At 49.1% G+C, this 134,536-nt stretch overlaps 2 protein-coding genes across 6 annotated transcripts; both read right to left on the bottom strand.

Moving 5' to 3' along the window:
- Window positions 1-48,943: 48,943 nt before the first annotated feature.
- On the bottom strand, window positions 48,944-84,278 carry UBE2V1 (ubiquitin conjugating enzyme E2 V1). Of its 5 annotated transcripts, XM_066234159.1 has the most exons (6): window positions 84,202-84,234; window positions 81,068-81,171; window positions 62,475-62,623; window positions 54,994-55,064; window positions 51,647-51,772; window positions 48,944-50,401 (listed from the first exon to the last, which is right to left on the bottom strand). In XM_066234159.1, the coding sequence occupies exons 3-6, from the start codon at window positions 62,503-62,505 to the stop codon at window positions 50,255-50,257; spliced, it is 375 nt and encodes a 124-aa protein (XP_066090256.1). In that variant the 5' UTR covers window positions 62,506-62,623; window positions 81,068-81,171; window positions 84,202-84,234; the 3' UTR covers window positions 48,944-50,254. The 5 variants fall into 5 exon arrangements, with proteins under 5 accessions (XP_066090256.1, XP_066090254.1, XP_066090257.1 ...); XM_066234157.1 differs by lacking the exon at window positions 81,068-81,171 and having other exon boundaries at window positions 84,202-84,278; XM_066234160.1 differs by lacking the exon at window positions 54,994-55,064 and having other exon boundaries at window positions 84,202-84,216.
- Window positions 84,279-95,843: 11,565 nt separating this feature from the next.
- PEDS1 (plasmanylethanolamine desaturase 1) lies at window positions 95,844-121,051 on the bottom strand. The gene is made up of 6 exons (XM_066234155.1): window positions 120,818-121,051; window positions 113,432-113,551; window positions 102,651-102,742; window positions 100,869-101,013; window positions 98,892-99,104; window positions 95,844-96,893 (listed from the first exon to the last, which is right to left on the bottom strand). The coding sequence occupies exons 1-6, from the start codon at window positions 120,939-120,941 to the stop codon at window positions 96,772-96,774; spliced, it is 816 nt and encodes a 271-aa protein (XP_066090252.1). The 5' UTR covers window positions 120,942-121,051; the 3' UTR covers window positions 95,844-96,771.
- Window positions 121,052-134,536: the final 13,485 nt, after the last annotated feature.

Raw genomic sequence — 134,536 nt, 5'->3', positions numbered from 1 at the left:
CAAGAGCCTCCTCCCCTAGACTACGGTGAGCACCTAGGAAGAGCACCTGGTACAGTGCCTGGCACATAATAGGCACTCAATAAGTACTTGCGGAATGAAAGAAGGCTGTAGGTGACTATGTTTGTGGAGACTATGGTACTAGGGAATGATGGAGGAGCCTGGAGAAAGGGAAGGCTGAGTTCTCTCCCTCACTCTCCTCCTCTTCGCCTTGGCCTGTTGGAAGGGCAGAGGCTCTCCAGGATCTCAGCTGAGGTAGAACAACCAGTTCTAAAGCCCAGGAATGAAGGTTATCACAACAGCCCTCAGGAGATTCGTACACATGCCCATTGTACGGAGGAGGAGACTGGAGTCCTAGAAGGAGGAAGCATTTGCCCAAGGTCTCCCCCCACCCCCAGGCCTAGCGGGGTTTTGAACCTGGACCTGTCTGACTGCATAGTCCCTTATCTAACCTTTTGTCCTCAACAAGGCTTTTTAGACAAATAAAAATAAAAATGCAAGGACTCAAGGTGCAGGGAAGAATTTCTGTAGATAGCGGCCCATCCAGAACATTTCAAAATACAGACATGTGTTAGCATCTGTGTCTGGTGGCCTCTGCGGAGGAGACCTGGGGGCTGGGCTCAGGACAGGAGGAAGACTGATGTCACATTTTTCTTTCTGAACTCTGCTTTGTTTTTGTTTTTTGTTTTTTTTAACTTTTAACGAAAGTCTAATTGTCCAGAGATGAATGCATCAGAAGCATTCAGCTCAATGCCTTTTTTCAAAGGGAACCCACCAGTAGAACCCACCAGCAGCCAGACCCAGAAGCAAGAAACAGAACGTTCCAGTTTTCGAAGCTTCTTTGGCTCAGCACAGTAGCTGCGGGATTCATCCACGTTGCTGATTGTCTCATACCGTGTTCCTTTTCAGTGCTGATTACTATTCCGCTGTACGCATGCCCCACCGTGGCTTACTCACTCGGCTCCAGAGGGACACGGAGTCGTTTCCAGTTTGCGATCATGAATAAAACCACCACAAGCATTCACGTGGAGATTTTTGTGTGAACGTAAGTTTGATTTCTTTTGGGTTAATACATAAGATAGGATTGCTGGGTTGTATAGTAAGTATGTGTTTAACTTGATTAAAAAACAACAACAACCTGCCTAATTGTTTTCCAGAGCTCTGCGCCATTTTGCATCCCACCAGAAATGCCTGAGAGAGTTCTAGTCTAGTTGCTCTACATCTTTTTTTTTTTTTTAAAGAATGTATTTATTTATTTATTTATTTTTACAGGGACAGAGAGTGAGTCAGAGAGAGGGATAGATAGGGACAGACAGATAGGAACGAAGAGAGATGAGAAGCATCAATCATTAGTTTTTCATTGCGTGTTGCAACACCTTAGTTGTTCATTGATTGCTTTCTCATATGTGCCTTGACCGTGGGCCTCCAGCAGACCGAGCAACCCCTTGCTTGAGCCAGCGACCTTGGGTTCAAGTTGGTGGGTTTTTGCTCAAACCAGATGAGCCCGCGCTCAAGCTGGCGACCTCGGGGTCTTGAACCTGGGTCCTCTGCATCCCAGTTGGACGCTCTATCCACTGCGCCACCGCCTGGTCAGGCAGGTTGCTCTTGGCCAGCGCTTGGAAGCCTCAATTTTTTTGTTTTTAGATTTTATTTATTCATTTTAGAGAGAAGGGACACAGGGAGAGAGAGAGAGAGAGGCAGAGAGAGAGAAGGGGGGAGGAGCAGAAAGCATCAACTCCCACATGTGCCTTGACCAGGCAAGCCAGCGGTTTCGAACCAGCGACCTCAGCATTCCAGGTCGATGCTCTACCCACTGCGCCACCACAGGTCAGGCACGGAAGCCTCAGTTTTTACTTTTTATTTTAACCATCCTAAGAGGCAACTAGTGGTATCTCATTGTGTGTGTGCATACAAGCATGTGCATGTGTTTTTAACAGCTTTCTTAAGGTGCAATCGACATGCAATAAACTACCATATAGAAAGATCAAACTATGATATGTTTTGACATGTGTATATAATGGTGAAACTGGCACAATTATGACAGTGAAAATATCTACCTTCCCCCAGAGTTTCTCCCCGCCCAAAGTTTATTATGCTTTTTCTTTGTAATTCCCTCTCTCCCTCGCCACTCTCTCCCACCTCCATGGCAACCAACAATCTGCTTTCTGACACTACTGACCAATTTGCATTTTCTAGAAATTATATAAAAAGAGTCCTGGGCAGATAGCTCAGTTGGTTAGAGCGTTGTCGCACAGCGCAGAGGTGGCCAGTTCAATCCCCAGTCAGGACACATACAGGAATAGACGTTCCTGTCTCTCTCTTACTCTCTCCTTTTCTCTCTTTCAAATCAATAAAACGAACATTTAAAAAAAGAGAGCCTGACCAGGCGGTGGCGCAGTGGATAGAGCGTCGAACTGGGACGAGAAAGACCCAGGTTCGAGACCCCTGAGGTCGCCAGCTTGAGCGTGGGTTCATCCGGTTTGAGCAAAGGTCACCAGTTTGGGCCCAAGGTCGCTGGCTCGAGCAAGAGGTTACTCGATCTGCTGTAGCCCCACGGTCAAGGCACATATGAGAAAGCAATCAATGAACAACTAAAGTGCCACAATGAAAAACATTGATGCTTCTCATCTCTCTCCCTTCCTGTCTGTCTGTTCCCATCTATCCCTCTCTAACTTTGTAACTGTCAAAAAAAAATAAAAATAAAAATAAGTAAGTAAATAAATAAATAAATAAAAAGAAAGAAAGAAATTATATGAATGGAACCATACAGCCTGTTTTCTTTTTTGGTCTGGCTTCTTCCCCTCAGCATAATTATTTTGGAATTCATTTGTGTTGCAGCGTGTATCCACAGTTCGTTTCTTTTTACTGCTGAGTGGCATTCCATTGCATGGATGTACCTACCATGTGTGGGTCTACTGTTCACCTTTGATGGACATTTGGATTGTTTCCAGTTTTGGGCAATTACAAATAAAACTGCTATAAATATTCATGGGCATATGAATTTTTGTGTATGTGGGCATGTGTTTCATTTCTCTTGGGTAACTATCCATATATAGGAGTGCAGTTGCTGGATTGTAAGATAAGAAACTGTCAAACTCTTTTCCAAAGTGGCTGCAACATTTTGCCTTCTTACTAGCAGAGCAAAAGGGTTCCAGTTCCTCCACATTCTCGCCAACACTTGGTAAGGCCAGTCTCTTAGATTTTAACCATTCTATCGGGCACTTAGTGGTATCTCATTGTGGTTTTCATTTCATTTCCCTAACAATCACTGATGTTGAACTTCCTTTCATACACGTATTCACAATCCATATATCTTTATTTATTTATTTATTTTTTATTTTATTTTATTTATTTTTAGAGAGGAGAGAGAGAGAGACAGAGAGAGAGAAGGGGGGAGGAGCTGGAAGCATCAACTCCCATATGTGCCTTGACCAGGCAAGCCCAGGGTTTTGAACCGGCAACCTCAGCGTTTCCAGGTTGATACTTTATCCACTGCGCCACCATGGGTCAGGCCACAATCCATATATCTTAATTAGTGAGCATACACAATATAAAAATCTTTTGTCCATTTCTTAATTGGCTTATTTTGAGAGTTCTTCATATATTCTGCATACAAGTTCTTTACCAGTTATGTCTTTTTGCAGATAGTTTCTCCTAATCTGTGGGGATTTCTTTTCTGTTTATTTCCTTTACCCATTTTTCTGCTGGGCTAATCAGTGCTCCTATTGATGATGATTAAGAGGGCTTTGTGTTTCTTCGCATTTTCCGTTTCTGTCTCAGCTCAGGAGGTTGTAGCTGAGAGTGTGGAAGGAGAGAGATTGTCTAATCAGGAATTCTGCTTTTGCCTTTTGCTGCCTCTCCCACAGTTTCCGTTTTCTTATTCATCTATGGGGATAACGAAGTAGCCCTCCTAGGCTGAAAAGAGTTTTTACATGTACTATGCTGGAACCACTGGCCGGCAGTGTTACTATCGTCGTCATCACTATACTTGCCTAGATGTAGTTTAGAGTGTAAGTGGTAGGGCCCAAATTTCAGCTCTGCCACTTGGGCAAGGGTAGGTACTTCCATCTGTGACTCAGCTTCTCCATCCAGAAAGTGGTTAATATGAGGGTTGAAGACACGAATGCATGTAAAGTGCTCACTCAGCACAGAGTAAAGGCTGAAAAAAGTTAGACATTATTTTTATTGCATGAGACACCAGAAGGAATCCCAGCACTGATGGGTGCAGGCTGGGTACAGATCTGACATTCCTCCTCCTTTCTGTTTCTCCCTGCTGTCCTGGCCAGTCCCTGTGCTAAAAGATGGGGAATCAGACCTGGCCTTGTCCATGTCACATCAATGTATCATGTCATTATGAGTGCAAGAGACCCTGATTCAAAACCCAGTGTGGCTACAGACCAGCTGAGAGACCTTGGATAAGCCTCTTAACCTCTCCGATCCTCAATTTCTTCAACTGGAAAGGGAAGTTATACAGATTCCAGGACTGGCAGAATAATTGAAAGGAATGGAAAAAGTAATATACAAAAGATACCTATAATAAATGATTAAGAAATGCTAGGTAAGAATGCTCCTGCCACAGGGCCTTTGTATATGCTGTTTCTTCTGCCTAGAATTGCCTTCTTTTATTATTTATTTATTTACTATATCAGGGCTTATTTTTAAATTTTATTTATGGATTGATTTTTAGAGAGGCAGAGAGAGGAAGGGAGAGAGGGAAGAGGGCGAAGGGAAGCATTCATTTGCTGTTCCACTTAGTCATGCACTCATTGGTTGCTTCCCTTGTTAGCCCTGACCCCCTGTGGAACTTGCAGCCTTGTCATTTTGGGAGGACGTTCTTAGCCGGCTGAGCTAACCTGCCACAGCCCGGAACAGCCATCTTTTACCTGTCCACCGGACTCCAACCATCAGAGAGACCTTTCCTGACCGACTATGGACCATTTCATGCTCTCCTCACTGCCCCCCTGCTTTATTTCCCCTCACACTCTGTGTTTCTGACACTTTGTTTTAGGTGTTTATTTGCCCATGGCTGGCTCCCCCAGTGCACTGGCAGCCAAAGAAAGGTAGGACGTGTTGTGTTTTGTTCATTGTGTATCCCAATCTCTAGGACGGTACCTGGCACATAGTAGGTACTCCATAGAGAAGCCTGACCCCTGCTCAGACAGATTAGAATGAATCCACTCCCTCCAGTGTGACTGTGGACAATTTATTTCAAGTCCCTGAGCTTGGTTTTCTCTCCTGCAAAACGGGGCTCAGAGAAGCCTTTCCCACACTGAGTTTGCTAGGGGGGTCTCATGGGACTGGCCGTTCTGAAGCTCTCTTGGCACTTTTAGAAGGGCTCAATAAATGCCGGCTGGTGATTTTGTTTTGTTTTTTTTAAATGTATGTTTATGAATGTGGAATTCTCCAGGCTGCGTCCCGGGAAGGGGGCTCTGTCTGCAAGGAGCAGGCCAGGCCTCGGCGGGTGCAGCCCCCCCCCCCCCCGCAGGCCGGGCGCCCCTCCAGGCCGCCAGCCCCTCCCCCGCAGGCCCCCAGCGAGACGAATGCAGCACACGGCGGCCTTTATGGGGCCCGCAGACAGCGCGTCGCCAGGCTAACCCTGCGTGGAAAATTCGGAGGTGGAAGGCAAGGCGCCTTAATGAGGGGGCCGCCAGCAGCGGCGGCGGCCAGGGGCGGAGGGGGCTGTGGGCCGAGCGGAAACGTGAGCCGGGCTCCCGCCGCCACCCCCGCGCATTCCCTCGCCCCCAGCTCCCTTCACCACCCCCTCCCAGCCCGGCCGCCGGCAGGTGGAGAGCAGGAAACACCGTGCAGCCCGCCTGGGCCCCGCTCGTTACTGCCCTGGCTGTTACTCCCTTCCTGGAGCCTTGCTTCTCTGTGCCTCGACGTTTTCCTCCATAAAATGGGCTCAACCTTGCTCAGGTAGGCGAGAGGATTAAATGGCCAGCGTATGGGCAGCCCTGGACAAACCTAGGCGTTGATGGATACGACTCGTATACGATTTCATCAGCCACAAGTAGAGGCTGAGATATTCAGGAGGGGTGGCACATTCGGATTTCCGAGCTGTTGGACACCACCTGTGGTGAGACCTGGGCCAGGCTGGAAATCACGGGGTTCTGGAAGTGGAGGCCGTCAGGTCACCGTTTTAGGCCCAGGACCTGGAGTCCGACAGAGCTGAGAACCCAGCCCCAGGACTGCCGTGTGAGGCTGGAGTCTGCCTAGGTGGCTCTGAACCCCAGTTTTCTTATCTGTCAAGTGGGCATGGGCCAGACACTGTGCCAAGTGCCGGGGGAAGAGACTGTGGGCCCTGAGGCTTCCATTCCCGTGGGGAGGACAGAGGGATTCCCTTGAGAAAGGGAAACAAATAGTTTCACAGATGCTTCTATAATGAAGGCCGGCCCGTGGGCTGAAAAGAGTGAGAGGGAGGGAGGACTGAGAGGATGAGTGGAAGAAGGGAAGGCAAGTGACCCCAGAAGGGGGAGTTCACTTTCAGAGTTGGACTCTAGGAAGGCAGAAAGCAAAGGTCAAGGCAGTCAGGCCTCGGACTTGCTTTTCCTTCCATGTACAACACTGTTCCTTGCCCTGTGTGCCCAGAACACTTCCCTTCACTTCCTTCAGCCTCTCTTCTAGGTCTCCTCCAGAGAGAGGTCTTTCCAGACATCATCTAAACACCCCCCACCCCCACCCCGGGCTTTTCTCTCTGAAGCCCTGGCCATGATTAATTTATCTTTATTATACCTTTTTGTTCCATTGTTTCTCTTCTGGGCCCTCCACCTGCCTGTGAACTCAGTGAGGTTAGGGACTTGGTTCACACCAGTAGCCTCTGCTCCCTGCCTGGTACACAGTAGGCATTCAATCAACGACTGAGGAATGAATGAATGAATAAGTGAATGAACAAACAGAGCTAGCCAGACAGTAAAAGACAAAGAAAACATCCCCTTTCTTTCTGGTGACTCCATTTCTGGCTTGTAGGGGACAGGTTTCTTAAGCTAAAGACAGGCAGACAGGTGAATAGAGGGACAGAGGACTCCAAGGCCCTGCAAAGAGAAGCTCATGGATCATCTGGTTGCAGCAGCCCCAGCAGGGCAGGCGAGCCTGGGAGCTGGGAGCCTGCCCTACTTGTCAGTCACTGGCACACGTGAGAGAACTCGAAGGTAATCACCGCTCCGCCCTTCTGGCTGGGGCCACAGGCTGGATCCTCCCTGGGCTGGCCCAATGGTTTCTAGGTTTCCCAGGCTGGGCGGTGTATAAATGATATGATAGTGGAGCCTCGTAGACCCTGGGATCCTATTCCTGGAGGTGGGGCAGTAACCCTGGGCTTTCACAGACAGGATAGTATAAACCTCAAGGGTGAGCCAGCCTGCCTGATTTCAAATCCCAACTCAGCCGTTTAGACCTGAGTGATCCCTGGTCAAACTACCCGACCTCACTGTAGTCCTTACCATAAAAAGGTCTGAAAATAGTAAATGTGGGAAGTAACGTAGTACCTGGGCTAGTTCAGGGGCTCATCGACTTTTGTGCCAGGGACCCCTTTTGTGTTTATAAATTTAGATTTAACTTTATAAATTAAAGTGTGTAAGAAAACCAATTATATCGAACTAGATTTATTAAAAATATTTAATAGTCAGATGTTTGATATGGCAACAGCTGTACCTCTTCATTAACGCATTTAATGACAAGATGTGGCAGTGGGCCTAATAACCAGGGTAATTTTGAAGAAGAGAAGAGGACAAGCTCATTTCTGGACCTGTAGAGAAATGCCTGTGATTTCTGAGTGACAAAGCCACAGTCCAACTATGGCCGTTGTGGTTCATTTCCCACATCTGCCCGTAGGGAAGGAAACACCACATGGCAGCTGGGGTTAGCGAAATCAAGATGTACCTTTCTTTCCCAGTCCCAAGTTCACTGGGTCCCTGAATTTCACAGGGTTGGAGGAGTAGAGAAAGGGGACTGGAGGTGGTAGTGACAAGGTCTCTCTCTCCTTTTTGAATTTTTATTTATTGATTTAGGGAGAGAGAGAGAGACAGCAACATTGATCTGTTCCTGTATGTGCCCTGATCGGGGATCGAACTGGCAACCTCTGTGCTTTGGGGCAACACTTAACCAACTGAACTATCTTGCCAAGGCAATGACATGGTCTCTTTAGGTATGGTCAAGAAACCCAGGAGCCCAGGTGAGTCAGGTAAAGACATCTCAGGTGTTCTAGAGAGAACTCTGAATGCACAGTCCACTTGATCACGGTCTAAATTTGGCAGATCTGGCCTCGGGCAGTAGCGGCCTGTCTCCAGGCTTCCTGGGCCTCTTGCTCTTGGCCACTAGGAGGGATTGGGTATGGGGTGGAACAGCGATTGTCAGCCGCTGTACACAGGGGCGCGGGCCCTAGAAAGCAGCTCCCAGGTTTAGGGGATGTAGGAGATACGGGGCCAGAACAGGGCTCTGAGAAAGGGGAGTGACAATTCTGTGCCTGGTGGCCTGTCTGGGACCTGGGCTAGAGTGTAGTCCCTTATTTGTGTTTGTCTTCTGGATAAGCATTTGTGTATTTGGGTGTCAGGGCGGGCGTGTATGTGTATTTGTGGGGGCACATGTTGTTGGGAGGGTATGTATGTCGGTAGGTGAGCCAGTGAGCAGATATGTTGGGGGGGGTCGTCCATTCTGGGAGTGGATTTGTGTGTGTGTGTCCATGTTTAGTTGGGGGAGCTCTGATATATCTTTGTGTTGGAGCTAAAGGTTTCTGGGTGTGCCTGTGTTTGTTTGGGTTGGGGGGGTCTCTGGTTTGGGAATGTGGGTGATTTGAGGGGGATGAGAGGGTGGATAGTGTGCGTGTACATGAATGTGCACACACATCAGGGTTGGTGGGGGTGTCCGGTGTGTGCCTGTGTGAATGTGTGTGGCCCTGTCACCGCCAGCTCCAGGCCCAGCCACATAAACTTCACACCCCTGCGGGCGGGCTCAGGCGGCCCCGCATCAGGCAATGGGAAGCAGATGGGGCTGGGATGGAGGCCATATGGGGCTGGGGGCGGGGGTGCATTCCTCCCTCAGAGCCGCCAGGAAGCCCCCTGCCTGCTGGCCCCACATTGGGGTGGGAGCTGAAACTGACACAGTAACAAATGTCCCTCAGCCAGCGTGGAGCCAGGGGCGGTGGGGAGGCAGCCCCTGCCCCACGGGGAGTGTGTGAGTGTGTATGTGTGTATGTGTGTGTGTGTGTGTGTGTGTGTGTGTGTGTTGGTGGGGGCCGGAGGGGGGAGGTCCAGGAAATGCTGGCTGGGTGGTGATGCTGCCCTGAGAAGCCATAGTTGAGCCCAGGGCTGTGCAATCTTGGGTGCCACACACACCCGTTCTGTGTCTTAGTTTCCTCAGCAGGGTCACAACCCCTGGCTGTGTGGGATAGGATACTGAGAAGTTTGGGTCTACCCTATTTCTCAACTTAGGGGAGGACCCTAACTCCAGAAAGCTGGGGGCATCGATAGTAACAGCAATGGCAGCTAGCCTTGGTTGTGTGTGGGGTGCTGCTAGTGCTTGAGAGGGGGGTCAGAGCCAGACTGGACTGGATTCTACTCCTGGCTGCGTGACCCCGGAGCAAGTCACTTCTCTCTGTGCCTCAGTTTCTCTTCTGCAGAATGGAGGTAGAATAACAGCTCCTCCTTCCCTCCAGGCGGTCAGCAGATTGAGTTAACCTGGTGCAAGCCCTCACCACTCTGCCGGCCGGTCAGACTGCAGGCCAGCCTTGGGGCCCCAGAGCCATGCAGCACAGCTGTTCAGTGAGTCTTAGTTGCCCACATTAGCTCATGGGAACTTCTCAACAACCCCAGGGGGCAGCTCCTGGGCTTAGGGCCATTTTGCAAGTGAGACTCAGAGAACCAAGGCACTCAACCCCACCTAGGGCCAACAGGATTTCAGGGCTACAGCCGGTTTAAACCCAGGCCTTTTGTCCCTAGAGCCCACTCTCCAGACCAGCTTTAAGGGAGCCAGCTATTCCCACCTTTACTCTGGCCCCGCTGGTGAGAGCCATCCCTGCCTCCAGGACCCGAGTGGACTCAGGCAGGACCGACTTCCGGTCTCTTTGCTGTGTGACTCTGGGCAAGTGCCTGGACCTGAGGATGCCTCAGGAGGTGTGGGGAGGGCTAGTGGGAACAGGGTTTGAAATGAGGAAATGAAGCAACTATTATTCTCAGGGCACGTATCCTATAAATCATCCCTATTACTTTTCTTCTGCTGGAAGTTGAGATCAGAGAAGGGCAGGGGTAGAGGGGAAGGCTCAGGGGCTGAAGCCGGCTCTGGGGAGCCTTGGCAGGATGGGTTCACCCATTCCAAACTTCCCCAAAGGGGCATTTTCCAAAGGGAGTTGTCAGGAACTTTAATAGCATCATTGTCAATAAAGCAGCACATGCTAGGTGCCCAACATGTGTTCATTCCACCTTCTCTCAAAATTTTGTCCCTTGTGGACCTCTATAGAAGACATATGTTGGTCCTATCCAGCATCCACTCCCCTCCTCTGATCCTCAGGCCCCTGGGGCAGGGGTGGGTGTGTGAAAGGGGGCAGCGGGAGAAGGGGAGGGATTTGGATGGAGCCAAGTTCTTCCCTAGGGATGGTGCATGTGACCCAGGACTGCTCAGTCAGAGCACTGCATCCTCTCAGCCAATCACAGGCAGGCCTGGGATTTTGTATGGATCAGGGAGGAATGAGGTACTTTTCTGCTATTGGGGTCACTGTTTGGGTGGAAGCCTGGAGTGTGGGGTTCATCTTGCCTTAATGAAGAGGGAGAACTTGAATGAGAGTGGAGCCCGCAAAAACAGAGAACAAGCAAGTAGTGATGATGAACTTTGAATACCTACGTGCAGTCATGCCTTGTCCCATTATGGTTTTCTATTTTGTGAGTGAGAAACTGAGGCCAAATCCATGGTTACACAGCTAGGAAGGGGCAGAGTGGGGATTTGAACCTAGGCCAACTGGCGCCAGTGGCTGTGTGCTGAACCTCTAGACTTCCACAGAGCTCTTTGGTGTAAATCCCTCCCCCAGCCTGGAATCCTCTCACCCAGCCTGGTTTTTGAACTCAGCTATTTCTGAGCGTCCCAAGGGAGAATGTTTCCTGCCTCTGGCAGAAAAATCAGGGGAGAAATGAGAGCCCTGTGGTTTGGCCCCAAACGCAGTTTGGACAAGCTTGAGACAGATGAGATTTTTTCTTTCTTTCTTTCTTTCCCGTTCTCTTTCTTTCTTTCTTTCTTTCTTTCTTTCTTTCTTTCTTTCTTTCTTTTCTTTCTTCCTTCCCTCCTCTCTCTCTCTCTCTCTCTCTCTCTCTCTCCTCCTCTCCCTCCCTCTTCTCTCCCTCCCTTTTTTCTCCCTCCCTCTTCTCTCCCTTACTTACTTTGTCCTTCATTCCTTCCTCCTTCCCACCCCCTTCCTCCTGCCTGAAATAAAACATCACTCCCAGCTTGCCTCACAGCTGGGCTGTGCTCTCGCCTCTGCCTGATGATCTCCATCTCAGCTCTGCTCCAGGCCTAGTTGGCTGCATTAGGCTCCAGTGCAGCAACCATCAGGGACACTTATTAAAATGCAGACCCCCAGGGCCCTGCATGGACACAGGCAGGTGCACACATCTGGGGCGGGGCTGGTAGAGATGAGCACCCAGTAGATGTTTGTATACAGGTGGTCCGTGGGACACTGCAAGAAGGTGTCCTTGTAGGGCCTTGAAAACCAAGGTTAAAAGTTGTGCCTAGGAGGTAGGAGGGGGCTGGGAGCTGGACTCCTCTGAGCTGGGACGGACAGAGGATGGTGCCCTGAAAGAGGGGTCTGCCCACTCAGTCTTTTGAACTTTTAGATTCAAGTTCCAACTCAGCTAGCTTTCCATGCTGGATAGGTGCCATAACTTTTCTGAGACTCAGTTTACTCATTTGAGAAATGGAGATTAAAAAACAAACTCAATATATGTCAAGCTGTTAGTACAAACCAGGCTCTGTGCTTAGCACTTGACATGGAGAAATGTACTGAATCCTCACAACCCCATGAGGTGGGTACTATTATTATTAATTTTTCAGAAGACAAAACTAAGGTTTAGAGTGGTCAGGTCACTTGTCCAAGGTCACACAGCTGGTGGGTGGCAGAGCTGGGACTTGAACACAGGCACCTGGCCCCAGTCTCTGTGCTCTGATCCGTATAGATTTCTAGTGCTTTTCTGTTGTTAATTCACTGTGGTGCCCCCCATGCCTGGTTCATAGTAGGTCTCAATAAATATTTGTTGAATGAATAAATGAACTGATCACCCATTGAAGGAAGCTGACTCAATTAATAGGTGCTCTGTCGTTGCTCATTCTCTCTAAATGTGGGAGATAATAAAGCAAGTGCTACTCCTACAGTAGACAGAGTCTGGGTCCTCTCTCCCTGCTCTGTGTAGCAGGAATAGTAACAGACCTAGCAGGATAACACGGAACAGCACCTAGCACCATAGTACACACCCTGTGGGCATTAGCTGGTTTGATCAACTTCCTAGTCTCTTCCTCACTCTGTTTCCTGGTGTGATCCTGTCTCCCCGGCAGGCCAGACAGGGCTGTGCCTGGTGCTAAGCACACAATAGGTACTCAGAGAAGAAGGATAGCTCATGAACTCTTGCTGTGTGTTGGGCTTCCTTTTTTTTTTTTTTTTTTTTTTTTTTACAGAGACAGAGAGAGAGAGTCAGAGAGAGGGATAGATAGGGATAGACAGGAATGGAGAGAGATGAGAAGCATCAGTTTTTCGTTGCGACACCATAGTTGTTCATTGATTGCTTTCTCATATGTGCCTTGACCGCGGGCCTTTAGCAGACCGAGTAACCCCTTGCTCGAGCCAGTTACCTTAGGTTCAAGTTGGTGAGCTTTGCTCAAACTAGATAAGCCTGAGCTCAAGCTGGCCACCTTGGGGTCTCGAACCTGGGTCCTCCGCATCCCAGTCCAACGCTCTATCCACTGCACCACCGCCTGGTCAGGCGTGTGTTGGGCTTTTTAAACACATATTATCTGATCCATTTTTCCTTAAAGCCAACCCAAAGAAGGGGCCTAGTGATTGGCCCTGAACAGACACTCCATACATGTTTGTTGAGTGACTAAATGAAATGTAGAGTTGGCTGCAGTGGTAGGGTGTGTCTGGCACAAGTCCCACCCGCCACCTACTGTCTGCCAGCTCGGAGCCAAGCCTTGGTTTCCACATCTGCTGGCACTGCCAGGAGGTAAATGGGCCTACGGGGAGGCAGTTCCCGGCCACAAAGCTGGGGACTTGTGGGAAGGCTGCCAGAGGGAGGAATTTCCTTCATGAAGTTAAACCCCAGCTGAGTAATTCCTCGTCGGGTCCTTGTCCAGCCACAGCTGGCGGGGGCAAGCGTGGGGCCCTGGGACTCACCAGTTATAGCTGAGCCTGGAACTTTGCCAGGTGCAGTTTGTGGTCCCCGAGTTCTGCCCCAGGATGAGGGACAGAGTCCAGGAGGTGCCACTACCAACTTGGACAAGTCACATTGCCTCTCTGAGCCTCAGTTTCCTCATTGGCATCATGGGAGGGCAGCTGTCCCAACCTGGTAGGGCTGTTCTAAGATTCAGAAGTGTCATGCGTGCCAAGCTGAGACAGGTTTTATTATCATGTGGAGGACAGAGGCTGCCTGGGGGTGCAGTCGACCGGCCGCAGATGCAACAGGCCCAGAGGGCCTTGGGTGAGTCACTTCCTTCGGCAAGCCCCAGCTTTCCCCAATGGCCTGGGCCTGAGACAGGAGCAAGAATGTTCTTAGAGGCAGAAAATTTTGAACCATAAATGAAAAACGATAGCAATAATAATAATTCCTTTACAAAGGGGCTTTGAATCACTCCTTCGTTTGTTCCTTTAGCTGATATGTTTTAGCTCCATTCATTTATTCAGTGAACATTAAGGAACACTTATTTCACGCCAGGCTTAGGTTGTCGACTTAGCAACAACAAAAACAAGGTCAGCCCTGGCCGGTTGGCTCAGCGGTAGAGCGTCGGCCTGGCGTGCGGGGGACCCGGGTTCGATTCCCGGCCAGGGCACATAAGGAGAAGTGCCCATTTGCTTCTCCACCCCCACCCCCCACCTTCCTCTCTGTCTCTCTCTTCCCCTCCTGCAGCCAAGGCTCCATTGGAGCAAAGATGGCCCAGGCGCTGGGGATGGCTCCTTGGCCTCTGCCCCAGGCGCTAGAGTGGCTCTGGTCACGGTAGAGCGACCCCCCAGAGGGGCAAAGCACCACCCCCTGGTGGACAGAGCATCACCCCTGGTGGGCGTGCCGGGTGGATCCCGGTCGGGCGCATGCGGGAGTCTGTCTGACTGTCTCTCCCCGTTTCCAGCTTCAGAAAAATACAAAAAAAAAAACAACAAAAAAAAAACAAGGTCAACAACAACAAAATCCTAAGATACCCAGTTATGCTGATTTTCAGATAAACAACAAATAATTTTTTAGTGTACGTCCTGTGTAGTATCTGTTAGTGGCAGGCCTCTTTCGTCACACTTTCCCATTACTTTTTCACACAGCTCATGAGGTGAGAATTGTCACCCATGTTTACCCGGGAGGAAATGGAGACTCAGAGAAGTGTGTCCACCTGCCCGGGCCTCCAGTGCCAGGCAGGGCCGATAATGTGGGCACTCTCTCACCCACTGCTCACTTCCCGGATGGCAATTTCGGGAATGCAGGGCTAGCTTGGCAGTTGCCTACTTCTTTCCTCCTCATGCCAGCTCTCACCTGTTGGGGGAAGTCCGTTTGGGTCACCTAGGGCTGGAGGCTGGCACAGCCAGGATGTGGGATGGGGAGCTGGGTGGCACGAGGGGCAGTAATAGAGAGGGAGGCAGATGGGGCTGTGGTCACCAGAGCTCCTTTGGCCACATGGCTTCCCACCTACTCCACATTCCTTTGTCAACAAGCAGGGGCTCACTGATACCCTGGGTGAGGCCTGGGCTCAGAGGAGCCCCTGGAGTCACCTGTCCCCCACCTGTGTGGCCTTGGAGAGTCTTAGCCCTTCTCTGGGCTGAGACCCCTCCTCTCTACAAAGAGACCCTCATTCATTTATTTGTACTTTACTTACACAGATATTTCTTGAGCACCTACTATGTACTGGGCATAGAGTACCTACTGTGTGCTGGGCATGGAGCATAGGGGCATATACCAGAAAACAAGACAGACAAAAAATCTTGGAGCTGGTGGTCTAACGGGAGACAGATCGTGGACACACGAAGAAGGTAATTTCGAATAGAAAAAGTACTAGGATGGAAATAAAGCAGGGGAGGTGACAAAGAGTGACTGTGAGGGCCTTTGGAGACAGGGCAGTCCTGGAGGGCCTCCCCAAGGAGATGACATTTGAGAAGAGACCCAAATGGTGAGAAGCAGTTTGTCTGGGACAGATATGGGGAAAGTGTTCCTGGCAAAGTGAACAGCAAGTGCAAAGGCCCTGGGGACAGAGCAGCTGGGTGACTGTGAGAGAAGGTGTCGCTGGAACGCGGAGAAGGAGGGGACCCTGGTGGGGCTGAGTGGGAGAGGATGGATTATGCAAGGTTGTGCAGATCACAGTCAGAGATCCTCTTGGCTCCTCCCTCAATTTTCAGACTCTACTCTCTGACTCACCTCCTCTGAGGAGCCTTCCCTGATGACCCTGATTAAATGAGCCTGTTTTATTTTTCCTCATGACTCTCATCATTACACGGCATCATAATCTCTCTTTATGAGGCTGTATTATTTTTCTTTCCCCACTATTACAATGTCAGCCAGATCGGGTTACCCAAAGATACCTATTGGCTGCCAAGTTGTGTGGAAAATGGGGCCACAAGGACCCAAGCTTGGTGCTGTTGATGGATGGCAGGGAAAATAGGTCCTCTGTTTTGTGTATTGTAGTTTTGACTCCATTCAAGCCTCGCAAGCCAGCTCTGGAACCCAAGCCCTGATTACAATGAAATTCTCCTACAATAATGATAATGATCATGGCTAACTTTCGCTGGACCCTTACTGTACACCAGACACTATGCTAAGCACTTTTTTATTGTGGCATAATACACATAAAATTTACCACTGTAGCCATTATAAAGTGTGCACTTCAATGGTATTTAGTACATTCACAGTGTTATGCAATCATTACCACTATCTAGTTCCAGAACATTCCATCACTCCAAAAGGAAATTCTGTACTCATTAAACATCACTCCCCATCCCCCCTTCCCTCTAGCCTCTGGAAACCACTAACCTACTTTCTGCGTCTATGACTTTGCCTTCGCTGAGTATTTCATATTAATGGAATCATACAGTATGTGGCCTTTTCTGTCTGGTTCTTTTCACATGTTCCTCCGTGTCTTCACATGTGTCAGGACTTCGTTGCTTTTTATTGCCGCATAATAATCTATTGTGTGGATGTATCACATTTTGTTCATTTATTCATCAGCTGATGGACATTTGTTTCCACGTTTCATCTATTATGAATAGTGCTACTATGAACATTTGTGTACTAGTTTTTGTTTGAACATCTGTTTTTAATTCTTTGGCGTGTATACCTCGGAGTGAAGTTGCTGAGTTATATGGTAATTCTATGTTTCATTTATTGAGGAACTGCCAGCTAAGCACTTTTTAAAAGTATGTGTGATCTTGGGGAATTCTCACAACAAGCTAATGAGGGAGGCTCTGCATTGCACCCATTCTGCAGATGAGTAAACTGAGGCTCAGAAAGTAGAATTCAAGAGCCAGAGTCAAAAATTAAAAAAAAAAAAAAAAACAAGGCCTGACCTGTGGTGGCACAGTGGATAAAGCGTCGACCTGGAAATGCTGAGGTCGCCGGTTCAAAACCCTGGGCTTGCTTGGTCAAGGCACATATGGGAGTTGATGCTTCCAGCTCCTCCCCCCTTCTCTGTCTGTCTGTCTGTCTCTCTCTCTCTCCCCCCCCTCTCCTTTCTAAAATGAATTAAAAAAAAAAAATTAAAAAAAAAAGAGCCAGAGTCACACTGGTAAGAAGTAATGGAATTGTGTCCAGTGTATTTCAAACCACCTTGAATGCAAGCTGGAACCCGAGAAGGGGAGAGCGGGGGCTAGGCTGTCGTCAGTCCATCCTTAGCCTCTTGACTCGCCATCTATAGAGGAAACTGAGGAAAGAGGTAAAAGCTCTTGGAGTATTAGACTTGGGAGATTAGACTTGCTTGGATTCTAATCTCCCATGCTCCTTCCTGGCTGTGTGACTTTGGACAAACTGGTTCACCTCTCTGGGCCTTATTAAATGGTGCTAAGAGAATCCCATGAGACCCCGTGCTCTTAGTTTGGGTGGAGCTGGGGGCAGAAGGGAGTCAAGGACCCCCAGAATCTCTTCTTCAGAGGAGCCCGGGTGGGGCAGACAACAGGGCCCAGGGCTGGAAGGAGTAGACAGCCCGGGGGTAGAAGTGGTGTCTACTTTGAAATGCCATGTTTATGTGTCATGGAATGTCTTGGATAGGAAAACAGGACATCGTTTTCTAGAAATGCTTGAACACTACCTCATCAAAAGAGAAAGTAGCCTGGACCCTTTAATTCCCTAGAACCACACTGCTTGTTAAGTGGGGTCCAGAGAATAAAATCTAACCTGGACATGCAACTCTCACAGGAGGGACAGGGTCACTGGGGAGCTTCACAGGGGAGCTTTCCATGCTGGCAATGGGTTGGGGGTCCCCATGCTTCTTTGCTGGATTCAGGCTTGCACACTCAGAGAACCCCAGGAACATTTACTGATTGCTGGCTCTAGGCACTGACTCATTCAACATGCAAGACAACCTTGGAAGGTGGTACGGATGGGGCTACTGAGACCCAGAGAAGTGGAGACACTTGGCTCCTAAGGTCGAACAGTTAAGAAGTGGCTGAGCTGCGGTTTGAACCCAGACAGTCAGGATATGTACAAAGCCCACACACTCTGAACCACCATGAGCCTTTCTCAGGGAAGGGCGGGAAAAACGTCCTTTCGTGTTCTGCAAAATGAAGTGATGGTGTCCGGCTGGTGGGCGGAAGATTGCCGATGGAGGAAATGGGGAGGGGTAGAGGCACCCCAAGAAGCTCCGTGTGTCTCATTTGCTGTGTATTTTCCTTCCTGGACTTTGGTCAAGTTGTTTCTTAGAGAGTGTGTGTGGTTTAGGAGGCTAGTGAGAGAAGAGAGACCCCCCTCCCCCGCTTTGAAGCTGGGGGATGCTGGGATTGAAGGCCAGGTCAGCAGCCCAGGGTCCCTCCCACCTAAAAGATGCCTGGGGAAGCATGTGGTCTGTCTATACTGGCACGGGCCTGGCTCCACCCAGCCCGCTGTCCTGGACTTGCCAACTGAGCACCGCCACTGCCCACACTGAATTCCCAGGCTGCCAGTTCTGCTGTGTGACCTAGGCAAGTGTAACAGGCTCTCTGAACCTCGATTTTCTCCCATGGAAAGTGGAGATAACCACTGCACACAGTGGGGAAGGTTATGTGGTTGATGCTGTTGCTTAGTTCTGCTGCTGCTGCCAATAAGAATCCACGTGGAGTGTCTGCCCGGCTGAGGGGAGGACATCCCTGGCCTGAGCCCTTTATACGTCAGGTGGGCGGGCCCTTGGTGTCTGCCAAGGCTGGCTCCTGCCTGGCCGCCCGGACGGACGTGGGGGGGAGGAGGCCCCTAGCCAGCCAGACTCCTGAGTCACTGTTTCCCGTTGCTGCCAGCACCAGGCGGGAAAGGGGGATGTGGGTGGAGGTGGAGGAGGGAGAGAGTTCTGGGGGATAGATTGGGTGGAGAGCTGAGATCCCAGTGTGGCTGCTGTTGGGCGGGACGGACAGAAAACATCTGTCGGATAGAGGGGGGTCCAGAGGTATTAGAGCAGGATCCTTGTACCTCCTGGGTTATAGGCAGCAACCTCAATCCCACATTCCCTAATTCTGTCCCTTCCTCCTCCCACATTTTCAGGGACTACACTCAACTTCATGATCTTCTTTCTGTTTCTTGAGTTTGTGGATCAGGTTCCAGCCTCAGGGCCTTTGCACTTGCTATTTCTTCTGCCGCAAACATTTCAAGGGACTGGCTGTTTCTCAACCTCAGTCTTCAGTTAAATGTCACCTCCTCAGAGAGGCTCTCCTTGAGCACCTGAGCTTTAAATTGTGCTCTCCCTCCCAATTCCTCTAGCTCGTCCCTTCTTTCATTCATCTGCCCAAAATATACTAAGCACCTACTGTAGGCCAGGGCTTGCTCTTGGGCATATGGGATAAACAGAGAATAAAACAGGCAATCTCCCTGCCCTTGGAGCTGTCTGTCATTCTACCAAGGGAGACAGACGAGCACCAGTGAGTATGTAATACAGGTTCCTGAAATAAAGGTCCCAAGGGAAGAACCAAGCACAGCTGGTGGAGTCAGGATGTGAGAGGGCGTGGCCTCCATGTTGGGTGGCCACACCCTCATGGGGGCTGAGGGAAGGTATCTCTCAGGAAATAATGCCAGGCAAAGATTTGAAGGAAGTAAGAGAAGAGGTCATATAAGTATCTTGGAAGAATTTCAGGCAGAGGGAACAGAAAGTGCAAAGGCCCTGAGGCAGGAACATAGGTGGCCTAATCAAGGAGCCACAAGGAGGTCAGCATGGCTGCAACTGAGTAGGTGAGGTGGGAATAGGGTAGGCAGCTCAAGCAGGCCATGGTGAGGATTTAGCTTGTTTTTGTTTTTTTTTTCTTTTTATTAATTTGAGAGAGAGGTCAAAGAAAAAAAGAGATAAACATTGATTTTTTGTTTCACTTATTTATACATTTGTTGGTTGATTCTTATATATTCCTTGACCTGGGATCAAACCTGCAACCTTGGTGTATCAGGAGGATGCTCTAAGCAAGTGAGCTACCTGGCGAGGCCCAGGATTTAGCTTTGGCTCTGAGTGAGGTGCGAGCTCCTGTTGAGTCCTGAGTAGAGGGGTGACAAAGGTAGTGAAACGGTCAGATTCCAGGTAGATTTAGCGGGGGAGTTGACTTGTCTCAGGGCTGGATTGGGGTGAATGCTGGGGTGAGGGCTGGGGAGAGGGCGGCGTCAGGGTAGTGATCAGATCAGAGTCAGAACCTCCCAGCCCTCCAGGCAGATAGGCAGAGTCCCCCTCCCTCACCACCACCTTGACATGAGGCCCAGGCCTTCAGTCAGGACCCCAGTCTACAAATAAAAGGAAGCTTCCAAGGTTAGGCCTCAGTCTGTGTGGAGTAGGGCGCAGCTTTGCACTGGCCAGCCTTCCCTCATGGAGGGCTCTCTGGAGGAAGGTACCCTAAGCTTTCTCTCCTTCATAACTATCAGGCTAGCTAGGGCCTTGGTCAGGTCTGGGAGGTGGTTGGTAGAGAAGGGCTGGGCCTTTTTTGAGCCATGCTGGGGTTTGGGGTGTGGGGGTAAAGCAGAAACCACTAGTAACGGGGAGAAGCAGCCTGTGGCCAGTCCAACACACTACCTCCCACCATGTAGACTTAGTGTCTCATCCCTTTGGCCAAGGTCTACCCCCCACTCCCCAACCAATATGATCAGGCCCATGGGATTCTATCCAAGAGCCGTGGCCAGTGACTCAGCAGGAATCGCCACAGACAGGAGCCAGTACCCCGGTGCCCAGACCAGAAACCACCCCTGACCTGTCCAACTGGACAGGAACAGGGACTGAGTGGGAGGAAATGCTCTCAGACCAAGAGGCCTGGGCAGAGGAGGCATGGGATGACCCCAGTCCAAATACAGCTCTGGGCCACCTGCCCCAGTGGTGCCTGCTGGGTTCTTGATCATAGTTTCAGCAGGGGGTTCTTGGTTGTTCTGTCTTACTCTTTTGAGGCCTTGAGGGTCAGTCTGGCTTTGCTGGGTCATGTTGGTTGTCATGGTATATCACGTCCATTTCATGGCATTGTTTCAGCTCTGCTGTATGTTCTAGTCTGTTCTAGAGCCTTCCATTTCTTTCTATTCTATTGTGTTTATTTATTCATTCAATATATTTATTGAGCCAGGTAGTGTTCTAGGTAGGTGCTGAAGTTACAACTTTGAATAAAGCAAGATCCCAGGAGTTCGTCAGGAGAATAGCAACAAATGAAAACACATCATCAGGTAATGGTGAGAACTGTGAGAATAATCTCAGCAAAAAGGTAGATCACAGACTATAGCTGAAAAGGGAGGGGGTGGGCGCTTTCAGCAAGGGATGAACTGGGGTCAAGAATGGCCTCACTGGGAAGGTGACATTTCAGCTGAGACCTGAAGGAGGTAAAGGAAGGAGCCACGCAGCTATTTGGAAATCAGGAAGAGCATTCCAGACAGAGGGAACAGCAAGTGCAAAGGCCCTGAGGCTGGAATGGCCCTGAGGGAAGTTCTTCATAACTATCAGGCTAGCTAGGGCCTTGGTCAGGTCTGGGAGGTGGTTGGTAGAGAAGGGCTGGGCCCATTCTGGTGTGTTCAAGGAACAGGCAAAAGGCCAGTGTGGCTGACAACAGAAGAGATGGGATGGCAGACAAGTCCTCTGTCCTTTTTTTTTTTTTTTAATTTTTAAAAAGATTTTGTTTACTGATTTTAGAGGAAGGAGAGAGAGAAAGAGAAGGTGGGAGGAGTGGGAAGCATCAACATGTCGTAGTTGCTTCTTGTATGTGCCTTGACCAGGCAAGCCCAGGGTTTCAAACTGGTGACCTCAGCATTCCAGGTCAACACTTGATCCACTGTGCCACCACAAGTCAGGTGTCTTCTGATCATTTTGAACAAATTAAGGGTTTCTGGGAATAGTTTTGCCTTCTCTACCAGATTGAGCAGCAAACCCCAATCCCCTGAGATGTGTCTGTGGCATTCTGGTCCAAGCCTTTGCTCTTTGGGGCCTAATCTTGCTAAATAGTCTTCCCACTGCTGCTTTCCTGAGCTGGGCCAGTGGTACCTGGCCCTGGACTGGTTCGTTCGTTCCCTCATTCTTTCATTCGTGTATTCATTCATTCCACCAGCGTCTACTGAGTTGGAACAGTGAGGAGCAAGACAGACACGGTCCTTGTCCCTGCCTGCAGGGAGTGCAGAAGTCCAGCAGGGGAACCTGGATGGAGGTCCCAGAAGGCCTGGGGAAGGAGCTGGAAACACTAACACGGTAGGACAGACTGAGTGCCTTACCTTTTCCTGAGCCCTTCCAGGAATTAGTTCATTCATCCTCAAACAACTGTCATTGTCCCTGTTTCACAGATGGAGAAACCGAGGCACAAGGAAGTGAAAGGCAGGAGAGGCGGAGCCAGGCTTTGTTCCTGGGTGCTGGTTCTGGCCCTGCCCTCCCAACCTACCCCCCTGGGGCTGGTCACCGGGTGTGGAGAGAGGAGCTTATTGTCCAGTTCATCCTGTTGTTAGGTGTTAAATTCTTTTAATTGATCGACTGTTGCCTGGGGCCAAGTGTTTCACCTCTCTATGCCTTGGCCTCCTCATCCCTGCCTAAGAACTGAAAGTGTTAGCAGATCTCAAGCACTTGGCTTTTTATCAAATAGTACAAGTCACTCTTCTTCCTGTCTGGCACCAGCCCTAGGCTCATTTTACCAATGAGAAAACTGGGCCCCGAGAGGGCAAGGCCCTTGTCCAGGACTATATACAACCGGGAAATGACAGATCCAAGATTTGAGTCCCCACAAGTATTCTGTGCCCATGAACACAAACACATATGTCTGCGAAATGTGTGTGCCAATCCCAAAATCTGCCCGGAAGAAGCGCTGTGCACACACTTGTGGGCAGAGCCCTGTTTGGAGACCAGCCCCGGGGCCAGCAGAGCCTGGAAAGGTCAGCTCCCAGGCAGGGGCTGCAAGTTCCACTGCCTCCGGGGGCTGCTCTTGGGAGCCCAGGTTCTTCCTGCCCTTACTTCTACCTGAAAGTCCACCACTTGTTCTACTTTTCCTTGCTTTAAGCAAATGTCAGACAACTCAAGTTACTCCAGATGCTAGGCAGGTGCTTAAATGAGCAAAGTGTGAGGCAATAGGGCTTGGTGGGGACTGTGGTGGGCGGGATTCATTATTTTGCAGGAAAGTGGGCCCATTGCCATGAGAAAACTGAAAGTCTGGATTTTGTTGGAAATCTGTGGGAAGCTGTTTCAAACACTGTGGAGGCTAGAATGACTCCTCTGTCCCTCTGTGGATCTGGCTTGGTCTGACGGCCTCCAGTGTGTGGTCTGCCTGTCCACTGAGGCCAGAGGCTGGGACCTCACTGTGTGCCCCAGAGAAGTCCCAGGCCTCTCTGCGTTCAGTTTTTCCCATGGCCAGGCTTGGTAGAGGATACGTAGGGTAGAGAGCTGGGACAGTCCTGGGGACAGCCAGACCTGGACAGTAGGGGAGGCACTTTCTTGCCTGCAGAAGTCATTTCTCACTCCCACCTCCACCCCACCCATCTCCTGGCGTCTGCCAGGACCTTAATGGATAAAACATCCTGCCAGTGCCTAAGCCCTCCCCTTCATCTTGTGGCAGGAGCCAGCTCCAGAGGAGTGGCTTTGGGCACCTGTGGGTGGAGGGGCTGGTGTCAGAGTCGGCCTGTGGAGTCCCAGAGTGAGGCAGGTCTTAGCAGGCCAGGGTCATTATGGAAGTCTTCCTGGAGGAGGGGTGGGGCTGGAAGCCGCTCTGTGGCTGCTGGCCTGGGAGTTAGGACAATTGGGCTCAAACTACACTCCCACAAAGGGCAGTGATTATGTCATCTTGGTCACTCTGTGTCCCCAGCTTTTAGATCAGACCCTGGTACCCAGTGGGTAGTCAATACATTGTTGTAAAATGGGAGTGCCCGCTGTGCCCACACAGCCCAGGCGCTCTCGCTCGGGGCTTCGCTTCCACGGGCCCGGCCCCCCACCCCCCACCCCAAGACCCTGTCTCCTCTGCGGGGCAGCACCACCTCCTTCTCCGGTCTCAGCTCCGGCGTGGGCGGCCTGGCCTCAGCTCTAAAGTCCCCTCTATCTCATCATCCTTATCACGGCTGAGTAATCCCTCTGGTTCCTTCCTTTGCTTGCTGATTCTCTGCTGGAAGGCCAGCCCTCTGCTCTATCCCCAGACCCAGCGTAGTACGTGGCAAATCCCTACCCGCTGGTCGAGTGTTTTGAATGACTGGAGACCCAGTTAAATGCCTGATGCATAGTAGGTTTTCAGCAAAGGTTACTGTGACTCTGATGGTCCCAGGAGGGGGAAGAAAGAGGCATAGAAAAAACAAGCACAAGCACACCTGGGTTCCAGTTCTGCTCGCTTGTGTCACTTGGGCGAGTGTCCTCCCCTTTCTGTCACTGGGCCTCCATCGGCTCAGCTCAAACGAGGGAGGACCACAGACTGTCTCGGGGCTTGTGGGGAAGACCAGCAGATTCTATGAGAAATGGGAACCGGCCTGTCCCCAGCAGGTGTCCGTGTGCGCCCCCCCCCCCCCCCCCGCCCCAGGCCCGAGGTTCCCCAGCAGCCGGCAGGAAGGAGTGGGGAGGCTGGTGCCAACGGTGTCTGTGCAGAGGGATGGAAAACTCCCGCCTGCGGCTCCCCCCAGGCCAGAGCTGGGTGCACCTGCCCCAGGTCACAGAGCACAGGCAGAGTAGGGAGCGGGCGCCCCAGGGTCTCTGAGAACAAACCATCCATTGTGGCCTTTGTGGGTGTTGGGGGCTCGCAGGGCCTGAATGAGGGTGAGGAGGCAGAGGCAGGCGTGGGAGCAGGTGTCCCCTGTCATCCTTCAGCACTGCCCCAGGGTGGGGGGAGTGCCCCCCATACATGCTCCAGAACTGGCCTGGCTTGTTGACACCTGTCCCCAGCTGCTTCCTGTCAGGAGCCATCATAGGCACGGTCCAGGCCTGGGGAGAGGGGCAGATGGTGCTGAAAGGGTGGGGAGGGGAAGGAGGCATGAGGGCCATAGGGAGGAAGTGAGAAATAGGGGGGCAGAGGCCACGAGGTCTGCTGCAGTGGGACCTGGGATTGAATGAGCCTCAGTTTCCTCATCCGTAAAGTGGGACTGAAATTCTTCTCTGTACGTAGCATCTTTCCCAGGCACAGTCGAGGTTGGGAGCTGGGGGCTCTGAGAAATGCTTGGGGCCTCAGGCTGCTCACAGCTTACTCCCCCCAAAAGAATTGATTATACTTTCACTCAGTAAACATTTATTGGGTACCTATTGTGTGCTAAAACCATGCTAGGCGCTGGGGACACAGGAATGAGTGGGACAGATGAGGTCCCTGTCCTGGGGAGAAGTCAGAAAATCCACCGTGGAAAGAATGAGCAAGAACATTCCAGTGATATGGGCAATGAAGAATTAAATGGAAGCTGTGCTGGAGGGTGACCGGGAGGTCAGGGGCCGCCCTGAGTACCTGAGGTGCCGTGAGGAGGAGGAGCAGCGTGGAGGGAGCCCGGACTGGCTCTGGGCAGCCAGCACAGCCAAAGCAAAAGTCCTGCGCTGGGGCCACTTGCTCTGCATTTGCAGATAGCAGCCAGGAGGCCCCTCCCTGTGGGGATCTGGCCTGAGGGACCCTGTCACCCTGTTCCCAGGGGTGGAGGCCAAGGGGCAGGGCATGGGCCAGGCTGGAGGAAATGGGGCCAAGACCCCAGCAGGCAGACTCCCCTGGGACTGCTAATATCCCGAGTGCCAGTGACGAGACACAGTCCTGGTAGCCGGGGGTGGGGGCCTGGGCCTCCATAAACAGCAGGGCTCGTAAAGCTGATCAAAGCAGCAGGCCTGTCCCAGGCCGGCCACTTCCTGCAGGGCCCAGAGCCTCACAGCGTGTGCAAGGGGGCCTCTCGGATACTCGGACTCGCTTCGGGGTCTCTCTGTGGCTAGAGGCCCATAGATCCTTGGTTCCGTTCAGGCCTGTTCCCCCATTTGTCGCGAAAGGGGAGGCTGACTGGAACCTCTGGACAGACTGTTTCATTCTGTGTCATTGACAAAAAGCTCAGCCTCTGGAACTGCTGGTCTGAGGGTTCAAATCCCAGCGCTGCTGTGTGACCTCAGGTAGTGATCCCCACCCCCCACCCCCAGACTCTGTCCTCAGACCTCGAGTGGAGCTGATGGAAGTATCTCCTTCAGTATCCTTAGACCATGGATTTTTATTTCTGTGCCTTACCATTATAGCGTATTACTTCTCTAATAATGGTACCGACCCTCAGGCATTCTGGGGAGGAGCTGTGTCCTGGGCAGGAGGATTGGCGGAAGTTTAGGAGGCTGCAGGCCAGGGGTATGGGGAGGGTCCAGGCCCCTCGCCTGCTCCTCCAGGTAGGTCTGGGCGAGGAGAGGGCCCAAAGGTGAGGATTCCCAGGCCGAGTGCAGGCTTGTCGGGGCTGCAGCCCAAGGCCCTGATGAAGTAGCACTTTCCAGGGGCCTCTTGGGGGATCCCACCAGCCTTCTCTGAAGCTCCATTGCTCCTCAGACAAATGGGGACATAAAAATCGACCTGAGGAATATTTGAGAAAGAAAATAGACCCAGGAGCCTATGGTGTCTCCTCACCTCCCCTGCTGCCGGGGTCCAGCCACATCCTCTCCCACCTGGACCATGGCAGCGTCTTCCTCCAGGGCGGCCTTATCTCCCCCCTCTCCCCCCTGCAGTCCATACTCGGCCAGAGAACCTAAGTCAAACCATGTCCCTGTTGCTCAGAACCCTCCAGGGCTCCTACCTCACACAGAAGGACCCCTCACCTCACCCCTGTCCACAGACCCAACATAGCCTCGCCCACCTCCACCCTCCCCTGTCACTCAGATCCAGCCTCACCACATAAAACTGCCCCAGCCTGCGCCCGGCCACCTTTCCCTGCTCCATCCCCGTCCATCCGGCACACTGTGTAAAACAGCCACCCATCCTGTCTGTCTCCCCCGACAGTGTGCGCTCCATGCGTGCGGGCAGGGTGGTTTGTGTCTTTCCTGTTTTGTTCCCAGCTGTACCCCCAGTTCCTAAAAGTAGTAGGCACTTCATAAGCATTTGTGGAATGCATGAATGGATCCTCACCCTGCACCGGAGGCAGGTGCTATTGTTATTTCGATTTTATGAAGGAGGAAAGTGAAATTGAGCAAAGTGGGAAGTTGGTGAGTTGCCTAAGATCTCAGACATCTAGGAAGTGGGAGAGCTAGGGTAATAATAATAATAATACAATAGCTAAGACATATTGGTCTTCTACTATGTGTTGGACACTGTGCTGGGTTTAGGAATAGAAGTGGGAGAAAAAGCCAGGCACTTAGTAAATGCTTTATGTCGGATACGTCTTAGAATCTTCAGTGGGACATCCCTGTAGAGGGGGTCTGTCACACCTGTTTTACAGATGAGGAAACTGAGGCTCAGAGGGATTTCGGAACAAGTCTCTAACAGTAACAGCAACAGCCCAGTTTACTGAGCTGTGCTCTGGGCACCACCTTACATTGCTATCTCTCACCCTTATCACACTTTATATTGCACATTACAGCAAAGAGCCCCAGTTTCTGAGCCGTGCTGTGATTTAGTGCCTGTGATAAGGAGGAATGAGGGAGCTTGCACCCATTTGCCAGGTTCTGCCCCAGGACAGGCCTGGCCAGAAGATCCTCCCTGGTGCTTTGTTTCCTTGAGTCCCTTTAGGGTCTGGGGCCCACGCTGCCCCCTAGCATGTCACTGGCAGGCGGCTTCCTTCCTATTCACACTTGGGATCCCGCTGTCTCTAGAGAGGGCTTGCAAGAAATAGTGGCAACTCTTCTGTGTGGCCTAGGGCAAATTGCTGTGCCTCTCTGAACTGCCAGGCGTAGCCAACTCCATGGCGTGACAGCTTGTTGAGAGGTTTCTGGGAACGGGAGCTAGGGTCTGGGGAGGAGTGAGGACCAGACACAGAAGGCCTTGCACCTGGGGGCACCTCTTTCCTGCCTGGAAGGAACAGGTGGAGGGAACAGAGCCACCTTCACCCCTGCCCCAGGCCTGTTTCTCCTTCCCCCCTTCCCCCCTATCAGCACTCTGCAAGTTCCCAACAGATGGGGTCCAGCCCTGTCCCCCTGTCCCACCCAGCCCTGCCTGGCCAGCCTTTCTCATTAGGAAAAAGAAATGAATGACCAGGAGGCCACATTCTCCAAGACCCACTTCATTCACTGAACCCACTTCATTCCACCCCCTCCACTGTCACCTCCCCGCCCCCCCCCCCTGCCCCCTCCACCTCCACCTCCATTACTTCTGTCATTCAGCCCCTGCAGGTCAGTGTGTCACAGCTCTGCTTCTTCTACAGACGGGGAAACTGAGATGCACAAAGTGGTCCTGAGTCCAAGGGAGCCACGATGTCTTTCCCAGAGGGTCACCTTCCCCATCATGCCCTGGTTTGGGGTAATAATGGCTCAGTTAATGGAGCACATGCCCTGTGTACTATATTCCATTTTATAGAAGAGGGAGCTGACTTTCAGAGAGGGATAGACACCTGCTTGAAGTCACATAGCCAGGAAGTGGCAGAGCTCTATTTGACCCAGAGCCTGTGACTATGGAGGGGGAGTCTGAGGCCCCAAGAGGGGAAAGGCCTTGCCCCAGGTCACGTAGGCCTGTAAGGGCCCAGATCCCCATGGAGGCTGGGCTAGTGCTGGAATCACTGGAATCCAGGGGGAGCCTTCCCACGCCCTGGGGTGGGGGTGGGGGGACTGCCTGGCATTTCCTGTTTGTTTGGGCAGGACCCAGAACATGACCTGAGCAGGGAGATGCGGGGACACTTCCCATGGCCCCTTCCTGCTCTCAGGAAATAACCTGGACTAGGAGGCACTGAGGGGCAGAGCCCGGGGTCAGTCTCCTGGGTTCCAGGCCCGCTCTCCCTTATCATTGTCTGTGTGTCCTTGCTCCTGTCCCCCCATCCTTGGGTGTCTCTACTCATATAATTCAATAAACAGACTCAGCAAAAGAGTTCCAGGTCTTCAGAAGAACCCTAGGTCGTGACCTTGAACAATCACTTCTGCCTCTGAGCCTCAGTTTCCTCTTTGTCAAGTGTAGTCATTGTGAGGGTGAAATGAGAAATGCTTGCTCAGCACTTTGGGAACTTCACTGCCCTGGGTGAGGGGTGAGTCATCCAGGTTCTGACACTGACCTGACATGCAGTTTCTCAGCTGTAGACAGAACTGAGGCCTAGAGGTCAGGACATGGCCAGCTGAGGTCTCTCCACTGCATTTCCTAGGAGACAGCCTGTGCAGGGCCAAGAAGGCGCATCACAGTGTCAGGGACCCTGAGTTTAAACCTCAGCCTTGCCACCTGCCAGCTGTTGGCCTTGGGGAGGTCACCTAGCTCTCCGAGGCTCAGTTTTCTCTTCTGCAAAATGGGGAGAAAACTAACTTGATGTCAGGACTTAATGAGATAATTAAACATGTAAACCCCCAATGGTGGAGTCTGGCACCCCGGAGAACTTCAAATCATGGGAGGCCTTCTTTCCAGAGGGGAGGCTGTGCACGCCATCTTGGCTCCATGGTGGGGGTGATGGAAAGGGTCAAGAGTCCAGCTGGGTTTGCTGGGAGAGTGAGTAGCAGTCACTGCCCCACAGGTCCCGGAGCTCCTGCATCTTGACCCTCTTTGGGGCTGGCAGCTGGCCTCAGCCTCTGTCCCGTGCTCTTGGGTGCCTGGCACTCCCAGCCCACTGCACCCACATCTCATGCTGCTCCCCAGCCCTTCCAGCCCCTCCCCCTCTCCAGCCTCCCAGCATTTGCACCTGCAGGTCTCTCTCCCTGGTTCACCTTTCCCCCATATTTTCCCTTCTTGTAACAGAACTTTTATTTTTAGATTCTATCATTAGAACCTAAAGCAGAACTTAGAATATTTTAGGCATTTAATAAATATTTGCCCCATGAAGTTTGATCTAATATGAGTCTTTGTTGTATAATGGACCCCTTTAATCCATTTACATTTACATTTATTGTTTACATGGAGATCTTTGATTATGTGCCATCCTGCATTCTGCTTCCTATTGACTGAGGGAGGGAGGGAGGGAGGGAGGGAGGAAGGAAGGAAGAAAGGAAGGAAGGAAGGAAGGAAGGAAGGAAGGAAGGAAGGAAGGAAGGAAGGATGAAGGAAGGAAGGAAGGAAGGAAGAATAAATTCCAGATTGCTAGCCTAAGGCTCCTCAAAGCTGCCCTGGGCCTTCTTGGATAGAAAGGACACGAGAATGACCCATGACCCTTCACTCTTGCAATTATTTATTCCCCAGAACTTGGTCCCCCAGATGAGGACTTAGCTCCAGTGACCTTCATCCCTACCCTCCCATCCCCACCTCCCCACAGGAAGTGCCAGATTTAAGATTCTGGTTCTGGAACCAGACCTGCGTCCCCACCCCAGCTTCCCCATTAGCTGGTAGTGTGGCCTTGACTTACCTTTGAGTTTTCATTTCCTTACTTGTCAAATGGGGGTCATAGTGTTAGCTTTCCACAGTGATGATTGTTGAAAGGATTAAACGACATAACTTGGGTCAAAGGCCTTAGCACAGTGCCTGGCTTGGAGCGAGTGCTCACTAAGCGTTCGGTTTGTATTATTATTGTTGTTGTACCTCAGTTTCCTTCCATTGTAAACGAGGCTGCTTGTCATTTCCTTCTAGGCACCTCAGTCTCTCGCCTCAGAGTCTGGAGCTGGAGAACTGTCCAGCCCACCCTCCCTTCTCCTCCCCCATCCCAGCCCCTGGGAATGTCATTTTTGAGAAGTGAGGGGTCCACGAGGCCTGGCCCACCACCCAAAGTGGGAAGAGGAGACAGCGTGAGGGTGTGAGAAGTGCTTCATTCCTGTTTCATGGCCTCACCAGAGTTGTCCCCACCATACAGATGAGGAAACTGAGGCTCACTGGCTCATTGAACCCCTAAGCACCTGCTCTGCGGAGGCTTGCTGGACCCTCCCCCATGGCCTCACCAGAGCTGTCCCCACCATACAGATGAGGAAACTGAGGCTCACTGGCTCATTGAACCCCTAAGCACCTGCTCTGCGGAGGCTGTGCTGGGCCCCCCCCCACAGGGCTGGCAGCCTGGCAGGGAAGACGGAGAAGCAAGGCACCTAGCCCCTCGAAGGCTCCCCGAGAAGTTTCCAGCATCCCCGCCTGGCAGGGGCACAGCTTCCTTTTCACAAAGGATAAACTGAGGCCAGAGACGAGACATCCTGTGCAGAGCCAGCGACTCTCGACGAAGGTGGCCACCTTCCTGCCTTTGCACCAGCTGGAGCCTCTGCCCGGAATATTCTTCCCGGCCACTGAGAACCAGCTCAGTGTTCCGGGCACTGCACGGGCGTCACTTCCTCAGGGCTGCTTCCGGGCCGGAGGGCTAGGTCAGGCCCTGGCACTCCTGCTCAGTGACCGACAGTTTCCTCTTTCTAACATGTGTCGTCTCGCTGCTCTCCAAGCTTCCCAGGAGGCACAAGAAAGCGTTACCTGGCATGTAAGAGGTGCCGGTCAGTGTGTGAAGGAGCCCGTGCAGGAGCACCTCCTGGGGGGGACGCCCCCACCTCCCTGGAGGTCAGCCTCTACTGCAGGGGCTCACGGCCTGGCCCAGAACCGCTCTCCCGGCCCTTTCCGCTGCGGCGGCTCTGCATTGGGTTGGTAGGATGACTGCTTTATTGACCAGCGTCCTCTCTGGAATGGTCAGGACAGAGATCCTGTTTCATTGGTCATTGTGTCCCCAGCCCCTAGTCAAGGCCCAGCACACAGTAGGTGCTTGAGAACTAACTCTGGAAAGAAGGAAGGAAAGAAGAAAGGAATGAAGGGGTTGTAGTTCATTTATACGGTTTCTCATTTGTCCATTCAGCAAATACTTATTGAGTGCCAACTGTACGCTAGTTCTAGGGAGACAGTGGTAATGAACTCAGGCATGACTCTTGCCCTGAGGTGCTGGTTTCTGGTTACTGCACACAATTGGGATGTCAGGTGGTGCAAAGTACTATGAGGAAAGGTATAGCTGGAGGGGCAGGAGAGAGGTCACCAGGGCACTTCAGCTAGGCTGCCCAAGGAGGGGTCAGCAGGCAGAGGCAGGGGCAGGCCCCAGGCTCTGCCCCTCCCCCCACCCCTCACCCCTACCAGCTGGCAGATGCAGGGGCTGTCGTAACTGTGGGTAGCCTGGTTGCCAAACACCACCACAGCTACGTCACCGAGAGCTAAGCCGGCCAGGAGGCTGAGGGAGGGCCTGGAGGAACCCCAAGTCAGACACAGTTGGGTCGAAGGCCTGCCCCATGTCTACTGTTAGTCAGGTCACGTAATGTGGCTCCATGGCTACGTGCTGCGATGGACTGTGTCTGACTTGAAGAAGAGTTGAGAAATGTTGCCTGAGTGTCCACGTCCCCACCTCCAACAGAGAAATAAAACGTGGCAGAGATCCCTGTGAATCCCCCATCCTCCCTCCAGAAATGACTTCATCTTGAACTTGGCAGCCATGACCCTGTGTGTAATTTCATGTTACTTTCCTGGGTCTACCTTTGAGTGTCCCAAGGCAAATCACTTACCCTCTCTGGGCCTCAGTTTCCTCATCTGTAAGATGGAGATGAGAAAAGCCCCTTTGCTCCGGAGAACTGGCTGGAATTAAACAAGCTCATTTGTGTAAAGTGTTTAGATGAGGGCCTGGTGCACAGTAAGCGCATTATTGCCACAACACCCAGAACAGGGGGCAGACAGACATCACTTGTGTCAAGAATACAACCTTCTAAATGAGCTGGTCATGGTGGTGCCAGGACTCACACCGGCAGCTGGCTGGGAGTGGAGTCACCGAGGTGCCAAGGTGCTAATTCTGGTTCATTCCACTCCACTTCCTCTTGGGTTTACTTTCCCCATCAGCTCTGAAAAACAGGGTCCAGCCTGGCTTATTCTGTCACCCAGCGCCCAGCCCAGGCCTGGAGACTCACAGGACGGCTGTGAGGAGTAAATGAAGGGGTTCAGTTTTCTCATTTGTATGATGGGTCTTGCTGTCCATAGAAATGAGAACGGCCTGATGCACCCTTGGTGCCTTATTGAATTTTTATTTATTTATTTTAGTGAGGAGAGAGAGAGAGAGAGAAAGGAGGGGAGGAGCGGGAAACATCAACTCCCATATGTGTCTTTTTTTTTTTTTTTTTTACTGGGACAGAGAGAGAGTCAGAGAGAAGGATAGATAGGGACAGACAGACAGGAATGGAGAGAGATGAGAAGCATCAATCATTAGTTTTTCATTGCAACACCTTAGTTGTTCATTGATTGCTTTCTCATATGTGCCTTGACCGCGGGCCTTCAGCAGACCGAGTAACCCCTTGCTCGAGCCAGCGACCTTGGGTCCAAGCTGGTGAGCTTTTTTTTTTTTTTTCTCAAGCCAGATGAGCTCGCGCTCAAGCTGGCAACCTCGGGGTCTCAAACCTGGGTCCTTCCGCATCCCAGTCCGACGCTCTATCCACTGCGCCACCGCCTGGTCAGGCCCCATATGTGTCTTGACCAGGCAATCCTGGGGCTTTGAACCAGCGACCTCAGCGTTCCAGATTGATGCTTTATCCACTGCGCCACCACTGGTCAGGCTCAGTGGTGTTTCTTGAGCACCTACTGTGGTCTAGCAGGGGTCCCCAAACTTTTTACACAGGGGGCCAGTTCACTGTCCCTCAGACCGTTGGGGGGCCGCCACATACAGTGCTCCTCTCACTGACCACCAGTGAAAGAGGTGCCCCTTTCCGGAAGTGCGGCGGGAGCTGTATAAATGGTTTCAGGGGGCCACATGCGGCCCGCGGGCCGTAGTTTGGGGATGCCTGGTAGAGATTATGCTCTATGCTCTAGGGTTACCAAAATGAATAAACCAAGAAAAAATCTCTATCTTCCTGGAGCTGACATTCTATCAGGGGAGGCAGCCATCCGACAACAGAGTGATCCGAGCTAAGATTCACTGGGGCCTGGTCGGGGGAACCAGGGAGGCACCTGCCTAAAGCACAGTCTGGGGCTTTGGGGAAGGCTGTGAGCTCACACGGGAAGGATGAGAAGGAGAAGTAAGATGGAGGAGGGCTGCAGGGGGTGTTCCAGATGGAGGAACTGAACTGTGCAAAGGCTTGGGGGTGAGGTGGCCATGGCAATTTGAGGACCTGCCTATGGCTTGGCCTGGATGGGGGAGGGGCTTAGGACCTGGTCCCGAGGGTGGTGGGGGTAAGCTGGGAGAGGCCTGACTTGATTTAGATTTTACAAGGTTTGCTCTGGCTGCAGTGTGGAGCCCCAACTGAAAGGGCGAGGCCGGAGGTAGGAAGACCTGAGCAGAGATTGGTGTCCTGTCCACCCATCAGAGGAGGCCGTGGTTGGGCTGAGCTCAGACTGAGGAGCTAAGACGTGCTGGGCTGGGCCTGGATTTCCCTGGAAACAGGCCCAGGATGTGGCTGCTGAGGAGGCTTCCTCCCTTCTCCCCGGGGACTGGGTCAGGCGTCAGCAGCACCTCTCCCACAGAGGACATTTAGGCAGTGGCCCGTGGCCCTGGGATTGCTCGTCCTGTGACTGGTCAGGCCCTCCCGGGAATGGACACTCTGTGAGGCATGAGTCCCATCAGTGTGTTCACAACACGTTTGGCACCAGCACAAGATAGTGCGTCTCCAAGGTCTCGTCCAGTCCACTGGGTCCATCCAGATAGCAGAGTATTCTGGCCCCTGGGAAAGAGAGGCAGGAGGTGCCGAGGCTTGGAGATCAGACCCAGGAGCCCGACAGCCTAGGCCCGAACCCCGGCTCTGCCACTCTCTGCCGTGTGGCACTGGCAGGTGCCTTGTCACACCCCGTGCCTCAGTTTCCCCATCTACAAAATGGGGATGACGAGAATAATAGAACCCGCTAACAGGATTGCTTCACCCCATGATTAATAGACTAATCCATGTTAAGCATTTGGAACTGTGCCCAGCACATAGTAAGACCCGGACAAACCTCTGCCGCCGCCGTATGAACGTTCTGATGATTAGCAGTACACAGTAGGGACAGAAATACGGATTAATCCAAGGGACAACAGAGTAAGGGGAAGACAGAGTGTCAAGTGGCCGCCACCTGTAGAAAATGGCAAGCAGAAGAACTAGATGCCATGTGCGTAGATGCTCACACCATCTCAGGAGGTCCAGGACACTGGTGACCTGCCATTCCTCTGGTGGGGGGAGCAGGGACGTGGGGAGACGGCCGAGGGACATTGACTTTTCTCGCTGCACCCTTTACCCCCTTGTGCTGTCTGAGCTGTGTGTTGAGGGCATGTCTCCCCTGTGCACTTGTATGTATATTCAAAACCAAACCCGCCAGAAAGCAGCTCTGTCAGAGGTTCCCTTCGGGAAGGCCCCAGATCCCCGCCCCGCCACCCCCGCATCCTGGCCTGTGTGTGGCCCAGTCTCGCCACTGCTGGTTTTCAGAGCTCTAGGCCTTGGAGCAGGTCCGAGCTGGAGTGCCCTACAAGAAAGGGGGCTCCTTGGAGACCCCCAGAGCGGCCTCGGCTCCGGGTGGCGTGGGGTGTGGGGGCTGGGAGGGGTCCCAACCAACTGATGAGAACTCCAAATGCTCCCCAGCTCAGGCTGCTAATCGCTTCCAGATTGGCCGGGTCAGGGCCAGGGCCGCCGCCGCCTGGCTCCATAAACAGCCCGTCGCTCCAGATGGCGGCTGGCTCCAGCCTGGCGAGCAGGTTCACGGGGGACTGGGGGGGGGGTGGCAGCAGGTGGAGGACCCCCAGCCCACTTCGTTGGGGCTGGGAGGCCCCTGCTGCCTCTCATCCATGCTGCCTTGACAGGGACACTGGGCCAGAGGGCGTAGAGGTTGAACCCATTGCTTGGAGGAGAGAAACTGAGGACAGGAAGGGTCAAGGTACAGTTCAAAGTTAATAACAGAAGTGAGGAGAGGGCTCCTGAAGGTTCACAGTGGGCTTGCTTTGTGTCTGATCCAACACACAGTCAACACTCAAGGAAGGGAAGGAGGCATGATAGCCTCCTTTGTTCAAATTCTGCATTTGGCTTTTACTTCTTGAAGGAATAAATGATTTTCATTCCCTGGGCTTTAGTTTCTTCATCTGTGAAATGGGGAAGGCTGTGGTACAGGCCTTGTCAGCTTCCTGGAAGTCAGCAAGGTGGCTTCTGTGAACTGCTTGGGTGGCAGGCTGTGTAGGCTGCAGGTTTTCAGTTCTCTCTCTTCCTGCTACTCCCACCTGTAAGAGCACATTGGCCTCCTCCAGGAAGCCACCCTGACTTCCACTCAGACCTCTCCCTTTGTGCCAGGCACTGTGCCCTTCCCATGGCCTCCCTCATGGAATCTCCCCAATGCTGTGGCACAACTGGTACCCATGCTATTGCCCTTCTGGCTAATGAGGAAATGGAGGGTCAGGAGACACCTGTACCATTGTCCCCACCCACTCGCCCTTGCAGATGAAGAAATGGGTCAGGGAAGTAGCAGGTTGCACTGCGGGCCCCACCATCAGGAGAAGGCGGAGCTGGTTGGACACTCCTGGTCTTAAGCACCTGGTCTGAAGACCGGAGACCTGCCTGTTGCTCTGGCCCCCGCCCAGCAGCCTGAAAGCCCACATTGTGGCCCATGATGTGGGGACTCATGTCTGCTGCCCCCAGTCTGGTCTGGGGTCATGATCCCCAGGGAAAGGATATGATGCCCTGGCCTGACCCCTGCTCCCGTCCAGGCTGACCCTGGATGTCCCTGAGTGACTGGGCTGCTAGTAGTGTCATCCCAGGGAAGCAGGCTGCAGGACAAGATGGAAGCCATCTGCTCTCCAGGGCTCTCCTGCTGATCGTCTCTTTCTGCTCAGCTGAGCACGAATGCAGATCCTCAATGGCTGGGCCCTGCTTTTACCATCTTAACGCCGTGTCCAGCACAGGACAGTTTTGTTGAATGAGTGACTGAGTAGTCATATATTGAGCATGTATGGGCCAGGGACTCTTTTGAACAATTAACTTGTGGTAACTTCCTTAGTATTTACATAACCTGCTGGGTGAGGGGCTATTATTATTCCTATTTTACAGGTGAGGAAACTGAGGCTCAGAAAGGTTGAGTGCTTTGCTCAAGGTCACACAGCTGGAGCTGGAATTTGAACCCAGGCCTTTTAGCTCCCGAGTACACACTCTTAACCACATGTACCCACTCCCAGAACAATGAGCCTGAAATAAGTTTGGCTCCTGGCACATAGTAGGTGCTTTTCTATAGCCCCTTACCATAGCCCAGCGCCTGGATTCAGATTTAGGCCCAGCCTTGAGGTCAGCAGCCATGCTGCCTTGTGCCAGGAGGAATGTTCGTGGTGGCCTCGGCTGGGGTCCGAGAAGAAAGGCAGCCTTGTGGGCGAAAGGTGAGCCGCTGGGTGGGCGCGGGCGTGTTTACCCAGGGCCGGGCGTGTGGCTCGGGGTGGCGCCGCTGTCAGCCGCGACGGCTGCCCCCGGCCTGTGCTGGCCTCCAGATGTGAGCTGGCTCCAGCCGGCCGGGCCCCCCCACCCCGTGCACAGAGGGGCTTTATCAAAAGCGGCTGTGAGGAGGCCCGGGAGGCCGCCTGGCTCCAGCTTGCTGGCTCCAAGCCCCAGGCTTGCAGAAGCCAGCGAGCTGCACTTGGGCTTTTGTGCCCACGTCTTCATCTGCTCCACAGCCCCGCTCCTCTGTTTTCCTTGGGTCCTCTGGGGGTCCGGCCCCCTTTCCCGGGAAGCTAAAGCTCCGGGAGAAATCTGAAGGGGTGACAATGCAAAAAACCCCTCTTTTTAATTCATTTTTTTACATCCCCAAGGAGGAAAGGTAATCCACACAGGAAAAAAAGTGCAAAACTCCATCAAATTCCAGGGATGCTAAGTGAGTAGCCAGAGTGGAAACGCTGGTGGGAAGGGCGAATTGCAGGTTCAGAATGGTGGGGAGGAAAGCTAATTGGGAGGGATCGCAGGGGCTCAGTTCTCCCCATATTTTCTTTCTTGAGTTGGATGGTGGGGATGTTATTCTTTATATTTTCTTTGTTGGCCTGAACTACATATTTTGTATCAGTAAAGAATAATAACTAGAGAAAAGAAAAGGAAAAAAAAATTAAGACTTCCTCCTGCTCCTGATTCTGAGCCCTGCTGCTGTGAAGTGTCTCCTGATACTTTCTAGGGACTGAGAGGCCACAAACAAGTCCACCTATTCTCTTTCCTATTTTTCTTTTTTTTTACATAGAGTATGAAGATATAAACTGTTCGGCACCTGGCTGTTTTCATGGCACAGTGCAGCCCCATTCTTTTTCCAAGCTGCATAGTATTCCACAGGGTGAAGCCACCGTGCTTGTCTTCAGGCCCGCTTTGGCAGACCATACTGTGACATGATCCCCCTTTCCACGTGCCTTTGGGGACTCAGGCAAGTATTTTCTAGATGATCAACTCCTAGAAGTAGAACTGCAGGGTAAGACACATTTTCTCTTCCGAGAGCCACTGTTGACTGGCTGCTCTCCCTGAAGTCTGTGTCCTTGATTGTCCCACTAGCAATGCAGCCGCACACAAGGAAACTGAGGCACAGAGCTAGGAAGCTGTTCTTACGGGTGAGCTGAAACAGCTCCACGAGTCCTTCCTAAAAAACCAGCCCCCTCTTTTTCTGATTGCAAAAGAGAAGCATGTTTAGAAACTAGAAAATACAGAAATCGCAGATTTAGAGAATGAAGCTTCCCTGCTCCTCAGTGTCCAGCACCAGCCCCACTGGTTGGACGATCACGGTCCCCCCCTCACTGGTCACTCTGCTCCCAGACTTCTCCCTGATAGTTTCTCCTTGCTGGCTCACAGAGCGATTTTGTCCTCCAACCCTGGGGACATGTGGCAATGTCTGGGGGACATTTTAAGTTGTCACAGCAGGCAGAGGGGGATGTTACTGGCATCTAATGGGCAGAGGACAGGGGAATTGCTAAATATCCTACAGGGCCCAGGATGGCCCCAGACAGAGAATGGTCCGGCCCCAACATCATTAGTGCTGAGGCGGAGACATTTACTTTAGACTCTAGTCACGTCATAGCCCGTCCTGTGCTCAGACCTTGCATGGCTCATCCAGAGAACCGCTAGAGTCCTCCCAGGACCACAAGGCCCTGAGGAGGTGCCATGGCCTCCCCACCCCCCACTCAGCTCCAGCCACATCAACGCCTCCCTCTTCCTCCCACCTCAGGCCTTTCCTCTGCTTTTCCCAAACTCTCTTTCCCAGACATCTAACACTCTCTCCCCCGCCCTGACCCTGCCAACTGTCACCTCCTCCGGGAGGCCTCCCTGGCCTCCCTATTTAATACTGGTCACTCCCCGGGTGCTTCTGCCTTCTCTATCCTTGGCACTTGGGACAGATGTCTTACTGATTTGTCTGTCAATAGCCCACCTGGATCATAAACTCTTTGAAGGAGGAACAGGGCTGGTCTTATTCACTGCCGTGCAGGTTCCACAGCCTCTCGCACATAGTAGCTGCTCAATGAATGCTCAATAAATGGGGTGGATCCCTCACCCCACCCCAAGATCCTGATATCTAGGCAGCAGCTGGGGACTGAAGACCCAGTGACCATCTCACCAGCCTCCTGGGCCCACCTCACCCAGGTCCTGGCTTGACTGCACAAGGGCTCCCCTCACCAAGGACAGTGGCAGAAATGGAGGGACCCCACGGGCAACTCCCCAACCGCTGCCAGCATTTATGGAGCACTGACTGTTTACCCCACCCTGGACTGGGCAGCATAGAGACTGTACCTCAGTGAATTCCTGGGGGCTGGGATAGTGACTTAATCATCTTCCTGCCCCAGGGCCTATCAATAGCCAACATGTATTCAAACATTTATGAGGCACCTACTGTGTACCAGGGTCTCGACTGAGTGCATGTGCTTGCCAAGAGAGAGAATTGCCAGACAGGGGACTGAGAGAGAGGAAGAAGTCAGTGCACTTTTCTGTCAATGCTTTTCATTAAAATTTTTCCTGCAGAATGCATTCTTTGTGTAAATAAATAGACATGAAGAATTTCCGAGTATGAAAAAAATACAACCCTATCACCTACCAATGCTGGGAGGAAGACCAGGGGCCTGGGAACCAAGAGGGGGCAACTTCGGGATCTGGGGAGCCTTCCAGGAGGAGGTGAGTTCTGAGCTGAGGCCCCAGGACTCGGGACTGGACTAACGGTGGTGGGAGAGTCCTGTGCCGGCCACCACACAGACCTGGGAGGCTGCTGGTGCTCTGGCCCCCAGCCCGCTGAAGGCCCAGCCTCTTGCTGTGTGTGTGTGTCCCTAAGTCCGATGTTGCTTGGTGGCACTTATTTCAGTGTTATTTTTGTAGTGACCCATTTCTGTGTCTCCCCAGCCCACCCCTAAACTCGAGCTTCGTGAGGGCAGAGCCCACTCTGTCATGCTCCCCGCTCTGTCCCCGGGGGCCTGGAGTACATGGTAGGCACTTGTAGTGAGTTGAAACGTGTTCCTCGAGATTCATGTCTACCCGGAAGTGCAGAATGTGACTATATTTGGAAATAGGGTCTTCTCAGATGTCATTAATTAAGGATCTTGAGATGAGATCATATGTGCTTGGGGTGACTGGTGAGATCATATGTGATTGAGGTGGCTGGTGTCCTTATAAGGGGGACACCGAGACACACAGAAGAAGGCCCATGGGAAGACGGAGGCGGAGCTTGTGATGCATCTACAAGCCAGTGGGCGCCAAGGACCCCTGGGAGCCCCCCAGGAGCTGGACAAGACAGGGGGGCAGTTCTTAACTGGAACCCTCAGAGGGGACTGGCCCTGCTGACACCTTCATTTCAAAATTCTCCAGAACTGTGGAAGAATACATTTGTCTTGTTTTAAGCCACCACGTTGGTGGCAGTGTGTTGCAGCAGCTGCAGAAAACTCATCCAGATTTCACTCCTATGGGTGAACAGGTGAGCAAAGGACTGAACTGACAGCAGCTTAGCTTCGGTGGCCCTCCAGGGTCGGCCATGTGTGGTGAGGGGGCAGCCCTCATCCCTTATGATTGGGAGGCGGTCCAGCCAGGAACTGGGTGGGTGTGGAGAGCTCTTGAAGTCATCCGGCTAAGGTGACAAAGAAATAAGGTTTGTAGATGTCACCCCCTTCCCCAGAAGCCCATGTCCACACCCAGCTTGGACACTCAGGGTTGGGGTCTGGAGGCCTGACCCTCTACTGATGCTGACGCCTTGCAGATACTCTGCAGCCAGTGCTTGTCCCCAAATCCTGGATGCTCCTCAGGATGTCCACCTGAGTGACTCTCATCACCTTCAGTTAGAGCCCAGAGCCCAGGTTGCTAGGAGGGAAGTTCACCACCTGTCTGCCCGTAATCCCTCTTGCTGGCCTCTGGAGATCGGAAGGTGGTGGGATGCAGGGAAAAGAGCCTGTAACCCTACTCTGTGCTGAGTGATGGGTGAGTGGCTGCTCCTCCGCACGCCTCAGTTTCTCCACCTGTACTTGGAGGCAAGTTGCCTGCGTTCGAGGAAGTGATTGCGAAATGAATGAGGTGAAGCTGGTCTGGGCTTGCGGAGTCCCTGGCCCATAGGTGTTCACGGAGACGAGTTCGCCCTGGGCCCTGCTCTCCTGAGACACCGCCCTGGATCCTAAAGAGGGGATTAGACTTTCCCGACCTTGGATCCTTTCAAAGCCCTGACTCCTTTCCCAGGGTCTGTCTAGTGGCCCCATGAGGCCACCCCACCCCTAAGGAGTTCAGTATCTTCAGGGGGACCAAGGCTTAGATTTCATGCCCATAAAATGCCTGAAATCAAAGCAGGGCTCATGACACAAAGGGTTTTGAAGTTGCTCAGGGCAGGAGGGGGCGTGAAATTCCCAGTGGTCTTGGCCCCTCTTTGGGACCCACCATAAAGCAGGGTGTCTGGGGCTCAGGTAGGAGGGTAGTGTCCAGGTACAGGGGCACCTGTCATTTTAGCAGTTTTAATCATCTCAAGTGTTAAGAGTAGACAACTGGCAAAACTCAACTGAAAACCTCCTTTAGCCTGACCAGGCGGTGGTGCAGTGGATAAAGCATCGGACTGGGATGCGGAGGACCCAGGTTCGAGACCCTGAGGTCGCCAGCTTGAGAGTGGGCTCATCTGGCTTGAGCAAAGCTCACCAGCTGGGACCCAGGATCACTGGCTCAAGCAAGGGGTTACTCAGTCTGCTGAAGGCCCGCAGTCAAGGCACATATGAGAAAGCAATCAATGAACAACTAAGGTGTCGCAATGAAAAACTGATAATACTTCTCATCTCTCTCTGTTCCTGTCTGTCTGTCCCTATCTATCCTTCTCTCTGACTCTCTCTGTCCTTGTAAAAAAAAAACCAAAAAAAAAAAACAAAGAAAAGAAAACCTCCTTCAGCTGATGTTAGAGGCAGTGAGCAAAGATGAAGGAACCCTGTGGTTGGACGGTGGGGACTTGGGCCCTGGAGCGAGGGTTCCAATTCCTGTTCCGCCACTTACTCACTGTGTGACATTGGGCAAATTGCTTAACCTCTCTGTACCTCAATTTCCTCCTCTGCCAAAGGGGGAATAATAACAGTTTTTCCCTCAAAGGCTTGTAGAAAGTGACCAGAGTGACTCTATATGACATGCTGGCCTAGCCCTTGGGCATGGCTAGTGCTCAAGCCACTGACACCGTCACTCTTATTTCCCCGAAGGACACTCACTAAATACTTGCTGAATGAATGGAGCTGGAAGTGTGGATGCTGCTGTGTCCCTGGGTTAACTGGGGAGCTGTAGGGAGCCCTGTGATTTTGAATCACCCTGTAAACTGTAGTGTGCTGTGCTCACTAGACGCCACAGCTGAGTCAGCATGTTCTCGGTTGGAGTTTGTGGGAAACGAGCAGCTGAGGGTCCTGTGTGTTTACAGACAGATTCCAGAGCTGGGTGCTGATCAGGAACCAGGGCAAGGGGGCTTCTGGGTCTGGCTTTAGGCCTCTGACCACAGTGTCAAGTTTGTGGAGCAAAGGGTCAGGAAGCCAGTGAGGACAGGGAGGCCGGAAGTGGCGGGCCCAGTCTTCTGGCCTGAATTATCTGGGAAGAAAAGTAATCACATTCCATGGCTTGGGCGCTGAAGCCACTGCAGGAGGTGAGGGGGTGGGGGAGGGACAGGGCTGGCCTGGGCAGGTGGTGTCCCCACCTGAGATTCAGCCCTCACCAGGTGCTCCCAAATTGTGAATGGGGGGTCATGGCAGGCAGGGGACATCTCCTGGGGAAGGCTCTAGGCCGGGGTGCTGCTCAGGGACCCTGGAACAGGCTGAGCTGGCACCTCATGCCAGGCAGTGCCCACTCCCACCCCTCAGACCTTGGGGGCCACGGGTCAACAGAGGGGACTGCTGATGCTATAAGCCATAGATAGAACCTGAAAGAACTGATGGCCCTTCCTAGGATGGTCCTGAGGGGTGTCCTCTCTCTGGTGCCACTTGTGACTGGATGTGCCAACTAGTCCACCCTTCAGGAAAGATCTTATTCCCTCCCGACTGGATTCCAGCCCAGGACAAGGGTGGGGTGGGGGCTTTTGTAGCTCCCAGATCACTGCCTTCCTCTGAGGAAAAGCTCCTAGTGCCTCCTGCCCAGCCCGGCCCAGGGAAATCAACTATTGACTCAGCTCCCCCTCTCCACCCACTCTTGCACAGTTTTTAGGCCATAGACAAGGGGGCTTAGGCCAGATTTGGGGGATGTCTGGGTCTGGGCAGGGGCTCTTCCAGCCAGAGGTGGGACTGGAAAGTCATTCCCAGCTGGCTGTGGATGAGGCCAGCACACATGTGGGAGAGGCCTAGTATAGCACATCCATGTTCATTTATCCACTTGTTCAGTGTCTACTATGCATCAGGCATTGTGGGCTTTTAATGTGGCGATGTAACATGTACCCCAGGGCCTTTGTTTTTGCCATTCCCTTCACCTGGAACTGTCTACTGTGCCAGGTTCTAGGCATGGCAGGACCCCTCCCCTCCCCCCAATACGCACACTTAAAGTCACCTCTCACCAGCCCAGTGCTGCCCTGCCCTCCCATTCCGTTCTGTTGGGTATGTTCTTAATTCTTCAAATATCACTTTGTCTATTGTCCTCTTTCTCCCTTCAGAAATCCGCTCCACAAAAGGTAGGTTTCTTTGTGTGAGTTTTGTTCTCAACAGAGGAGTCAGTACACACCGCTCTATAAATGTGTGTTACATGAAACGTGTGTTAAACGAATGAATGAATGACAAACCAATGGGGGAAAACTCCACTGGGGAAGCTTAGGGATGGGATTTGGCTCCTAAGCCAGTTGGAGAAGATGAGCAGTAAACTGAGGCCTGAAGGAGGGGACTGGGTGGGCAGGTGAAGAAAGGGGGGAGATGGTGTGTTCTCAAAATGCCTTCCTCCAAGAGGGCATTAAAGGTAGCTCAGAGGTGGCAACTGGTGATGAAAAAAAATTTAAAAAGCCTTTACTCCACAGCCACCGTAAAAATCGAGATTTTAAAACTAAATTCTAGTTATATGTGCTACCAAAGCGAGCACCAGATTTTTACTAAATTCTGATGTCTGGCTTCTCTCGAAAAAATCAAAAGGTTTGGCCATCTTGATCTGGCATTCCAGCTGGTCAGTCCACCAGGTCACAGCGGCCCCCAGCAGGTCCCTGAGGCTGAGTTTTCCAGCCCTGCGGCCAGAGGCAGCGGTGGAGACTCCTCACCACCCTCTCCTCGCAAGCACACCAGGACTGGGTGACGTTAGCCACGTCCTTTCTGGGCCTCAGCTGGACCTCTGGGCTGGTAGCCCGGGTGTACCAGGTAGGGGTGGAGCCGCTCCAGGTCTGGGGGTGGGGTCGAGCTGCTCCAGGCCTGGGGGTGGGGTGGAGCTGCGCACCCCTCTCCCCGGGCATTCTGCAGGGTTCCCCTGCGTCAAATGCACACAGCCAGATGCCAGTGAGCCTAGCTCAGAGATGGTGCCTCCCAGCCTAAAAGCCACATCTGTCGCCTCCTCCACGCCCAGCCCTGGGGGCCGGGCTGGGAGCCGACTAGGGCCGGGCTGAGCCGGGCGGGTCCGCAGCATGCGGGCGCCCTCTGCAGGCCCACAGCGGGCATCAGGCCCGAGCCAGAACCGGGAGCCCCAACGCTGGAGACCCGGGTAGTTTCACTTTTCCTGGAATGGGGTAAAAAAGAGTCTTTACATACCAAAGACTGTGAGAATCCCACTAAAACCTCGTTGTCCTTACAACAATCCTGTGAAGTGGATACCAAAAGGCACGGAGAGGTTAGGGACCTGCCCACCAAGCTGGGGTTGGCCTGCCTGACTCTAGATCCTGTCCTGGGACCCATGAGGCAGAAAGATTACCGACGACCTCACCTTTACCCACTCACTCATGTGTGTCTGTCCTTCGCTTACCAATTCACAGACTTCACCTGGGACTGCCAAACTTCTTAGCCAGTCCATCTATTTGTCCCACCACCAACCAACCAACCAACCGCTCTGCTGCCTATCCACCATTTAATGAGTACATGGCTGAGGTGGCAGGAGCCTCACAGGCCAGCAAACCCTTCCCTTCTCAGTGCCCATGCCTGGCAGGTCCACCGGAACCGGAAACAACATGGCTTTTCAACTTGAGAAAAGACACCCAGTTTCACGCATAAGAAACGCACATGAAAACTGGGAAATAGCCCCTTCAGCTCCAAGGCGGCCAGGCAGAGCAGTATGATCACAGAGAGAGGGAGGGAAGCAAACTGTCCTCCTGCGTTGGTGGGAGGGGAAGTTACTACTTCTTTGTAGGCAACTTGAAAATGACAAAATTAAAAATACTCCTGTCCCTGGATAGAGAAGTCCACTTCTAGGACTTCATTGTGGACGAGCATGTGCATGTGCATGGCACGCACGCGCGCGCGCGCGCGCACACACACACACACACAACCCTGAGGCTAGAGAGCAAAACTGCCTCAGTGTCCACCAGCCAGGGCCTGGGCACCGGGGTGGTGGCACACCCAGTTCCTGGGCGCTCTGCAGCACAGAGGATTCCCTGGGCGCTGCTCTGCAGGAACCCCGAGAGGTCCTGCTAGGGAGAAAAGCTTCCTGGGAACAGCAAAGTGGAGGCCACGTTCCCAATTAGATTAGGAAAAAGAATGGGTGGGATGAAGAGAGTGAAGGAGAGGCCCCAATCATAGGTACCTGGAGAGGATGGGGTCAGAAGCAGGAGGGAACTTCCATTTGATTCTCTTCCTACTGTTTGAATTAACTTCTAGGTTCATGTAGTCTCTAATTAGTAACAATGAAAACGGGGTCTGCAGCTCAGGTTTGCCCACTGGGGTGTAAGGGGCAGATTCATATGAACAGAGGCTGTGATGTGGTCTCTGTCCTTCACCTCCAGTGTGGCTGCCACCTCCGTCCTCGTCACCACCAACAAATACACCTGCTTCTCGCCAATTCCTTTTTCTTTTTAAAAAAGATTTTATCTATTGATTTTATGGGGGGCGGTGAGAGGTATCAACTCATAGTTGCTTCATTTTAGTTCACTGATTGCTAGTCATATGTGCCTTGTCCAGACAAGCCCAGGGTTTTGAACTGGTGACTTCAGCGTTCCAGGTTGACACTCTGTCCACTGAGCCACCACAGGGCAGACTGTTCTCACCAATTCTAAAATGGAGAGTTTCACATGTTAGTCTGGAATTGGGACGTTTCTTAAAATCACGTCTTACACTTATAACTAGCATGTTTTCTCCGAGGACCCACAGCATGTTCCTGAGCAGAGCTTCCAGGACCGCAGGCCTCCCAGAGGTCAAAGGCCACCGTGATGGTCTCAACTGGGGCCGGCCAGCTGTGACAGGGAATGAAGAGTATCCCCCAGAGTTGTGTGACTTGCTTTTTATTATTAACACAAATTTTGGGAGATTTCACATAAAAATGCACATTCACGGCTTCTCTTGGCAAGACTGGGCATTTGTTGAGCCCATATTCCTGACACTGAGTAGTACCTTCACACTCACCCATCATCAGCCAGAACCTTCTAGATGTGGCCCATGTCGTCTTGTTCCTGGTGACAACACCACTAGTGCAATGAGGTTGACTCTGGCACTGAGATCTTCCTTCTTGCAAGGTCACCACCACCCATGTGCAGCAGCAGCTCTGACCAAAAACAGTAGTGACGTCGTGGAAGGCTCACCAAACCTTTAGGTATGTTCCGTTACCATCCCCACAGCTCGGAACCAGGCCAGCTGCCCTTCCTCGGAACCACCTCTTCTGCGTAACGAGAAAGAGGAAGCCCTGGTGCCTGTCCCGAGTCCTGCCACAGGGTTCTGTGGTGGGGGAACATTGTGGAGCTAGCACACCGAGGGGAGGGAACATGACTGAGTGTCCCCTCACTCCCAGGGCGGGGGTAAAAGGGCAAGGGGCCGAGGAACCTGCCGGCAGTGTCTACACTATCCACGTTGCTACGTCACAACTAGAGGCACTATGTATCAGTGGCATCCCCACGCAGAGGGCCAGCAGCTTCCTCAGCAGAGACACAGCTCAAGGGACCTGCCCTCACCCAAGATTGTGGGCAGGAGAGACCCATCACTGGTTTGCTGTTGTCAATTTGAAGGGGGGGCTTTATCCCCAACCCTGTCAGGTCACTGTGGAGACCTCCCTGCATTCTCACACCTTCAGGTTCTACAGTGAATAACAGTGGAAGTATCTTCTCTCAGGAGCAGAAGACCTGGCAGGAGCTGGGGACTAGTGTGATCCAGGGAGGCCACCTGCTTCTTCTTTGCCCTAAGTTTAGGCCTAAACTCCAGCCATAAACTTTACCACCTGTGAATCCAGCAATAAAGGGCAGGCTGCACAGCTGAGGGTCATAACCACAGCTTGCAGACCCAAAACAATGGTCACAAGAAAGTTCTGTTTCCAAAGGTCTCAGCCCCATTCCCTGACGACCCCTGAGAAGGGGGGACACTAGATTTCAGGTGGGACCCAGCTGCTCTCTGTCACTCAGCACAGAGGAGTGCTGTCTTTAGGTTCCACTCGGAACTGGCTTTGGGGGTTTTCCAGCAGGATTTTGAAATTTCAGAACCTGTCCTTTCTCCCTTTGGAGAGTTGAGTGAGGGTAAAGAACCCACAAATGTCCCTGGCCCAGTCCCCTTTCAGGGAAGCTGAAAGGCAGCGATTCACTCCAGAGGGCTCAGAGAGAGGGCCATTGGGCAGAAATTCGGGCAGTGCTTTCTGTTGGGTGGCTTATTAGGAACATCCTGGCTCTTTCCAAACAGCCAGGTTCTGACATCTGAGCGGCCCCGACAGCCACAAGGGGAAGGATGGCCTGGCTCCTGCCACAAGACACCGAGGGTGTGCCTGGTGGCGGTTGGGACCACAGCAGGAAGTTCAAATCCTGGGTAGAAACAGCCACAGATGTTTCCACCCTCACACATTGAATGGTAGTCAGATTGCCAATCATCAGATCAAAAGTCCTTCATAGATCAGAAATGTGTGACCCCCCCCCCACATCCAGTAGACTAAATCCAGGCAATAAATAGCTTGTAGCAGATGTAGCTGATGTCCACAAAGCTACTTAAATCAAAGGATGCCACCCCCTTTATTACAATCTTTTAGGTCGGATTGGCAAACTACAGTTCACAGGACAAATCTGGCCCACTGCCTGTTTTTGTATGACTCCTCGAATAAAGAACCAGTTCTGCAGATGAACATTTGCAACTGACATAATAGGGAATATTAACTTTGTATTCCAACTAAGCAAAATGTTCTCCCTTAAAAAAGGAATTCCCATTTTTTTTTTGGTTAGGCGGCTTGTATCATTGCAAAAAAATTGTAATCAATTACATTTTGAATTTCATCAATAAAAATTTTTGTGGAAATTTGTTTTCTCATATACTTACTTACATAATATCTTTGATTTTGCGCCTTGGCCCACAAAGCCTAAATATTTACTAACTTAGGTCCTTTATAGAAAAAGCTTGCCAACGCCATTAGGACATCAATTGGAATCCCAAAGCATCTAAACCTTTAAATTCTGTTCCTAAGTTATTATATCAAGAGGAAGAAGCGCACAGCTGCTTAAATATTAATGCACACTTTTTTTTATTATATTAAAATCAGGCAATGGTCTGACAATAAAAAGGCTGCTTATGGAATACTGTTATGTTAAACTTTACTTACAGGACATTAAATCCTTACAACTAAGGTTCTTCCCCAGAAAAAGATGAATGGAAACATCGATTGCTTTTCAGACTTGATAGCTGCTGCTTCAAAAGGTGGCTTTACACAAACGCTAACTTACAACAAAGAAAAAAACCCCTTTAGAACACAATGAATTGCTTTTATTTTGGTATACATCCACACCTCAGCATTTAGTGGTCCTGAACAGAAAAGTGGGAAAATGCAGCGATTTGCCAGGAAGTCCAGCCCGCCCATTTCGGGGTCCTGCCGTGCACACCGAGTTCTTGCTTTATCCCTGCTGAGGACCGCGAGAAGCTGCAGCACCGAAACCAAAGTATGCACCGAATTCAAGGTTCCTTGTGTTCCAGTTGTCAGATTCCAAACTAGACCCAAATGGACGGCAAAGGTGACCAAATGAGAACCCTGTTTAAAACGTCAATTTGTAAAAGGAAAACTAATCATAGGAACAGAGAAAAATTCATTCAGAGGGACCATGTGTGCTTACAAGTGTCTTCTGTGGCCTTCCTGAGCTAAAAAAACGCATCAGCTGATGACAGCAGAGGGTGGCAGAGCTGAGGACCTAGCGTTCATTTCCTAGGCTGGTGGCGAGTCATGAATGTGGGTCCAAAATTAAACGAGGGAGGTCAGACTCTTTCCAACCTCACCTGATGGCTTCTGGCCAAAGCAAGGGAGTGTCATGGAAAGTGTTGGGTGGTGAAGGTGCAGAAGGGGACTTGAGAAGGAAGGAGAAAGCAGCACCCCTCGATATAAAGGTGGGGGGAAGTGATATGGGGAAAGCCCTGAATTCCTCACCAAAGGCCAATTTTGGAGGGGAGCAGAGGGGGTTACAATCTATGCTTCGGCCAAGGGTGGCAGTAGAGTGGGGGACGGATGGCTTGGAAAGGGGGCATCATTTAAGACTTAAAAAAAGAAAACAGGGGTGCAAACTAAGCACCCCCACACACCCAGCAGTAGTCCCACAGGCTGTGACCTGAAACCTTCACATCTACTCTAACAAGCCACCCCAAGCTGGAGGGCTGTTCCAGGGAGGGGAAGGGTGGGGGGAGGGGACCGGGAGAAGGCAGAGACCCCAGGCCATGTAATCAGCAGCAAGGTGATTGTGTGATGTGTCTTTTCACAGTTGAGTTAGATGTGCCCCACCAGTTATGATGGGAATCAATTTAAATATACTTTCTTGATCCCAGAAGTTCAACTATGTGGACAGTGGTTACACTTGACAGGATGATTTGTTATAGCACAACTTATATATTTCAAATGGACAAAAAATTAGTATCATTTACAGTATCTTAAGATAAACTGCCTTTGAATGGGAACTTCCTTTCCAGTACTTTGAGGTCTACAAGACGTATCTAGAAAATTTACTACTGTGGAAAATGAAGACTGCTTAAATCGAATGGGGGGAGGGGTGGGCCTGTGGTTTTCTTTTTGATTAATTGCTGTAACACTGTCCTTCAGGTGGCTGAGGGAGTTTCATATTTTCTTTAGACATCATTAGGCGCCGAAGCTCCTGCAGGACAACTTTGATGCTATATGAATTCTGCCATTTTGCTAGCACTGATATGGCTCTTGGGTCCACCTATAAAAAGGCAAACAAATACCAATTACTGTTGGGCTCTCCAACAAAAGAATAGCTGTACACTGGAGTTAAGCTACAGTACAAACTTGAGTAAACGCATTTTTCAAGTTGAACATACTGATCACACAATGTTATCTGACAAGCAGAATACCTGCAAGATCCCTCCCACCAGTCTGTCTTCCCTTTTTATGTCCCAAACCCTCTTGTCTGGGAGAAGAAAATTATGGATAAGTAAAGCCACTGTTAGAGAAATGGCTCTGATACTCAGCGCGACTCAACCCAACCAGCTCTAAAACAGTGACCTGCTTCTGGACCCACTGCTACCACTGCTCAGGGCCTGTCCCTTCTCAACTCGACACCAGGTGGTTGATGATAAATATGTGCAGGGCAGTTGGAAGAGCACAGACAATGGGAGGCCTGGGCCCAAGCTCTAGTGACAAGGGCTTCCCTCAGAGTCATACCCTCTCAAGTTAACACAGCATTCCCTAAAAATATTTCCCAGAGTGTGGGTAGGGTCCAGGGTTCTGGACTTTAGGTGGAACTTGGATACATTATATACAACACACAGTAACAGGATCACCTCTTTTTAATATTTTTCTCCTAAGTCTTCAGAATCCCTCAAAATAAAGGCTTAGTTCTCATGATGGGCCACACCCTTGAACACCTGCTGATCTCTGCTTCGAACAGGAGAGCAGGCCTCAAAGGCTCAAAGCCCTTCACAAGCAACATAAGGAGGAAGAATTTATTAAACTTTGCTTTGTTTTCACAGTATTTCTTGTTGCCATTACTGCCTTATGACAAGTGAGACTGGTTTCCATTTATGGTAGTAAAAATGGTTGGAACAGTAAGTTAAAAAAAGCAAGGTCATTAAATACAAAAAGTATTATATCCCAGTGGTCCATAAATCAGGCCCACAAGGTCAAAGTGTGACCCTGAGCAAGATCTTTTATCTCTGTGCCTCAGTGTCCTCATTTCTACCTCATGGGGGTATATCATGAGGACTGAATGAGCTCGTATCTCAAAGTGACCAGCACACCACTGACCCAGAGTGAGTGCCATGAGTCATAGTCAAATACAATTGGGAAACAGGCCCCCACCCCAAATCTGCACATGTTTGTACTGCAATACATTTTATCATCAAATTACCAAGGAACACATGGGATCAGGCCTGAAGTGCCCATGATAGTAAAGTCCAAGGCTTTTCTCAACCCTGAGGAACAGGTAGGGGCAGAAAAAACAACTTACCACGCCATTAGAACTATTAACTCCATTCATATTAATTTTTGTTACAAATCTTACAAAGGGGGGTGCTTCTGGGTATTTAGGTCCACATTCTATTTTAAGGCTGTATATTCGGTTTTCATAAATTGTCTGGAAAAGAAGGGTACAAAGATGTCAGACAATTAAAAAGAATTCAGAAAGGCAGACAGACCTTCTGAAATCCCACTACCCCTGACTGCAGAATGGGTGCATCTGCTCCATTACCCAAAGTCTACGTGCTATTTGATAGGTCAGTGGTAACTAGTCCCTACACTAGTCTCTGTGAATTCTGGCCTTGGGGGAACAGAAAGACAGGAAAGTTAGCATCACTAAAGTTTTAAGTTAGTATTATTAAGGCTAATCAGATGGACTTGTTTCTATGTTAATTCCTTTACTTTGCAGAGCTGTCCTGCACTCTGAGGATGGTGCGTAGAGGCATTCTCTGTTCTGGGAAGCCACGTTAAATGTCTATCCACGCCAGGATCATCAGCCAGTGCACTGAATGTCGTTACCTCCAAAGCATAGAACAGGTATCTCTTTAGGGAACTTCAAAATTAAGCAGAAGGTGGGGGTGGGGGGTATGAGAGCTGCTTTCCCACGTCACCATCATTCTGAGGCTGTGCACTGAGCAAGGGATCTCAACCAGTAGGTACCACCCTCCCTTGCTGTCTCTATGATGACCTGTGAGATTACAGGTATTCAGTGTGCATGTGTGTGTGTGTGGGTGGGTGGGTGAGTGGGGGGTGTGTGTGCCAAGGACACCAGGCCTGCATGGACAATATTCCTGCCTCAAACACCAGCCATGCCTTTGCTGGGAGACACTGGCAAAGTCCAACCCCCACATCAATGAACTTCTCACTGAAATGTCTACCCAATGAGAAGCAAAATGTGCTGCCACTGAGGCTGTTCCTCCTGCCTACAGTACCCTGAACCCACCCGAATGAGCACACAACCTTTCAGACCCCATGCAAACATCACCTAGTCAAACACCTCCCACTTCATATATCACAAAGGTCAGAAGGCTAATCCACAGCTTTCTGTCCTATATGAAACTGCACTGTTATCACTTGTACCGGAAGACCACACTGTGATGCCTCCCACTGAAGGCAGGGGCCACCTTCACACGGTTCCCTTCTCAGGCACCTGTGCCCCTTCCTCAGTGCATGCTGAACTGAACAAACAACTATTCCCGTGTAAACAGCGATATCTAGCGATGTTTGGGGAAATAAATTACAGAGGATGTGATTTAAATCCCTGAAAACTTTGTGTCTAAAGAGTAGCCTGTCTTTAATAAAAAGACTGGAACATATTTTAAGATTCAGAAGGCATTCATAATATACCCAATAGAAACCTTTCACATCCCCTTTAGAGACCCTCAACTATAACAAAACCAAAACTTAAATCTGGATTTCCACCCACGCTCAACCTCCCCCACCATCTGGCAGTGAGTTAAACAAAAACCTAACAGCCAGCCACAGTTCCCTTTTCCGTATCCCTGCCTTCCAGTCATCAGAAAGTCTCAGCTTCTACCTCCAAAAGAGACCCCACGCCCACCCACTTTCCACCAGCACTCTACCTCATCCGAATCTCCAGAGCCTGCTTTCTCTCTAGCTCCCTACAGTCTGTTCTCCCCAGAGCAGCCTGGTTGACCTTTTAAACCCAGAAGCTGTCCCTGTGGGCCACTGCCTCCAACGGCTTCCTAGTGACCCGGGAAGAGGCCCACATTCCCAGAGCAGACCCGGTGCAGCTGCCGCCCTCTCCTTTCACGCTGCCTCCCTCCCAGGCCCTCTCCTTGCTCACGGAACACACCACCTTCTCGCTATCTTGGGTCCCTCTATGCCAGTCCCTCTTCTGTGTCCCACCTCTCTCTCGTTCAAACACTTTCCTCTCACAAGCCCCCTGAAGATGGACACCCAGGCTGGTGTCAGACCTGCCCACCCAACACAGAACAAGGAGGGCAGGGGCCTCAACGGAACTGGCACTCAAGTGTTTGTGAGGGAATGAATGCTGCCCTTCGTGTTCACATAAATGCACAGCTTGTTGCCATTAAGGAGTTTCCTCAGAGGGAAAAAAAAAATCACTCCGTAAACCTAACAGGTAGGATGCAAACAGGGATATGATTTCCACACAAGAGGTATGGAAAATATCAAAAGTCCATCCTCAGAACCCAGCAGTCTCCATAGCAACTACATACTAAGTGTTCAATCCACTGCACAGATCCCAAATCTATCCCTGGCATGTCCTGCATTAACGCCCAATGGTTTTGTCTATCAGACACGTCAAAGACCATGGGGACATGGGCTCGTGGTCACTGCCAGAATCACAATATCTTTTAAAATATCTGATACCACACTTTGGAGGCTCTGATGCATCAATATATTCATCTGCTGGTATGTTGTGTGGCTTATCAGATAAAATTTCACTGATGTCTATTAACAATAACAAAAATTGTTAAGAAGGTAAGCAGCTTATTAATAGGATTCTGATTATTATACAGATTAAATGTTAACATTACTCTTGACACTATGAAGTCTAATTTAAGAACATCCATGCTATCATTAACTTCTTAGAAAGAAAAAAGAAACACTGAATTCTGCCCACTGATGTTCAACTGGAAATTTTATTAAAACCCAGTAAAAAATGCCTCAAATCAAGTGAACATAGAGACCCTGAAGGGTCATTAAAAAGCCCAAAGTAAGACTTTTATAGAGAACAGAGTTCCAGTTTTCTTCTTTTGTTTGTGAGTGCTCCAGGCACCTGCTAAAAACGTTTTGTGGAAGAAAGGAAACGTGCCTGATGGGAGAACTGCTAGAACATTCCGTCTCTGGAAGGAACACAGTTCTTAGGATTCATTATTTGATCATGAAACAAACACTTTCCACGCTGTTGAGGCGCTGAGCTTCACTAGATCATTTGGCAGTGCCTATCAGAATGTGAAACAGGCATGCTCAGACCAGCAAGACCATTTCTAGGAATTCCCCACAGGCAGACTCATACTTGTTCACAAAAATGTGAAGCATTGTCTGCAACAGCAAAAATAACTAAATAGTCTAAGTGTCTACCTGCAAGGAACTGACTAAACAAATATGGCATATTCATATAATTAAATACTTTGTAGCTTTTCAAAGGCTGAGGCACACACACTGCCAACACAGAGCTGGGTGCAGAACACTTACAATCTGTAAAAATAAACAGATGTCTCCCCCTCCAACATATATATATATAATCCCAGCCTAATCATGAAGAAAAACATCAGGCATATTCCAAGAAACATTCTACAAAATACCTGACCAGTATTCAAAACTGTCAAGGGCAACAAAAACAAGAAAAACCTGGAATTGCCACAGCCACAAGGAACACAGGATATGACGACAAAATATAATGCTGTATCTTGGGTAGGATTCTGGAAGGGAAAATAGACACAAGGTAAAAACTAAGAACACCTGAATAAATTGTGGACATTAGTTAATAATAATGTATCAATAATTTGTTCACTAGTTTTTATAAATGTACTACTATACTAAAATTAATATAGTAACAATAAGGGAAATGGGTAGAGGATGTATGTGAACTTCCCATATTAGCGTTGCAACTTTTCTGTAAAATTATTATAAATTAAAATTTATTTGAAAAATATATGAGAAAAGAAAAAAAGGCATTGACTTAAAAATATACAAAGAAAATGATAAAATCTAAGTTAATATATAATAAAATGGTGACATTACGTCAACTAAATATCAACTGCTACTCCATTCAAATCTTAATGCAGTTATATAAAAAGTGTGATTAATGTGGACACATGCTATGTTAAAATGAAAGGTAAGCCCTTACAAAGTAAAACTGTGGAGAGCCTGAGATCTTAATGACTCGGATGTAGACAGGTAAGTCAATACAGAGAAAGGTGCGAAGGGAGACGCACCACACGTGGCTCATGGGGAATCTGGGGAGAGTGGTAGGGATGCGGCAGTGATGGATAAACCAGAAAAAAGACACACTAGGTATTTTAACAGAGAAGTTAATATAGGGAATCGGTTACACTGGTGTCACTGGACTGAGAAAAAGCTTTAAAAAGGGAACCTAGAGAACAGGCTGCAGCTGATCAGACCTAGAGGCTCAAAGGAGAGGTCACTGGAGCTGAACAAAGACCTCTGAGGAGGGGCTACCGTGAGGTCGATGCTGGGAGTGCCCCCAAAAACTGAAGGCTGGAACCCACGGCTGATGCCAGAATGAAGGGCTGTTACGAGAGTGGCAAGACAGAACAAGCAAACAGGAAGGAGCAGGTCCCTGCTCCCGGCCTTTCAGGCCCTCTCAAAGGAAAAATGGAGTTTGCACAGTGCCAGCCCTAGTATCCAAAGCAGAGCAGAGAAAGGTGAGCTTGGAGCTTACTAACTGGCACCTGTACATGCCCTCTAGACCAGGAGTCCTCAAACTTTTTACACAGGGGGCCAGTTCACTGTCCCTCAGACCGTTGGAGGGCCAGACTATAAAAAAAAAAACTATGAACAAATCCCTATGCACACTGCACATATCTTATTTTAAAGTAAAAAAACAAAACAGGAACAAATGCAATATTTAAAATAAAGAACAAGTAAATTTAAATCAACAAACTGACCAGTATTTCAATGGGAACTATGCTCCTCTCACTGACCACCAATGAAAGAGGTGCCCCTTCCGGAAGTGCGGCAGGGGCCGGATAAATGGCCTCAGGGGGCTACATCCGGCCCACGGGCAGTAGTTTGGGGACCCCTGCTCTAGACAGTGACAAGACACCATTTTCCTTTGTACACAAACTTTCCCTCTCGCCACTAGTCAGGGAATCTGAGTGAGCCACAGGACCCATCTAGAGTCCATTTTATTCATTTCTCTAAGTCAGTCCTAGTGCCACAGGAATATTCTATATCCTAAAGACTCAAGTGTCGGGTTAACCACACAATACTAATACAATAAAGAGGCACTTGCTCCTTCCCATCTACTTTCTGTTTTTGTCGGTGTCACCACAGCAAGAGCCCCTCGGCCTCCGCAGGGACCAGCAACAGAGAGTCATTCCTCTCCAGAGCTAGGTCCCAATGGCCCCAGCCACCTTCCCTGCCCTCCGAGCCTTGGGCAGTGGCTACTGTTTTCTGTAGTGTTATCTCTGTGTTCCCACAGTGAACCTTTTTTGCTTTTTCCAGTCCAACACCTATTTGATCAACTTCCTATATTATCTTTGTTGAAATACCTAGTATAGTTTCTCTTTTCTTGACTAATGCAAAGAGTTAAGGGGAACAAAGTGAACTTCTTACTCTACATACTCTGTATTGTTTGTATTTTTCTGAAGTGAGAAGCGGGGAGGCAGTCAGACAGACTCCCGCATGCACCCCACCTGGATCCACCCGGCAAGCCCACTAGGGGGTGCTGCTCTGCCCATCTGGGCCATTGTTCCATTGCAACCAGAGCCATTCTAACGTCTGAGGTGGAGGCCATGGAGCCATCCTCAGAGCCTGGGCCAACTTTGCTCCAATGGAGTCTTGGCTGCAGGAGGGGAAGAAAGAGATAAAGAAGAGGGGGAGGGGTGGAGAAGCAGATGAGCGCTTCTCCTGTGTACCCTGGCTGGAAATCGAACCCAGGACATCCACACGCTGGGCCGATGCTCTACCAATAAGCCAACTGGCCAGGGCCTCTGTATTGTTTAAAAATTTTTTGAGACTATATTCATACATCAGACATGTAACTTAAAGCTTTTAAAAAAGAGACAGGTCAATATGTACCGATGTGGAAAGATGTCCACCATCTGTTAAGTGAAAAAAAAATTACAAAATGTTATGCACAGCAAGGTCTTATTTGTATTAAAAAGGATATGTGTTTGTTTGTGTACCCACAGCAATAGCCAGCAGAGACACACCACACACCAAATGACCAGTTTTCATTCTGTGGGGAATATAGAAATGGGGAAAGAGGATCATTTCCTTTTACTTCATACACTGCTGTAATTACTTTTTGTTCTTTATTATTTTTTTTAAAGATTGCATTTACTGATTTTTAGAAAGAGAGAGAGAGAGAGAGAAGCATCAACTCATAGTTGCTTCACTTTAGTTGTTCATTGAGTGTTTCTCATATGTGTCTTGACCAGGCAAGGGTTTTCAAACTGGCAACCTCGGTGTTCCAGGTTGACACTCTATCCACTGTGTCAGGTCAAGTTACCTTTTGTCCTTAGGTATGGATCCAGTACTTTTAGATACCCAAGTATGTATACAAACACATACCCAGGCTCTAACCCACACATAAAAACACTATCTGGAAAACCCCAAGGCATAACAGTGCTTCTTAACAGAGACGATTTCTGTCCTGCCTAGCCCTCCTAGGTACGGATGGGAACTAGGCAACATCTGGAGAAATTTTTGGTTGTCACAAGTTGGGGAGAGACATGCTACCTGCATATAACGAGTAGAGCCCAGAGATGCTGCTAAACATCCTACAATGTACAGTACAGCTCTACAACAAGAATGATCCAGTCCAGTATGTCACAGTCAAGGCTGAGAAACCCTGCTCTATAATCTGTCTACTGTTGGCACCTCTCTAGTCAGAATAGAAATACTCTACATATAATGCTGAGGACAATGGACACCTGCCTGAATTTGCCAAGGGGCACTTGCATGGGTTCAGGGATGCAGAACTTGCTTTCCCTGAAGTGGGGGAGGAAGGCATTCAAATAGCTTACATACACATAAAGATGTATAGTAAAAAGCCTGTCTCTTTTCCACACTGGCCCCCACCAGCCAGAACCCTTTTGAAGAAGGCAACCATTGTCACCAATTTCTTTTATGTTCTTCCAAAAGTATACTAAGCATACATGAGCACAAGTATTAAGTATGACCTCTTCCTTTCCCCTACGCTCCCCCATCCCATGTGACAGTATGTTCTGTATACTGCTTTGTACCTCCCTTTTTTCACTTAAATATCATGGAGATCATCCCATTTTTAGCACATGTAAATTTGTATCATTCATTTAAACAGCTAAATAACATATAATATGGTCAACTGAAAGATCTTGAGGCGGTTTCCAATATTTTGCTACTATTGAAGATGCTGCATGAAATAATTTTGTACACACAGGCTTTTGGGCAATACATTCAAGAAAAGCTGAGTAAATTCCTAGCAGAATGGCTGGGTCATATTGTATACATCTTTTAAATTTTGATGGCTTTTCTTTAGAATAATACAATAACAAAAATATAACAGAAAGATGAGTTACTCAAGTGCTCAATTTAGATGCTTTAAAAACCCCATACATACCCTGTATGCTAATCTTAAAACAGACTGGTCACTGTCACTGCATTAAAATTAATAAAAATAAGATTAAAACAACAACAACAACAACAGACTGGTCACAGGAAGCACCTAGAAGCAGACAGTTTCTTTTATGACTCTGCTTTTAATCTTGGGGGTCAGGACAATGAAAACTACAGGAGTTAAAAAGACAGACGATAACAAGTATTGGTCAGGGGAGGCAGAGAAATCGAAACCCTGCTGCATTGCTGGTGGGAATGTAAAATGGTGAGCCACTGTGGAAAACCAGTCTGGGCAGTTCCTTAAGATGTTAAACACAGAGTTACCTTATGATCCAACAATTCCATTCCAGGTATATACACTCAAGAGAAGTGGAAACATATATCCACACAAAACCTGTACTTTATAAATGTTCATAGCAGCATTTTTTATAATAGGGGAAAAGTGGAAAAAATCTAAATGCCCATCAACTAATTAATGGATAAACAAAATATGATATATTTATATAATGGAATATTATTCCGTCATAAAAATTTAAGTGCTATTACATGGATAAACCTTGAAAACATTACACTAAGTAAAAGCCTAGTCACAAAAAAGCACATCTTAATGATTCCATTGATATGAAATGCCCAGAACAGGCAAATTCAGAGATGGAAGTAAATTTGTGATTGTCAAGGATGAGGAGTGGGGGTTGGGAGTGGGGAGTGACTGCCAATGGGGTTGGGGTTTCCTTCTGGAGTAATTAAAATGTTTTGGAATTAGTGATAGTTGTACAGTTCCGAGTATAACAAAAACCACTGAACTGTACATTTATGTTTTCCATTAATTTTTGAAAGAGAGGAAGAGGGGGAAGGGAAAGAAAGAGAAGCATCAATTCATTGTTCCACTTAGTTGTGTACCCATTGACTGCTTCTCAAATCTGCCCTGACTGGGGCTCAAACCAGTGCCCTTGGGATCGGGATCAAGCCAGTGACCCCGGGATTAAGCCAGCAACCCTGTGATAGAATGGTGAACTCGGTGCTCCAGGAGCACTCTCTATCCACTGCACCATCAGCCAGGGCCGAATTGTACATTTAAAAAGCGTGTCCTATGGTATGTGAATTATATCTCCATAAAGCCGTTATTTTGTTGTTGTTGTTTGTTTTTACAGAGACAGAGACAGACAGACAGGAACGGAGAGATGAGAAGCATCAATCATTAGTTTTTCGTTGCAACACCTTAGTTCACTGATTGCTTTCTCATATGTGCCTTAACCATGGGCCTTCAGCAGACTGAGTAACCCCTTGCTCGAGCCAGCGACCTTAGGTCCAAGCTGGTGAGCTTTCCTCAAACCAGATGAGCCCCGCGCTCAAGCTGGCAAGCTCAGGGTCTCGAACCTGGGTCTTCACATCCCAATCCGACGCTCTATCTACTGCGCCACCGCCTGGTCAGGCAAAGCCGTTATTTTTTAAAAAAGGATGTATAGACAGCTCCTTGCATGCTGAAGTTATTAATGAAGTTAGCCCCTTTTGTAAAGAGATAAACTGAAACTCAACTGATCTAAAGTGTTTTAGGTAGAACAGAATATCTTCAACAGAATTTAGTGGTTCATTTTATTTGTTCATTTGTTTAAGTGTATATAATTCAGTGGTATTTAATGTATTCACACTGTTGTGCACTGGTTCACTGTTAAGTTGTTAGAACCTGAAAATCGGTCTGTTGATTAACAAATCTACTGAACAACTAGCCTATTCATTCTTAGTTATTCCCAGGTGCTCTGGGGGTAAGGAGTAGGGACTAATAGTTCTCATCCTCAAGAAGGAGATGAAATACAGTAAGGGAAGCCATTGCCATGCAATGGACTTTCAGAGACAGCAAGACAAATGATCTGTATGAAGAAAAGAGCTTTCCAGATCAGGTTTTCTCCAGTATTTAACAGATCCAGAAAAACCCTGGCTTTCATAGATTTAAAAAAAGATCAAGAAATGAGTAAAAAGATATTGAATATATATATATATATTTGTATTTTTCTGAAGCTGGAAACGGGGAGGCAGTCAGATAGACTCCCGCATACTCCCGACCGGGATCCACCCGGCACGCCCACCAGGGGGAGATGCTCTGCCCATCCGGGGCGTCGCTCTGTTGTGACCAGAGCCACTCTAGCGCCTGGGGCAGAGGCCACGGAGCCATCCCCAGTGCCCGGGCCATCTTTTGCTCCAATAGAGCCTCGGCTGTGGGAGGGGAAGAGAGAGACAGAGAGGAAGGAGGGAGGGAGGGGTGGAGAAGCAGATGGGCGCCTCTCCTGTGTGCCCTGGCCGGGAATCGAACTCGGGACTTCCGCACGCCAGGCCGACGCTCTACCACTGAGCCAACTGGCCAGGGCCGATATTGAATATTTTAAAACCCTGTAGCAAAACTATAGCGTTACAAAAATCACTCAAGAAGTAACATTAAATGGCAAAGTCAGTCTTTTGCCATGAGTGTTTATGACAGTCGAAGATCAACATTAGGTTGTCCTAACACTTTATGAGCATGACAATTCCTGGTTTAAGTTGGGGCCATGACCCATGTGACTTTCTGTCTCCCACAGAGGTGGTGCAGAGCCTTGCATGCAGTATTATCCTTAAGCACAGGCAGAATCTCCTACTGCTTGTCTGAAAAAGCATCACGTTATGGGAATCTACATCTTCACTCCCACATCCCATCGCACTAAACACTCCAGATAGTTCTATAATGGGAACAGAGGAAAACCCCAAGTATAAACAGGAGGGACACAATATAGCACTGTGGTTAAGAGCCCAGGCTCTGGAGTCAGACCTGGTTTGGGAATTTATCAGCCATGTGACTTTGGGCAAATAACTTTACTTCTGTTTCCTCACATGTAAAACTGAATGCAACTACACAATAACTGCACCTAGCAAAAGGTTCTCGTGAGAATTAAAATGACACTCTGGGGGGTTTAATCAGAAAAAAAGGGTTAGCTGGCATTATGAAGCTCGGGAACTCTCACAAATCACAAAGCTCTAGAAGAGCAGTCACTTTCCACTCTCTTCTTTGCAAAGGCCTCTGGGCCTAAGAGTGCCTGGAACAGACCAGAGCGGACAAGGCAGGGGAAGAGCCCTTTGTTGAAGAGCCCAAAAGGAGGATACAGATGCATGGCAGAACTGGAACACAACGAATGTAAGTCACAACGGAAGGTTTTCCAAGGTTCATCTGGACACTGTCTTCAGGAACGCTGGCTAGATCTGGAGCCTGGTTCTTTGATAAGCCCAAGAGTTTGTTTGTTCTAAACTACATCTGAGGGTATAATTACCTTAAACCTCACTGTCTACATTGTCATGTAAATTCACACTATGAGTCTAAACAGGTTTTTGCTTACCATTTAGAGGGATTAAACAGGATCAGAGGAGGTTCAAATATATAAACTGAAACTGGTCAAAAAAGAATAGCCACATTTCAGAAAATATACCCTTGGTGAGCTTTTTCCATGATAAGGCTAGTGTTTTTTAAAGGAGGCACAGTGAATTTAAGACATTGACATTTATAGCCGTAGCTCGACGCTTACTCTTGGAGGCCCAATTATCATCCCTGTCCATCTTGTAAGTGTCATGTCTTCGTCATCTTCTAGACCCCAGCTAACTGTGCCATCTCCTACTCCTTTCTGGCCTTCTTCGAGTTCTTCCAACAGTCGAAAATTGCGAGGGACTTTTACTCCTAAAATAAATGGAAAGAAATTCAAGATACTAGCAACTCCAGGGGAACTTGTAAACCTAGAGTAGTTGCTCATTACCACTACCGGGGAACGAAGATGCTAACATGCAAATAATGGCTGGAAGCTGTTGTACCTCAAACTTTCTGCTTTCCAAGCTAATGGTAATTGACCAGCACAACCAGAAGGAAGGGCGTACAGTTTTATTACAGGTGAAGTGATAACTAAACCAGGCTCGATGCCCAAACCTAGGACACCCTACCCCATTCCCATGGCTTTAACAAACTTCATAAAGGGTTTACATGTGGAAATGTTGATTAATTTGGGTCCACCAGTTCGAGATGAAAACCATCAATACCAAGTGCTAACAAAAGTGCCTTGGAAGAAAAGAAGCAATTTCTTTTGTTTGTTCTTATTATACATTTCTGAGAACAGTGTGCTCACTTGTTGGAATGACTTTCATACTACCTTAGGAGGGAGTCACCCTGTGTCAAATAACAATGATGTCCTCTTGATCAACTAAGAGTCAAATGAAGGGACCAAGGACAACATTTTCAATTGGTTAAGCCAGGTTTCCCTCTTAAAAGAGAAAGTTAAAGAGGGTAGCCAGTTCTCTGATTTACTTGCTTTCACAAATCCCAAAGGCTGACAAGGATTTCATGAAAGCAAGTACACAGACACATCTCAGTTTCCAGCCACTACTTCAGAGTTCCAGCTGAGGCTTGAGCTGTTCCTGGGTTTCTCCCAGAACAGAGCCTTGGTACTGGGGCCAAGGGGAGAGGAGGCTGTGGGGGGGCATAGAGCATATATCCTAGTACAGTGGTCCCTGACCCCCAGTCCGCAGACCGGTACCGGTCCGTGGGCCATTTGGTACCGGTCCACAGAGAAAGAATAAATAACTTACATTATTTCCATTTTATTATATTTAAGTCTGAACAATGTTTTATTTTTAAAAAATGACCAGATTCCCTCTGTTACATCCATCTAAGACTCACTCTTGACACTTGTCTCGGTCACGTGATACATTTATCCATGCCACCCTAAAGGCCGGTCCGTGAAAATATTTTCTGACATTAAACTGGTCCATGGCCCATAAAAGGTTGGGGACCACTGTCCTAGTATATCCTCAAGTTGCTCTCCCAACCAGTCCTGCCTACCTTTCCTTCTTCCTACCTCTTTCTCTGGATAAAACTCAGGATCCAGGCAAATTACGAGCTTTCTTTGACTCAAACGCTAAGTCCCCAACCAGCTAGACTCTCAGAGGTAAGCAGCTCTTAACATATTACTGTGAACAAAGACCAAAGACCCAATGTGGGGCACTCAGGACTATGGACAGTGTTCCCCGTATTTCCCAAAAACAGATGCGTGCTGCCAATAATTCAATTTTAATAAATATCTGAGCTTCTACTATATATCAGCCACTTTTCTAGGCACCAGGGAATAAGCAATGATAAAACCAAAATACCTGCCCTCATGGGGCTTACATTCTAGCAGGATACATATAATTGCCAAAATAAATATGCAAATTATATAGTTTAGCAGAAGTTGGTGTTTTAGAGCAGAAAGTAATGAGGGGAGGAGTTACAATGTAGGGTGATCAAGGAAAATCTTATTACAATCAGGTGTCATGACTCAAGACCTGAGGACAGGGAAGCCTGACTTATGGGTAGCTGGAGGGAAAAGCTACCAGGCAGAGACCTTGCCCACAGTGTCAAAGAACAGCAAAGACGCCACTTTAGCTGCAGCAGAAAATTAGGCACTCCAACTGTTACTGAGTGACACAAAAAAAGCCACTAGAGCCTGACCAGGCAGTGGCGCAGTGGATAGAGCATCGGACTGGGATGCAGAGGACATGGGTTCGAGACCCCAAAGTTGCCAGCTTGAGTGCGGGCTGATCTGGTTTGAGCAAAAAGCCGACCAGCTTGAACCCAAGATCGCTGGCTTCAGCAAGGGGTTACTCGGTCTGCTGAAGGCCCACGGTCAAGGCACATATGAGAAAGCAATCAATGAACAACTAAGGTGTTGCAACGCTCAATGAAAAACTAATGACTGATGCTTCTCATCTCTCTCTGTTCCTGTCTGTCTGTCCCTGTCTATTCCTCTCTCTGACTCACTGTCTCTGTAAAAAATTAAAAAAAAAAAAAAAAAAAGAAGCCACTAGAGTTCTAACAGAGTAAAAGAATCTGACTTGTTTTTAACAGGATCCCTCTGACTACCGTGTGAAAAACACAGAGAAGGGAGCGAGGACAGAAACAACAAGGAGGCTACTGCAAGAATCCTGCAGAAGATAATGCTGGCGTGGACCACGGTGATGGCAGCGAAGGTGGTAAGGAATAGCACAATTCTATTTTCTTTTTTAAAAATTGTTTATTGATTTTAGAGAGAGGAAGGGAGAGGGGGAGAAACACCAATTCATTGTTCCATTCAGTCATACACCCACTGGTTGACTCCTCCTGTATGTGCCCAGACCAGTATCAAACTTGCTACCCTGGTGTATCGGGGCAATGTGCCAACCAACTGGCCAGGCCAATTCTAGATGTTTAGAGGTCTGACTTGCTGTCAGATTGCCTGTGAAGTATGAGAGAAAGGAGAGTCAACTATGGGCCCTAGGCTTTTGGTCTGAGCAACTGGAAGGATGGAGTGACACATTAGATGATTTTAGGTGGCACATGATAGAACATTTGCTTTTACAGTCATGTATTTATTTTTAAGAATAACTTAATTAAGGCAAGTGATATTATACTAACTTCCTATTTATGTTAATAGTAAAAATCTTCCTTCAAAAATAAATGTAAGCAAGAGAGTCAATGATTGAAGTAAAATGTCAAATAGCACAGCAAAAATCTGACAGCATAGTTGAAGGGCTTGTCTGGGAAACACTGGGATTCTTCATCCATAGAATGCCAACTGGATTATTCAACTATTTTGGATTAAGTCTCTTCCAGAAAAAAACCACAAAACTGAAAATGTTTGTGACATTATAGGCAAAAAGCCAGAAAATACAACATCTTTTGTTCAGAAAGAGTTAAAACTAAATCTTTAATAATTCTAATTTGGCTTAAAGGGAAAAAAAACCACTGTGCATTACTATTGGTGAGTTTATAAACCTAAACTAATAAAAATGAATACTCAAAAGAGCACAGAATCATACTAATAGGACTGATAAATAGCTCCAGAACCTGTTCACAGATGGCATAATGAGCTGAATTGTGTCCTCTCAAATTCACGCTGAAGCCCTAACTCCCAGCATCTCAGAACGTGGCTGTATTTTGAAACAGCGCTTTTAAAAGGGGTGATTTAAAGTGAGACTATTAGGCTGGGCCCTAATCCAATTTTGACTGATGTCTTTAATGAGAAGAGAAAATTTAGACACTCACAGAGACAACAGGGATGTGCACTTCCACAGAGTCAAGGCCATGTGCAGACACAGTGAAAAGGCAGCCAGCTGTAGGCCAACGGGAGAGGCCTCAGAAGAAACCAAACCTGCTGACTCGATTTTTTTACTTTTAGGCTCCAGAACTCTGAATCAACTTCTGTTGTTTAACAACCCCCGCCCCGGTCCGTTATTTTGTTATGGCAGCTCTAGTAAGCTAATACAGATGCTAAGTGACATCTTAAATTGGAAGGAATTAGAGACCAAGATGGTAACAGTGGTTATCTCTGGGTATAAAGATTATGGATGATTTTACCCCCTTTTCTGTATTTTCTGATTTCTTTTACCTCTCGTTATTATTGTGAAACAGAACAATAACAATACACTTAAGGAGCCGTGTCCATCATACTTCACTTGTACTTGCACTTGGAGTGCCCCTCCCCCAGATAGCTACCAGTCATGCTCCCTCACCTTCTTCAGGGCTTAGTTTATGTAACCTGATTGCAGTAAGGGTCACAGATTCTCTGAGAGTAAGAAGCTCACTTAATGCATTCCCTAAGTGACTAACTGTAAAAGTGTCTGTGTTTTAAAATATTATCAAACTTGTTCAAGTCAAATGCACAATGGTAAAGCACAACAGTTTCCATAGTGAAGTCCTTCATTATTGAATGGAAGCTGCTGTTTTTGGCAAGATAAATATGCTACTTTCTTGTGTCAGATAAAATTTAAGTCAGGCTGGATTAACTATTTCTGGTATGACCATTTCTCTTGTAAACTTTGGCAAAGAACATCCTTATGGCTAGAAATGTTACCTCTTCAATCTAACAACCAGCTCTGATCAGGACATCCTTTTTTTCTTTTTTTTTTCTGAGAGAGAGAGAGAGAGAGAGAGAGGAAGAAAGATAGATGAGCAGCACCAACTCATAGCTGTAGCACTTTAGTTGTTCACTGATTGCTTTCTTATGTGCCTTGACCAAGGAGCTCCACCTGAGCCAGTTACTCCTTGCTCAAGCCAGCGACCTTGGGCTTCAAGCCAAGGTCATGGGGTCATGTCTATGATCCCATGCTCAATCTGGCAACACCCATGCTCGAGCTGGAGACCTCAGGGTTTCGAACCTGGGTCCTCAGAGTGCCAGTCTGATGCTCTATCCACTGTGCCCCTGTCTTGTCAGGCTCATCAGGAAATCTGAATCCAAGTGTCACAAGTTCATTGCTATTAGTTTCAAAACAAGTGATGAATTCAAGTTATATTTTATTTTTTTAGCAAGAAAGAGAGACAGGCAGGGACAGATAGAAAGAGAGAGAGATGAAAAGCATCAACTTGTTGTTGCAGCACTTTAGTTGTTCACTGATTGCTTCTCATACGTGCCTTGACCAAGGTGGAGGTGGGGGCTCCAGCTGAGCCAGTGACCCCTTGCTCAAGCTGGCGACTCTGAGGTTTCAAACCTGGGTCCTCAGCATCCTAGGTCGACGCTCTATCTACTGCGCCACTGCCTGGTCAGGCTCAAGTTATATTTTTCTGATGTTTGATTCCTACTCGTGAAGTAGGGGAAAATATACAGTGTGTCTGTAAAGTCATGGTGCACTTTTGACTGGTCACAGGAAAGCAACAAAAATGATAGAAATGTGAAATCTGCACCAAATAAAAGGAAAACTCTCCTAGTTTCATACCTATTTGGTACAGTTTGATGTGGGCTCACGCACAGATTTTTTAGGGCTCCTTAGGTAGCTATCCCGTATAGCCTCTACAGACTCGTCATTGACTGATGGCCTACCAGAACGGGGTTTCTGCACCAAACTGCCGGGTTCCTTCAACTGCTTATCCCACCGAGTAATGTGATTCCTATGTGGTGGCGCTTTGTTATAAACGCATCAATATTCACGTTGCACTTCAGTCACGGATTCGAATTTAGTGAGCCACAGAACACACTGAACTTTCTTTCCTCTGTACCGTCCACATCTCAACTGGCATGGCCGTGGGCTTTTCTGCTGTATACACGAAGTCACGTCATCATCTGCGTATGTGCACATGCTGCCACATCATCCTACAGAAACTGGGAGGGTTTTCCTTTTATTTGGTGCAGATTTCACATTTCTATCGTCTTTTGTTGCTTTTCTGTGACCGGTGAAAAGTGCACCATGACTTTACAGACACACTGTATTTATTAGTAATGACTCCTAAACTTCCAACAGACATTTCCATGGAATTAGACACTCAATTACTTAAAAGCAAAGAGTGCAAAGCCCATATACACGACACTGAATAACAACAAAAAGAGTCAAACTTATTTTAGATTAGTAATGTAACGGAGCACCACAGAAGGCAAAGCCAGCTTTTTGTTATTACTGCAGTGCTTACATTATAGGATAGTTCGATTTGACTTAATTATAAAGCAGGCATCAGAAATAGTTTAATAAATGAAAAACTTTGGGTGGCTGATATCTATTAGGCACTATTAAAATATCCCAAGCAGGAGTTGGAATACACATACAAATATCAAAATAATTGTACTATATACTGATTAATTATAGTAACACTCCATTTGAACAGCAATTTTTAAACTTCTTTTGGTCTTAAGACCCCTTCATATTCTTTTTTTCCCCCCAGAGACAGAGAGAGAGAGAGAGAGGGATAGATAGGGACAGACAGGAACGGAGAGATGAGAAGCATCAATCATTAGTTTTTCGTTGAGCATTGTGACACCTTAGTTGTTCATTGATTGTTTTCTCATATGTGCCTTGACCGCGGGCCTTCAGCAGACTGAGTAACTCCTTGCTCGAGCCAGCAACCTTGGGTCCAAGCTGGCGAGACCTTGGGGTCTCGAACCTGGGTCCTCCACATCCCAGTCCGATGCTCTATCCACTGCGCCACCGCCTGGCTTGAGCACGGGATCATCTGGTTTGAGCAAAAGCCCTTTATATTCTTAAAAATTACTTAAGACTTCAAAGAGCCTTTGTTTAATGCATTATAGCTATTGATATATACTGAATTTAGAAATTAAACGGATTTAAAAATATTTAATTCACCTGACCTGTGGTATGTGGTAGTGCAGTGGATGATGTGTGGACCTGGAATGCTGAGATCATGGGTTCAAAACCCTGGGCTTGCCTGGCCAAGGCACATGTAGTTGTTGATGCTTCTTGCTCCCACCACTTTCTCTCTTCCTCCCACCCTTCTAAAAATGAATAAATAAAGTCTTAAAAAATATATTTAATTCATTTACAACTAACCCTATGAACCACTGTGTATTAAGATAAATAACATGGCCCTGGCTGGTAGGTTCAACGGTAGAGCGCTGGCCCGGTGTATGGAAGTCCTGGGTTTGATTCCTGGTCAGGGTACACAGGAGAAGCAACCATCTGCTTCTCCAGTTCCCCCCCTTCTCCCACAGCCATGGCTCAAAAGGTTCAAGCAAGTTGGCCCCGGATGCTAAGGATGGCTCCATAGCCTTGCCTCAGGCTCTAAGATAGCTCAGTTGCCAAGCAACGGAGCAGTGGCCCCAGATGGACAGAACATCACTCTGTAGGGGGCTTGCCTGGTGGATCCTAGCAAGAGTGCATGTGGGAGTCTGCCTGCCTCCTTGCCTCTCACTTAATAAAATAAATAAATAAATAAATAATATACCTTATGAGATAACTATATTTTCCAAAGAACAAAATAAATTAGTGAGAAGAGTGGTATGACTTTGCAAATTTCTATCATGTCTGGCTTAAAACAGGTTTAAGAACTGAGGAGAGCTAGAGAAAACACGTCCCGTCCAAAGGGAACAGTCACTCCTTTGCTCTGACCAAATGTCTGTGGATCAGACTCTGCTTATGGTCCAACACTTTCCAACATCGGGGGTCACGTAAAAGTTCTCAAAAATCCCTTTGGACCATAACATCCTAGGTTTAGATCAGATATTTTAAACTCTTTCTTTTATCAGAAGATTAAATAGAGATTGATAAACGTTGTGCTAGTCAGGCATCAGGCGGTTAAGTACTCTATTAACCTTTATTTAACTAAATCTTAAATTTAGTCTACATACTGGATTGCATTTAAAGGAGACTTAATTTCCCTTTTCATAAATTTGTCAGTGATAGCCTGACCAGGTGGTGGCGCAGTGGAAGAGCATCGGACTGGGATGCAGAGGACCCAGGTTCAAGACCCCGAGGTCGCCAGCTTGAGCACGGGCTCATCTGATTTGAGCAAAAGCCCACCAGCTTGAACCCAAGGTCGCTGGCTCCAACAAGGGGCTACTTGGTCTGGTGAAGGCCCGTGGTCAAGGAACATATGAGAAAGCAATCAATGAACAACTAAGGTGTTGCAACGCGCAATGAAAAACTAATGATTGATGCTTCTCATCTCTCTCCGTTCCTGTCTGTCTGTCCCTGTCTATCCCTCTCTCTGACTCATTCTCTGTCTCTGTAAAAAAAAAAAAAAGTCAGTGATATATGTATGCATACACATGCACACCTACACCTTTTTTTCTGGGCAATATTACCCAACACCATGTTAGAACTTTTAAGGGCTATGAAATAAAATCAGAGTATAAATTCTCACTATGGAAACAAGATATACACATACCAAGTTCAATAAAACAGTATTAAAATATATGAGAAGTATAATCACAAGATCATGTGTCTTACTCTCTGAGGGGAGGACCATGGACCCCTTTGAATTTGATGAAAGCTCAAGAGGCAGCTCCATGTTACTAGGAGGGACTGGACTTGATCCTGACGGTAATTAGTGGGGAGCTGCAAAAGGCTCTGAGTAGGGCAAGGGATAAGACCAGTCTCCTGGGGAATGTTCAGGATGGGCTGGAAGACTTAAAGGCTAGGTTAGGGAAGTGCTACTATTCACAGTTTCAAACGCCAGAGGCATTTTCGCAGACTATAAAGCCAAAGGAATCTGCTTAGAGCAACTACTGTACTGGGACATGTTATCAAACTTCTTCCAGGCCTACATAGGTAGAAAACAGAGGAATATTAAGAAACTTAAGGCAGGGCATTTTGATTTGCATGACTGGTGGTGGTGGCTGCTATTTTCACAACAGTGACACAAAAAACAACTAGCCTTCACCATGCAGGCTTCAGATAAATATGTCAAAAAATTTAAAAGAACTGAGCAAATGCAGTTTTTATACAAAGACTATACAAAGTCAACTCAGGCTTCCCAGTATGTACATACTCATATAAATGATCTTTAGATACTTTTTATGATCATGAATAAGGGTCTACCACTCCATTAGAAAAAGAAAAGAATTTTAATTTATTGATTTTAGAGAGACAGAAAGGGCGAGAAGAGAGGGAGAAAGAGGGGGGGAAATTACATTTATTTGTGTTCCACTTATTTATGCATTCATTGGTTGATTCTTGTATGTGTCCTGGCCTGGGATCAAACCCACAACAACCTTGGCGTAACAACACTCTAATCAACTGAACTACCAGGCCATGTTACCACTCCATTTATAAAAATGGCTGGTCAGGGTTATTGGCTAAGTTATCTTCCACAAATAAGATTCAGAGTATAGTTTACTTTAGAGAAAATTCGTTCATTTCTCAGCAGAGAATTAAGAGCACAGGTCTAGAATCAAGTCCTGGCTCCACAACTTTCAAGCAATCTAGTTGTGTGACTGTGCAAGTTACCTTGAGTCTCAGAAAAACAGGGATTTCAATACTCCCTGCTCTATAGCGGGATAAATGACGTAAAACCTGAAAAGTGCCTTGTAGAATACCTGACACTGAGCACTGAATCACCATCTGCACTGTATTGTCCTGTGTTTAATCAAAAGATTTAAAAAAAACCTCACTTGACCCCATAATTTCCTTCCAGCTACCATCTCATTTCTTTATTCCTTAGCAAAAAACCTCAAAAGGGCTGTCTAGACTCCTTGTCTGCAATTCTTCACTTTACCTGCACCTACTCTAATCAGGCTTTTCTACCTAGTCACTCACCATAAGGGCTCTTGTCAGGGGCACCAAACAGCACACTCCAGGCAAATCCTGAGGTCAATTCTCAGTCCCTACTCCAAGTCCCTGGAGCTCCCAGCAGCACCTCTTCCTTTAACTTTCTCCCTTCCCTCCCTCAGTCACAGGTTCCCTTTCCACATCAGACTGCCAGGCCTCAGGGCACAGCCCACTGACCTCTGCTGCCTGTCTACTCTACCACCCAAGCGATTCTCCCTAGACCAAGGAAGCTGATGACTCTTCAATTTGTATTTTCAACTAACTGCCTTCTAGACATCTCCATTTAGATGCCTATTAGACCTCTCCAACTTAAAACACTTCCAAATAGAACTCCCTTACAGCCTGAACAGGCGGTGGCGCAGTGGATAGTGTTGGACTGGGATGTGGAGGACCCAGGTTTGAGACTCCGAGGTCGCCAGCTTGAGCGTGGGTTTATCTGGTTTGAGCAAAGCTCACCAGTTTGGACCCAAGGTCACTGGCTCCAGCAAGGGGTTACTTTCTGCTGAAGGCCCATGGTCAAGGCACATATGAGAAAGCAATCAATGAACTAAGGTGTCGCAACGAAAAACTGATAATTGATACTTCTCATCTCTCTCCGTTCCTGTCTGTCTGTCCCTATCTATCCCTCTCTTTGACTCTCTCTGTCTCTGCTGAAAAAAAGAAAAGAACTCCCTTACACTCTTCAAAAACTCAAAGCTACCCACTCCTCAGTCTTAGTATATGGAACATTTACCAGATTGCTCTGGCCAAAATCTTGGAGTCATAATAAGAAATCTTTCCCTTACATCCCATATCCAGCCCATTTCCAAATATATCCCAAGTATGATCCTTTTCACCATCTCCACTATGATCACTGTAGTCCATGCCACCTCAGCTTCTTACCTGGTTTCTGAGTCTACATGGTCTCTACCTACAGCAGACTCTCCACAGTGAGCCTTTAAAGGTAACTCAGACCCAATCACTCCCTACTCTAAGCCCTCTCTACTGGCTTCCCCTTGCAACCAGCACACACCCCAAATCCTTCCCGCATCGCCTAGCGATACACTTGCTTCTCCAACACCATTTTCTGCTACCCTTTTCCTGGCTCCTCACTCTCCTTCAGCCATACCAACCTTAAGTTCCCGAATGGGCAATCTTTCTGTCTTTGCACTTGCTGTTCCCTCACCCTAGGATTCTCCCAGAGCTCTACACAGCTGGCTGGTTCCCTTAATCCTCATTAAGGTCTAACTTCTTGTTCCTGTATCTTGCTTTATTTTTCTTCACAGCACTCATTACCACATGACAGTTTATTGTCTATCTGTCCCATATGAACATAAATTCTATGAGGGTAGAACTTCACCTGTTTTGTTTACTGCTGACTTTCCCATACTTGAAATGTTTTGCTCAGAGCATGCACTCAAATGCTTGAATGAATGAATGAATGAACGAACGAACAGTGACTGGGATAGCCAGGGATATAATAGCTAGGGATATTATTTCAGAATGAATGATGCTCAATGTCACAAAATTCTAACTCTGGTATTTCTGAGAACACAGCAAGGAAACATTCATGGCATTATTAAAAGTAAGTCTAACATTATAAAGATCATCAAAGGGACTTACTATGGATTTTGAATAGCCTGAGAAAAGTTATACATTAAAATTTGAGTATAAAGATTTCAAGAAGAAACACAAATCTTAAATTAGAAGCTGGGCAGTCTGTAGAAGTCCTCTCAGAACTGCCCCCTCAAATACCTTGACCCTCACACAATGTCTGTGCTGTATTCTTCTTTTTTTAATTTTCTTTTCTTTCTTTTTATTGTCTGACTCACTCTCTGAGCTTCTTAAGTTAGAGCTGTGACTCATTTAATCCTGCTTCCCTGGAATCTGGTATACTGCCTGGCATATAATGGTACTCAATAAATATTTCCTGATTAAACAGTATCTTTTCCGTTCCTACTGTAAACTCAAATGTGGTCTATTGTGGAAAAAATATTGGACCCTGATACCGTTTTCTATTTTGGGATAACTATACTTTTTCTTTTCTTTTTTTAAAATAATTTTATTTTTTTAATGGGGCGACATCAATAAATCAGGATACATATATTCAAAGATAACAATTCCAGGTTATCTTTTTTTTTTTTTTTTTTTGTATTTTTCTGAAGCTGGAAACGGGGAGAGACAGTCAGACAGACTCCCGCATGCGCCCGACCGGGATCCACCCGGCACGCCCATCAGGGGCGATGCTCTGCCCACCAGGGGGCGATGCTCTGCCCCTCCGGGGTGTCGCTCTGCCGAGACCAGAGCCACTCTAGCGCCTGGGGCAGAGGCCAAGGAGCCATCCCCAGCGCCCGGGCCATCCTTGCTCCAATGGAGCCTTGGCTGCGGGAGGAGGAGAGACAGAGAGAAAGGAGGGGGTGGGGGGTGGAGAAGCAAATGGGTGCTTCTCCTATGTGCCCTGGCCGGGAATCGATCCCGGGTCCCCCGCACGCCAGGCCGACGCTCTACCGCTGAGCCAACCGGCCAGGGCCAAGTCCAGGTTATCTTGTCGTTCAATTATGTTGCATACCCATCACCCAAAGTCAGATGGTCCTCTGTCACCTTCTATCTAGTTTTCTTTGTGCCCCTCCCCCTCCCCCTTTCCTTCTCCCCCCCCTAACCACCACACTCTTATCAATGTCTCTTAGTTTCACTTTTATGTTTGGGATAACTATACTTGATAGCTAGTTTTAATTTTTTTATTTTTATTTTTATTTTTAAATGAAGTGTGATCAAGGCTTTTAGGGAAACTTTTTTTTTTTTTTAAACAGAGACAGAGAGAGAGTCAGAGAGAGGGATAGATAGGGATAGACAGACAGGAACAGAGAGATGAGAAGCATCAATCATCAGTTTTTTCGTTGTGACACCTTAGTTGTTCATTGATTGCTTTCTCGTATGTGCCTTGACCGTGGGCCTTCAGCAGAAAGTAACCCCTTGCTTGAGCCAGCAACCTTGGGCTCAAGCTGGTGAACTTTGCTCAAACCAGATGAGCCTGCGTTCAAGCTGGTGAACTTGGGGCCTCGAACCTGGATCCTCCGCATCCCAGTCCGATGCTTTATCCACTGTGCCACTGCCTGGTCAGGCAAACTCTTTTTTATTTTTATAAGAGAGAGAGGGAGAGAGAGAGAGAGAGAGGTGGGGGGGAGGAAGGGAGAGAGATGAGAAGCATCAACTTGTAGTTGCAGCACTTTAATTGTTCATTGATTGCTTCTTATACACACCTTGACTGGGGAGCTCCAGCCAAGCTAGTGACCTCTTGCTAAAGCTGGCAACTCTGGGCTCAAGCCAGCCACATGGGATCATGTTGATGATCCCAAGCTCAAGCCAGTGACCTTGGGATTTCAAATTTGAGACCTCAGGATGACACTCTAATTCATTGCGTCACCACCAGGTCAGGTAGAGAAACTTATTTTTAATGAGAGAAAAATGGTTTTTTCATTCAAACCATAAAACAAAGGATTCTCCACTACAAAATAAACTTTGTTTCATAAAATGCCTATGAAGCATGTCAAACCATTTAGAAACTGCACATAAAGTTAATACATCAATATTTTCTACAAAGCAAGAATGTAACATTTAATTCCAAATGAACTGACCATATTCTAATATTCTAGTTCTAGAATTTCAGGGGAAGTCCAGGGACATAAACCCAAACTTTGGTGGAGATCCTGTAGACCTTGTGAGTATATCAGTGAAGACTTCATCCCATCCTAAATGGCGAGAATAAGCTCAAAATCATGATATATTAATTTTAACAGAGGATTTCAATAAATATATTTAACATAAATCTATATATGCCCAAACCCCTCAGAAGCACAGCTGATCAAAAACCTCAAAATACGGCCCTGGCCGGTTGGCTCAGTGGTAGAGCGTTGGCCTAGCGTGCAGAAGTCCCAGGTTCGATTCCCGGCCAGGGCACACAGGAGAGGTGCCCATCTGTTTCTCCACCCCTCCCCCTCTCCTTCCTCTCTGTCTCTCTCTTCCCCTCCCGCAGCGAGGCTCCATTGGAGCAAAGATGGCCCGGGCACTGGGGATGGCTCCTCGGCCTCTGCCCCAGGCGCTAGAGTGGCTCTGGTCCCGACAGAGCATCACCCCCTGGTGGGCAGACCGTCGCCCCCTGGTGGGCGTGCCGGGTGGATCCCGGTCGGGCGCATGCGGGAGTCTGTCTGACTGTCTTTCCCTGTTTCCAGCTTCAGAAAAATACAACCCCCCCAAAAAAAAACAACCTCAAAATACTCTAACATGTTTTTCTTTAATGCACTGAATCAACCTAAATTTTATAATTCCTACATTAATGTGAGTCTAACTCCTAAGAGGCAGCTGGAGAAACAGCTTCAAGTGACAATACAGAAGATGTAAATATTGACCCTTATTAGTTTTAACAGATTGTACCTATGAAAATGTTAAGATAACTTCATCCAGGTGCTAAAATATCACAGTAATATGAGATTTTAAAAAGAAAACGTTGCCTGACCTTCAGTGGTGCAGTGGGTCAAGAAACTTATTTTTGACCTGGAACACTAAGGTCACCGGTTCAAAACCCTGGGCTTGCCTGGTCAAAGCACATATGGAAGTTGATGCTTCCTGCTCCTCCCCCCTTCTCTCTTTCTCTCTCAAATGAATAAGTAAAATCTAAATAAATAAATAAATAAGTAAATAATAAAAAGAAAACATTTGTTCCTGTTAAATTAGAGTTCTTTCCAGAGGACTTTTCCTGGACCTGTCAGTATCAAGTCAGTTGCGCTGGCCAGGTGGCCCAGTAGGTTAGTGTCATCCAGATACACCAAGGTTGTGGGTTTGATCCCCAGTCAGGGCACATATAAGAATCAACCAATGAATGAATGAATAAGTGGAACAACTTACTGATGAGAGAAATCGATGGTTCTCTAAAATTGGTAATTTTTTAAAAAGCCAGTCATTCTCTTGGCTACATATAAACTGAAAAGTCAGCTTGACCAGGCGGTGGCGCAGTGGATAGAGCGTTGGACTGGGATGCGGAAGACTCAGGTTCAAGACCCCGAGGTCACCAGCTTGAGCGCAAGCTCGTCTGGTTTGAGCAAAAGCCCACCAGATTGAGCCCAAGGTCACTGGCTCGAGAAAGGGGTTACTCGGTCTGCTGAAGGCCCGCGGTCAAGGCACATATGAGAAAGCAATCAATGAACAACTAAGGTGTTGCAACGCACAACGAAAAACTAATGATTGATGCTTCTCATCTCTCCGTTCCTGTCTATTCCCTCTCTCTGACTCTCTCTCTCTCTCCCTCTGTCTAAAAAAACCCACAAACAAACAAAAAAAACCCTGAAAAGTCAGCAGCCTCAGAGTATTATAAGGAAAATATGACAACTAGGTTGAAAAAGCATGAATATTTGATAGGGGTTTACACCATATGACAGTAAAACTTTTTTTTTTTTTTTTTTTTTTTTTTTTCATTTTTCTGAAGCTGGAAACAGGGAGAGACAGTCAGACAGACTCCCGCATGCGCCGGACCGGGATCCACCCGGCCCGCCCACCAGGGGCGGTGCTCTGCCCCCCAGGGGGCGATGCTCTGCCCATCCTGGGCGTCGCCATATTGCGACCAGAGCCACTCTAGCGCCTGAGGCAGAGGCCACAGAGCCATGCCCAGCGCCCGGGCCATCTCTGCTCCAATGGAGCCTTGGCTGCGGGAGGGGAAGAGAGAGACAGAGAGGAAAGCGCGGCGGAGGGGTGGAGAAGCAAATGGGCGCTTCTCCTGTGTGCCCTGGCCGGGAATCGAACCCGGGTCCTCCGCACGCTAGGCCGACGCTCTACCGCTGAGCCAACCGGCCAGGGCGACAGTAAAACATTTAATGCAACACAGCAACATATTCAAGTATTTCTGGTACAAAAAAGGATTTTGAAACAGCTTTTGGGAAAATCATAACCACAAAGCAGCAGCTATTACAGCATGCCAATCTAAGGAAAATCCTGGCCTGCATCTTGATTTAAAAATGGTAGAGGCTCACAGGTTTCTCCTGAAAAGAAAACTGCTAATTAAAACTGATCTGGTTGCCCATTCAGGGAAGACTACATTGAGCTAGGAGTCTGGCTGGGAAATCAGGATGCCTGGAAGATGATGTACCTGGCTGGATTCAATGTTCCTGAGCAGAGGACGTGAAGTCAGGGGAAGTTCACTTTTATTGTGAGCAACCGGCAGGTGCAGTCTGGCCGCCTGGTCAGCGCCTGCCCAGGAGCGTACTTTCCTCTCCTTTACAGCAGTGGCTCCTCAAGTACGGTCCCCAGAGCTGCGCCTACTCACCACCTGGGAACTTGCTAGAAATACAAATTCTCAGGCTACACACCGGACAACTACAGTGCACCACAGAACTACTGAATCTAAAACTGAGGGTGGGGATAGGGCTCAGTTTCTGATACACTCTCCAGGTGACTCTGATGCACATTAGTTTGAGAACCACTGATCTGAGGGGAAGAAACAATGGTAATCTTTACAGGCCAGACAATATGAAAGCACACAGCCAACGACAAAATGCAAGACCCTGTGTTTTTTGCTCTGAGATGACCAAGGCCAAAGGTCAGACTTTCTCTGATGGGGTGGAGACAAAGAATAAGATGTGGGAAGTGTGTTAGGACAGTAAGGGAAGGAGAGGACAGTGTTAATTCTGGCCTTAAGTCCCTTTAAAAATACCAGCTCATCAGGGCAAGAGCTTTCTTTTTGGAAAGACTGAACAATCACTTTTGCTTCTGCCCTATCGGATACATTGTTTTCTTCAAATATGTCAAGTTTATACATTTGGCTACATCAAGGTAAGGCCTGAATTAATTTACAGAAACTTCAATATTTATTGAGCACCCATTAAATATACATCAGGGACTATGCTGAGTGTGAGCGCTAGGGACATAGCAGAGAACAAAGGAGATTCCTATCCTGGTGGAAAGGCACAGAAAACGTGCAAAACAGATAAAACTTCAGACAAGTTAAGCACTTTGGAAGAGAAGAGAACAGAGATGTGATAACAACTGAGGAGAAGACTACTGAATGGGGTGGTTGGGGACGGCTTTTCTGGAGAGCTGAGACCTGAAGAACACGAAGCAGTCAGTCATGTGAAGATCTGGGGGCAGAACACACATTCCCAAAAGGGAAAGACAAAAGCAGAGGCGTGTTACTATATCACATCAGGTCAGGGGGCAGGCAATGCCAAGATCGCAGAAGGCCTTGAGGGCCATGGAGAAGAGACCGATTTTATTCCAAGTGCAGCAAGGAGAGCTTTCTGCAGGGCTGTGGCAGTTTCTCTTTCAGTCTCCTCTATGGATCATTCTGCCTCCTCCATGAAGAATGTATTAGAAAAGGGCAAGACTGGACGGAGGAGGCTTTTGCTTTTGCAGACTTCTAAGTAGAAGATGGTTCTGGCTGGACAAAGACCATAATGGAGAACAGGAAGATTTGGCATCTATTGTTCAGTTCTACCTACTAGACTTGTGATGGGGGGAATGAGGATGAGGAAAGAATCCTACTTGACAGTCACTGCTACCTACCCATGAAAGAAGTAATCAGCCAAGGCAGAAGTGTCAACAGACCTGTCACTGGCTGAAGGAACTTGAGATGCCTAGCTGAAGGACAGGCAGTGGGGGCTGGAAGAATGATAGTGCAGCCAAGAGCATGTGTCCTGGAACAGAACTGTCCCGGGTTTGTACCCTGGCTCTGCAAGTAACTGGCTCTGAGCCCGTTTCCTCACCTTCACAACAGTTAACCTGCTCCAAAGGGCTGCTCTGAGAAATGAGATGTTTAATGCAGCGTGTAAACACACAGTAAGCCTTAGATGTGCAGCTTAAAAAGAAATCTGAAGTGCTGGCATGTAAACGAAGATGAGGACCTACTTTGTACATGATATGAGGGGTCTCAAGCACAATGACTGAATTATTGAGTATAAGGTAGAAGCAGGAGCTACATTAGAATGAACTTCACGTTGCTCAGAATGGGATAAAAAAGGGGCCAGGGATGGTATAAAAAGGGCTCCTGCTACAGGTGGCAGATGCTTCTCATTAAAGCCCTTTTTCTCACAAGCGTAACTACTCTAAGACCATGGTCCTAGGAAGAGCACACGCCCAAAGCCACGCCTTCCTAGGAGCAGGCTGGGGAGCGGACTGAAGTCAAAACCCCTGGACTCTTTCTAGTCTGAGCGTGACCACTCCTTGCCCGACCACCAATCTCCCTCAGTAATACGGTAGGGCCGACACTTCCCTTGGTTAGTTCACTGGGTTGGGGCAAGTTGGATGAGATGACACAGCAGGTAAATCAAAATGCTTGGAAAACTCTAAAGCACAATACATAATATAAAAGTAGAAATGTTCAAATATTTACTTCACCAATGTGCTGCTCTGTACTTCACCGGGGCTTTTCAGAATTACAGAGGATTCCTGACCTTACATTCTGTATTCCACTTTGATCCAATTATTGCAGAGCAATATTCAGGGGAAAGAGAGGGGGAGGGAGAAAAAGAATGTGGTTGGGGGAGAAGGGTGGTTTTAAAGTTATCATGAAGGGAAAAATCATGATCATCAAAATCAACCATGGGGCCTCACTTGTGGTGGCGCAGTGTTGACCTGGAACGCTGAGGTCACTGGTTCAAACGAAACCCTGGGCTTGCCCGGTCAAGGCACTTATGGCAGATGTTTCCTGTTCCTCCCCCCTTCTCTCTCCTCTCTAAAATAAATAAATAATTAAATAGAAATCTTAAAAAAAAAAAAAATTCACCATGGGAATCCCTAAGGACAGCAATAGGTTGTCCAGGCCCAGTACAGCATGACCCCTCCAGCACTGGAGCAGACTGCTGTTTCTTCAGCTGGGCACTGTAGGAAGCAGCTCTCTTGAATGCCAGGCTCATGCTGTACAAAAGGCACTTAGCTACGACAGGCACAACGAGATGCTCACATAGTGAGACACTCGGGACGAGACCAACTAAGAGTCTATAGGTTTTCATCTCCTATCTCCACCTCTCTGTGGGGAACACCTTTGAATGGAATGGAAGATTACTTAAGCTCTACTGCCCATATGGTTAAATTTTCATAAGTTGAGTGTGTGTATGAGGCCATGCCAATATATGTAAATTTAAAATCACACCCAGCCAGGGCTTACCCTTCCGGCACCCGGTTTCTGGTTATGTGTCAGGGAGGCCAATGGGATGCTGGGTGAGAAGAAGGACCTGGCAGCCAAGAGCCACTGTACGAGGTCCTGCAATCCTGGACAAGGCAAGAGAAAGTCACCTATCACAAGCATCTGAAGGAATTCTAGTGCGCTTTTCATAATAATGCCACCCTCCAGGATCTATGCAGAAATCATACCCTGCAGAACCAAGTGAGGTGGGAAGGTACCTAACCAAGTGTGAAAGCAGTGACCATAAAAAACCAAGTTCAGCCCTTATAGGAACTCAAAGGATTCACAGCTGTTTCCTGGCAACCAGGGGCAAACTAATGGAGGGGCCTGTTCTAAACTTAGCTAAGGAAGGCCTCAGGGCCCCTGACCACACTCAAAGACTTCTCAGGATTAGAAAGCAAAGAAGCCAGTACCTTCGTTTTAGTTTAACCCAATTAAGATCTTTCAGTTTCCATTTTAGCACTCTGCCCTCCTTTCACTGCCTTGGGCACAGGTCAGATCTTGTCATTCCCCTCTTTTTCAGACTTTTGTTCATTTATTCAATAATTATTTACTGAATGCTTACTTCACACCAGGCACTTGTTCAATGGCTTCCCTTTATGACTGAATAAAATCCAAAGCCACATCTAACTCACCATCGCTAATAAGCCTCCCTTGCAGTCTAAGGCTTCTTCTTTCAGTATACCACAGTGCCTTTGCACTTACTATATCCTCCCCTCCTGCCAGTAACACACACTGTAGCGTTGGCTCCTTCCATCATTTGTCTCAGTTCAAATGCCCCCTCTCAGAGTTTTCCCTGACCACCTCTCCAGACACCCTTTTTATCACATCACACAATTTCCTTCCTAGCATTTACTGCTATCTAAAATTTTCTTTACTATTTGCTCCATAATAGCCTTCTCCCTAACTAGTATAGAAGTTCCTCAAGGACAGGGGCCATGCCCACCTTGTTCACTATTCACGATGAGACACAGCAGGCCCTCAGTAAATATCTGTTGAATAAACAGACAAAGGAGTTTTGGGAAACCCTTTTAAGGCACCTGGAAACCTGTTCTGTGTTACCTAAATCATGCCGAGTGCTCCTGTATTCCACTAGACAGCAGCTAACATTGCTTTATCTGACCACTACTGCCTTCATGAGGCACTCTTCAATAGGCAGGGCCTCAAGAAACTAGAATTAAGTAGCTGTTAAACCAGGTTGTAGGTAGCCAATCTCAAGTGACTGACAACTGGGCTGAGATGCAATACCCCCATAACACTGGCTGCTACAAGTACATTGTACCCCTTTTCCCCCAGTTCATAGCAGCCCGGCAGGAGTGTCTCTAGTGAGTTTAGCACAGCAGCCCAGCCTGACTCAGCCTCTCTCTCTGACAGTATCTGTGGCAGTATCTTGGTAAATGAATTGACTAAGCACTGTGAGCTCTCCTCGGTCCTCCACTTGCTGCTGTTAAGTATAAAAAACAACTGTGGTAGGTCACATTAGTTGGATCCCCTACATCCATTTCCTTCTCTTCCCACTCAACAGACAAAGATGACTCCTTAGGATACTAGAGGAACAACATGTTCATATTAGGTCATCAAACCCTCTCCAAACTGGGCTGCTGCGGTGGGGCCTTCAATAGCTAGAGGATTTCAGTACCAGGCTAGTAGCCGGGATTACTTCCTCCATCAGAGCTCACCCACTATCTGGGAGGACCTCCTTGGCCAACTTCACTGGTGGGCACTACAGGGTACAGCCTCCTCAGCAACAAAAGGGCACTGTCTCCCTCAAATCCTGCGCTTCCAGAATCGGACTCTCTTGTCTCATCAGCCCCCCACCTCAGGAAGGCCAGTCTGAGTCCATCCCCCGATGTCCCACCTGGGTATGTTGAATCTGAAAAAGATCTTTTCCGGATGTGATTCTCAGGCCCATCTTAGGTGTGAGGAGCAGGGAATTCAGCCTCAGAATCAGTACTGCATAACCTACTGGGAGAACTCCCCCTCCCCCAAAGTGGAGCCTCCCTTTCCTGCTGCCCAGCCTTCCTTCCCTAAACATTCCCATTGCCTGTATTCCTCTCCCTATACCCATCTAGCCCTCTTTTCCTAATGTCCAAAGGAGTGGGCAGGAGTGCCAGTCTCCATAAAACCTAGAGTTCCAGGGTATGCTTCCCTCACCCAATGGAGGAGAATTTCCTTCTCTTAAACGTGACCATTTCCCACTTTTACCCACACTGCAAGGGGCTTCCCTCAGTTGGGATCCCGCCCCAACCAGACACTTCCAAGGCTCCCAATCTCTGCTGCTTTCCACCCAAAATCGCAAAGTTTCCAGCTACTGCCCCATCGGAGCCTGCCTCCTAAAAGCTAACATTTGTGTCCTCCAATAGGGGCTGTAATGACGGGGTCATTTCACTATCGGCCGCACCAACCAGCACCCTCAGGAATCTAAGAGATCCTTTCCCCTCCCCCTCACCGATCGTGTGGAGACGCCCTTAATCCCCCCAGAATCAACAAGCCCAAGGCTTCCATTTTCTAATTAAAATACAGATTTCCCCAACTAACCCTATCCTCAAAACTAACGCTGGAGCCGTCCTGGTAGCCAGTAGAGGATCCCCCTCAGTCATCCCTCAGGATCCTGTTTCCTCCTCTCATCCATCCCGACGGGCTTCTCTGAAGTCTCAAACGGCCATTCCAAGACTCCCCCCTCACTCGGACCCACAGCACCCAGTAAAGGACTTTGATCCGCTTTGGGGCGCCTCCTTCTCCTCCTCTAGGGAGCCTCTCGATCTCTCCCAAAAAGCCGCCGACCCCGAGGAGTGCCGCTGGTCTCGCCATTCGTTCGCTCCCGCTACTCATCAGCGCCGCAGGACCAGGCCCTTCCTCTCAACGGGGCCCTCACGCCGCCCTGGGGAGCTTCTGGGCCTCGCCGCGCCGCCCACAGGCCCCTCAGGCCCCCGCCCGTGCTTCCGGCCGCCGCCTGCTCCTCCTCCCCACTCAGGCCGGCCGGGTTGCCGCCACGGATCCCGGCGGACAGAGGCAGCGCAGAAGCCCTGGTCACGCTGCAAAGGCCTTTGCGAGTCCCCGACCCCCGACCCGAGCCCCAGATCCCTCAGCCGGGCGGGCCCGGCACCCCCGCTCACCCGAGCCTGTGGTGGCTGCCATCTTGCGTCGCTGTCGCTCGAAGGCCGGCCCCTTCTTCACCCCCCACCCGTTCCTGGGACCTTCTGCGCAGGCGTGCGCGATTGCGCAGACGCTGCCGCTGACGCCGGATCCGCGGACCACGCGACCCGGCGCGGGCGAGGTTTTTTTTCCCTCTGCCTGTTTAAGAGAGGAAATATTTGCGAGCGGAAGGGCCTAGCAAACTGCAAGTCCTGCGCCCTTGGGTGTGATGGGGTCTTGAACTGCTTGGTGAGAAGGGCACGGGTGATCAGTCTGGGAGGGCGCGATTGTTAAAAGAAAAAGATGAAAAGAAAGCTATAATAAGAGCTCCTATTTCCCTTCGGTCATTCTCCCATCTGGCTGTAGCCTCACAGCGTCTCTACTGGGTCGGAATTAATGTGAAAAATGAAGCTGAAGGGGTTAAGCGATTTTTCTAAACTCAGCTATTACGTGAATGAGTCAGAATTTGAAGCCAGGCCAGATCGTCTTGCTTCGAGTTGATGCTCCTGGGCTAGAGGAAGCTTGTAGTGAGGCAGCTAAATGATTTTGAGGGCATTAAGGTGGCAGGGAAAGCCTTCATTCATTCACTGATCAATCCATTTGTTCATCCAAACAAACAAGCATCCATTTCATGCCAGGCACTGCGCTAGTTGCTGAGAGTGGTTATACATCTCTGAAGAAACAAGTCCCTGCTCCTATGGGCTTACATTGTAGTCGGAGACAGAGCAAGTAAACAAATAAATAGGAAAGAACATAATTATGATAGGATAGAGAGTAAACCAGGGAAGGGGCGCCAGGAGGTAGTCAGAGAGACTCCTAAGGTGGACTCCTAAGGTGATCACATTTCAAGGGAGACCAGAATGATGAGAAGGAGGTCTGAATGTTGAGGTAGAGGAAGCAGTTTGTTTATAGGCTGTGGAGACATATATCCTTCTTTACTGTAAGTGGTCTGAGAAGCCCTTACATGGTTGTGGAAACAGGCTCTGAGAAGTGAAGGGACTGCTTCAAGGTCACACAACTAAACACTGGCAGAGGGAGGACCAGAACTTTCAGTATAGGAAACCAGAATGCCAGAAGCCTTACCCAGCGCATCTAGTTCATCACCTTGTTCAGACAGCGATGCTTCCTGAACGTTTCTCAACCATCCACTTTTCCTACTCAGGGTAGGCTGCCCTTGTCTTCCACTTCGATAATGCCAGCCGCTTTTATTTCCGCCTCCAAGGTCCATTCTCTACATGGTAGCAGAGTCTGCTCAAAAACCTTTCCACTAAAACTTTCAGTGGTTCTCTCTACTCCCTCAGGATAAAAATACAGACTCTACAAATTGAGTAACCATAGAATTAGCATCCAACAAGGACAATCACCAGAATGAGAGGAGGCCTAGTATAATCTTGTTGGGACAACAAGAATAAACCAGAATCCTCCAGGGCAAATCAGGATGGATGGCCACCTTACCCACAACACTGCATATAGGGCCAGGCCTAGAATGAGGCCAGTTAAGTGTCTTAAGGCACCAAATTTAAGGAGGCTTGCACTCTGAGGTCATAGCTCTGCGCTTGCACAACTCTAAGTGAATGCCTCCCTAAAATTTGCACCCTGGGTACCTCCCTTTCCCCCTTCAATGGCACTGCCTGCACCTCTGAGACTTGCTGTATCTCTCCAGTTACATTGGCCCTCCCCCCCCCACCCCGCGTTGATTTAGGAGAGAGAAGTACCACTTAGTTGTGTGTGTACCCATCGACTGCTTTTCATACATGCCCTAAGGCTCAAACCAGCAACCCTGGGGTCAAGCTGGTGACCTTGGTGCTCTATCCATTTTGCCACCGGCCAGGGCTACAACAGCAATTTGTCAAGGGCTCTGGAACACATCCTTTCCCTCCTCAGGGCCTTGGACTGTGCTGTTCCCACTCTTCAGTTCTCACAGACAGCATCCCTCCGAAATTTGACCTGGATGGCTGAATCAAGGTCAAATTCAGCCATAATTGAGTCTCTAAGTGCCATGTGTATCTCCTTCCCAGTACTGGCCACACACAATTATTTTGACATTATTCCATGTATCATATGATTCAAGTTAACCTTGAAGAGAATAGAAAATATTTGCCCTGGACTTTGGGTCACTGTGAAGCATCAGATAGCAAATGGAAAGTATTTGGGCTCTTAAGGTAGACTCAACTCTGGAGTGTAATTGCCCAGGTTTGAGTGTTCCTTCACCACGCACTTTGCTGTGTGATTTTAGCCGAAAGACTTGAATCTCCCGGTTAGTTTCCCCTTCTCAAAAGAAGGATGAGCATATAACCTCATAGGGTGGCTGTGGAGATAAAATGATTTGATAAAACCGTTTGGCACATTGGGAGGAGGGGACACTTGAAGAACTGACATTTACCAAGATATCGTCCCACTTTTAATTCTCACAAGTCATTGTGGCAACTCCTAGGAATATGCCCATTTTATTATTTATATTAAAAGTTTGTTGATTTTAGGGGGGTGGTGAGAGAAGTATCAACTCATAGTTTCTTCACTTGCTTGTTGTTTGTTGTATGTGCCTTGACCTGGCAAGCCCAGGGTTTTGAATCGCGACCTTATTATTCCAGGTCGACTCTATCCACTGCTCCACCACAGGCTAGGCAGGATAATCCCCATTTTATAGGTGAAGAAATTGAGTCTTTGAACTAAGAGATGGAGAAGTGAGGATAACACATGTTTCTTATCCACAGTGCTGATAAATGTTTACTCGCATAGATCCCTTGGTTCTCGTAGGGGATTTTCTGGCAAGCAAAATCGAAAAAAACGCGTTATTTCTCTGTAACGCACCTCAGGAGGAAATAGGTTAAGCAGGGTGGCCCGGAGCATACTGGTTATTATAGTCCAGCGGTGCCGCAGAGCCTGCTGGGAGTTGTAGTCCCACGTTGCTTGAGCAGTGGAAGGTTCCTTTCCTGCACCTGAGCCGTTTGGCAACTCGCTTGAACCGGTAGCTTCAGCTGATGCAGACAGAAGAGTCCAATTTTTATGGGATTGTTGGGAAGATTAAAATGGTTAATAGAACTAAAGAATTTAGAAAAGGGCTTGGCACAGAACGAGGGCTATGTAAGTATTAGTTGCCATTTATTAATTATTTAATTTTCAGTGAGTCTTGAAAAGTAGCTATTATCGCCCTGGCCGGTTGGCTCAGTAGTAGTGGATGATTGATGCTTGTCATCTGGCGTGCGGGAGTCCCGGGTTTGATTCCTGGACAGGGCACACAGGAGAAGCCCATCTGCTTCTCCACCCCTCCCCCTCTCCTTCCTCTCTGTCTCTCTCTTCCCCTCCGGCAGCCAAGGCTCCATTGGAGCAAAGTTTCCCCGGGTGCTGAGGATGGCTCTGTGGCCTCTGCCTCAGGCGCTAGAATGGCTCTGGTTGCAACAGAGCAAGGCCCCAGATGGGCAGAGCATCGCCCCCTGGTGGGCATGCTGGATGGATCCCGGTCAGGCGCATGCGGGAGTCTGACTGCCTCCCCATTTCCAACTTCAGAAAAAAAAAAAGAAGGAAAAGAAAAGAAAAGTAGCTATTATCATCACCATTTGTCAATGAGGAAACTGAGGCTCGGAGTCGTTAGATGGCTTTCCCAGAGTCACACAAGCAGGAAGGAGTAAAATCAGATTTGGAATCTAATTCTCTTAATCATGGGGCACTTGCCTCTGATGAGGGAGCCGGAGCCTGGGAGGTTTTAAGCAAAAGATGGGCGGGTTGGCATTTTTAGCGACTGACTGTTGGTCCCGTCACCGTGTCCTTCGGTGCTCACAGAAGCCCAGTTTTGTTTAGGAGGCCAGGAGGTCCAGTGTCTAGGTGTGAATCCAAGACAGTATTGGGCACTGCCATTTCCTTTTGCTATTGATTGATCCAGTGATGTGCCTGTAACCTAGTTCTTTCTGTCCAATGTGTTGGGGAGGGTGCATGTTTGGAAAGTTTTACTCCTTTGATAGTCCCCTTTCCTCCTTCCTATAATATGAGATTGTGATGACTGGAGCTGTGGCAATCATGATGAAACCATGAGGCACATCCCTGAGGCCAAAAAAACTAACACATGGAACGTGCCAGCAGAGAAGGCAAGAACAAGAACCTGGATAGTGTAGTTGAGCTGCTGAACGAACCCCGGGGCTGCCTATCTTTAGGCTTCTTAAGATGTGAGATAATAACTATTACTTAAGTTGATCTTAAAGGTAAGTTTTGGTTGTATATAGCCAAAAGTATACCTAATAGATAGATAGAGGAAGCTGGCACAGTGTTCCAGTTACGAGATATATAAGCATGGACTGTTAAACAGCATTTATTCCAAAACATTGTTGCCTGACCAGGCGGTGGCGCAGTGGATAGAGCGTCGGACTGGGATGCGGAAGACCCAGGGTCGAGACCCCGAGGTCACCAGCTTGAGTAAAAAGCTCACCAGCTTGACCCAAGGTCACTGGCTGGAGCAAGGGGGTTACTTAGTCTGCTGAAGGCCTGCGGTCAAGGAACATATGAGAAAGCAATCAATGAACAACTAAGGTATCCTAACGAAAAACTGATGATTGATGCTTGCCATCTCTCTCTGTTCCTGTCTGTCCCTATCTATCACTCTCTCTATGTAAAAAAAAAAAAAAAAAAAAAAAAAAAAAAAAAAAATCCAGTCCTACTACCTGATATAAAATACAAATGTTAAAAAAAAAACATTGTTCTCAAGAAGGTGAGAAAACATCTAGGCAGTTTGAGAACCTCTGGGATGTGAAAGGCATGAATACTTTGAAAAAATAAATTAAAATATTTAAAAATGCAATATACTTTACAAAATCTACGATATTATTTTTTGGAGCAATGCATACTTCTCAAACTCTAATGTGCACACAAATCACTAGGAATCTTCTTTTCTTTTGTGACAGAGAGAGAGAGACAGATAGGGACAGACAGGAAGGGAGAGAGATGAGAAGCATCAATTCTTCGTTGCAGCACCTTAGTTGTTCACTGATTGCTTTCTCATATGTACCTTGACCGGGGGGCTACAGCAGACTGAGTGACCCCTTGCTTGAGCCAGAGACCTTGGGCTCAAGCTGTTGAGCCTTGCTCAAACCAGATGAGCCTGCGCTCAAGCTGTCGACCTTGGGGTCTCGAACCTGGGTCTTCCATGTTCCAGTCCAATGCTCTATCCACTGCACCACCGCCTGGTCAGGCTGGGAATCTTTTTTTTTTCTTTTCAGGCTGGGAATCTTAAAACGAAGATTCTAGTTCCATGGGGGTGGGGGTTGTTGAGATTCTATATTTCTAAAAAGCTCCTAGGGGATGCTAATGCTGACCCACAGACCACACTTTGAATAGCAAGGTTGTGGACATGATATCATTTTGTTTATATTTCCAATTTATAGTTAATAAAAAAAACCCTAACCTCATGCTATAGCTTTCATAATACAAACTACAGATAGTATAAAGCTGACGAACTGTTGGCAGGAAGTGGCATGGGTACCCAGAAGACAGAGAGTAGAGTATCTGGGGAGGGTCTGTAGTTGATGGGATGTGTAACACATTTTCTAGTGGCGTTTCATGGCACATACATGGCATTTTGTCCCCCTTTGGTGTGTCTGAAGTATGGCATTAAGATACTTTGATGGTTGATGTAGTTGCTAACATATGCAGCCAGAAAGGAATTGGATTGGGTGGGCAGGGGGTCATGGTACAATTCATTCGCTCGCTCCTCTATTACTGGGCACTGGTTGTTTCCATTAGCACACAACCACACCCATTCACTTGCATATTGCCTGTGGCTGCTCGTTCAATACACAAGCAGTCAAGACACCAAGTGGCCTGCAAAGCCTGAAATACTTACAATCTGGCCCTTTACAGAAAAATTTATCCAGAAACACCAGGTTGTGGTTTCGATCTCCGGTGAAGGCACATATGGGAAGTGACCAGTGAGTGCACAACTAAGTGGAACAACAAATGAATGCTCCCTCTCTCTCTCCCTTCCTCTTTGTCTCTCTAATATCAATCAATCTTCCTTCTGTATAGTTGACTTCTATAATGTCAGAGTTTTTATAGCATCTGTTACTTCTGTGGTCAAGGAAAAAGTAATAAAAACCAGGGGTCTGGAGTCAGGGGAAAACAAAAAGGATGAGGTTTCTAAATTTATAAAGAGACCTTGCAACTCATTAAGAAAAGATAAACAATCCAAAAGAAAGATGACAATCATAGCAAACATTTACAGAGTATTTAGTATGTCCCAGAAACATAGTGTTTTGGTTCTTTTAATCTTAACTACCCTATGGGGTAGGTACCATTATTATCCCATCTCACAGAGTGGGGAACTGAGACACAGAAAGGTTCAGTAACTTGCCCAAAGTCACAGGCTTATTAAGTGGTAGAGCCAGGATTTGAACCCCAAGCTTTTAACCACTACTACCCCGCCTCCCAAGAAAAAATAGGAAAAGGACAAGTACAGAGTAAGGAAATGAGATAAGATACCCAGTCTCGTTTAACATATTGTATTTCAATGATTCTAAAATGCAAATTTTTATATTCAAACATCTGTGAAATCAGGATGAATCTTATAATCAATGATGTCTTAGATTCAATGAAATACAGTAAGAGAAATGCAAATTAAAACCACCTATCAGATTGGCAAAGAACAAAACACTCGATAACACCCTGTGTTGGCAAGGGTGTGGGGAAACTGGCACTCTTCAAAGTTGTGAGTTTAAATGGGCATGGCCTCAGTGGAAGGCAGTGTGGCATGAGCTATCAGAATGTAACACACAAACACCCTTAACCCAGTTGTTCCTCAGGATTGACCCCTCAGGTCTACTGATCCTTCTGAGCAAAGATTTCAGTTCTCCAATATACATAATAGTTGTTTGTATTACCCAAGACTGAAAACGACCCAACATCCAATGAAAGATGAGTTTAAAAAGCCAGGTCCACGTAGCTTTTGGAATGCTATAGGGAATGAGGAAGCATTGATATAACACTGTCTCCAAAATATATTGAGTGAAAAAAGGCAAAGTGCAGAACTGTGTATATAATATTCTACCTATTTTATGAAAGAGGGGACAGATATGCCTCTATGCCTGTATAAGGGACTTGGGAGGGTCTTGTCAAAATGATGGTCTCTGGGGAGGGGAACTGAGGGTTTGGGGGGGGACATGAGTGGGGAGCAATTTATTCTTCACTCTAGACCAGAAGTTGGTTAAGTTTTTCTGTAAAGGGCCAGATTGTAAGTATCAATATTTCAGACTTTGCAGGCCATTTGGTGTTTCGACTGCTTGTGTATTGAACGAGCAGCCACAGACAATATGCAAGTGAATGGGTGTGGTTGTGTGCTAATGTTATAATCGATACTAAAATTTGAATTGCGTGTGTTAGGAAATATTTCCCCTCAACTTTAAAATAATGCTCATGGGGCCAGAGAAAAACTGGTTGGCCCAATTTGCCCACTGGCCATAGTCAGCTGACCTCCCTCCACTGTTGTATTGTTTGATTCGAATTCTTTACCTTATTGCATGTATTACTATTACAAAATAATGTTTAAGAGGGGAACTTGAGATTTTAGGTTTATTAAAAGGGGGTGGGGCCCTGGTGGGTTAGCTCAGTTGGTTGGAGCGCCATCCGGAAACACCAGGTTGTGGTTTCGATCTCTGGTGAGGGCACATATGGGAAGTGACCAATGAATGCACAACTAAGTGGAACAACAAATGAATGCACCCTCTCTCTCTCCCTTCCTTTTTGTCTCTCTAATATCAACCAATAAATTAAAAAACAAAACCAAAATGGGAGTGGGGTTAAAATTGGGGGCTGGCACCCTACCCAGTGCCCTCTAAGTGAGCACAGAGGACACAGGACATCTGGAGCTGGAAATCCGCTTGCCCTGCACTGCCACCTGCCTCACTCCACCACAAGATAGCAGCACAAGTCCACCTCAAACTGGGCTATCCCTGCACCAGTTGGGAAGTAGAGGGCAGAAGTCAAAACACACAGACCTGTTTCATTTTGCCTAAGGCATATTTAAAAAATGGACCCAGCCCTGGCCAGTTAGCTCAATTGGTTACAGAGTTGTCCTGATACACCAAGGTTGGGGATTTGATCCCCAGTCAGGTCACATATCATACAAGAGTCAACCAAGAATGCATAAATAAGTGGGACAACAGAGGGATGTTTCTCTAAAATTAAAAAACAACAAATGGAACTAGCATGTAAAAAATCTGGATTCTCAGCGCCTTTTTAATCAGCTGATGTAAGTAGCAGCTGCCCTTTGGGACCTGGTGTCTCCAGGCCACCCAAGTTGTCAGCATCAGCTGCTCTTACTAGCTGTGGGCAAGTCACTTGCCTCTCCGGGGTCAGGCTTTTTTTTTTTTAATTTTTATTCTGTATTTAATTACTGGATGCAATCTTTTTTTTTTTTTTTTTTTCTGAAGCTGGAAACGGGGAGGCAGTCAGACAGACTCCCGCATGCGCCTGACCGGGATCCACCCAGCATGCCCACCAGGGGGCGATGCTCTGCCCCTCTGGGGCATCACTCTGTTGCAACCAGAGCCATTCTGGTGCCTGAGGCAGAGGCCACAGAGCCATCCTCAGCACCCGGCCATCTTTGCTCCAATGGAGCCTTGGCTGCGGGAGGGGAAGAGAGAGACAGAGAGGAAGGAGGGGGGAGGGGTGGAGAAGCAGATGGGCGCTTCTGTGTGCCCTGGCTGGGAATCGAACCCGGGACTCCTGCACGCCAGGCCGACACTCTACCACTGAGCCAACCTGCCAGGGCCTCAGGCTTTTTTTTTTTTCTTTCCCCTGGCTCAGGGCAACTAACAGGTTGATAGGGCCTGGAAAATCTCCCCAGCAGGCCTGGGAGTGGGAAACCAACCCCTGCAGCCCAGTGTTTCTTATCTGGCCCCTCCAAGGGGCTTGGCAGTCTGCCCATTCTACCATAGACTTTTTTTGTAGAGAATTTTGATGTTTATTTGAGCCAAACTGGTGACATGCTGAGAGCACGATCTCAGATGCTCTCCACTCTAGACTTCTTTTGGTAACACCTTTTTTTGGGGGGGGGTCGGGATCATCCCTCTCTCCTCACATCCTGTGGTTTGGGACCTGCTGATCCTGCCTCTGCAACACCAGGTGGACGTATTACACTTCAGCCCTGGCCAGTCAAAACACTTCGCCACCAGTTTACCACCCCCACGAAGGCGACTGGTTCAGGGGATGGGCACATGACCCAGTCTAGGTCAATGAGAGCCTGCCCTGGGGCTTTTGTTGCAACTACCAGAAAAGGAGACTTTTCTCATTGCTGAGCTGGTCCAATGTCAACTAAGTGAAAACAAGAGTTAATCAGAGACCAGGTTCTTTTTTTTTTTTTTTTTTTTTTTTTCATTTTTTCTGAAGCTGGAAATGGGGAGAGACAGTCAGACAGACTCCCACATGCGCCCGACCGGGATCCACCTGGCACGCCCACCAGGGGCAACGCTCTGCCCACCAGGGGGCGATAATCTGCCCATCCTGGGCGTCGCCATGTTGCGACCAGAGCCACTCTAGCGCCTGGGGCAGAGGCCACAGAGCCATCCCCAGCGCCCGGGCCATCTTTGCTCCAATGGAGCCTTGGCTGCGGGAGGGGAAGAGAGAGACAGAGAGGAAAGCGCGGCGGAGGGGTGGAGAAGCAAATGGGCGCTTCTCCTGTGTGCCCTGGCCGGGAATCGAACCCGGGTCCTCCGCACGCTAGGCCGACGCTCTACCGCTGAGCCAACCGGCCAGGGCAGAGACCAGGTTCTGATGAATCATGTGAGCCCCTGGTCTTGCCAAAGCTGAAGTCAAAACCACTTCTGAACTTTTCAGTTATATGAATGATAAAATTATTCTTGCCTGTTATAGTTTTTTGTAATCTATGATGAATTCTAATACCCCATCCTTTTGTGGTCCCTTTAAACACAAATCAAAGTCTAGTTGTGGGCAAACTAAGGTAAAGGAAGTTATGGGTCACATTTTTTTTAAAAAAATGCTTTATTGCCTGACCAGGCGGTAGCGCAGTGGATAGAGCATTGGACTGGGATGCGGAGGTCCCAGGTTCGAGACCCCGAGGTCGCCAGCTTGAGCACGGGTTCATCTGGTTTGAGCAAAAGCTCACCAGCCGCCCTGGCCGGTTGGCTCAGCGGTAGAGCGTCGGCCTAGCGTGCGGAGGACCCGGGTTCGATTCCCGGCCAGGGCACACAGGAGAAGCGCCCATTTGCTTCTCCACCCCTCCGCCGCGCTTTCCTCTCTGTCTCTCTCTTCCCCTCCCGCAGCCAAGGCTCCATTGGAGCAAAGATGGCCCGGGCGCTGGGGATGGCTCTGTGGCCTCTGCCTCAGGCGCTAGAGTGGCTCTGGTCGCAATATGGCGACGCCCAGGATGGGCAGAGCATCGCCCCCTGGTGGGCAGAGCGTCGCCCCTGGTGGGCGTGCCGGGTGGATCCCGGTCGGGCGCATACGGGAGTCTGTCTGATTGTCTCTCCCTGTTTCCAGCTTCAGAAAAATGGAAAAAAAAACAAAAAAAAAACTCACCAGCCTGGACCCAAGGTCGCTGGCTTGAGTAATGGGTTACTCAGTCTGCTGAAGGCCCACAGTCAAGGCACATATGAGAAAGCAATCAAGGAACAACTAAGGTGTCACAATGCGCAACGAAAAAAAAACGAATGATTGATGCTTCTCATCTCCGTTTCTGTCTGTCCTTCTGTCTGTAAAAAAAAAAAGTGCTTTATCTCTGACTACTCTGGGTCTTTTGTCATTTCTGCCCTCATAGGCTTTCCCTCCCCTAGTATTGTAGAAACTCTTTAACCAGATGAGATATTGATTGTAATGCCTGTGGTATTCACTACTGAATCTGTGCCTAGCACATAGGAGGTGCCTTATAATTATTTGTTCAATGAATAAATGAACAAGATAATCATTTGTCTGAAATGTCCAGTATCTCCCCCCTTGCCTCAGCTTGTGTCCCTACTTTCCCAACCTCACCTTCCACTTTCCCCTTGTTCATTTCAGTACAAGCATGCTATCTCTTAAAAAACCTAAGCCTGTTCCTGCCTCAGGACCTTTGCACTTGCTGTCCACTCAAGCAGCATCTTCCCCATTTTCACCCCAGTTGGCTCCATCTCCTACTCCAGATCTCAGCTCAAATGTCAACTCTGTGACAGGCCCTCCTGGACCACCCTGCTTTTCCAATATGGTTCCATGTTGTTTAGTTTTCTTTGCAAATCAGCATCTGAATGCCCATGTGCATTTATTTATGTTTACTGTCCTTTCCCTAGGAGGTCATCTCCACTAGGGTCTTTTTCTGTTTGTGCTCACTGCAGGGTCCGGTCCCAGAGTCCAAGTCAGAGCCTGGCACACACTAGATGCCAATAAACATTTCCTGAAGGAATTCACTAATGGGGATCAGCCTTCATTACCCTCATCATGATCTCCTGCAAGAGAACCATTCCTTACCAAATCATGGGTCCCTTTAAATATTTGGAGCAGATATCAACACTAATTCACTGTCTCAGGTGACAATGTCCCCATCCTGAGTCTGGGGGGGGGGGGCTGGGGATAGGCTAGGGGTCAGGCCTTACCCTCCAGACTCCGTACTCCCCCTTCCCCAGCCAACCAGGAAACACGAGGCAGCCCAAGGTAAGTAGACGCTTGCTGCTTTGTTATAAATATATTATGTACATCCAAAACATGACATTAAAATATTACTCCGTGTTACAGAAAAGATATTAAGGCTTTCTATTATTTACATTAAACAAGCAAGCACCTTTAAAACAAACAAACAAACAAACAAACAAAAAAACAAAAAAAAAGCCCCACTCTTCCTTCTCTGACATACCCCTGGCCAGAGGGGACACTATGTCCCCTTCCAAATGATCAAGGCCCGTTGCAGGGTCCGCGCCCTATGACATTCCTTCCTTCACATAGAAACATCAGCTCTGGCTGGAATCATGTGGAGAGATGGGGAGGGGCAAGGGAGGAGGAGGGTCCAGAGTTGGGCCAGGGATTCTGGCCTCTTCTGGCCTAGTGCCCTTAGACCCTTTCTGCATTTTGCTATCCTTGAATGGATAGGGCTGTCCACAAAGGACTTTGGAGTCAATATGCAGGGCTATGCCAGGGCAATACTCCAGGGACACTTCAGTGTGCCTGGGGGCTCCCAGACTACAGGGGACAGACAAGGAGGGACAGATAAGACGACTTAGTGGCCCCAATGCCAGCCGCGCTGAGGGCTGCCCAGTGGGGCTAGGGGAGGTTGGAGTGTAGGGAGTGGGTGAGCTTCCCCTCTACCCAGGGGGCTCCTTTTTCTGCAGAATCAGGCTTGGCAGACAGAGCATCTCAGGTAGCTAGGGAGGGGGGGCCAAGGAAAGAAAACGGAAAAAAAAAGGAAATGAAAAATCAGTGGCTCAAGTATTCTGTGTCACGAAGGGTGGGCTGGGGGTGCCCTGGTCCAGCCCAGGAGGCATCCCCTCCACCTGGAGGGGCCAGTGCCGGGACGGCTGGGATTTGGCAGATGGCTTCGGTTTGGGGAGGCTGGGGAAGGTTGGCAACGAGTTGGCAGGCTGGAGGAGTTATTTGATCTTCTGGGCCCATTTCATGTCATCTGCCCGAGGCTTCTCGCCCGTCAGGCCCTGGATGAGGTCCTCCAGGCGTCGCCAGAAGCCCATCTTCTCCAGAGGGTAGTTGAGCCAGCCTGCAGTGGAAACAGGGCGCCAAGGGATTGAATGGGAGAGCAGTAGTTGAGGGAGTATAGGGAGAGAGCTGGTTCTCCCTGGGGCAGGAGCAATGGTTGTGGGTCTGCAGAGAGGAGGGGAGAAGGACTGATCAATGAATCTGGGAATGGGGGCCTCCCATCAATGGGCTTGGGCTACTCAGACATGCCTCCATACCCCCTCTCATTCACTTTCTTACTGAGCACTTACTATATGCTAGGCATGGTGGCAGTATTTTGTATCACTTGGCTCAAATGCCACCTCTCCCAGGAAGGCTTCCCTGACCACCATGTAAATGTACTCCAGGTCTGTCACATCCTCCTCTTTTATTTCTTGATAGCCTTTATGATAATGTAACTAATGCCATTAATTCAACACTTCTCTATTTTTTGTTGGTTTTTCTCCCTACCCCCAAACTAGAATGTCAACTCCAAACAGCAGAACCTCATGTTCTTTCACTACTGATCCCCAGGGCCTAGAATGGCACCTAGCACATAGTAGGTGCTCAAAACATATTACTCACAATCTTATTTCATATCTTTATTACAATTTGGATCCAAGCCAGGTAGATACTATTATCAGTTCCCTTTTTCACATGAGCAGACTGAGACTTAAGAGGGGAGTTTCCCAATTAGTAGGTGGCCAAACCAAGACTGATCCCAGGCCTGGCTGAGTAGTGAACTGAACTCCTACTAGACGGCCTAAATTCTCACCTCTCCACCTGCTCTCAAAGAGCCCGACTTTAGGACATGCACAAAATATTTTCTGTGGCTTTCAGTGCTGCCTCCAGAAAAACAAAACAAAAAAGCCGAAAGAAACCCCAGTAGCTTATCGAGTTCCTACTATGTGTTAAGCACTTTGCATCTGCCATCTTGCCATTTACATCCAGCCCCGCCCAGGTGGCATGTGAAGGGAGTGGCTGCAGACCCATTTCATGGATTAGAACCATGATATCTGGGGAGGCTTGAGTCTTCTAAGGGCACACATAGAGGAGATGACAGGTCAAGTTGGCCCGACTTGATAGCACCTTATATACTTAACCTTGGAAGATGCCCAGCTGGCACTGGAAAACCTGCTCGCCCACCTCACCTCACTCCACTTCTCTGGCACTGGCCCACTACCAATGGCATGTGTGCCTCCTTACTATTATTCCACATCACTCTAGGCATCTCCCTGCCTCAGGACATTTGTACTTGCTGTTCCTTCTCTATTTATCTGCAAGGTCCCTCCTACACTTATTTCAGCTCTCTGACCTTATATGAACAGCCATTCCTTCCCCCAACCCCCCATGACTCTCTGCCCTTTACCCTGCTTTACTTCCTTTCATAACAATTCTCAAACCAGGACTTTGTCATCTCTGCTATCTCTCTGCCCCTCAAATATACATGCTCCTGCCTCAGGGCCTTTGCACCCACAGGTTCCTGCTACCTGCAGTGCTCTTCCTTCAGATCTGCTTGGCCTTCTCCCTCAGTTCAAACGTCACCTTCTCAGTGAGGCCTTCCCTGACTACCCTATTTAAAAGGCAAAGCTTCCCATTTCCTTCTCCCTGCTTTTTTTCCCTCCATAACAGCATATCAGATGTAGTACTTATTTATTGTCTGGAGTGTCCCCTATTAGAATGTCAATGCCTGGAAGGAAGGATTTTTGCCTATTTTGTTCAGTGCTGTGTCCTAAGTCCAGAACAGTGCCTGGCACCTAGTAGGTGCTTAATAAATAATTGCTGGGTAGATGGGTGCTTGGAATCCCAACTCCATGAGGTGGTGGTGGGAGGATTCTGTCTTATTTACAGCTGTGTCCTTAGCACATTGAAGAGTACCTGGCACATAGTAGGTGCTAAATAAATGTGTTCTGAGAGAACGTTCCCACAGGGCAAGGACTGAATGACCTCCCACTGTGACCTGTGCCCTCCTGACCCTGGGGATGAAGTTGTAGCCAGATGGGGTGGTGGTAGCCTATTCAATGCCACGCTATAGGCGCACCTGTGGTGATGCAGAAGTAGGTCTCATGGGGTGAGACGTGGTGGATGCGATGGTGTTTACGCGGCAGAATGACATGCCAGTCCTGCAGGAGGGTGACCCAGCGCGGTAGCCCAAAGTATGTGTGCGACCATTTGTGGATCTGGTTGGTGAAGGTACCGAAGATGATCAGGCAGAAGACGAAGCATTCCCAGGGGTATTGCTGCTCCAGGGCTTCTGCAGGGTGGGAGAGGGTTGGGTACCCATAGGACCTGCATACTTGTCACATGGGGTGAGGGCCCACCTCCAGCCTGGCCCTTGCCTCAGGCCCTAGGCTGCTACCATCCATCCTAGGGTAGCAGACAGGCATCCGTGCAGCCTCCCACGTGGCCTCAGGCGAGCTCAGACTCCCCTTCTGCTCAGTGGGCACATAATGAATAAGCATAGTAACATTTAAGAACGTGAGCTCTGAAGTCAGCAGGGCTGGCTATGACATTTCTTGGCTGTATGAGCCGAGGTCAGCGACTGACTCTTTGAGCCTTAACTCAAAGAGTTAACATCTTCATCAATAAAATGGGAGTAAGTCTTTGTCCAGGTTCCTTCGAAGCACAGCCTGAGATAAGGATTCAGGTGCACGTGACTTATCAGGGGTGGGAGAGTAAAGGGAACCCTGCTTCTGGGAAGATATCTGAGGGAGTGAGGGAATCAGGACAGGGGAAGAGCTAAGCAAAGACGGGCTGGCCTCAGCCTGGCCCTGCGGGGGGGACTCTGGAGTGGTAATGCCCTTATAGCCAGTCCCCCTCAGAAACGAGGGGGCTGGTCTTTGGTAGGTGTTCCTGTCACTGGCTTCAGGTTTATCCCCAGGGGAGAGGCAGGACCTGGCCTAGTGGTTCTCAGAAGGGGCAGCTGGGAGCTGTTAGCAGCCACCACTCATAGCAGCCAGGGGACAGTTACACCCTTTGGGAAGAGGATGTGGGTGGGGCACCACAGCACTCACTACACCACAGATGCTCGTCACATCTACCCACAGGGAGGTTGCTCTAAGGATCAATCAGGTGTCAAGTTGTTAGAATAAGACCTGGAAAAGGAAGGACTCATTTCCCCACCTAACCATAAAGCTTACAGAAGTAGAGTGACTTGCTTTGGGACAAGTTTCCTTCCTAAAATAGGTATGGCAGAGAACTGAATGCAGGACTGCCTGAGTTCACAGCAGATACTCTTTCCACTAAGCCAGGACAGCAAAACCAGAAGTTCTCAGGGCCAGGCAGGTAATACAAATGAGCAAGGATTCAGGCTGGTGTAGGACATTGAACTGGGGACAATGGCAAATTGGAGAGTGTGCGTCCTGTCTAAAGGCAGCAGCTGTAGCTCAGCCCCAACCCAGTGAAGAAGGCCAATGGGAACAAAGGCCCAGGACAGCCAGACTGGATGTTTAAGAGAAGCTGGAAACACAGACCTTTATGTCAACATTTCAATTTTACATGAAGGTAACTAAATAAAAATTGTGTGGTTTTTTTTTTGTTTTTTTGTTTTTTTGTATTTTTCTGAAGCTGGAAACGGGGAGGCAGTCAGACAGACTCCCACATGTGCCCGACCGGGATCCACCTGGCATGCCCACCAGGGGGCGATGCCCTGCCCATCTGGGGCATCGCTCTGCCGCAATCAGAGCCATTCTAGCGCCTGAGGCAGAGGCCACAGAGCCATCCTCAGCACCCGGGCAAACTTTGCTCCAATGGAACTTGGCTGCGGGAGGGGAAGAGAGAGACAGAGAGGAAGGAGAGGGGGAGGGGTGGAGAAGCAGATGGGCGCTTCTCCTGTGTGCCCTGGCCGGGAATTGAACCTGGGACTCCCGCATGCCAGGCTGACGCTCTACCACTGAGCCAACCAGCCAGGGCAAAAATTGTTTTATAACACTGTGAGGGGCGAAACACATACTCAAGCCACAGGAGGCTCATGGGAATGGGAGTGTTTGTCCCTGATGGCCCACGGAGGCACACTCACCAGGGCTCTGGGTGTGGAACTTGTAGGCCATGTTCAGCAGTGGTAGCAGTGTCACAAGGCAGTTGTCCCCATTGGTCTCGATGAAGTCATGACGTGTAATGGCTGTTGGGTCGATGTGATGCTCCCGGAATGGTCGGATGAAAGCCTGGGGCGGGACAAGGAGGCAGGAGTGGATAGATCCGGCCAGTCAGCCTGTGGTCAGCCTTTCCCCACGACCTCCTGCGCGCTCTTCATTTGAGTCTGTCTCCTTGACTTTGGGATGCTGGACATTCCACCATGCCACTGACGCAGATCCCACCCGGCCTCAGGGTCTAGGTCCAGCAGCTCTAGCAGAAGACAGGTTGAACTGCCCCGACAGGGACCTCAGGCTGGTACTGCCCCGCTTTGGGCCTGATTCCCACGTGGGCTGAGGGACCTTGGACACAATCTCTGTCCTTCCTTCCTACCCCATGACAGTTGAGGAGGCCCTCACAATGAGGCAGGACCCTAAGGCCTTCTTTCTGATAATACCCTCCCCCTCTTCCCTTAGTACAATTGTTCTGATGGGGCTAACCCTCCACTCCCCAGTTAAGAATGAACATGTTCTCCCCGTTTCCAGCTTCAGAAAAATACACACACACACACACACACACACACACACACACACACGAAAAAAAAGAATGAACATGTGACCCTGGCTTAGCCAGTCAGAACATTCTCTCCCTCTGACCACAGTGACTGGCTGAGGGATGGGCATGTGACCCAAGCTGGGCCAATGGGAGTAAGCCATGGGACTTTGGCTATAACTATGGGAAAGGAAAAGTTCTCCTTCCACTGGGGGTGGGTACTGAGCTGAGAATGGAAATCTAGAAAGCTGGAAGCCATCTTGGCCACCTTACCAGGGGAAAGCCTAGGCCAGAGTGAAACCTACAGAGAGGAAAGTAGAGACAGATATGGAGAGAGACTGTCTGAAGAATATGTACACTTGGTCTGTCCTACTGGACCCAGCCATGCCTTAATCTGGTTCTGTGAAATTTTCAGTACATGAATCAGTACCTTTGCTTGGTTAAAACAGTTTATATTGAATTTTCTGTAACTTACAACCAAAAAGGTCAGACTGGTATAAGATAAAGTTTAATGAACACAAACAAACAGTAAGGCACAGCAGGGAAGACAAAGGAGAACAAGATGTGGCCCCAAAGTCAAGGGATTCTGGTGAGGTGGGCATATATCAAAGCTCTCTGTCACATGCCTGATGCTTCTGCTTCCAGAAAATCCCAGGGGATTCCTGTTCTAGTCCTGGAGGAGGGGGGCATATAGATTAGGCTGGAAGGTTGGTTTAATCTTTTCTCTCTCACTTTTATTTTCCTCTTCTTTTCCAAGTGGGAGGAGAGGAAATAGACAGACTCCTGCATATGCCTCAGTGGGGATCCACCTGGCAACCCCAGTCTGGGGCTGATGCTCTGCCCATCTGGGGCCACGCTCAGCAACTAAGCTATTTTTAGCACCTGAGGCATTCTCAGTGCCAGGGGCTGATGGCTGCAGGAGGGGGAGAGAAAGAAAGAAGGGGGAGGGGTGGAGAAGCACATGGTAGCTTCTCCTGTGTGCCCTGACCAGGAATCAAATCTGGGACATTCACACACCAGGCCAACATTCTACCACTGAGCCAATTGGCTGGGGCCAGGATGGTTTATTCTTTCAGATAGGGAAACAGAGGCTTGGACAGGAAAGGGAGCTCATCCAGGGTCAGAGAGCCCTACCACCTTTCAGAGGAGACAGACTAGGCTGGGTTAATATACGCACCTTTCCCATGATGGGCAGCTCCACAGAACCCCAAGTATCAGCTCCCCAGTGCACCAGGCCAGACAAGAAGTCAGCAATGAGAGCCCCTGCAACTGTGGAAAGAACAGGGTGAATGGCAGGAGGTGGGGGCAAGGAGACACACATGGGGACATCTCCCCATCTGCCCACCCCAAACAGGGAGTCACATGTTCACTCACTGGTTTGCCTGTTTATTCATTCATTTGTTAGGGGAAAGGCTGTCCCTTCTCTACTTGGGACACTTTCTTTCCTGTGTAGCCGCAGGCATAATGCTCCTGGCATCAGTCTGGATCTGTGCCTTTATTTGTTCTGCCCCAGGGGAGATCAGGATTGTAGAGAGCAAACTGGGCATGCTCAGATCAACACAACCTTTCCCTATTAGGAACTGACCTCCAATAGCTCCACATAGGGAAGCCCACTCTGCTAGAGCATTGCCGGTGATGGAAATGTCCTTCCGGGGTTTGGTGTCAAAAAGTACCTTTGGTGCAGAGAGACACATGCTCCCCAATCTGACCTAGCTTTTATCAACAATAAATGTGAAAATTTGGCATCCAGCAGCCTTTTCTTTGTCTTTGTTCTCAATTGGTTCAGAATTGGATTGGGGTCCCCTTGGAGACCCCAACACCATTCACCCATTTGAGGGTTCAGTATGATACAGAAGTTAAGAGCTGTTAGATCTGGACTCAAATTCCAACTGTCATTCACTAGCTGTGTGACACTGGGCATGTTACTTAACCTCTCTGTGCCCCAATTTCCTCTAGATAGATGGGAATGATGATGATTAAGAAAAATAGCAGCTACCATTTATTGGGTACGTTCTCAGTGTCAGACACAAGTGCTTTACATGCTGGATTTCAAAAAATTTTCATAACCTGTTAGAAGTTGGTACTGTTTTTAGTCTTACTTTACAGAGATGGAAACTGAGGTTTGGAGAACAGAAGTAACTAGGCTGAAGTGGCACAGATGGTGAGTGGCAGAGCTGGGCTCTGAACCAGACTTGTAGTCCAAATATTAACACAGCAGGATGCACCATCAATACTGTATACATGGGGAAACCAGGGCAGACAGGCGGCCACCTGCCAAGGTAACACCCCAGTGCCACGCCCATCACACTTCCCTCTCTCTGCATCTCAGCCCTCTTGGTGTGTCCCTTGCACACCCTTACACATCTCTGGGTCTCTGCATTTGCTTTCCCTTCTGCCTGGAATGTTCTTTCCCAAGATGTAACACAGCTCACTCCTTCACTTCCTTCGTGTTTTTCCTCAAAGTCCGCCAAGGACTCCTGATCTAAAATTGTACCCACTCTCACCTTCCAGCATTTCCTATTGCCTGTCTCCTTTTCTCCAAGCACCTGTCCCCTTGGTCTTCACTTTTCTTTGTTTCCTGTGTCCCTCCCAAGAATGCCAGCCCCACAAAGGCAGGGAGTTTAGTCTTTTGCTTATGACTGTATCCTGGTTCCTGGCACTTACCTGGGGTTCAGTAAACACTGAATTAATCAACATAAGAACTAAGTACAGTACTTGGCACCCAGTAAGCCCTATTACCTATTACTGTTATTATTGTTATTCAGTCATTGAGTCTGTCAGACAACATTCTGTGAGAAGCTGTGCTGTGTGCCCAGCTCTAGAGCCAGAGACGCATTGGACATTGAGCTCACCGACTCTGGGACAGAGACACGAGGCGGGAGAAGCTAGAAAACGTGGCAGCGAGTGAATGCACTTTTCAGTGAAGATAAGTTTAGTCCACTGGGTCATGTGACTTAGGCTCAGTTTCCCTCTTCCCAGGCTCAGTTTCTCCGTGTGAACTTGTTCAAGGCCCGGCTAGGCCATTCGCAAGGGCTCTTTGAGTTTTGCTCAGGCCCTCAGCCCCTTGGTGGCAAGAGGCCAGGCCACTGAGGAACTGTGGAAGCTGCAGAAAAGACCCCGGAGGGCTCCCGTGAGAAGGGGGATCATGAGTGAGGGGGCATGAGTGGACATGCAGCTCCAATGCCTGGGCCCAAGTGTCAGGGAGCCATGAATGAAGACTTTCCAGAGGCCCTGGAGCCTCCACCCCATGGATACCAAACATGAAACGGATGGAGGGGGCAGGGGAGACAGCTCTATTCAGGCACCTGCAAGTTCTTGGTGACAAGGATAGGCGGGCAGTTAGGGACAAGCACGACCTCCTGGCACGAGGAAGCTGGATGATAAGGTGTAGGGTGACACTCCACAGGTCGCTGGGTTGGGGAGAGGTCAGGGCTCAGCAGGGCCCTCTGGGTCTGTGTACCCAGGGCCCCACCCATGGCTGGGCAGCCCTGCTCCTCAGTGACTCAGTGGGAGGGTGGCCCAAGGCAAGAGTCAGGGAGGCCAGGGAGATGGAAGCCAAGGGCTTCGGCACTTGCTGTTCCTCTAGCTGGTACCTTACCCGTCCCCTAAAGATCCCGAGTGGCTGGCTCCTCCTCCGCCTTCTTGTTCAGGGCAAATCTCACTCAACCCCCCCGGCTGAAGCCAACCTCTCAGGCAGATGCTCGTGGCCACATCTCCATGCTTTATTTCTATCACAGTACTTGTCACCACCTGAGATGGTATCGTTTATTATCCCCACTTCTTGGGTGAGAAAAGGGGCTCTTGAGAAGTTGACCCCCCCACCCCAGTCTCATGGCATAGAAGTGGCAGCTGCAGGCACAGGATGAGAAGAAGCAGGTGTACCTGTCTCTAAAACCATCACCCTTCGAGGATGGAAAAAAGGCTGTGGGGCCAAGAGCTAAGGTGAATCTAGATCAAGAATTGGGGGCCTCATCTCTTGCTACCACATTGTTGTGTCTCTGGGCAAGTCTCTTGTCCCCTCTGGGCCACAGCACCTTCACTTGCATAGTGAGGGGTTAGCTGAGGTGCCTCTTGAGGTTCTATCCTGACAGCTCTCACTAATGCCTCTAAATGCTGCCTACATCCAAAGGCAGCCTTGTGTCCACTAATTTTCCTTCCATCCCTGTTTTGTGCAACCTCTGATCTGCTTATCACTGATTGGTTTTGCCTCGGTCTTCACATAAACGGATTCATATACTATGTGCTCTTTTGGGTCTGGATTTTTTCATTAGCATACTTCTAGAGTCATCCATGTAGCTGATGTATCAGCAGTTCATCCTGTTTATTGCCGAGTTGTATCCATCGTCTGGATGTACTGCAGTGTGTCTACACGTTCTGCTGTTGGACATCGGTGTTGTTTTCAGGTAGGGCTGTTATATCTCAAACTTCCACGAAAATGTTCATATGCAAGACTGTAGACATATGCCCTCATTTCCTTTGGGTGAAGATGCCAGCTATTTAATCATTTATTTTACTTGACATTTATTGGGCACTTTAGGCCTATGTCAGCGCCTTAAATGTTTTATCTTTTATAATCCCTACGCTCTACCAGGGCCAGTCCTAAGCCAGTTACACATCTTATCTCCGTAATCATCCTAAGCATTTAATCCTTACAAATGACAGGAAAAACAATAAAAGCAATACAGAAGGTCGCGGACTTACAATGGTGCAACTTAAGACTTTCCGATGATATGACAGTGATACACTTAATACATCACATGGTTTATTATAAAATAAGCTTTGTGGGATGATTTTGCCTAACTGTAGCCTCTGTTACTGAGCACATTTAGGTAGACTAGGCTAAGTAAGCTATGGTGGGTAGTGGGTTAGGTGTATTAAATGCACTTTTGACTTAAAATGTTTTACCAGGATGTAACCCCATCCTAAGTCAAGGAGCATCTGTATTAGAAAAAACAGTGTTTGTGGGAACGGTTAACATTGGAGCACTTCCTGTGTGCCTGGTCCTATGCAGATGTTAGAAAGTGCATTATCAGGGGTCACAGCTCCCCATATCTTATGTATGGGCTGTGCACAATGACTTCCTTCTAAAGAGAGTGCAGTATGGAAGGGGGAGGAGGGTAACTCCACAGCGAAGAAAGCTGGCAGACACCACCTGGGCCAGGTCGCCAAGGTCAGCATCACAGTGCTAAGTCATGTTGTTAGTACGCACCCTTGCTATGTACCATGTGATAAAAATGCCACTTTACGCCTGACCAGGCGGTGGCGCAGTGGATAGAGCGTCGGACTGGGATGCAGAGGACCCAGGTTTGAGACCCCGAGGTCGCCAGCTTGAGCGTGGGCTCATCTGGTTTGAGCAAAGCTCACCAGCTTGGACCCAAGGTCGCTGGCTCAAGCAAGGGGTTACTCGGTCTGCTGAAGGCCCGCGGTCAAGGCACATATGAGAAAGCAATCAATGAACTAAGGTGTTGCAACGAAAAAAATGATGATTGATGCTTCTCATCTCTCTCTGTTCCTGTCTGTCTATCCCTCTCTTTGACTCTCTCTGTCTCTGTAAAAAAAAAAAAAAAAAAAAAAGCCACTTTACCTCTGAGCTCTTCCTCTCCAAACATATAACCCAGTCTAAGGAAAACACCAGGCAGACCCCGTACAGGGGCATCCAAGGAAATACCAGTCCTCCTCAAAACTGTCAACATCAATCTGAGACTGTCCCGGCCAGAGGGAGCCTGAAGAGACATGATCACTAAATGTGATGTGGGATCCTGAATGGGATCCGGGAACACAGAGAGGACATGAGGTGAAAATGAAGGCGAGCTGAATAAACTGGGCCCTTGAGTTCATAATAATGTATCCATATTGGAACAGTAATTATAACCAGTGTATGATACTCATGTAAGATATGAGATGCTACTAATAGGGGAGACTGGGGGCAGGGGTACATGGGAACCCTCTGTGCTATCTGCTCTTTTTATGTAAATCTAAAACTGTTCTAAAAATAATGTCTATTTAAAAAACTGTGTATTATCTCATTTCATGTCTACTGTGATGAGCGCTACCACGTCCCGACTTCTAGAGGAGGAAATGAGACTCGGGAAAGCACTGCCCAGGGTCCCTCAGCGGCTGGGCAGTCCGGGCTCCTAGTAAGCCGTCAGAGACCAGCGCAAGGTGTTCGGGATGACACTGAGCCTTCACGTCCAAGTCTGAGAAATGGGGATTTTCTCTTCTTTTTTAAAAATTTCATTTATTTATTTATTTTTTGTATTTTTCTGAAGCTGGAAACGGGGACAGACAGTCAGACAGACTCCCGCATGCGCCCGACTGGGATCCACCCGGCACGCCCACCAGGGGCAACGCTCTGCCCACCAGGGGGCAATGCTCTGCCCCTCAGGGCATCGCTCTGCCGCGACCAGAGCCACTCTAGCGCCTGGGGCAGAGGCCGAGGAGCCATCCCCAGCGCCCAGGCCATCTTTGCTCCAATGGAGCCTTGGCTGCGGGAGGGGAAGAGAGAGACAGAGAGGAAGGAGGGGGTGGGGGTGGAGAAGCAAATGGGCGCTTCTCCTATGTGCCCTGGCCAGGAATCGAACCCGGGTCCTCCGCATGCCAGGCCGACGCTCTACTGCTGAGCCAACCGGCCAGAGCTAAAAATTTTATTTTAGTGAGAGCAGGGGAGGCAGAGACAGACTCCGGCATGCACCCTGAAGGGGATCCACCAGGCAAGCCCACTAGGGGATGATGCTCTGCTCATCTGAGGCGTTGCTCCATTGCTCAGCAGCCAAGCCATTTTTTTTAGCACCTGAGGTGGAGGCCATGGAGCCATCCTCAGCCCCCGAGGCCAACTCCCTGGAACCAATCTAGCCATGGCTGCGGTAGGGGAGGAAGAGAGAGGGAAAGAGGGAGAGAAAGGGGTGTGTGTGGAGAAGCAGATGGGCGCTTTTGTGTGCCCTGATCAGGAATCAAACCTGGGACATCCACATGCCAGGCTGACACTCTACCATGGAGCCAGCCAGCCAAGGCTGGGGATTTTCATAGTACTCACTTCACCTAACTAAAAGCAAGTTAATAAGATGGGCTAATGCAGGGAAAGTGCTTAGCACGGTCCCTGGGACACAGTGAATGCTCCCCAAATGTAGCTCTAGTTAGTAGTTTAAATACTACTCTCTTCTGAGAGCCTTAGTCTCGTCATCTGTTAGATGATCAGCACCTGGCCTTTCAGGCTGCCGAGCAGAGAGGGATGTGTACTTGGACAGAGGTCAGGAATTATTTTGGGACAGAATGAGCTCTCCCCTCCTTCTGGGAGGAAATGGCTCTGTGATCCCCAGGCCTCTGCGGGTGGCTGTTTTTAGACTCCAAGCCTGTTGCCTGACGCTGCTTTAATGGGGGCAGGGGTGGCAGAGGCGGGCACACAGAAGCTTCTTTGTCCCAGCCGGTGGTGGCGGCTGGTGGCTGGCTGGCGGATGGCTCTCCCCGGGGATGCTTTGGCCTGGTTATTTCCCTGTCTGTAGGACGCTGGGGTAGGGAATGAGCAATGACTCACTCCGGGCTCTTCTGACAATCCCGGGGCCCCTTGGTGGGGGGCCATTTCCACACAGGTCACTCAGTAGGGACTTCTTCGTCCCTGCCCTTCTCAAAGCCTGGTGTGGAGACAGAGTGACCGAGGCAGAGTGGACGCTGCTGAAGGCTGGTCCATACGGTCCTGTACCCAAACCCTGGCTTTTAACTCAGAATCACCTACCAGGCCAGCCATGACCTGAGGCCATGTGACCTGACTTCCTGCCAGCTTTGCACTCACTGTGTCCCCTCTATCTGGAACATCCTCTCTTCTGTCTGTTTGCCAGAAAGCTCCTACTCTCTTTCTTTCAAAGACCAACTTAAGCCTGACTGGTGGTGGCACAGAGTATAGAGTGTTGACCTGGCATGTTAAGGACCCAGGTTCAAAACCTCAAGGTCTCCAGCTAGAGTATGGGATCATAGACATGGTCCCATGGTCTCTGGCTTGAGCCCAAAGGTCATTGGCTTGAAGCCCAAGGTCGCTGGCTTGAGCAAGGGGTCCCTGGCTGCTGGAGCTCCCTGGTCAAGGCATGCAGGAGAAAGCAATCAATGAACTAAAGTGCCACAACTAAGAGTTGGTGCTTCTCATCTCCCTTCCTGTCTGTTTCTGTCTCTCATTAAAAAAAAAAAAAAAGAGAGAGAGAGACCAACTTCCTTCCTTCACATTCCAAGTACAGCTCCCAGCTCAGGGCTCCCAGGGCTGTTCACTTGTTCACTCATTCATTGACGACAGTAGTCCTGGTTGGGTAATGACCTCCATGTGGCCAAATCCATTGGTCCCCTTGCTGCCCCCTGTCTTCTGGAAACACATTCTCCTCTTGCCATGCCCCCTACCCCCCCCCCCATCCCCGGCCTGGAAGCACCAGTGACCTCGGGCTCCGCTCCCACTCAGCCCTGGAGGTGCGTGGCCAGCACCAGAGCTTCTAAGACCATCTCCACCCCTAGGCCTCCCAGATTTTGCTCTCTATTGCCTTCCCTGATTCTAGACTGGGATTTCTAATTTCCTGCTAGACAGACAACCTCCCTTTGGCTCTCAGGCAGGCACTTCAAGCATCTACCCTCAAGCCAGCTACTTCAACCTCATCAGTTAATGTTAGCTCCCTGCTGGAAACTCACAAATAGCTGCTGACAGCCTCTGGAATAAAACTCCTGGACTCCTTTCTATCCCCCAAAGCACTGGGTATACACCAGCCTCAGGGCCTTTGCACTTGCTGTCCCCTTTGCCTGGAATACCCCTCCCAGCGATATCTGCCAGGCCCCCTCCCTCACCTCTTTCAGGTTTCTATACAAATGTCACTTTTACAGAGAAACCTTCCTTGATCTCTCGCCTCTTCCCTGCCTACGCTCTTATCTTGACTGTGTTCCCAGCATTGTGCTGTCTGTTTGCATTTATTAACTGGCACCTGCCTCCCCTCGGTTCAAAGGCCTTGCAGAGGGACCAGAACCTCTGGAGAGATAATGCTGGGCAGGGGGCGGGCTCTGGAGGCTGGCACAATGCCCTTACCTCCTGCGTGTTAACACACAAATCAGTGTGGCTACTTAAACTGATTAGGGACTGTGTAAACACTGCTATCGCGGGATTGTCTGCTCTTATCAGCCCAGAGGCAAAGGTACAAGATTGGGAAGCTGGAATCAGATGCGCTGGCCGGACAGTCTGAGATCTCCAGGGCCCAGGGCGGGAAGCTGCCTGGTCCCAACCATGGGAGAGAGTGGTGACCTGCCTGGGATGCCCACTGTCCTGGCTCACAGTACACACACCTGGGCTCTGAGGGTGCTGATTCTTTGCCCAAACTGGGCCCCTGCCTAGAACACCCTCTCATCTCAATGCTAACTGGAGGCTGTACAGTCCCTGGTTCAGAAGCCAGGCAGGTCTGAATATGTGATACCAGACTGCTGCTGCCCGAGTGAGGGCCAATGGGCAGGTCACCTGGCCCCTCAGAGGATGGTAATCAGAACCTTCTTACTAGGTTGCCACCAAAAGTTCCCAGCCTGGGGCCTGGCACATAGTATAGGCAGTCACGAAATATCCACTATTAAACTGAGCCTGGAGGCAGAAGGCACAAGCCCTGGTGACGGGTAAGTTGGGTGGCCTCCCAGCAGTTATGCACACCTGCATTGTGCCCTCACAGGAGCGCCAGGCAGCAGGTACTGAGAGCAGCTTCACTTAAAAGATGTGAAAAACGAGCCTGACCAGGTGGTGGCGCAGTGGATAGAGCGTCAGACTGGGATGCGGAGGACCCAGGTTCAAGACCCCGAGGTCACCAGCTTGAGCACGGGCTCATCTGGTCTCAGCAAAGCTCACCAGCTAGGACCCAAGGTCGCTGGCTCAAGCAAGGGGTTACTCGGTCTGCTGAAGGCCCGTGGTCAAGGCACGTATGAGAAAGCAATCAATGAACAACTAAGGTGTCGCAATGAAAAACTGAAAAACTGACGTTTGATGCTTCCATCTCTCTCTGTTCCTGTCTGTCTGTCCCTATCTATCCCTGTCTCTGACTCTCTCTGTCTCTGTAAAAAAAAAAAGATGTGGAAAACAAGGCTCAGAGATGCAATGACACTTGCCCAAGGCCACGCAGAGGTGGTGGAGCTGGGACTTAAACCCAGGTCTGCAGGGGCTGGCTTGTAACCACCCCAGATGGGGCTTAAGGGAACACACTGTCTGCATGACTGCCGTTGAATGGGAGGCTGGTGGCGCAGGTCCCTCTCCTCTGTGCAGAGGGGGCGTGTCTGACTCCTGAGGGTGGGGCCCAGGCTCCCCAGCACTGGATGGGTGAGTCCCCCTTCCCTCCAGTTGTGCTGGCCCCCTAGCACATGCCTACCCCCACCCTAGACCCAGATGACTTTTTTTTTTTTTTTGGTATTTTTCTGAAGCTGGAAACGGGGAGACACAGTCAGACAGACTCCCGCATGAGCCCGACCGGGATCCACCTGGCATGCCCACCAGGGGCGACGCTCTGCCCACCAGGGGGCGATGCTCTGCCCCTCCGGGGTGTTGCTCTGCCGTGACCAGAGCCACTCCAGCGCCTGGGGAGGAGGCCAAGGAGCCATCCCCAGCGCCCGGGCCATCTTTGCTCCAATGGAGCCTTGGCTGAGGGAGGGGAAGAGAGAGACAGAGAGGAAGGAGGAGGGGGGTGGAGAAGCAAATGGGCGCCTCTCCTATGTGCCCTGGCCAGGAATCGAACCCGGGTCCCCCGCACGCCAGGCCGACGCTCTACCGCTGAGCCAACTGGCCAGGGCCGCAGTCAGAATTCTTTTAATGAGATTGTGGGAACTGAACACTAGAAATGGAGACAGTGAATTAAGAACTCTGGGCCCGTCCGTTCTCTGAGCCCCAGTTTCCTCATCTGAAAAGTGATAACTGTAGCATCTATTCCCAGGCTGTGAATGGGTGAGGATTGACTGAGGGAAAACACTCAGCATGTACTAATAAGTTGCAGCTTGCTTCATTCATTCAGTGTAAATATTTATAATATTTATTGTACATTTACAATGTGTCAGGCCTTGTGCTTGGGGCTGAGAACACGGCAGTGAACAGACAAAAATCTCTATTCTCAGGAAGCTGATATTTGAGTAGGGGGAAACATAAAGAAATCTATTATATAAAGAGTAGGGTGAGGGTGAAGGGATTGCTATTTTTCACGGGTAATTGAGGAGGGTTCCCTGAGGAGGTGACCTCTAAGCAGAGAACTCTAAGCAGATAACTGGACGAGATCATAAACTATATAAGTATGTCTAGGAAGTGTTCCAGACACTGGGGAAAGCATATGCAAAGGCCCTGAGGGAGGGGTGTGTCCAGCACGGGGTGGAAGCACAGTGAGGCCAGTGTGGTGGGAGCAAGGCTGAGCCAGAGCGGAGGGAGATGAGATCTTGAGGAGGAGCTGGGGCCAGGCTACGCTGAGCAGTTGGTGTTTCATCCTAAGTATACAGGGGAGAACAGGGGAGCGGCAAGACCTGACTGAGGTTCTAGCAGGGTCCCTCTGGCTATGTGTGCAGAATGGAGGCAAAGGTGGAAGTGGGAAGACCAGGGAGGAGGCTCCTATGATGGTCCAAGTGGGAGAGGCTGGTGGCTGGACCAGGGTGGGGGCAGTGAAGCTAAAGAGTAATGGTTGGATTCTGGGGAGATTTTGAAAGTGCAGCCAACAGTATTGCTGATACTTTGGATATGAAATGTGAGAGAAGAGAGGAGCTGAGGATCATGCCCAGGTTTTTGGCCCAAATGACAGGAAGGACACAAGTGCCATTGATTGAGATGAGAGGCGGGGTTTCCACACCATGGACTGCACTCATGTGCACAAACACAATCATGCACACCCACAAACATATACACGTGTGCAAACTGCCATCAGGGACTCGGACAATAGGTGCGCCCCTGGCCTAGTGGAAACTGAGGCAGGCAGCTGCGCTGTGGGCACTCACCAACACCCAGCATTACGAGGGGCGTGTGCTCCCAGCGGGCCAGCAGCAGGAGGTGGACCAGGTTGTGGGCAATGAGGCTGAAGCACAGGACCACGCAGCACCACTCCTGGAAGCGCTTGCCTGTGGGGAGAGAGGCGAGAGGTGAGCAAGTAAGGCAGCTCCTACTTCTCAAGAGAAGCCAGAAATCAAGAAGTGGGTGTAAAATCTCTTAAAATGTTGCCACATATTTTGAGTAGACACATGAGCTTGGACAAGCTGATTCGCTCACTGCAGCTTTGTTTGAGGGGAAGTAACCTGGGTGTCCATGTCGAGGGATCAGCCAAATGAATGTGGCCCACAGCATCTCTGTAGCTAGGGTGTGCGCACAGTGGACTATCCAGGACATTGTGCTAAGAGCAAATAGCAGCCATTTATGTAAAAAAGGAAAAATATTCTATAGCTGAGACAGCTTTTCACTTACTCCCTTTTGAATTGAAAATTTATGAACGTACTATATCAAAAATCTTTTCTTATATTTTTTAATTAAAAATTTAAAAAGTAAAAGGAAGTAAAAACACTGTGTGGGTGCCATGGAATGTGTGACAGGGTCCCCGAGAACACTGTCTTTCCAGGCAGCTGGTCCCAAGGGCATGGAAGATCCTTAACAATAATAATTCCCATATTATTAGTGTTGATCATCGACTGAGCAGTTACTGTGTGCCAGTTACCAGCTGAACTGATGCTGTTTGGTAGATAAGAAATCTGAGCGTCAGAGTGGTCCCACGAAGTAACCCAACACTACCCGGCTTGTTCGCTAGAGATGAGGATTTTGTGGCTAGAGGGTCTGGCTCCCAAGACCCTGCTCTTACCTGTCCTGCTATCCCTGGCCCCTCCTTCTATTCCCTGTTACTCGTGTGGCCCTGAACACACTCTGGGCCAGGATCATCTTAAGTGATAATAGGGCCAAGTGGGCCCCTCTGAGTGATTATTCACTGAAGGGGCCAGGTACATAAAGAAGTTTTCTTCCACATTTGTCCTCTCCTTTCTTTAGTGCTTTGTATGTGCTATTTCCTTCACCCTTCTATACCAGGCTGACTTTGGCACTGTCCTTGCAAATCTCGACCTGGAATCTCTGCCTCCAGGAAGCCATCCATGATTACTCCTCTGACCTTTGGGCTTCCCCAACATGGGGTCCATCATGTGAGACTTCCACTGCCTGTATACCATCTGTCTTCCCCTGGCCAAATGTGAACTCAGGAAGCCTGGAACTCTGTCTAGTTTGCTCACCAGGGCCCTGGCACATACTTTGTGCTCAATAAATGCTTATGGAATAAAATTCCCAAAGATGATCCTAAAGGAAAAACTGCCAAGCTTTGTCTCTGGGCTCCCCTCCCCAAAGCACGCTGTTCCTGACAGAGCAGGCTGAGAGAGAGAGAGAGAGAGAGAGAGAGAGAGAGAGGGAGAGAAAGGGCCTTGTCCAAGTCACACAATAGCAAGCTGTGCCCTGAGCCAGACCTGGAGTAGCTGCCCTCTCTTTGCCCTATGAAAAAACCAAGACTCGGCGTGGGGAAGGGACATGCCCACAGTCACATTCCCTTGGCCCCTTTTTGTACAGGCGAGGACACTGAGACTCGGAAAGAGTAAGGACCCCAACAGGGGTCACACAGCAGCAGGAGAGGGCCTAGGATCCCTTGCTTCCTGCTTCTCAATCAGGGGCTATTTCCTTTGGGTCATGTGGCCCTGCCACCCTCACAGCCCCCAGCTAAGGTCCCCATGATCAGGCCCAGCAGGGATTTTCCTGTCTGGTTCCTCTTTGTGGCCAAAGCCTGGAGCTCAGAAGCAGAAATCCTGGGGAGGGGGACAGCTGGGGATAAGGGACAGCTGATTCCTCAATGCCAACCTGACTGCTCGCTGCCCAGCCTGCAGGGATAACAATGTGATAACATAACAGTGACAGGAATAATGAATGACACCCAATGAGGCCTGTCACAGCTGCAGTGCCAGGTTTAGCCCACATCAGAGATGCCACAGACCCACTCCCTCTGGCGTCTTTTGCTCTCAGTTAAAAAAATTAGCTACGCTTAAAAACAACAACAACAACACATAACATTCCTATATCCTGCTTCCCTGAGAACATAGGACTCTGGCCACCCTGGGGTCTGAGCAACAGTGGCTTCCCCATCAGAAGGGGGTGAGAGCTCCCAGTTCATCCCGGTCCCCTCCTCTACTGGTGGCAGTCCTGGCCCGGCCCCTGCAGTCCTCTGAGTTTCTGAGCCTGAGGCACAGTCTCTCATTCAAGTCTCAGTCTCTCCACAGAGGAACTGTGTGATCCCATTTCCCAGATGAGGAAACTGAGGCTCAGTGGGTAAAAATGAAGAAGCTGGGTTTGGATCCTGGACTCATAAAGGGGACCCGGTAGACAGCCTGAATGTTTGGGGCTATCCTGATTCCAAAGATTGCCTCGCTTTCTCCCCATGCCATGGAGAATGTCCCTGTATTCTGAGTATTTTCCCATCATTCTCTTCGGCCTCTGAATCTGGATCCTTCTGCAGACCAAAGACTGCAACTTTGATCCATAAAAAACACATATACAGCCCTGGCTGGTTGGCTCAGCGGTAGAGCATAGGCCTGGCGTGTGAAAGTCCTCAGTTTGATTCCTGGTCAGGGTACACAGGAGAAGTACCCATCTGCTTCTCCACCCTTCCTTTCCCCCTCTCCTTTCTATTTCTTTCTTCCCGTCCTGCAGCCAAGGGTCCATTGGAGCAAAGTTGGCCCGGGTGCTGAGGACGGCTCCATGGCCTCTGCCTCAGGCGCTAGAATGGCTCCAGTTGCAACAGAGCATCGCCCCCTGGTGGGCATGCCGGGTGGATCCCGGTTGGGTGCATGAGGGAGTCTGTCTGACTGTCTCCCCCATTTCTCACTTTAGAAAAAATACAGGAAAAAAACATCTACAATAATAAATGGCCTTCATTAAATCCCACCTATATGCCAGGTACAATGTCAGGAATAACATCAGTCAGCCCTCATCATACTCTGTGGACCTTTGTACCACCCTTCAGAGGGAGAAACTAGGCCTGGAGAGACGAAGTGGCTTGTCCAAAGCCACTCGAGAGTCACCTAAGTCACAGCACGAACAGTCAGCCTGACAGAGCTACATGGTCAAGTGGTCTCAACGCTGTCACTTTCCAGGTTGGTATGCTGGAGTCCAGGAAGGAAAAGGGCTTTGCTCAGGCCACAAGAACTCAGGCTGACTCTGGCAGGGAGCTGGGAACTTGGTTTCTTGAGCCACCCTGGCCTGGCCAGGGCCCACAATCTGAGCTGAGTGACAGCACTGACTGGGGAGGGGGCCGGGTTGTGTGTGGTGGTGGTGTAGGGCTGGGAGGGGCAGAGGAGGTCAGGAGCCAGGCCCCAGCCACCTCCGCTTTCCTGGGGGCAGGCTGCGGCCAGAGGCTTGGCATCAGGCCCAAACCTCCTAATTCAGTCAGACAAGGTCTGAAGAACATAATTTTGTGGGTTTTAGCCATTAGGAGATCCTCGGCTTCAAGAAAGTGTGGACAGGAGATAGGAAGAAGGCAGGGAACAGAGAGACAGAGAGACTGATAGCAGAGAACAGGAATCAAGAGACACAGAGACAGAAGACAGGGAAAAACAGAGAGATTATAGGGAGACAGAGAATAAAAGAGAAACAGCATGGCCAGAGTGAAGGAGAGACAAAGAAATGGAAAAACAAAAAGACTGAGGGAGGCCAGAGTGTGGCAGGGGCCAGGAGCGGCCAGGGTAGGGGTCCCAAGCCTCTGTCCTCTGGCCTTAGTCAGGCCCATTTGGAGGACGGAACCTAGGCTCAGCTCTGGGGCTACAGGCCAGGACCTCCGCTCAGTACCCCTCACACCCTGTGCCTTTTCCCTAGCCCTGTACTAAGAGCCCTGTGTCCCCCAGGCAGGGGACATCTATAGGCAGCTGGGTATCTATAGGAGGCTGTAGCAACCTCTCAGGATCTATCCCTGGAGCCCAGGGCACTTATAGGCAGGCTTCAGCTGGCACCTTCCTCACCTGTTGGCTTGCACATGAGGCCAGGGGAGGCCTGCCAAGCTCAGTGGGCCCTTTACAAATCCTGGCACCTGCTATAGGGCAGCTGCTGCTTCAAAACTCAAATCGAGAGTGGAGCGGGCTGTGGGGTCCTCTGGCTCCCAGGACCTGCAGGACCAGGCCTCAACTCCTCGGCCAGACACTCAGGGCCCAGGGGGTTAGGCTCAGCTGCCTCACCTCTACTACTACCCTCTCCACCCCATGCTGTGCTGATCAGATAACTCAAGTTCCCCATAGACACCAGGCCCATTCTCTCTGCTCAGCTGCCCTGGAACAATGGTCCCCCTCCCACACACCCACCTTGAGCTGGCGCACTCCCACAGTGAAGATTAAGAACACAAGACCCAGAACACCCCCCACCAGTGTTCTGGTTCTGGCCCTGCTGCTAACTGGCTGTGTGACCATGGACAAGTCACTACTCTTTGCTGAGCCTCAGGAAATGTGACGATGGGTGGGGTACTCGCGAAGTGCCAGGCACTTTAGGGAAACCAAACAGACACAATCCCTGGCCTAGCCAACTTCCCTTCTTGTGGGGGCAGGTGCAAGCCCAATCCAGGCAGGACAAGTGTAGAAGAACACATTCTCTATGACAAGGCTACAGGGGTCTCAGAATCCTTTCCTGTAAATGGAGTTAATACTAAGGTGCTCCTCAGACAACTGTAGTGAAGACTACATGAAGAGCATGTAGGGAAAATGCCCAGCACACGACAGGGCTTAATAAATTTTCTTTGCCTTATTACTGCTGCCAACTATCACAATTCCAACCCACTAGCCCCAGGAATCTCAAGAATCTAATCCTGGAACCCAGAAATGTCTCTTACTCTCCCTCCCCTCACTCTGCTCCAGCCCACAAGCCTCCTTGCTGTTCTGCAGACTCTCCAGGCATGCTCCCACCTCAGGGCCTTTGCACCTGCTGTATGTATTCCTGGTTCGGACTAAATCTTCCTCAAATACCTTCATGATTCCCTCCCTTCAGGTCTGTGTTCAAATGTCACCTGGTCAGTGAAGCTTAACTGCCTCCTCTAAAATGTAACTGTCCCCAACTTCCCCATTTTCTGGTTATATATTTGTTCCACAGCACTTGTTACCATTGGGCAAGCAAGATATTTCCCTTCTACACTGGGCTTACTGAAATACTAACCCCATTCTTCCTGTCTTGTTCACCACTTTGCCCCCACAGTCTAGAACAGGGACCAGGACAATGCTGCTTAATATGTAGTGTGCCTGGTTCCTCATTTTATAGGTCAGGTTCAGAGAGGTCAAGGTATTTCCTCAAGGTTACACAGGGAAGGGGAAAGGGGAGCCCTACGAATTTGGAGAAACCAGTCTGGCCAGTTTCTCTCCCTCCATTCCACACACCCCAGCTCCTCAAACTCCATGTCAGGAGTTAGGCCTTGACTACAGGTTGGGGTACAGGAGGCTCTGCAGCCTCTGATCCCTGCATGGCTATTCTTCAGAGTGAAAGGCACCCGAGGAGACCAGAACCAGACAAAGATGCCATCATGGTGGGATGGGAAGATTATGTCCTGGGGGGGGCTCAGAATGCCCACTTATGACTTGGTTGAAAGTACATAGGGTTTACTTGAGTGGGCAGGGCTGGACACCAAAGGAGAAGACCTTTGAATCCTTACCGTCGATGTCCAGGTGGCCAGTCTGAGGACCAGAGAAGTGAGGTGGCTTTCCAAGATTCACAGGAAAGGTCAGAGTACTGGGTTAACAGCAGGGAGCACCTACTATATGCCAGGCAATATGCCAAAGTAGATGATCTCATTTTCTCTTCCTAACATCACTAAGGAACAAATAAACTTTACGTTGTACCCATTTTAAAGGGGAGGAAACTGGCTTAAGAGAGGGAAAGTGGCTTGACCCAGATCATACAACTAGGTAGCAGTCGGGAGGCCAAGCCCAGCCTGCCCTAGGAGGGGAGGAGTGTCACAGGCTGAGTGTTTTGGGAAAAGACTGAAGAAACCATGAAGACAGCATGGGCCAGGTGCCTAAGTCAGGTCAGAAGAAAATCACATTTAGAACATGGAATTGCAAGTCCAGAAAGATCTCTGGTGATCCTCAATGAGAAAGCAAATGGTCCAATGTCATGCAGCCCCAGTTATGGCAGAGGTGATACACAAACCCAGGCCATACAAGCCAAAGGTGGCAGTGGATCCATGTCCTCACCAGGCTAGGGCTGGGCACAGTGGCAAGCATTAAGGTGTCAGAATGTTTGGCAAACAAAGCTTGGTGTGATGACCAGATCCCAGTCACCTGACTCTGGAGTCCTCAAAGGCACTTCCTTAACACCTGGGCACACTCGGCCTCCTTGGGGCCAAGCAGTGAGATTCCTGGGGCTCAGGAGGAAGTCAGATAAGGAGGTGGGGGCTCGAGCTTGCTGGAGCATACATAAATGGTAGGCACAGCGGTAAGAAGCCTGAGGGCAGAATGGGAACAAGTCGTGGTCTGGTGTGGGGAATATGGGGACTCCACATCCAAGAATGGAGGGGGCAATATATCCACTCAGGGGACAGGCAAGGGATGGAGTTGTGGCTTGTGTGTGGGAGGGGCTTAAACTAGAGGATGTACAATGCTCTCCCCTGCGGGCAATTCCGGAATACCTGAGAGTGCTCATGGCATGGAGTGGTAGAGGGTGGTGGAGGGGAGAGAGGGAATGGTGGTCTGTAGTTTCAGCCACTGGAACTATGACTAGGATGGGGCTTTGGGGGAAGGGCGTCTGGGGCTCTTGGTAGCTGGGGGCCCCTAAATTGGGGTTCCCTGAGCAGGGGGCTGATGTGCTCCGATTTGGGGGCTGAGGTCACCGTTTCCAGCCCAGGGCCCTAGCAAGGGCACAGATGGGGTTCCAGGGTATGAATTTCGGATCTGGGGAAACTGGGATGGGGTGTGACTTTCAGGAGGCTGGGGCCAATGTATATAGCTGAGAAGCTGCCTCTGACTTGTACTGGGTTCTGGGGTGGGGGTGGGTCCCTAAGTCCAGGGCGCTCTTTGCAGCCGTATGTGCCCCGGGGCTAGGATTCGGATCTAGGGACGCGATGGGAGCTCTGTTTGTAGTCCCGGGAGCTGATATTGCAGTTCCTTGATATAGGAAGTCTGCGTCCAAAAAGTCTAAGGGCTGGGGTTCCGGATTGGGCTTGGAAGTAGCTCTGGGATGGCACTATTTGCATCCCTAAACTTGAGGGCACTATTTGCAAACAGAAGCCGATGCTGAAGTTCTGCAGCGAGGCCTGAGGCTAGGGTTCCGATCTGGAGACCCAGGTTCGCTGTCTGCAGCCCAAGCTGGTGACTGCAGGCCCAGAGGGGCCCCGATGGTCCTACCTGGCGAGTAGAGCGCGGCGAGCTCGCGGGCCCCGGCGTGCTGCGCGCCCCAGCGCCGGCAATACGCTGCTTCGTCCTCGTCGAGCTCCGGCTGCTGGCCCGTCCCGTCCTCGGCGCCCGCCATGGCCACTAGACCGGCCCGCCCGGTGCGCTCTGCTGGCAGCAGGGCTGCGGCAGCACGGCCGCGGAATCGCGGCGATATCACGCCGCCCAATGACCGCCCAGCGCTGGGGGTAGCCGCGGCGCCGGCGGGGGCCTCGCCTGGCTGCGCGTCACAGCCAATCAGAACCCGCGACGGGACTGCGCCGGCCAATCACCAGCCTCCGAGCCACAGCCAACCGGGGTGCGCCGGGGGTCGGGCCGCAGCTGGGCGCAGCTGGGCGCGGAAGCGCTGGGCGGCCGCGCGTGCCTGCCCGCCTGGCTCCGCCCTGGCCTGTGTCTGGGTCTGGTCTCACGGAAACGCGGGCCGCGGCGCCTCCCACGTCCGTCCAGCTTTACTGTCCTGTGCAAGGGGCCGAAGTCGTGCGCCGCAGTACCCAGAAGTGGGCATGTCTTCAGCACGCCCTGTCAAGCGCCTACTGTGTGCAGGGAACGCGAGGGCGCCGGGCCGGGAGCCAGCGCTTGGTGGACGCTTGGAACTGCTCCCCAGTTGGGGCCTGTTTACACTGGGCCAGCTTATCGAGCCCTCCCGCGTGCAGAGGTTCCGAGGACCGTGCGTGCACCTGCTGTGGGCCAGTTGGTGCTGTGCGCCCGGGAGGAGAAACGCCTGACTCCCAGGAGCTCCCGTTTTCCTGAGGGAGAGGACACGAAACTGATGGCAGTGGCCCTAGGGGTCACTGTTAGATTTGGTGAGCATTTAGTATCTTAGACGCCGGCCCAGGAGCTAGCCGGCAGCATTTTGTTTACTCGTAATACCCAATGATGTTGTCTCTTAAGAGGCCCCTCCTGACCGCCCCGCTCAAAGTTGCCTCCTCCTCAGTCACTGTGACATCACCCAGGTTTGTCTTCACAGCGCTTGTCCTGGGCACTGAACTTGCAGTTCACATCCCCCCCCCCCATCCCCCCACCCCCACACACACCAGAAAACAAGCTCCTGAGGGCCAGGACTTGCTTTGTTCACAGCTTTGTGATCACCCGCCGTCTTGATCACAGTAAGGCACACGGCGGGCACAGGGCAGGCTCAGTGAATGTCTGCTGAATGAGTTAGGGCCCACTCACATGCTTTTACTACCGGGCAGGTGAAGGACAGGGACAGGGTTTTACCCTGGTCTAGCTGACTACAAAGCACATAATTGTTTACCTACATTCCATCAAGTGTCATCCAATGGGAGCCACCCTAGTGGCCATGAAAGGACCCAAGAGGGGCCCGAAGGGAGCAGGGAAGGGTTAGGTAAGACCCCTGTCTTTTGGAGGCTTTATTCTGCCGTGGTTCTCTGACGGTGTAAGCCCTGGGTTCCTCAGCTGCTAGTTACCGCAGTCACCTTAGGGCTGTTTTCCCAGTGTTGCTGCTGTGGGCAGCCCCAGTCCCCAGCCAGGCCCGGACTCCCTCCCGGCTTCCTTCTCTACCTCCATCAGGGAAGAAAAGTTCATTTTGATGGCAGGGACAGGTTTCAGCCCAAGTCCTGATGAATTCTGGAAAAACTGGCTAGCCTCGCTGTCATTTATTGACACATTTGGATTTTCAACCCAGGAGCATAAGGGCTGCTTGCCTTGGTGGGGGCTGGATCTCAGATTTCAGAGAAATACCCTCCAAAGTTCTCTGCACGTGTCTCACACCTCCGAGCAGTCTGGGATGGCTGTCTACCATTGGTATCTGGTGTCTGGAGCCTTCCTAGTGGCCAGCGCCATGGGTGATGGAATAACGGCCTGAGATCATTCATTCATTCACTCACTCACTCAACACATGCATATTAAGCACCAACCTGGTTCCGGAACTATTCTAGGGACATAGCAGGGGACATGACAGAGTTTCCTGGGAGGTGGGGATGAAAGTCAGGGAAGGCCTGTTCAAGAAAGTGACATTTGCCTGACCAGGCAGTGGCGCAGTGGATAGAGCGTCGGACTGGGATGCGGAAGACCCAGGTTCGAGACCCCGAGGTCACCAGCTTGAGCGCGGGCTCCTCTGGTTTGAGCAAAAGCTCACCAGCTTGAGCCCAAGGTCGCTGGCTTGAGCAAGGGGTTACTCGGTCTGCTGAAGGCCCGTGGTCAGGGCACATATGAGAAAGCAATCAATGAACAACTAAGGTGTTGCAACGCGCAACGAAAAACTAATGATTGATGCTTCCCATTTCTCCGTTCCTGTCTGTCCCTGTCTATCTCTCTCTCTGTCTCTGTAAAGGAAAAAAAAAGAAAAGAAAAAAAAGGGGGGGGGGAAGAAAGTGACATTTGAGCCAAGACCTAATAGAGGTGAGGGAGCCAGTTGTGCACATACCTTGGGATAAATTGTTCTAACCAAAGGGAACAAGGACAAAGTTCCTGAGGCAGGAACATGCTTGTGATGTCCAGACCAGGAGGCCAGTGAGAGAGGAGTGAGGTAAGAGAGGGACAGGTGGGAGGAGGTAATGTCAGAAAGGAAGGGAGAGGGACAGATGGAGTAGGGCCTTGAAAGGCACTAGAATAATGCCTTTTTTTTTTTTTACTTCAAGTGAGCTGGGAACTTTCTTCCCTCTAGGGTTTTTTTTTTTTTTTTTTTTTTTGTATTTTTCTGAAGCTGGAAACGGGGAGAGACAGTCAGACAGACTCCCGCGACCAGAGCTACTCTAGCGCCTGGGGCAGAGGCCAAGGAGCCATCCCCAGCACCTGGGCCATCTTTGCTCCAATGGAGCCTCGGCTGCGAGAGGGGAAGAGAGGAAGGAGAGGGGGAGAGGTGGAGAAGCAGATGGGCGCTTCTCCTGTGTGCCCTGGCCGGGAATAGAACCCGGGACTTCTGCACGCCAGGCCAATGCTCTACCACTGAGCCAACTGGCCAGGGCCTCTAGGGTTTTGAATATAGGAATTACATGACCAGATTTACATTTGAAAAATGATTTTCTTTTTTATATGTAGGACATTCATTGAGAATAAAAATGATATATATATTATTTCATATAATGGAATCATTTTTAGTCTTCTTTCACTTAATGTAATGTTTTCAAGGTTTATGTTGTAATACTTCATTCCTTTTTTGTGGCTGAATAATATTCTATTGTATAGAGAGACCACATTTTGTTTATACTCAGTTGATAGACATTTTGAGTTGTTTCCACGTTTTGGCTGCTATAAATACTGCTGCTGTGAACATTCATGTACAATTTTTTTTTTGTGTGTGTGTAGACATCCATTTTAATTTATCTACTCCAAATATACTTAGGAGTAGAATTGCTGGATTATATGGTAATTATGTTTAGTTTTTTGAGGAACTGCCAAACTGGTTTCCGTGGCAGCTGCACCATTTTACATCCCTATCAGCAATGCATGAGTGTTCCAAGTGCTTCACATCCTCACCAACATTTATTATTTTCCACGCTTTTGATTATAACACACTAATGAATGTGAACCGATTCTCTCATTGTGGTTGTTTTGTTTTTTTTTTTACAGAGACAGAGAGAGAGTCAGAGACAGGGACAGACAGACAGGAATGGAGAGAGATGAGAAGCATCAATCATTAGTTTTTTTTCATTGCGCATTGCAACACCTTAGTTGTTCATTGATTGCTTTCTCATACGTGCCTTGACCACGGGCCTTCAGCAGACCGAGTAACCCCTTGCTGGAGCCAGCAACCTTGGGTTCAAGCTGGTGGGCTTTTTCCTCAAACCAGATGAGCCCACGCTCAAGCTGGCAACCTCGGGGTCTCGAACCCGGGTCCTCTGCATCCCAGTCCGACGCTCTATCCACTGCACCACTGCCTGGTCAGGTTCTCATTGTGGTTTTAATTCACATTTTTCTAATGATTAATGATCTTGAGCATATTTTCTTTTATGTGCTAGTTGGCTAGTTGCACATATTTTTGGAGAAATCCTTTGACTATTTAACAACTGAGTTGCCTTTATTGTTGAATTGTAAGAGTTCTTTATATATTTTGGACACTAAACCCTTATAAGATACAAGATCTGCAAATATCTACTCTCATTCTGTTGGGTTGTCTTTGCCCCTCCCCCACTTTTTTGATAGTGTCCTTTGATAACTCAGAACGTTTTTACTTTTGATGAAGTCCAATTAATTTTTTTCTTTGTTGTATATAGCCATACTACCCTGAACGCACTGGATCTTGTCTTATCTCAGAATTTTTTTCTTTGTGCTTTAGGTGTCATATTTCCTCATTCTTTTTTACAACTTCATTGTATGCTACTCTGTGTGTACGAGTTGCCTATTAATGGACTGACACTTGTTGTTTCTTGTGTTTGGATGTTATAAACCTTTTAATGTCATTTGGCATGTGAAGGTAGATCAATGGGACACACTCTTGAAGTGGGATTGCTGTGACAAATGTTAAATGCCTTTGTTATTTTTCTAGTGAGCGAGAGAGAGAGGGACAGACAGATAGGGAGAGAAATGAGAAGCATGAATTCCTGGTTGTAGCACCTTAGTTGTTCATTGATTGCTTTCTCATATGTGCCTTGATTGGGGGGCTCCAGCCACGCCAGTGACCCCTTGCTCAAGCCAGTGACCTTTGGGCTCAAGCCAACGACCATGGGGTCATGTCTATGATCCCACGCTCAAGCTGGTGAACCTACATTCAAGCTAGCGACCTCAGGGTTTTGAACTTGGGTCCTCAGTGTCCCAGGCCAATGCTCTATTCACTGTGCCACCGCCTGATCAGGTGCCTTTGTTATTTTGGGTAAGTAGACATGGCCATTGGAATCATATGCTAATTTGTACTCCCACCAGCTGTGTTCAAGAGTCCCACAGCCTTATCTGCAGAGTATAGCTACTAAAGTAATATAAAAAATTCAGTCTTTCTGTTATATTAAGCATATTTCAAGTGCTCATTAGTCACATGTGGCTGGTGGATAATGAGTTGGACAATGCAGATAGAGAACATTTCCACCATTGCAGAAAGTTCTATAGGGCAGTTCTGGCACAGAGCTGTACAGTGACCTTGACTTTGCAATTTAATAGGATTCCTCTGGCTGTGTGAGTGGAATGGACTCAGAGACCGTGTGCTGAGGCAGGAGACCAGGGAGGAGATGATCGCAGTAATCCAGGTAGGAGGGAACGGAGGGTCAGACCAGGTGACTCCGGCAGTGGGAGATGTGGTTGATTCTGGATGTGTTTTGACGGTGGAGCAGCCAGGATTTACCAGGAGTGAGGGAAAGTGATGGCAGTAGGAGGAGCCCAGCCTTTCAACCTGGAGCCTCACTCACAGCTGTGTTTCTGAGCCTATGTAGGTCTGTTTTCCTTCTGCTTGACAGGCTTATTGCCAGGTGCACAGTGAGCACAGGGAGCGGTAGGGTGGTCGGCAGGCAGGAGGCGCTGCAGAGATGTTTGTTACCTCCCCTGGCTGTTACACTTGACTGGGAAGATGGTGGGATGAGATCCACACCTTTACCTGACATTCAAGGCCCTGCTGACTCTCCAGTTTCCTCTCCTGATATCTCCTGCTGTCAGGGGAGTGAGGAGTCTTTGTACTCATGGTACCTGCTTCATGGTTCATGCTCTCCCCAGAGAGCCATGTGGCTGGCCCTTCTCCTTCATGTTTCCGTTCTCCAGCTCCTGGTTCTGAGACTCAGGATGCAAAGGCTGCCTGCAATGGACACCCCAAGCTGTGACAGTGTTGAGGGGTGGGACCTTCCATGACTTGCATCGTGGTGACTGGATTACCCCATTCACTCACTCCCCAAATCTTTACCGAGACCTGCTGTGGGCCGGAAGCTATATAAGATGCTGACAGTGCAGCAGTGAACAAAACAGATGAGGTCCCTGCCCTCACAGATGCAAGAGGGACAGATAATAAAGAGGCAGAAAGATAATCTAATTCCGGTGGGGGCAAACGATGTGGAAAAATGAAGCCAGGTGCAGAGGTGGCCGGAGAGTGATAGGGAGTGCTTGATTAGGTGGGGAAGAACTGAGGGAGTGAGCAGCACAGGGGACGAGAGCAGAAATGCATGGTCAACAACAATGACCATTTATTGAGCACTTTGTGTGCAGGTCGTGTTATAACCGCAGTGAATCTTCATATCCCTCCCCAAAACAGTTGCCTAAAACAGCACCGGCTTATTACTTCTCATGACTCTGTACACTGGCTGGTGGTTTCTCTTCTGGTTTTATTTGGACTCATTCATGCAGCTTCATTCAGCATCCAGCTATGCGTGAAGGTCCAAGAGGGCCTTACTCATACTTCCCGTAGTGGGTGCTGGTGATTGTCCGGGGCGTCTCAATTCTGCTTGCTCCCTCTCATGTCCCAGAAGGCTGGCTTTTTTTTTTTTTTTAAATCTTTTTTTTTCTTTTTTTCTTTATTCATTTTTAGAGAGGAGAGAGAGAGAGAGACAGAGAGAGAGAAGGGGGGAGGAGCTGGAAGCATCAACTCCCATATGTGCCTTGACCAGGCAAGCCCAGGGTTTCTAACCGGTGACCTCAGCGTTTCCAGGTCGACGCTTTATCCACTGCGCCACCACAGGTCAGGCAAGGCTGGCTTCTTAACATGGCATTCTCAGGGTAGCATCCAAGCTTGCTGGCCTCAAAAGTCTTATGAAGTCACTTCCTCTTATTTTATTGATCAAAGCAAGTCAAAGACCAACCTGGAGCCCTCTTGTTCTTTATTGGGTCTTTTGCATCACATGCCTATTCCTGGACCAATCAGTAGCAGGGGGATCAGATTACTCTTAGACCCATCAGGGCCTCACAAGGATGTGGGGTTGAGGTCACTTCCCTAAGACATGTTGGGGGATGGTGAACATTTGAAGAAAATTGCTAACCACTGTTAACACTCAGTGAAATTCCTTTCTAGGGATTTTACAAACCCAAATAAACACAAAAGGTCTTCCTGCCTGCCACACTTACCCTGAGAACCCTTTGCTGAGAAACTCTTGGGACCATGGCCTGAATGGAGCTTGGTTCCTGGACACAATCATTAAATGACTTTTCTTTTCGATGGGAGCAAATGGGAATAACAGAGCAAGACCATGGTTGAAAAACTAGAGCAAGCCCTGGCCAGTTGGCTCAGCGGTAGAGCGTTGGCCCAGCATGTGGAAGTCCTAGGTTAGATTCCCAGCCAGGGCACAGAGGAGAAGCACTCATCTGCTTCTCCACCCTTCCACCTCCCCTTCTCTCCCCCCCCCCCCCCCCCCCCCCCCGCAGCCAAGGCCCAGGCACTGAGGATGGCTCCAGGCTGGAATGGCTCCGACTGCAGTGGAGCTATGCTCCAGATGGGCTGAGCATTGCCCCCTGGTGGGCATGCCGGGTGGATCCCGGTTGGGCGCACGTGGGAGTCTGTCTGTCTGCCTGCCTGCCCCCCCCCCCAGCTTATCACTTTGGAAAAATCCCAAAAAAACAAAACCAAAAAAGATAAATAAAAACTAGAGCAAAACATAGGTGATATTTAAAAACCTTTTGAAATAGCCTGACCAGGTGGTGGTGCAGTGGATAGAGTGTCAGACTGGGATGCGGAAGACCCAGGTTCGAGACCTCAAGGTCGCCAGCTTGAGTGAGGGCTCGTCTGGTTTGAGCAAAAGCTCACCAACTTGAGCCCAAGGTTGCTGGCTCGAGCGAGGGATTACTCGGGTCTGCTGAAGGCCCGCAGTCAAGGCACATATGAGAAGGCAATCAATGAACAACAAAGGTGTTGCAATGCGCAACGAAAAACTAATGATTGATACTTCTCATCTCTCCGTTCCTGTCTCTCTATCCCTGTCTATCCCTCTCTCTGACTCTCTGTCTCTGTAAAAAAAAAAAAGAAAACCTTTTGAAATAATTTATAAAATAATTTCAAATTTACAGAAAAGTCGCAACAAGAATAAACTTCCATATCTCCTTCACACAGCTCCCCTAATTGTCAGCATTTTGCTACACTTGATTTGTCATTCTTTCTGTTTAATTTTTCTGAGTCATTTAAGAGTCAGTCACAGGTACGATGTCCTTTTACCTCTAGAATGTCACTGTGCACCTCCCAAGAACGAAGACATTCTCGTACATCACCACTGGATAGTTTTCAAAATCAGGGAATTTAATCTTGATGCAATGTTACACTTTCTATTGTGCATATTTAAACCCCACTAATTGTTTCAACAATGACATGAAATCTTTATCCTTAAACTAGTGACTACCAAGGTCACTGTACCTTCTTCCAAGGACAGAATATGTGCATCCTCCCAAAGAGAGGATATCATTAATATTTACAAGTCTACTCAAAGAATCTGTGCTTAGAAATGCTACTCACGGGGTCTGTGAGTAGTAACGTTTCTCAATTGGGGATGATTTGGGACCCCAGGAGACATTCAGCAGTTTCCGGAGACTTGTGGTTGTCACACTGAGGGTAGGGATATGCTACTGGCATCTGTGGGTAGAGGCCAGAATGCTGCTAAACATCCTACCATGAACGAGAGAGATCCCACCACAGAGAATTTTCCAGCCCAGACTGTCAGTAGTGCTGAGGTTCAGAAACTGATCTATAAGTGAATTGGGTAGAGACCCCTTCCTCAGTTGCAATTGGAGCATCCTGTGGATTGATAATTCAATCCTACAATTCTATTTCTCCCCATCTACCCTGGAAAACTCTGCTCCTATAGGCAGAGGGAGGGCCCAGCCAAGTGTGTTTAAGATCATTTCAAACTGCAACCAACCCACATGCCCCATTAGGAGGAGATGTAAAATAAAAACCCTGTAGTCACGTGTGCTCCTGGCTCTCCCCTTGGCTCCGTTTGCTCTTCTGTGAAATGGGGCTGAGGAGGTGGGGTTGGAAGTACGCCAGTTATCTTGGGCCCAGATGCTACTCGATGACTTACGGTCATAACTGCTTCTGACTCATGCATGACTGACGCATTGAGGTTACGTGCTGACATGTCTGCCGGCTTTTATCGACAGGAGGCTGCCCTGGAATGTCTCTCCATAGGAATCCAGGGCAGGGCCTCTGCTGAGTCACCTCTGGCTCAGGGTCTGGCTCACTTTAAAAGCAGCTGCCATTTCTTTAGTGCCAACTGTACTCTAGGCTCAATGCTGAGTCTACATTGTTACTCTCACAACTCACACATCCAATGAGCACACTTACTCTGGTCTTCATTTCATAAATGAGCAAACTGAGGCTCAGAGAGATTCTAAACTTCACACTGTTTCCAGTCTGCTGCACCCTCTCCCACACATGGTGGGTGCTCAGGAAGCGTACATGTGCAGAGAATGGACAATAGATATTCACTGCGAAGAGAACCCGAGTTTGAGCAGAACATGGTAGCTATGTTAGCTAATGACTACTGTTCCCAGCCTCTCTTGCAATCGTATAGGTCATAGGACATATAACTAATTCTGGTCCATAGAATGAGAATGGAAGTGGCAGAAAAAACTCTGGTTTGTGATCTTAAAGAGGCTGAATTCTACTTCCTCTTCTCAACTTCCCACCAGCAGGAATGTAGATAGGATGGCAGTGCTGGAGCAGCCACTTTGGCCCATAAATGGAAACTGCTGGGTAAAGATCGAAGAGCTGCAAGATAGAACGAGTCTGGGTCCCTGACACCATAAAACCATCATCTAAACCAGGGGTCGGGAACCTTTTTGGCTGAGAGAGCCATGAACACCACATATTTTAAAATGTAATTCTGTGAGAGCCATACAACGACCCATGTACGTTACACATTATCCAATAAAAATTTGGTGTTGTCCCGGAGGACAGCTGTGATTGGCTCCAGCCACCCACAACCATGAACATGAGCGATAGGAAATGAATGGATTGTAATACATGAGAATGTTTTATATTTTTAACATTTTTTTTTATTCAAGATTTGTCTGTGAGCCAGATGCAGCCATCAAAAGAGCCACATCTGGCTCGTGAGCCATAGGTTCCTGACCCCTGATCTAAACTCAGACTGCTTTTATTCAGATGATGTGAGAGAGGACAATCAACTATTTTTTTTTTTTGTCTAGGAGACACTTGTTATTTGAGTCTTTCTTACAGCATTGAGCCTGTTATCTCACCAATGCATTTATTAAATGATTGAATGGGTAATTGACAGAGAGAATAGTAAGGCCCACACACATATAAAAATGCACAGCCTAACCAGTGGTGGCACAGTGAATAGAGTGTCAACCTATGACACTGAGGTCCCAGTTTTGAAAGTCTGAGGTCGCCAGCTTGAGTGTAGGATCATTGAAATAATCCCATGGCTGCTGGCTTGAGCACAAAGGCCGTTGGTTTGAAGCCCAAGGTTGCTGGCTTGAGTAAGGGGTCACTGGCTCGGGTGGAGTCCCTGGTCAAGGCAAATGAGAAGCAATCAATGAAAAACTAAAAGTGAGCCCTGGCCGGTTGGCTCAGTGGTAGAGCGTCGGCCTGGCGTGCGGAGGACCCGGGTTTGATTCCCGGCCAAGGCACACAGGAGAAGCGCCCATCTGCTTCTCCACCCTTCCCCCTCTCCTTCCTCTCTGTCTCTCTCTTCCCCTCCCGCAGCTGAGGCTCCATTGGAGCAAAGATGGCCCGGGCGCTGGGGATGGCTCCTTGGCCTCTGCCCCAGATGCTAGAGTGGCTCTGGTCGCGACAGAGCGATGCCCCAGAGGGGCAGAGCATTGCCCCCTGGTGGGCAGAGCGTGACCCCCTGGTGGGCGTGCCTGGTGGATCCCGGTCAGGCGCATGCAGGAGTCTGTCTGACTGTCTCTCCCCGTTTCTAGCTTCATAAAAAATACAAAAAAAAACCCCAAACTAAAAGTGATACAACTCTCTCCCTTCCTGTCTCTCCTTCTCTGTCTCCCTCTCTCATTTGGTAAAAAAAAAAAAAAAAATTCTTTTTAATGCACAAAGAACAAAGACTGAACTCAAACCAAAGGTGGAAGTATAATCCAGGTACAGTAGAAAAATTCATGGCTGGAGGTAGCCAGTTCCAAAGCTGGCCCTGCTCCTAGCTTGCTGTGCTTCCCTAGATGACACATGCACCCTCTCTAGGCTATACTGATCAGGTGTAAACCAGGCTTAGCAAGTTCCTGGAGTCTGTGCAGTGTGATGACGTTCAGTGCTCCTTACAATTCTACTTCTAGGAATCTATTCCCAGAGAAACTGTCACCTCATAGCCCACGAACACAGGTGCAAGGATGCAGTTGATTTGTAAAGCAAAAACTTGGAAATATCCTTAGAGGTAATTTAACTAACCTATGTCACATTCATGTTTTGGAGCATTAAACTGCTAACTGGCTATGAGGATTTCTACAGTGACACTTGCTGGCACAAAATGATACTGCAGCCCAGTAGCCAGGCAGTGGGAATTTCCAGAACAAGAGAGGTTCTGAGTAGCTGTGAGGATAGTATGAGAAGCCACAGAGCAGGGAGAAACTTGGAAGGAAGGCCAAGGTTACACTAGGACCTGGATCCTGCTCTCGTGGAACTGACACTCTAGTGCAGCGGTTCTTAAACTTTTTTTTTTTTTAGAGAGAGAGAGAGAGAAAGAGAGAAGGAGAAAGAGAGAGAGAAAATTGGGAGGAGCAGGAAGCATCAACTCCCATATGTGCCTTGACCAGGCAAGCCCAAGGTTTCGAACAGGCAACCTCAGTGTTCCAGGTCGACGCTTTATCCCACTGTGCCACCACAGGTCAGGTGGTTCTTAAACTTTTTGAAATCGGGGCACATTTAAAATCCTACAAATAATTGTAGGTGAACTATATACAAATTTCTGAGAAATATGTTATAATAATTAAGTCAAATATTAAAGAAAAAATATAAAATCCAAGCATGCTTTTATGATAATTAAGTGAAATACGACAAAATTAAGTTATTCTGACATTAAAAACATTTTTATGTTACATTTTTGAGTTATGCTTTATAGAATTCGTAAAAAAGAGGGGTTAAAAATAAAATAAATGACAAAAAGTTATCTTTATATATATATAGATACATTCTTAGTAAGATTTAGTAAATTCGGCAGGTTCCGGCATGAATGTGTTAACTTTTTTCATTCTTGTGCTTATGAGAAACATGAGCCTGATGTGTCCTAACAATTTCTTCAATGTTTGGGCATATATTTGAAAGGCAAACTCTCATTTCCTCATCAATACATTGAAGAATTCCTCTCTTTTTACTCTTGATTGTGTTGAATGCAGAAAACCCCCACCATACATGTCATCTTAACTTTACACCAAACAAAGGATAGAAGAAACTTGCCTCCAGTCTTTTCTGGGAGCATTGGGGGTAATGTAAACAATCCAGCACCACAGCTTAACAGCCTTTTGCAACCTAATCAGGCAAGTGAGGTGGGGGGTTGGGCAGACTGTCAGCTTACAGCCAATTCCCCACACCTCTGTCCCCCAAAAATCTAAACTCCAAAAACCCTGTTGGTGTTTTGGTCCCCAACAGGCACATATTTCTCTGGAATACCATAGGGCGCACCTGGAAATCTTCTAGGGCGCACACTTTGAGAACCCTGCTCTAGTGGGAGGAAGACAATAAAGAAGTAAACAATGTACAAGATAATTTCGGGTGTTGTTGACACCCTAAGGGAAAATAAAGCAGGAGCTGGATCTGTGTGGGGAGGGGCATTGTTACAGACGCTTGGGGAGGGCCTCTCTGAGGTTTGACCAGACACCGAAGGAACTGTGTCCTGTGTATGTAGAGTGCACATGAAATGCCAGTGCATTTCCCAGGCTCCCGGTCAGCTGACTTCCCAGCGGCCAATAGGAGGTCCTCGTGGGAGATTGGAGGCCAGAAGGAAGGAACCAGAGTATTTCTCCCTTTCTCCATATTCCTTGGGTTGCATCCCCATCAGTGACTGACTCTTCTCCATGGCTCCAGCTCCTGCAGGACAGTCCACTGTGCTTTCTAGCATTGCTGACTGACCACAGGCCCCAGTCTACTGTGATGTTACTTTCTTGGTCCCTCCATCTTAGAGGTGGCAATGGCTTTCTGTTGCCTCAAATCTCTGAGCTTCTCTGCAATCTCTTGGCTTCTGGGTGCCTCTATCTCTGTAACCACTTCCCTGTTGGAAAATCTCTCTGTTTAAATGCTCAGTGGTTTCCAGGTTAAACGGCGATTGATATGAGGAAAGGATATGAGAGAAAACTGGCAAATGGCCAGCCCAACAGGCCTCTTCAGTCCTTCCCTTTCTTACAGATAAAAACCCAGCAGCCTGCAGAAGGGGAGAGGCAGCTGGGTGCTGGCCGATCAAAAGTCAACCCTGGAGTCAAACAGGCCTTGTTTTGTTCTCTCTCTGTCACTGCTCAGCTCTGTAAACTTTGTCAAGTTACTTCCACTTCAAGGCCGCGATTTCCTTACCTGTCAGATGGGCATAAGGATCATCCCCATCAATTCAGTGCTGTTCTGAGGATTTGATGACATGTGGCAATGGAAAGAACTTAGCCACAACCTTAAAAAAGAAGAGGAAAGAGGAGACTCCCCGTCGTGTCTCGGTCTTTTGGCTAAGACCAAATGTAGGAGACTCCCTGATCTGCAGCTAAAAGGCGTACGCCATGTAATAAAAAGTTGGGTCGAGTGCAGTGAGGCAGAGCAGTGGCGCTGGAGCAGCCCATGCACGTGTGAGGAGTAAATACAGAAGAGAGGCCGCCCACAGCCCAGCCAGGGAAGGAGAGATTGTTCAGAGGATGGTGCCGGGAAACCTGCCT

The sequence above is a fragment of the Saccopteryx bilineata genome, chromosome 6 (genome assembly GCF_036850765.1).
Source record: "Saccopteryx bilineata isolate mSacBil1 chromosome 6, mSacBil1_pri_phased_curated, whole genome shotgun sequence".
Classification (NCBI taxonomy): domain Eukaryota; kingdom Metazoa; phylum Chordata; class Mammalia; order Chiroptera; family Emballonuridae; genus Saccopteryx; species Saccopteryx bilineata.
The sequence above is the reverse complement of the archived record's forward strand: the minus strand, read 5'-3'. Positions and strand labels throughout refer to the sequence as shown.

What these genes read in the sequence shown, in the direction of transcription:
- UBE2V1 (XM_066234156.1), bottom strand. Translation starts at nt 84,223, where the DNA reads ATGGCAGCCACCACAGGCTCGG. An exon ending in TGATAATTGGGCCTCCAAGA is followed by an intron (nt 51,773 to 62,474) that starts GTAAGCGTCGAG and finishes CTTCTTTTCCAG; the next exon opens with ACAATTTATGAAAACCGAAT. An exon ending in TTAATAGTTCTAATGGCGTG is followed by an intron (nt 50,402 to 51,646) that starts GTAAGTTGTTTT and finishes GCCTTTTTATAG; the next exon opens with GTGGACCCAAGAGCCATATC.
- PEDS1 (XM_066234155.1), bottom strand. Translation starts at nt 120,941, where the DNA reads ATGGCGGGCGCCGAGGACGGGACGGGCCAGCAGCCGGAGCTCGACGAG. An exon ending in CCTCGTAATGCTGGGTGTTG is followed by an intron (nt 102,743 to 113,431) that starts GTGAGTGCCCAC and finishes TTCTTTCCACAG; the next exon opens with TTGCAGGGGCTCTCATTGCT. An exon ending in GTTCCACACCCAGAGCCCTG is followed by an intron (nt 99,105 to 100,868) that starts GTGAGTGTGCCT and finishes CCCACCCTGCAG; the next exon opens with AAGCCCTGGAGCAGCAATAC.